We start from the raw sequence: 144,179 nt of genomic DNA on the forward strand, positions 1-144,179 counted from the left end.
TTGAAAACTGTCATTCCTTTGAAGCCCTCAGGCCAGGAAGTTTGCCAGAGCTCATGAAAACTCACTCTCCCCCAGTCCAGGTAGGCATCCACTCCATGAAATGGAACCCTCCATGGGAGACGTCAAGCGGACAGCTGGTCCTCCTGTGGCGTAACATTTCAATGAGGCCAGGAGGGAATGAAGATGTAATTTGGGATTTTATTACACACACTGGTGATGCCTCTTCAACTTAGATCCTCCAGGCCTGCCCCTCCGGATGCTGACTCCTTAGGAGTCTAATTGGAGTTTTTCTACCATGCAAGCGTGTGTCCATGTCACCGTGTCTACTTGGTAGGATTTTTGAGAGGGGAGGAGCAAAGGATTGTCTGTTTATGTGCCTCTGGACTAGCAAGGCCCCTTGTTTAGGGATAATATCATCACTCTGCTGCCCATATCCTCTCTTTACCTACTGAGTTAGCAAGGAATGGTTGAGCTGCCCAACTGTAAGTTTTTTCCCTTGGGCCTTATTCTCCAGATTTTTGGTTTTTTTCTGTTGGCTGCTTCAAGCTCCCCAGGCCTAACTGAAAAAAAAAAACCCAACTGCCTTTCATTGTAGTCCCTCCAAATATATTCTTCCCCATCTCCTCCCCCATTCTCAGCTCCACCTGCCTCTTTTTCTTTGGCTCACTGCAAAAAAGGGTCCTGCAGGGGACCTGGGAGGGGAAAGAAAAATAAAAGGAGGTGATTTATGAGTTTAGCTGTGTCATCTTAATCAAAGGACCCCTCCTGTGCCTCCCCTTCCCAGCTCACTGCAGATGAGGCCTGGGAAGAAGGGAGGAGGTAAGATGAATAAAACTGTCAAAGGCTGCTGCTAGGAGCTCCCTGTGTGACTCCAGCCAAACCTTGCACCTCTGGAGCCTTGGATGGCCCAAGCATTGATGGAGATGGCAGTTTTTTACAGAGGTAGATTTCAAACTCATTTTACAGATGGGGAAACTGAGGCCCCAAGAATTTGAGTGACTTGAAAAAGTAGTACAACTAAGCCGAACAGGTCCCAGATTTGAATGTGTGGCACCTGGACTAGAAGGTCTCTGATTTCCCTCCCTGTTCTGATATTCTGTGTCCTTAGGTCCCTTCCAGCTCTGATAATCCATGTTCTAAATTCCTTTCCAGTTTTATATTGCTTTCTGGCTTAGATATTTGATTTGTAGAATACCTTTCCCTTCTGACTCACATAGTCTATGTTCTAAATTAACTTCTAGGTCAGATATTCTGTTCTAAATTCCCCATCCAACTCAAATATTCTAGGTTCTAAAATCCCTTCTGGCTCTGACATTCTTTATGCTTAATGTAAATGGTGGGATGTTTGATATGACCTGCAAAAAATTCTTGTTTGTGTCCCCTAGACTAGGAGAGTTTCCTCTTTTCCCATGACCTCAGTCTGGATGCAGACACTGGATCAATCATCCCTTCCTTCCAGCATCCTTTCAGCTTCCTCTGGTGGCGCTAATCAAAAATGTGGACTTGCCAGCATCACAGTCAGCTTAGTCACTTCACTTGTTAAGTAGGAGGTGAGGGCAGATCAGGAATGGTCTTCCCCTCAGATTTCATGGACGGCCATAATTATAGTAATGGTATTGGATCTGTGACTTCATTAGAAAAAGGAATTTCTGGAGGAGGAATTTCTTCCACCAAAGCAAGTTGATATTTCTTCACAAGGTACCGTCTTAGAGTGCTGCCTAGAGCTGGGAGAGGTTACGTGACTTAACCAGGATCACACTATTATATGTCAGGATATATAAGATAATATTATGTTATGACATGTGTTAATATGTGTCGGGACATATAAGATATAGAGATAATAGAAACTCAGGAGATAATTGGAGATATCATAGAAAAGAAAAGACATTAAGAAGGGTCACAGCTTCTTATAGAACGTGGGACTTTAACTGAGACTTGAAGGAAGCTAAGGGATGGAGAAGAGGAGGGAGACAGCCAGTGAAAATGTCTGAAATTGTAAGAAAGATTGTTCTTTACAGGGAACAGCAAGGAAGTCAGTGATGCTGGATCACAGAAATTCATTATGCTTAATGTAAATGGTGAGATGTTTGATATGTCCTATAGACAAAGAAAGGTAAAAGACTAGAGAGGTAGGAAAAGACCACATTATGAATGACTTTGAAATCCAAATGGAGAAATTTATATTTGACCCAGGAGGTAATAGGGAACCACTGGAGTTCATGAATGAGTGGGTTATAGGGCCAGATGGATGCAAAATGAATATCAATTTGACCAGTAAGTGGAGGGTCAGCTAAGGTGGGAAGAGATTTGAGGCAGACAGACCCATCAGCAGTTATTGTCATATTCTAGGTATGAAGTAATGAGGCCTGCACCTCATTATTGGATGGGGAGCAAATGAAAGCTGTAAAGTTAGAATCAACTGGATTTGGTAACTGATTGGATATGGGGGTTAACAGAGTGAAGGGTATAGAATGACATCTAGCTTGTGAGCCTGAGTGACTGGGAAGATGACTGGAACCTTGGCAGGAATAGGGGAGTTACAAATAGGAGAGGCTTTGAGAGGAAAGCTAATGAGTTCAGTTTTAGAGGTGATGAATTTGAGATGCTTATGGAGCATCTGGCTGGAGGTATCCATGAGGTAGTTGGATATACAAGACTGCAGGTCAATAGAGAGTTTAGGATTCGATAAGTAGATTTGAGATCCATCAACAGAGAGAAAGTGATTGAATCCATGGCAGCTGATGAGATCACCAAATGAAGTAGTAAAGGGGGTGAAGAGAATGGGGCTCAGGGCAGAATCTTGGGGGACATTATCTCTCATTTGGCCTGACAACAACCTACAATGCTACAAACATTTTACAGTTGACAAAACAGACTTGATTGGAACTTGAACCTTGACTCTTCCTTCCATCAAACTTAGCAGACCATCTATTGGTATTGAGAAGTTATTTCAGTCATGTCCAATTCTTTGTGACCTCATTTGGAATTTTTTTTTGGCAAAGGTACTAGAGTGGTTTGCAATTTCCCTCTCCAACTCATTTGACAAATGCGGAAACTGAGGCAAACAGGTATAAGTGACTTGCAGAATCACTCAGCTAGTAAGTGTTTGTGGTCAGATTTGAACTCATAAAGATGAGTCTTGCTGGTCCCAAACCCAGTGCTTCTTGTGCTAATGTTCACTTTAGTGATCTATTTTCTTGTCCTGTCCATCTGCTTGATGGTTAATTCCTACAGACACCTTGGGTGGCACAGTACAAAGAGCACTCGTCTGGGAGTGAGGAAGACCTAAGTTCAAGTCTGACTTCAGATGCTCCCGAGTTATAATGACTTTAGGCAAATAAGTTACTTGATCTCCCCCTGCCTCAGTTTCCTTGTTAGTAAAATGTGGATAATAATTGCACCTACCTCCCAGGGATGTTGTGAAGATCAAATGGGATAACCTATATGAAGCACTTCATTATTATTGTTGTTGCTGTCTTTCCTATATATATAGCAACCGTATCTTTTTGTCTCTCCTAGTGTCTGGCACAATAAATACTCTGTACAGAGAAATGTTTGTTGAATGAATCAGACATGGGATTTATTTGGAATGAGTCGGAGAGAGAATATAGTTGACAAGCTCCCTCTCTGCCAAGCCTACTCAGAGTTCCTGTCTTTTATTTTTCTTTACACTCACTGTCAGCCTCTCTCTTTGGCCCCTTGGTACAGAGATTGAATACATGAGGTTCCTAAGCCCCTCCTTTTCATGTCCTATCTAATGGAGACTGTGCTGTGACTTGGGTATATTGGATGAAAAGTCATCTCTTCCAGACTGCTGCCTCCCCTTATGTGATGCACAAAGGGAATCTAGGAATCGGGACTTGGAAGGTTGGGGCGGGGGGAGAGCAGAGGCAAAAACAAGAGGTTAATTCAGAAGATAAGTGGAGATGATCAAGAGGGAGACTTCTGGAAGGACACAAGCTGTACAAAGATCGGGAAATGAAGGAGGAAGAGAAACTCCTCAGGGAGCCTAGCAAAAGACTCCTGGAGTGGACTGCCACACTACTATCATCAGAGCCAATGCATTTAAATAGTCCTTTAATGGTTTATAAAACATTTTAAATCTCTTATCTCATTGGATCCTAACAATACCTGAGGTCAGTTATGCTAGGATCGATGTTACTGCCACAAAGAAGTGTTACTGTGTCCAAAATACACTGTTCTTTCCACTATATTGTAGCTGTTTATAAAACAACACAATGGCAACAATACATGAATGCACAAAGTGTCTGTGATATTATAGTCCAATGGACTCCCCGGAGAAGTCCTAGATGATGGGGTCCTAGATAGAATAAATAACACAGATCATCCCACCAATCTATGGCTTAGTAGATAAGTAAGAGGGAGTGTACCTGAGGCTCAGAAGTTTGGTTTTTGCTGTTGAATTGTTTCAGTCCTGTAAGACACTGACTCTTTATTAGGTGTGTATGGGGGGGGGGGAGTTCCTAGAAAAAATACTGGAATGGTTTGCCATTTCCTTTTCCAGCTCATTTTACAAATGAAGGACAGAGGCAAACAGAGTTGAGTGATTTGCCCAAGATTACCCAGCTAGGAAGTATCTGAGACCAGATTTGAACTCCTGAATATGTCTTCCTGTTTCCAAATTCATTGCTCTATTCACTGTGCCACCTAGGTGCCAGTCAGAAGCTTGCTAAAAGCTCAAAATAGCAGTCCCACGGTCATTGCACCAATAAGCAAGAGACTCTTGGACCCTGACCTGGGATTCTGGGTTTATATTTCAGCCTTAGACAGCTTCTTAGATTTCCTTTGCATCCCTTGCATTTCAGAAACCCAAGACCCCTACTTCTGCAATCCTTTCTTCTTTCTTGCTTGTCTGTTTTTGTATGTCATGTCACAGTAGGTTACATGTTTGCAATGATGCCCAACATTTTCACAAGATGATGCACTAATTCATTCAACCTCTGGCTTATAGTATCAGCTCCTGGCTGATGGCAGTCCCCTGGACCACTGAAACTACTCTATATGCAGAAAGATTTTTATTAGTGTTACAGGAAGTTTTCACAAACAATATGTTGAATGGCATGACTCTTTATTGTCTTTCTGTATTGAAAATAATTGAATATTTTCTCTTCTAGGTCAAGTCTGCCCAATAATACAAATAGACCAGGATCCCTTGGACTGTTTGGAGACAGTTGTTTCATTGTCGTCTGAAGACCTCTAAAGGTGGGTAACCTGATTTTTTACCTTGGTTTACTTACTTTTTCCTTTCCAATATGACAGTATTGTCTAGTGGGGAGAACACTGACTGAAAAGTCCAGGATATTGAGTTTGATTCCCAATTCTAATGGTTCTACAGTCCTACTGTCTATATACAGTACATTTGGAAGTCTGCAATAACTCTGATATTCTATGTACTGATATTCTGGGTTCTAAGGAGTTCCCCACCTCTGACGGTCTATGTTCTAAGGGTCCATCCAGATCCAGTATATATTTTATTTTCTGAAATCTGTCCCACCTATGAAATTCTTTGTTCTATTTTCTAAAGTCTGTCCCTACCTTGACATTCTATGTTCTGTCTTCCCTTGTGCTGACAGTTCCCCAACTCAGACATTCTGTTTCCTAAGGGATTCCCCAGCTCTGGCAATCTATATTCTAAAGGCCTGCTCAACCCCAATAGTTTTAATATTTATATTCTAAAGTTAGTCCCTACTCTGATGTTCTTTGTTCTATAGTCTAAAATCCATCTAAAGTCCATCTGTAGTCCATCTAAGCTATGTTCTAGCTTTCCTTTCCAGCTCAGTTGGCTCTGTCATAGTCTGTCATTTTCATCTTTCTATACTAAGATTTTTTCCAGTTCTAATAGTCTATGTTCTAAGTCCTCTTACAGTGAGGCCATTGTATTCTGTATTCTCAATCTCCTGCAGTTTGGATATTCTATTTCAATGACCCTCTCAGCTCTGAGATTATACTTTATAAAACTTTCTTATAATCCTCTATCTGAAATTCTAAAGACTCTCCTCCCTCTGACATTCCATGTTCTGTATTCTAAGGTCCCTTTCTAGCTCTGGTGTTCTGTATTCTAAACTTTCTTTTAGGTTTGCCAGGCAAAAGAATTGGGGAGGAAGACATTCAGGATGAATTGTGAGATCAGAATTGTTCACACATATCTATCTCTTTGTGATCTCTTTTGGGGTTTCTTGGTAAAGATACTGGAGTGATTTGTCATTTTCTTCTTCAAATTCATTTTACAGACGAGGAAACTGAGGCAAACAGGTTAAGTGACTTGTCCATAACTAGTGTCTGATTTAAACTCAGTTTTTCTTGACTCCAGGCCCCACACTCTACCCATTGCAACAGCCTAGGTTGAAAATGAGAGGCATCAAATGAAAACATAATCTGAATATAAATTGAAGCATGCTTTTTTTAACTTTATTTTTCTTGAGGGTTTTTTTTGGGGGGGGGAAGAGGATCTGTGTTTTCTGTCACAATGTGTGACTATTATTGAAATGTTTCACATGGATAATTTATATATAAAATTGCTTACCTTTTCAATGGGGGTAAGTGGAAGGGAGGAAGAGAATTCAAAGTGTTAAAAATAATTCTAAAAATTGTTTTAACATGTAGCTGGGGAGAAATATAATACTAAATAAATAAAAAAAATGAAAACACAAATGAATAACAAATAAAGTATCCTGCCCTCCCTGGCATCCTATAATTCTCTCTCAGATTCCCATAATCCTTTTAAATGTTCCCCCAACACACAAACACCTCCACCCATCATAGAGTCTAAGCTTTGGAGAGTTAGCCCATGGTTGACCTCTTCTGGTTCTATGAAGTCAAATTATAGGGAAGGAAACCCAGAAATAACTTGTTTTCCTGGCTCAGAAGATGATGCCCTACCCCTTTTTAAAGTCCTTTTTGTCCAAGACCTTCAAACTATTTGCTCCAAGGTTTTCTTTCATGTCCTCTTAGGGAACCCCTCAGAGGATCAGGAGGTAAGAATAATTGACAGACCCATTTTCAGAATGAAGAAAGCAAGAGCCTGAAAGGCAAAGTTCCTATAAGGGAGAGAGGGCAGGCATCCTTCTTGCCACACTGCCTATTAGACTAAGTCATCTGCCCATCCACCCATCCATCACCTATCCACCCCACCTTCCTTTAAAATGTAAAAAGCTCCTGCATGAGATTTTTTATTGCCCTGTCTGTGAGCCCAGAAGCTAAAAAGGAAGTGGCCCCTCTAATAAATGCAATCCATAATAAATGCATGCAATGGATTTGTACAGCTCAGTGTTTATTATGCCTTTCAATTGTTAAGTGTTCAAAGTGGGGGAAACAATTCTTTACACTATATGTAGAGTGGTTTGGCCCAGGCAAGTCAACAATGAAGACACCCTAGCCAGGATGAACATTCTCCAGTGTTCATTCAGCCAAGTCTGCTGGGGACAGCTCATCCATCCTCAATGGATGACCTCAATGAGAATCACCTACTAGGTGGTGAATATTGTTCAATATTTGGAGAATGTTGAATTCACTTAAAACCAATGAGCTTTTATTTAAGTACCTCCTCACTTTGTATAGCATTCAAACTACAAAGATCAAAGCAAGACAGTCCTTGGCCTCATGGGACTTCCATTCTACTCAAGGATCCAATGTGTGTCAATAAAGTAATAGGATATGAAATACAAAGTCATTTTGAGAGGGGAGGCACCAGCTCCTAGGGGACTAGAAAAAGGGGAGTGGGCACTTGAGTTGAGAAGGGAAGGGAAGCTATAGGTTCCAAGACACAGAGGTAAGGAAGCAGAGCCCGGAGATGGCAGATGGAATCTTTTATGTGAGGACACTGTAAACAAATCCATTTAGTTGGCGTACAAAATGTATGAGGTTGGGGAGCAAGGGGATATGAGAGGGTGGAGTTCAGTTGTAAAGGGCTTTAAATACTCACCAGAGGTGTTTGTTTTTGATCAGAGTGGAAAGAGGGAGCTTTTGAAAGTTTCTTGAGCTGGGTTCTAAGGGAATATCAGTTTGGTGGCCTTTGTAGAGAGCTAGAAGAGGCCTTAGAATGTCAAAGCTGGGGCAGCTAGGTGGAGCAGTGGATAGAGCACCAGCCCTGGAGTCAGCAGGACCTGAGTCCGAATCCGACCTCAGACACTTACTAATTATCTAGCTGTGTGACTGTGGGCAAATCACTTAACCCCATTGCCTTGCAAGAAAACCAAAAAACAAAAAAAGAAAAAAAGAATGTCAATGCTTAGATGCATGCTTACGCATCATCTTGTCTCCCCCTCCTTTTATAGGAGAAAACTGGGGTTTACCCAAACTGGGATGAAGAAAATGGGGCTTGCCCAAATCGGAATTCGAACCCAAATCCACTGGGCCCCAAATTCATTGTTCTTTCTCAGATGAAGCAAAAAATACTGAGACCTGGCAAAGACCTTTAAAAAACCAAGGTCTTCCATTGCATCCAGGGCCATCCCCAGTCATCCTGATACCTCTTTGGGCCACTGGACACAGATGACTCTGGAGGAAAAAGTGAGACTGGTGATTTTACCCCCCCCACACACACACACACTTAAATCCAGTTCACCTGCATTTCGTGGCATCACTTTCTTGATATCATGGTCCTTTTCAAGAACAAAGGACAAACAATTACAACCACAGCAACAACAACAAACTTTGCCAGATGTCATTTTCCAGGTCAAAAAACTCAAAAATGCTAACAGCTTGATTCTGGGACTGATGGAAAAGGATCTGGGGGGAGATAGCAATTCAGAGTATCTTAAATGAAAATAGGACATGCTCAACCCATTTTTCCTTCCCAGCACATCTTTAAATGACAACTCTGGACATTTGAGGCAAAAATTCCTAAAACCTAAATTAATGGGTTTACCAAGAGCAAGGAGATGGCCTAGAGGACAATAAGATGCCCCTTCCTGTTTTAAATCTTTGGGCCTCCTCCTTCAGGCTCTGCCTTTCTTGTATATCTGAGCTTCTCTCCTTCCTTCCCTGCTCTCCCCACTGGACTCATATTCTTTTATTTTTAGAAGAGGGAAAAAAATAAAAGCTGCCAGGGTTTATTTAAAAAGGGAGCATTAAATGGCCTTTAATTCTCTGGCAATAGCTCTAAGGGTCCAGGGTTACTTAAAAGTGAGGGAAGGGACGGGAAAGGAGGGAACTTGTAATTCCCACCAAAGAAAACAAAGCTCTCAGCTCCTTACTCGAAACTGAGCTAAAACCCAAAGCAAAACACACACACACACACACACACACACACACACACACACACACACACACACTCTCACACAAACACACACACACACACACACACACACACACACACACACACACAATCTTTTATAACACAAAATCTCTTTCTTTAGGAGTAAGATACAAAGCAAATGCCAGCGGGTCCCCACCAGAGCTACCCCACTTTTCCCTTAATTTGTTATGGAGTGAGGGAAGGGGTGAGTGACCCCTACAGGAACGTTTGGTAGTTTAGCAAAAATAATTTTGGACCTCACATTCGATATTTCCAGATGTCACTCCCTCCTCCAGCCCCTTCGACCCTGTCTACCCTATATTCCTGGGATATTTAGTTCAAGTCAAGGTAGAATTATCCAGAAGAAACCACAATTTTCCCTTTTAGAGAGCCAGAGTTCTTCCTTTCCTCTCACTTACCTCATCCTTATTGAAAAGTTACCATTTCCCCTAATAGAATATAAACTCCATGGAGGCAGGGAATGTTTGGAGATTTTCTTTGTTTCTCCAGTAAGCACAGTGTTTTGAGCCTAGATGCTTATTAAATATTTACTAATTGATTAACTGATCTCCCTCTTGTTTCCCAAGAAAGACACAACACATGTCCAAAGGGCCTACAAAAAAAGGTCCTGTCTCTTTCATGGAATAGATAAAGGAGTCAGACAAAGCAGCCTTAGAATTTCAGGGAATCCTTTCCTGAATCTGATAATTAAGCATTTTTTGTTTGTTTTTTTCAAGGCAATGGGGTTAAGTGACTTGCCCAAGGTCACACAGCTAGATAATTATTAAGTGTCTGAGACCAGATTTAAACTCGGGTTCTCTTGACTCCTGGGCTGATGCTCTATCCATTGAACCACCTGACTGGCCCAATAACATTTCTTTATTCCAAATTTATTTACAAAGAATCTTGATTGGGACAGCTAGGTGGCACAGTGGATAGAGCACCAACCCAGGAGTCAAGAGATGACCTGAGCTCAAATCTGACCCCAGACACTTAATAATTACCTAGCTGTGTGGCCTTGGGCAAGTCATTTAACCCCATTGCTTTGCACCCCTCCCCCCAAAATAATCCTGATCATAAAAGATATTTATCTGATTCCAAAACTTAAGTCTGTCATAGAAGGTAAGTTCCATGAAGGCGGGAATACCACTTTATTCATCCTTGTACTTCGCTTTTGAACTTTGCGCAGTAGATGGCACACAGTCTGCCTATATTGTCCATAATGCTTTTTAAATGATGGATCAATCCACCAATCAGTAAGCATTTATTAAATCCTTACTGAGTTCTACCTGTTATGCTGGGTTCTAGAAATACAAACATAAAAGGGAAACAGACCCTGCCACCGGGGAACTTACGGTCTATAAGGAAAAGCAATATGTGTACATAGATGAATATAGAAATATGTTGAAAGTAAATTGGGAAGGAGACACTGGCAGCTGTGGGGAGAAGTGAAAAAGGAAGGGGTCAGGAAAGATATCTTGCAGGCAGTGGTATTTGCATTATTTGTTGAAGGGCATCAGGCATTCTGAGGGGCAGACAAAGAGTGAGTGAATTTCAGACATGGCGGACTGCGTGTCATAGACATGGAAAAAGGAGATGGAATTCTGTGTGTGAAGAATAGTAAAAAGGCCTGTTTGGTTGGACCAACTTATATGTCTGAAAGAGAATAATATGCCATAACCCTGGAAAGGCAGACCAGAGTTGTAAATGCCAACCTCAGGTGTTTATATTTGATCCTGGAGCCCATAGCTCAAACCACTGGAACTGCTTGAAAAGTGGAAGGACGTGATCAGATTTCTGTTTTAGGAATATCACTTTCTCAGGCGTGTGAAGGACGGATTGGAGCAGGGAGAGACAATGCAAGGAGAAGAACAGTTGTTTAGATTTTTCAAGTCAAATCTTCCAGACCCCTTTTGGGGTATCCTTGGCAAAGATACTGGAATGGTTTGTTATCGTCTTCCCCAGCTCATTTGATAGATGAGGAAACTGGGACAAACAGGGTTAAGTGACTTGCTCCGGGTCATACAACTATCTGAGGCCAGATTTGAATTCAGGAAGATGTCTTCCTGACTTCAAGCCAATGGTGCTATCCAATGGGCTCCCCCAGGGTGAAGAATGAGGAAATGATTAAACCAATAACAAGTGATGAACACCTGAACTAGGGGGGATGGATGGATGAATTGTCAGGGCTTTGGTTATCTCTCGTATCCTGGGAGAAATGCAGGACTTCCCAATTTGAGAGTAAAATGGGGACCTTGGTCCATTAAATCCAAGTTGTCTCTGAGTAAAAATCCCTTTGATAGCATCCTGGGGAAGTGATCTTCTAGCCTTTGCTCATAGACCTGCAGTCATGTGGAACTTTCTCTCTCTCTCTCTCTCTCTCTCTCTCTCTCTGTCTCTCTCTGTCTCTCTGTCTCTCTGTCTCTCTGTCTCTCTGTCTCTCTGTCTCTCTCTCTCTCTCTCTCTCTCTCTCTCTCTCTCTCTCTGTCTCCTTCTTAGGAAGTTTCTCCTTATATCAAATCTATACTTCCAGCCCTTCTTCCCAGCTGGTCCCTCTGAGACCAAGCAGATCATGCTAATCCGTCTTCCATAGACTGGACATTTCGAGTTCCTTCAACCAATACTTCGATGGCATGATCTCAGATCTTTTAGCCGTTCTGTTTGCTCTTCTGTGGGCACTCCCTCACTTACCACTGCCTTCCTTTGCCAGGTTTGAGAGTGCAAAGATCTATTCCTGAGCTAATTTATAGCTGCCAGTGAAAGCCTTCCAATACCCTTTTCTAATCCTGCCAATAATCATCATTTTTCTCCCCAGATTCCTGGTGAACAGCCACCAACACTCTAAGCAGCTGAGGGGCTCCCATCCACAAAAGTCTCCTTGCACACTTCCACCAGGGGGCATTACTCAGCTTTTTTTCTTTCAGTCTCATTTTTCAATCATTTTATTTGTGTCTTTGTTGACCCCATTTGCGGTTTATTATTTTTGCCGAAGTGGGTGGTCATTTTTGCTGGAGGAGGTCTGTCATTTCCTTCTCTAGATTTCCTTTAATAACTGTTCTCAAAAAAGGCTCTAGGACCCCCAGATAATACGTCTTATCTAGGGACTAGGAAGGACATCCTGAACTGTGCCCACTTTAGGTGACTGTAGGACCAGGCAGCCGTTATATCCAGGTGGTTTTTCTGCCCTACACAGAGGCAGGTGGATGGGGTCATAGAGAGGCAACTGTTGTCAGGTGAATTATGGCAGGCAGGACAGTGTGCTCAGTTAAAGTGATCATCCCACCCAGTTCACTTCTGAATGAGACAGAGCTGACGGCTGGAGGATAGGGCATCTCCTGGGCAGGGTTGCACTCTTCACCAGGCTCAGATGCAGCAGAATCTATCATGATTTTCAGTTCCTGGACCTTGAAAATTTTCATGAGTCCCTGTTGTTGTTTGTCCTTCATTCTCAAAGAGGACTGTTCCATCAGGGAGGTGATACCATGTCACATAAGTGATTTGGATTTGAGGGAGGAGGGACAGTGCGACGTCTCCAGCCTTACATTCTCCTCTGGCATCATCTGGATCCAGTGGCAGGAAGAGGTTCAGAACAACTGAAGATGGTCCATGGACCAAAGGAAAGAAATCCTAAGCAGGAGGCAGTCCTGTGGCAGACATTGGCTTGCCTAGAATGCTACTCACTGCTCGCTGACTGACTCTTTGGAGAGATGGGCACCCCGTCTGCAATGGCCTTCCAGAGTTCAGAATTTACCTTACACTCTGTTGTTTGCCCTTCGTTCTCAAAGAAGACCATGACTCCAGGGAGGTGATGCCATGACAAGCACATGAATTGGATTTGAGTGAGGGGGTGCTGTGCTAAGTCACCAACCTCACTTAACTTCTCTGGAGTCATCTTGGTCTAGTGGCCAGATAGGAATCAGGATGACTGAAGACAGCCCTGGCTGGGAGTCAGTCAGGGTGAAGTGATTTGCCCAAGGTCACACAGCTAATAAGTGACAAGTATGAGAGGCTGGATTAAAACTCCCATCCTCCTGACTGCAAGGCCAATGCTCTATACAGTGCATCACCCAGCTGTCCACCTTAGGGTCAAGAGGAAGGGAGAAGTTTGGACTTCTGAAGCTTTTAGACATACTCTCATCTCTGGTTTGGCCAACAACCAAATGGTCCCTCTTAACCACCCAGTTAGTGGATGGGAAGCAGACTCACAAGACCATCATGGATACAGTGCAGAGTGGTCCCCTCCATTTTCCATCTTCAGAATCTTCCAGAAACAGCCTCTACAAACATCCATGAGGGCTCCCTGCTCATCCTCCTCAGACTAGATCCTCAAAAATAAGTACCTCATTAGACAGATAGGGGTAGGATGTGATTATAGAACTGGAAATAATGTAGTCCACCTCCCCTCGTTTTTTAGATAGGGAAACTGAGGCCAAGATTGGTTAAGTGCGATACCCCCAGGGTGAGTTTTATACACACTGTGTAATAAATGGCTTAACTGTAGCCAAGATCTGTAGCCAAAGCAAGCACTGAAATGGTCCTTGACAAAGGGGTTAGGGCTGGAGTTCATCATCGTCTAAATTTTCACTTTCATGTGATGAAAAGAACATCTGACCCAGAGTCAGAACATCTGGGTTCAAAACCTTCCTCTCTCCTCTTTGGCAGTCTCTGAGTCCCATAGCCAAGACTATACCAACCCTTCTGTCCCTCTCCTCTTTTCCCCACCAGCCTTTCTTTCAGAGAGGAAAAATAAAAGGGGGAAAGGTTCATTGAGAGAAGGAGAATGAAATAGGCATCCAGGCCCGGGGTTGCTGTGCAACGGACCAACCCCCAAATTAGAGCATGGTGCGTTCACCTGATTCTGGCAACCCCCCCCCCCCAAGTGGGTTTCTGAAGAGCCTGGCAGCTTTCTTGAAAACCAACCAGTTACCATGGCCACGGTAGCCCCCAAGGGTGGCTGGACAAGCACCCAGTCCTTTAGGAGACACAATGAAGGGAAGACAGAGAGGATCAATTCCCTGGCCTGGGAAATAGTCACTGTGACGCTGCTGGCTAAAATTGGGCTTGAATCAAGGGCAGATTCCCCGCTCCCCTCCTTAATTTAGCATGTAATTGGATGCAGTCTGGGGTGGGAAATGTTGCTGAAGGGAGGGGTGAGAGATGGAGAAGGGTATACCCCATGCTGCTTTTTTCATTAGGAATGTACAACCAAAATACTGTGTGTGTGTGTGTGTGTGTGTGTGTGTGTGTGTGTGTGTGTGTGTGTGTGTGTGTATTTGCACATCCATTGTATAGGACCTCTGTGTCTTTAGAGAGGGTCCCATTTATAGGGCTACCCAAGAATAAAGCTGGATCCTGATAAGAATTTCAAAGAGTTCCCCTCATGTGTAAAAATAGGGGTGAGGAGCAATAGACCTGATGATTTTTAATTTGATTTATTAGTTTTATTTATCCTTCCTTGCTTCATGCCTATTTCTACTGTATCATGTAACATATTCAGAGCTGTGACGATGTGCAAGGCTTCCTCAGCTCTGGCATACCTGGTCTGGGAGTCAGGAAGATATGGGTTTGACTAGCTATGGGACCCTAGGCAATCTCTGTAGGGCCTCGGTTTCCTCATCCATTGAATGGGAACGGCAAGTTTACTTCGATGTCCAAATGCAATAATGTATGGAAAGTGCCATGGAAACCTTCAGATGGTCTGTGGTGGATAGTTGTTCTAAGCTCCTTTGTAGACCATGCCATAGTCTGTCCTTCATAAGGTCCCTCCCAGCTCTCATCGTCTCTCTTCCTTTCCAATTTCAAGACCAAGGCCCACACTAGACCCTGTTCTCTCTTCTCTGGGGGCATGGGGAAGAGGAGCAGCAGGGAGTGGGAGCCCAAGAGGAGGCAGACATACAGAGCCACAGGGATTGCCTTGATGTTTTGCAGGCGGAGAAGCACCATGGAGGGTGACTGTCTTAGCTGCATGAAGTATCTGATGTTTGTTTTCAATTTCTTCATATTTGTAAGTATTCCGGGAACCCTCCCCTCTATTGGTTTCCCTCTGTCTCTGCCAGGCTTTCAAAACAAGTGATTCTTTTAAAATATTCATGTTAGGAGAAATTGGGTTTCTTTTTTTTTTTTTTTTTCACCTAGTGGTGGGAGCCAATGGCGTCAAGGAACAAGGAACTGCCATGCTGGAAGCAGATAATAGGATCATAGATTGAGGCCCAAAAGGGCCCCAGAATTTGTCTAGTCCAAACCCTCTATTTTCAAAGTGAGGAAACTGAGGCCCAAGCAAGAAATGTAATTTGCCCAAAGTCAGACAAATATGCTCAGTCATACAGGCAATCTTGCTTAAGTCACCTCACTCCCCTTGATCTCAGTTTCCACATCTGTAAAGTGAGAGTTGAACCAGATCAGAAAGGTCTCTTCCAAATCTGTGATTCTACCATTCTAAGCAGCATTGTTGGGATTCAACCTAGGTGTTCCTTATCTAAGAACTGGGTTCACAGACAATAAATAGAGATCCTCAAATCTTTGGAACGGGATTTAAGATAATTCCTAAGGAGAAAGCCCTCACCCAGGGAAAGGCAGTACCTAAGTGAGTGAAAGACAATAATTACCATATTTTAGTAAACATTCAGGAGAGCAAAGAGTGAACTGAGTTCTAGCTATGTACCTTGATGAGATCCTTCCCCTCCCCTCCCCTCCCCTCCCCTCCTCTCTCTCCCCCATCTCCTTCTCTCCCTCCCTCCCCTTCATCTCCTCCTTTCATTCCCTCTTCCCTCTCCTCCCTTTCCCTTCCCTCACATTTCCTCCCTTCCCCTCACTTGCCCCCTTTCTCTTCCCTTTCCCTTTCCTCGTCCCTCTTCCTCTTTCCCCCTTTCCACTTCAGTCCCTTCCATTTTTTTCAGCTGTCCTGTGAGAAGCAGGACACAATGATCTCTATAGTCCCTCCATGCACTCATCTACTGTGTTCCATAATCTAAGGTTCCTTTAATCTCAATATCCAGTTAAATCCAATGATCATTATAGGAATTCCCCCATAATTCCCTAATTTCTTTTCCCTTGCCTCTCTCTATCACATCTACTTCCTGCTCCCTTCCCCAATAGAATATAAGTTTTCAAGGGATTATGTCATTTTATCTTTATATTCTTGACATAGCACAGTGTCTTATATGCAGTAGATATTTTGCCGGTAATGAATTGAAAAAGACAAGGAGGCATCTGTGACTCATTGAAGAGTTGACCTCAGAAATACCATTCCATTCAGTCATGTCTGGGTCTCCATGACCCAGTCTGGGCAAAGATCTTTTTATTGGCAAAGATTCTGTAGTGTTTTGCCATTTCCTTCTCCAGCTCATTTTATAGATAAGGAAACTGAGGCAAACAAGGTGAAGTGACTAGTTCAGGTTGATACAACTAATAAGTCTCTGAGACTGGATCTGATCAAGAAAATGAGTCTTCCTGACTCCAAGCCTTGTGCTTTCTCCACTGTGTCATATAGATGCCCTCGAATAGAAATCTCTGGGTTCAGGTCCTGCCTCTCTGAGAGATGCTTGCTGTGTAATTCTAGCCAAATTCCCATCTCTTGATGCCCACCAGGAAACTTTTGGGATTCTCAGATGTGGAGCAGGTACCCCTCTATATGGTTAGTTTGATTACTAAGTTTCCTAAGACAATTAAACCATGGCTCTCTCCCACCCTCCCCAGAGAAGAGACAAACAATCCAGTTCTCCCTAGTACTCTCATTTAATAATGGAGATTCACAGTCATCATGGTGGAAGGAGGTGTTGGGCCCCTTAAAGGAGAATTTAGTGGGGCCAAGGGAAGCAAGTCACAACTCCTTCTTGCATTTCAACAGTAGGTGCTTTACTTAAGGTAGGTGCTAAAATACCACAAATGAGGAAAGTTATTTTTTAAAAAAAGAAGGAAGAAAAGAAAGTAGTGAAACACCTTGGGGAAATAGAATCATGGTGCAAATTGAATTTCTGCCTAATAAACCATGTTCCTAATTTATCTGCTTCTCAGGATGTGGGCCCCTCTTGCTAACTAACCCATCTGGCTCCCCAGCAGGAAAGCATGGTCCTGGGAGTCATGAGCAGAATGTTTAAACTTTGCCTCCTTTTCTTCCCCCACCCCTTATCTCCTTCCATACCTCCCCTGTCTCTTCCTTCTCTCTGCTGGGCCCTGGAGCAGCTGGGGGGTGCCTGCCTCCTGGGCGTCGGGATCTGGGTCATGGTGGACCCCACTGGGTTTCGAGAGATTGTGGCCGCTAACCCCCTTCTCTTCACGGGCGCCTACATCCTGCTGGCCATGGGGGCCCTACTTTTCCTCCTCGGTTTCCTAGGCTGCTGTGGAGCCATCCGCGAAAACAAGTGTTTGCTACTCTTTGTAAGTACAAGCCCCTCTGGTACCCACTCCCCTTGCTCATTCCCAGTTCTTCTTCATCACGTCCAGGTGGTTGGGAGCCAAAAAGAAGTCACGGGAAGCTCCCTGGTCTTGGAGTTGGGGACCCAGTGTCTGCCACTCTCTTAACTGGGTGACTTCAGGGAAGTGACTTCTTCACTCATTTGTAGTAGTTGGGTTGCCATTGATGCTACTGGTCTCCTCGGAGGTTGCCCCTTTCATCCTTCACCAAGTTGTGTGCCATTTGCTGTCATATCTTGGGTTCAAAGGTGAATCAGCCTTTGATCACTCTTCTGCTTCAGTCACATTGACCCTCAACAAATTGTGTGACCTTTCAGTGGTGCAAATCGCTCTGTAAATCTCTAAATTTCTGACTAGATGATAATTTGTATTAGGAGAAAGCATTATCCACTGGGAGCTCCTTCCACTGGTGAAATCACAGGCCCATGAAAAATAATAAATCACATTTATGTAATCCTCACTCCATATATATATATATGTTTGTAGAAAAATGATGTGTTACATAATTTGAGCCCCACCACAAGTTTGTGGGATATTATTAATATTATTTTTTGCTATTGTTTAGTCAGTTAGTTGTATCCAACTCTTCCATGACCCCACTTGGGTTTTCTTGGCAAAGATACTAGAGTGGTTTGCCATTTCTTTCTCCAGCTCATTTTAGAGATGTGAGACTGAGGCAAACAAGGTGAAGTGACTTCCCCAGGGTCACTGAGTTAGTAAGTGTCTGAGGCAAGATTTGAACTCATATCTTCCTGACTCCAAGGCTTGGGGTCTATCCACCTAGGTGCCCAAGTCTTGTTTCATATATAAGGAAATTGAGGTCCAGAAAGGGGAATAACTTGTCCAGAGCTCAATTTTAGAGCTGTTTATTCTATCAGCTATGAGGTTTTCCTTGGACCATCTTCCATTCTCTTCCCTTATCTTTTTTTTGTGGCTAACAGTACACATTTGTAAGACAGCTGACTGGGGCCATGAATGTGGCCAGTAGCCATGGCTTGGAGCCAAACTAACTAGCCAGCTGGAGTTTGGATTGCAACCTTGGCCTGGGAGTCAGAGAACCTGATGTCTTCTCTCAGTTCCACTGTAATGTGGCAGTGTGTCCAAGGGCAAGTCCCATCCTCTCTTTGTATCTCTTATGCCTTGCCTATAAATTGAAGGAACTGGATTAAGGCCACTTCAAGATCTTTAAAAAATTCTCTCTCCTAATGTAGATGGGCACTTCATCTGCAATTTATAGACTTAGAACACTGAGAAGTCAAGTGACTTGTCCAGGGTCACCAAAGCCCTGTATGTGTCACAGGGGGAATGTGAACTCAGATCTCCTTGACTCAAAGGTCAGCTCTCTGTTCACTAGGACACATTACCTCTTAGATAGAGCAAGTATTATTCTCATTTTATAAATGTAGTGATTTACCTATGATTACTATTAGAATGAAGACCAACACCTCGCATCTTTCAACTCCCAAGTACTCTTCGCATTGTATTACCCCAATTCATTGATCAACAAGGAACCTGCAATAAAGAATCCTTAGTCATAGGACTTGGAAACAGGATATTGGGGAGAGGGAGAGTCTGGATTGAGGGCCCCCTGCTTTTGATCAGGTGTCACTTCTGCAACCCTGGGGTTTCACAAAGCATGGATGAATGTTGCTCTTGACCTTGGTCTTTGATCTATGGGGAAGAGAGAGATATTTAAGATGACTAAGAGCTCATAAAGCCTTTCTTGGCCAAAGTCTTCCAAGTATTTGCCACCATCTGAGCAGAGTGAACCTAGGACAATATAGGACATACCTTGCCTATGCAGAGCAAAATCCAGATAGATCAACAATATATCAAAACAGAAGCGAGGCTGCCATGAGAGCCTCCTAGGAGATCCACTCAATGTCAACAGAGGAGAAAGTTCATGAAGACTTACTTCCCTCTAGGTCCCAACCAAAGAGCAATACCAACACTTTCGAAGTAGGAAGTCTGGGCTATCGTAAGGGAGATAAAAAGGGTAATGGTGTCCTCAGGAAGGTCAGGAGGCAACTATACTTCTTTCCGTCCTGCTAGCTTTGATTTGGGCTTATAGATAGACCTGAATTACAAAGCCAACATGTATCAGAGGCAAGATCCTGGCTCAAAGTCCAGTTCTTATTCACTAGTATAAGACTGGGAAAGATACCAGATCATAGAATAACTGCTTTAGAGCTGTGGGGACCTCAGGGGTCATCTAGCCAGACCCCCCTTATTTTACATATGAGGCCCACAGAAGAGAGGTGACTTGTCCAAGGTCATCCAGCTAGCTAACCTGGAATTTGGAACCCAGATCCTCTAACTTCCAGTCTTTCTACTAAACCACATTGTCTGTTGATCATCAGTGAAAAACTAAACAGCTTACCAAGATTAGTGGATTATGTCTAAAAACCTCAACTTATGGGGCTACCCCTATCCAGAAAAACGATGATAATAATAGCTCACATTTACATAATGCTGTAAGGTATTCAAAATGCTTAATAAAGGATCAGAAAGTTAGAGTGGAGATTTTCTAGTACACATCTTATATTTTACAAAGGAGGAAACTGAGGTCAAGAAAACTTTCTCAGACTACTGCTCATGCATGATCTCATTTGATCCTTAAAATAGCCCTGTAAAGAAGGTCCTTTTCTTATCTGCATGAGGAGGAGAGAAGCTAAAGTACTTCTCCAAGGTCACACAACTGTTTGAGGTGGAATTTGAATCTAGGTCTTCCTGACTCCATGGGTAGGGAGTCCACCAGGCCATCTAGCTTCTTTCTAAGAATATCAGAGTGTAGGTATAACATGTGTTGATCCAGCTGTAGACAGTAATGAGAACATAGCATATGTTAGCATAGCAACTGTTAGACCTCACAGTCAGATTCTCTGGGTCTAGACACCCCAAGGTCAGACCAGAAGTGCATGGGACCAAAGCTCTTTGGTCATCAGCTGGAAGTGATTATTCTGGACACCAGACCACAGTGACATCCACATGGAGGAACCAGAAGATGCAGCCAGCACTCAGTGACTTCTGCCATCCACATGTCCCAGATAATTATTCAGTGAACCTCATGGTCTTCAGGAAGGCAGCTGATAAATTTGTATTTTGAGTCTTTCTCTTCCATTTTTTGAAGGAAGGCCTTGGGCTCTGAGTGCAACTATTAGAAATCTCTTCTAAGAGCATCTGAATTTTTATACTTAATCTTGCCTTAAAATGTTGTTTTGCTCCACTAAGGGCATGGCCATTTTTAATAGTCACTTCTGAGACATTTTATTCCTAAATGCAGCTTATAGCTAAAGTGAAGGGAGTAAAAACTACTGGTTGCTAAGGGCAACCTCAGTGGCTTAGGGGACAATGCCTTACACTTACCAGTGTAAGGAAAATATACCTGATGGGAGGGGGCAGGAGGAAGATCTCAAAAGACAAAGAGAAAATTAACTGCAAAGCCTTTTGATTGTGGAGAAAACCATACAGGTCAGAACACTGGACCTTTTAACTCCTCTTGATGGAGAAATGCCTTTCTCTTGACTCTGTGACTGCTTCTGAAACAACAAAATATCATATCCAAAAGCGGACCTGAAAAATCACCTCTACAGTGTCTCTGATGAGTGAGACCTCTAACAGTGTAGGGGAAGAGAGAAATGGATTCAATACCTCTCAAGGTAAACCATTCCACTTTGGGATATTCTGATAGTCAGGAAGTTTTCCCTTACATGAACTTGAGCTCTTTGTCCTTTCTTAGATGTTTAATAATACATTATAGAAGTTTACATGGATCCAAAGTCAAGTCTGCTACTGTCCTATAATGCACCTACTTTTCCTCTAAATCAAAATGTTTACTCTTCTTCAGTCTTATATCATCTCTCCTTAACAATCCTTTAAAGATCATTAATGCTAGATCATTAATTCCACCAACCATCTTTGTCAGTATGATAGAATGGACCTCCTCTAAGCTTAGTGGCTTGAACTTCTAATTATTTAAAGTTATCCTAAAGTAGAATGGGGTACCTTGGCTCAGGGTAATGGGTTTTCCTTTAATTGAGATGACAGTCATGTGTTTAACTCTCATCCCATTACTCATCCTGAATTTCAACTTCCACTCGTCTTTTTTTGCTGGTCCAATATTCATACATCATGCTGTACGAATATTGGACCAGCAAAACTAACTGCTAGTTTTGTCACTTGGGCAAAACATATAAAATTTCTGGACCTCAGTTTCCTTACCTGTAAAATCAGGTGAGTTGTTCTGAAGGACTGCTGTGGTTCCTTCCATCCCAATGTGTAAGGTAACAACCACATCTGTGGGTTGGCCAAGCTCTGGGGAGTACAAAGAAGGCTACCCTCAAGGAGTTTACTTCGTAAGGGAAGACAACATGCAAACAACAAGGTTCAAATGACTGGAGAAGTGGGAGAGTTGCCAATGATGAGATGGCAGCAAAATGAAAGAGGGGAGGCCAGGGGAGCCTCTAGGCAGAGGGGAGGAGGGGGCTCGTAAGCCCAGGAACAGCCCATAAAAGAAGCCGAAGTGTGCTCAGACTGCAGCCTTCCTGAACTGCTCAACCGTTGTATTCTCTTGTCTTTCCAGTTTTTCCTGTTCATTTTGTTAATATTCCTGGCAGAGCTGTCAGCAGCCATCTTGGCCTTCATCTTCAGAGAAAATGTAAGTGTGAAGCAGAGCTCCTCCCCCAGAGTCCAAGCACTCCCTCTTCCTACCCACAAACACTGGTTGCCCACACAGGACATCATAGAAAATAAAGGGACCGAGACTTAGGAGACCTGGTTTGGAATGTCTTCTCTGTATCTTCTCAGTTGGGAGACCTTTGGCAAGATATCTAACCTGTCTGAGCCTGAGCCTCAGCCTTCTCCTCTGTGAGATGGGAATAATAAACTCATTCAGATAGTGCCTTGAAATGTGTAAAGCATTTTCCACACATGATCTCATTGGAGCCTATAATCACTCTGGGCATTAGTGACTTTATGGAGTGCTTCTCAGAGGGGAAGAGGGGAAGAAGCTACAGATTTTGTGGAAATCACACCTGAAATTGTATGTGTGTGTGTGTGTGTGTGTGTGAGAGAGAGAGAGAGAGAGAGAGAGAGAGAGAGAGAGAGAGAGAGAGAGAGACAAAGACAGACAGACAGAGACTGTGTGTGTATAAGAGAGACAGAGACAGACAAACATAGATAGGGAAAGTGAGGGGGAAGAGACAGAGAGAGGGAGAGAGAGAAGGAGGGGGAGAGGGAGAATTTCTTTCCACTCTTCATTTTGGGGCTAGTGTTTCCTATGGCAATAACACTATGGCTATGAACAGCAACAACAAAAAAAGTTTGTATTATATCATAATTAATAATAATAATTTGTCTACAGATATTATTATGCCCATATTATAGATGGGTTAAGTGATTTACCCACTCACTATCACAGGCAAGATTTGAATCTGAATCTTCCTAACTATTTCAGTTCAGCAGTTTATCTACCATACCAGATTCATCACCTCACTGAATTATTATGGGGGAGGGGGATTTCTAAACCTTAAGGTTCTCTAGAAATGTGAGGTTTTTATTATAGCAATGAAATAAAAGACTGATGACATTTTTGGTCGAGACCCATGATTTCATCGGTGTAAGAAATTCCCCATGAGGAAAACCCCTTTCCTCCACTGATGAAGAAGAGCAGTCGGTCTGCCATTTTTAGTCTAGAGAGCCCTATCAGACTGTCATTTGGCCAGGGTCACCTAGGCAGTGTGTCCCAGAGATGGGACAGGAACTCAAGTCTCCTGATTCCAAGGCCAGCTGCCTCTCATCCTGCATCTGTTTCACATAAAGGCAGGTTCTGAAGAGTTGGGCATCCAGAAGACAGTTAAAAATAAATAAATAAATCAAAATCCAGGCACAGTGGGATGATTCCTCTCCTCCTCCCTTCCCCTATTGAAATATTGAAAGTCTAAAAACATTTTTTTTTGGGGGGGGGGGACTGGATCCGAGTCTCTTAGAAATCAGATTCTTTGTCAGAAGAGTGAGTAGTCTGGGTGCCTGCCCCATGTCACCATCTAACAGCCATGGATAGCCATCTAGTGGGCAATGAGGAGACCAGACACAAAAGCTAAGCATTCAGCAGGTACTCTTTCTCCTGTCCCTAATATGTGGATGATTGAAAACTCAGGAAAACATGTCACTCGGAACTAGGACATTGCTTCTGCAGAGGCTGACTTGGCTCTTTAGGGAATGGGACCTGGAGTCTTGTCTGAGACTGACCCCCTTCCCAGGTCTGGATGGCACTGCCATGCTCAGGCACTGCCACCTGCTGGCTAATTCTGGAAAAGCACCAGCAGTTTGATACCAGATAGAAAAAGTGGAGGATTCCCAAGAAGAGTCAGATTGGGGGAAAAAAAGGTGAAGTACCAGAGAAATAAGCTACGAGAGGGTTTACTTTTTTGTTCCATAGGCACCTCTGGCAGTTTATTTTAGGTTTTATAGCTCCTGCTCAGACTACTTTTTCTATGTATTAAAATACAAAGGATTACAGAGAAAAACAATTATTTTGAAATATTTATAATTTTTTTAAGTTGTCAGAACCAAAATTAAGAACCTCTAGATTTAAAGAAAGTCTAGGAGTCTTAAAGATTTGCCCCTGGCTCTAATATGGCTCCATAGAAAGAATACTGTCTTCACAATTGGGTGACCAGCAAAGGATGTGCAAAGGCAATTTTCAGTTGAGTAAATCAAAGTGATCCACAGTCATATGAAAAATTGCTCTAAATCATTACTAATTAAAGAAATGCAAATTAAAGCATCTCTGAGGTACCACCTCACACCTTTCAGATTGGCCAGTATGACCAGAAAGAACAATGATCAATGTTGGAAGGGTTGTGGGAAATCTGGGACACTATTTACATTGTTAGTGGAGCTGTGAATTTATCCAAACTTTCTGGAGAGCAATTTGGAATTACACTCAAAGGGCAACAAAAATGTGGATACCTTTGATCCAGAAATACCACTACTGGGTCTATTTTCTGAAGAGATTATGAAAAAAAAGGTAAAAACAAAAGTATTCATAGCAGCCCTGTTTGTGTTGGCAAAGAATTGGAAATTAAGTGAATGTCCTTCAGTTGGGGAATGGTTTAACAAACTATGGTATATGTGTGTCATGGAACACTATTGTTCTGTTAGAAACCAGGAGGGATGGGAATTCAGGGAAACCTGGAGGGATTTGCATGAACTGATGCTGAGTGAGATGAGCAGAACCAGAAGAACACCATCCACCCTAACAGCAACAGGGGGGTGATGATCAACCTTGTTGGACTTGCTCATTCCATCAATGCAACAACCAGGGACAATTTTGGGGTATCTGCAATGGAGAATACCATCTGTAGCCTGAGAAAGAATTGTGTAGTTTGAACAAAGACCAAAGACTATTACCTTCAATTTAGGAAAAAAAAGCCATTATCTTATTATGTAGTTTTTACTATCTCTTATACTTTATGTTTCTTCCTTAAGGATATGATTTCTCTGTCATCATATTCAACTTAGATCAATGTATGCCATGGAAACAACATAAAGACTAACAGACTGCCTTCTGGGGGTGGGGGTGAGGGTAGGGAAGCAAGAAGAAGGGAAAAACTTGTAAAACTCAAAATGAATAAAATCTTTCTAAAAAAAATTGGGGCGACCAAGGTTCAAATTCTACTTCTGCCTGAATAACCTTGGACAAGATGCTCAATCTCTTTGGTCCTCAGTTTCCTCACCTGTAAAAAGAGGGGGATTGAACTAGAGATGGCCTCTGTGTTCCCTTCCAAGCTCTAAATGTATGATCTTGTGATATCTCTAAGGCATAGTGAGGACTCTAGGTTGTGAGTTTGGGGGTCTTCATATCTTATTCTCCACCTTCTATTTCTCAGCTAACAAGAGAGTTCTTCACCAAGGAGTTGACCAAGCATTATCAGGGAAGCAATGAGACAGACGTCTTCTCAGTTACTTGGAACTCAGTCATGATCACGGTGAGTCTCCTAGAAAGATAGGGCTTCATCCGTGGTAGGGTGGGGTGGTATGGCACCTTACTGGATTTCTCTAGGCATCTGGTAGTATCCAACCCAAGTGGGATCCCTGAATGCCGCCTGTTGACTTAGAAAACCACAAAGTGACATTATTGAAGTTGTATTCTATTTTTATTTATTTTCTTAAATATTTCCCAATTAAATTTGACTCTGCTTGGCCTTCACAGGGTAGATTGCTCCTCTTGTGGCCAATGGATCTGCTTTAAACCATGGATTCGCCTTCCTAGTTTCTTTTTTCCTTACAAGCTCCAATTTCATTCTTCTATCTCGTGTTTTAAATTTTTCTTCATTTCTATTAGTTGGCACTCCATCTTAATTTCTTCTTTTCTGGGATTCTATTTGCAATTCATGTGGAGTTATTTTCATCACCTGGAGTTTTTTCTTGGGGTCCTCCTACCCTATTTGTTTTCATTTTTTTCACTGGATATCAAACAATTTTTTTCTTAGTGAAAGTTACTGTTCCCTTTCAAAATTCTACATGAAAGCAAGATAAGTTGAGAGCTTTTTTTTAGTTCTTTTGGGCCTAATTAGTCTCATTGTTTGAGTTTTAGGAGAACTAATTTCCACAGAAAGGATTTAAATTCTGAGACACTTTAAGGAACATACTGTAAATTTTAGTAAAAATGACAGTATTTTAAAATTTGTTTTAAGAATTTACTTTGTTCATTGTAGAAATAGCTGTCAACATATAGGTACTGCTATTATAGCTAAGGTCATCTAAGTTTTGTGTGTACTTAACAATAATGTATTAAATTATTTAATTTCATTTAAAATTTTCTATTACTATTTAATAATGCTATGTTATTTTATTTAATATTAAAATAAAAAAATTGAGTTGAATCACTGAAAAATCCTTTGTTGTGCAAAGCTACAATTTTATTTGCTATTGTAATGAATTATAAATCAATACTTGGAAAATTCTGCTATTCTAACTTTTTATATTAAGAATTAAGTCATTAAGGGCAGCTAGGTGGTGCATTGACCCTGGAGTCAGGAGGACCTGATTTCAAATCCAGCCTCAGACACTTACTAATTGCCTAGCTGTGTGGCCTTGGGCAAACCACTTAACCCCATTGCCTTGCAAAAAACCCCCTAAAAACTAAAAAAAAATTGTCATAAAAAAAGAATTTTCATCTATGAAAATTAAGCAAGTTATTGGTTGAAATCCAATGAATGATTTTGATTATTCTGTGTTATGTGTGTTTTCCTAAGAATGTATTCTTCCTACTCCCTTGCTATATTAATGATCATTGTGATAGCTTTCATTTATATAGCACATTATTATTATAAAACCCTGACTATCTCATCATATTCCTCACCAGTCCTGTGAGGTAGGCAGTGCAAGTCTCATTGTTCCAGTGTTACAAATAAGGAGACTAAGGATTAGGCCAAGAGATTTGGCTGAGGTCATATGTTCATGTGGCAGCCCAACTGAAATTGGAGCCCTGGTTGTCTGCCTTCCAATTCAATTCTATTTCCATTATGTGTTTCCTGAATTGATCGATACCCCTCGAGGAAGACATTTGGGATTTATACTCCCAATGAAGAAATAAATGTCACATAGTAGGCACTTAATAAATGTTGACTAATATGAACTTCAACATACATGGCCGTTTTGACAGATTTTTTTCTATGCAATTTAAGGTTGACATTCTAAGCAAGTAGCACACACACACACACACATATAAATCATAAATACTGTGGTATTGTTGTTCATCAGGAATGATTCTGAGCACCTAAGAAATTGAAGCAAGCACGCTATGTCGGTCACTTTTATATAAATCCTTACAGCTTACAAAAGTACTTTCATTTACAATAAACTTTTCAATTAAGTTATATTTTCCCTATTTTGTAAGCAAGAAATTTGAGGCCAGATTATGCACCTGCTTAAGGCCAGAACCAGGATTCAAACCCAGGTTTTTTTGATTTCCAAGTCAAATGTATTTTCCGCTACACCGTTACAGCCTTATTGGCTCTGGTCCTTCTGAAGAGCAGGAACTGTTCCCATTTTTTTTTTCTTTATATCCCTAATGACTGGTACATAAGAAATACTTAATGATGCTTATGAATGGCCAAAAAAAAACCCAAATCATTTTTTTCAATTCCATTTGAATCCAATTGACCTTCACTAGGCAATTTGCTATGCTTATGGCCAGTGGAGTTTGATACCTCTGCTCTAAACCATGAATTTTCATTCCTAGCCTTTTCCTCACAAACTCCAATTTCATGGTTCTATCTCCTGTTTTAACTCTTTCTTAATTTCTGTCATTTAGCATTCCATCTTCTCTTGGTGTCTTTATGGTTGATTTCTTCTTCTCTTGGGTTCTACTTGTAATTTATGTGGAATTATTTGCATGTCCTATTTATGTGGAATTATTTGCAAGTTTCCTCTTGGGGTCCTCCTACCCTATAGTATGTCTTTATTTTATTCATCTTCTGTTTCATCATTTCCTGTCTCTTCTCTTGGGATGGTTGCTGTAGGTCCTCACCACCCCCCTCCACAACACCCATATTTATTCCTAACTTCTCCAGATTCTGTACTTCCTTAAATTATTGTCCCTTTGCCTCATCCATGTGGATCCTGGATGAAAATGGAGAACCAGGAGCACTCACAGTATTGTAGAGAGGACTGGAATTTAGAGTCCAAAGATCTAATTTGAAACATGACATCTTCTCATTATTTTCTTAAAGTCTTAGTTTTCTTATCTGGAGAGATGGAGATTGGAGGAGATGGTCTCTAGGGGTCCCCTGGCTCCAGAACCCATTATGAGCATTTTCTCTCACTTGTTGACTTAGAAGAGGCTCCCTAAAAGGGGAACCCTATTCCCACAAGCTCTAGATATAAAAAGGAAAGAATTGTGGGGATCCAATTGGCAAAGAAGGCTTCACCCCCCCCAACTAAGAACTAATTACACCTGATTTTTCTCTCATCTTGGATTGTATTATTGCCAACTTCAGAGACCAAATCATTTCATATTTTTATCAGTTAGGTGATATAATGAGTGGTATCCAGAGTCAAGGAAGCCAGAGTTGGACCTCAGACCCTGAGTAATTCTGTGAACCTAGATAAGTCATTTAACCTATGTCTCAGTTTTCTCAACTATAAAATGTATATAATATCACCTAGCTCCCAGGGGTGTGGTGTGGATCAAATGAAATAATATTTTTAAAGAACTTTTGCAAACCTTAAAGTATTATCTAAATTTGAGCTATCATTATTAGACAAACTGAAACAGACTTTAGAAGTCCCCCAGTATGGTGTCTTCAGTTTACAAGGAAAGAAACTGAAACCTGGAGAAATTAAGTGTATAACCTAAACCCCAAGATAAGGGAAAAGCCTCAGATCTCAGACTTATAAGATCATGGGCACTCTCTTAAGGTTTAGTGCTTAATTGGCATCCCCAAGACATGCTAGTTTTTGTGTTCCAATCCTTCTCTAGACCCTCCAGTTCATTCTCTGCCACACACACACACACACACACACACACACACACACACACACACACAATCGTGAACTTTAGAGTTAGTTGGATTTTCAAAAATCATCTCATCTAACCCCTTGATTTTATAGAGAAGGAAGCTAAAGTTAAGTAACCAAGTCAAAATTCAAACTCAGGACTTAAGGTTCCAACCTCTCTTCAAAAAGAGATGATTTATGGCTTTCTCCTGAAAACTGGAATAACTTATAGAGAGCAAGCATTTAATATAGTTCAGTGTTTTGGTCTTCCTATTCTTGAGTCTCCACCAAATAAACTGTCTCCTTCTTCTCTTTGTGTGTCCATATTTCTGGATGTGTTTAGTTTGGTTGCTGTGGGGTCAATGGACCTGAAGACTTTAAGGCTGCCCCAGTTTATCGCCTCCTGAATTTTAATGGGGATGAAGTCCCAGAGGCATGCTGCCGAAGAGAGCCCCAGAGTCGGGATGGCATACTGGTCAACCGGGAGGAGTGCCTCTTGGGAAGAGATCGCTCCTTGAACAAACAGGTAGAATAAACAGCTTCTCCCAGCTGGGAAGCTTAGTGGGTTGGGGGGGGCTCTGCAAGGGATGGGACTGGATCTCTTTAAATTCATGATTCTGGGAATATGCAAATGGCAAAGAATTTTGAAGCATTGACCCAAGTGAGACTATAGAGCTGTCAGACCCAATGTGGAAGCCATGCATGCAGACATCCATTGTGCCAATAATAATATGAATGAAATAATGAATCGATGCAGGGTTTCTAGTTTATAAAGGGGTGGGAGGAGGGAGGTAGGAGAGATCCTGGAAAATGTGAGTTCAGTGTGTCTTACTTCCAGATTAGGTAGATTGATGAAGCCTACAATGAACATGGCCCAACTCATTCCTCTAAGGAAAAACATACTGATCACAGTTGGCAGTGATTGATTGATCACAGCATCCCAGAATTTTAGAGGTAACCATACCTCTGACTTTGGAAACCGTCTAGTCTGACCTGAACCTGAAAAAAAAAAAGACTAATCTTATCTCTGGACAGTCTATTCACTGAGATAAACAACAAAGGCTTTGATCTCTGACTTGTAAGATCAAAGATGCTTTCCTTGTTCTCCACAGAGTAAATGAAGAGTTCTCCTCAGTGGTAAACATTCTTGCACATCAAATTGGTGGATTTAAACAATATGCTTAAACTTTCAAAGAATCAGAACCTTTGATTTAAAAGAGATTTTGGTAACCCTGTAAGGTAGCTCACTACCTGAACAAAAATCCTTTGGACTCCTGAGTCTTGGGGTCAGATCTGTCTTTGAATCCTGTCTCAGAAACTTGCTATAAGTCAGATTAGTTCACTTCTTCCAGCCTTAGTGTCCTCATCTGTAAAATAAAAAGGAATAGGAGCTACCTCGTGGATTTATTAGGAAAAGGAACTGAGACTTTCTGTCATTTCATTAGTTGTTGAGTCATGCCCAACTCTTGTTAGTCAGTTAGTCCAACTCATATTTGAAAAACTGCCGTTCAGGAAAGTCTGTTCCATGTTGGAATCACTCTAACAGAATATTTGAACAGGCAGGGACTGTGAACTTTGGAACATGAAAACTAGAAGGGTCCTATCATTTAATGGTTTAAACCCAAGTGATGTGTGGATGCTTTTTGAGGGATCCATGAATTTTAGTGAGAAAAAAAATGCTTCTTTTCACTAATCTCTAAATGAAAGTTAATTTTTTCCTTCAATTATCTAAAGGTTTTGTTATGAGGAGTCCACAGACTACATGGGACTGAAAGGCATTCATGATATAAGAACAACCTATTAAATATCCTTCATTTCACTGAGAGAAAACTAAAGCCCAGGAGAAGACTTAAAGATTGAAGGTTACATGAGTAATGGCAGTCAGAATTCAAATCCGGGCTTCAGGTTTCAAAGTCAACACTGCTTCCACTAGGCAGTGGCTACTTCTTCCCATCCAACCCAACTTTCGTCTGACAGTCAAACCCTCATGCTCTGTGGGACAAAATGCCACTACATAAGACCCTGAGGCTGAACCAACTGGGTATTTCTAAACAAACAAATGAAAAGGGGATTTCTGGTCTTGATTTAGAACCAGGCCTGTGTGTGGTTTTTTTTTTCCTTCTTACCACCCACCCTAATCATACCCCCTTGCCCATTTTGGTTTTAATTGTTCTTATTATAGTTTTTTCCTGTCTCTCTGTTTCTTCTGTCTCCCGAGTGTGTCTCTTTTTTCTCACTCTCTTCCTTCTTTCTCTTTCTATCTCTGTCTGTCTCTGTCTGTGACTCTCTATCTCTCTGTCTCTGTGTCTCTATATCTCTGTGCCTCTGTGTCTCTATCTCTGTCTCTTCTTTCTTTCCTTTCCTCCTCCTCCTCCTCCTCCTCCTCCTCCTCCTCCTCCTTCTCCTTTTCTGGTTGTGTCTCTCTCTGACTCTATCTCCTCCTCTTCCTCCTCCCCTCCTCATCCTCATTTGGGAAAGTCTTTGGATATGCTAAAGAAGCTCCTAGAGGTTCCCTTAGTCCAGTTGCTCATTTTACAGTTGAGAAAGGCAGATGAAAAGAAGGGACTTGTTCATAGTCATCCTGATGCTCATTAGACTTGAATCCAAGCCCTTTGACATCCAAGTCCAGGACTTCTTCAATAGTTGGACTCTAATATCCCTTCTAACTTGTTCCCCCTCCCTCCTCCCTATCCTTTCTACCCCTCTCCTTTCTCCACCCTAACCACAGCCTCTAGATTTAACTATAACTAAGACCCCAAAGCACAGACCAGAAACTACCAATTGCTTTGTCTTCCTTCAGGAAAATAGAGATTTGTTGTTTTGCTTTTTTCATTTACCCTTGGGATTGGATGGCCTTGGTACTAAGAAGCACCACACCCAAGACCTCAACCTTCTAACCAGATGTTTTGGAGAAGATTTGGGAGCTGAAGGAGGGGGCCAAGCCCCAGAGCCTTGGAGAGAAGACAAAACTGTGGGTGGGGACTCAGCAGCTGGAAAACAGCTGGGCTGCCTCCTCCCTATTACCCAGGGCTGTCCTGCAGCCAGCTGTGGGCTAAAACCCAGTTTAGTCCCAAATTAACCCAAATCACATTGTTGAATGAGTCTTTACTCACCTTGCCCATTGGAATGGACCACCCATCAAGAACCTTAGGGACCTCCTCCATGTCACTTTCCATCACTACCCCGGTTAGGGGGTCCCCTCCCACTTAGCCAATCAATGAACATTTATTAATTAAATACCCACTATCTGCTACATGCTACATTAAGCCTTGGGGAAGCAAAGAAAAGCAAATGATACTTCCTGCCCTCAAGAAGTTTCCAATCTTGTGAGAGAGACAGCATGCAAATAGTTACATACAAAGAACTCATATAAGCATAGACTGGGGGAAAAATCAGAGTTAAGATGCTTCAGTGACGAGATTGGGAAAAGCTTCCTCAAGAAGAGCATCTGGGATGTGGGGGATGATGAAAAGGCAGCCCTGCTCTTGCCTCAACTAAGAAGGCAGGGTAGTTGCATCTTTGGAAGGTGCTGCCAGCAACCCAGAGGAAAGCACCTGTTTCACCCCATCCAAAATTGTCCAACTCCAACTTCTCTCACACAAAAAATCGCAGAGCTAGCCCACACACAGTGTTTCTAGCCTGACTCTAGAAAGGTGACTGTTTGGATGGGAAGGTCATTCTCATCAAAAGAGTCAGGTGATGGGGCAGTTAGTTGATGCAGTAATTAGAGTACAGGCCTGGAGTCAGGAGTACCTGGGTTCAAATCCGGTCTCAAACACTTAATAATTACCTAGCTGTGTGGCCTTGGGCAAGTCACTAACCCCATGCCTTGTAAAAACCAAAAAAAAAGTCAGGTGAGGTCTTTTTGTACCACAGTGGTTGGCTTTGGGGAATCTGGCTGCTTTCAGTGGTTTCTTCTGTATGCCTGACCCCCACCTCACATTAGTAGGTCTTCCTTGGCAGAATGAGTGCTGTGTATATCAGCCCTACCGATTGTTCCTGAGGTCTCAGACACAGCATCCCTCCAACTTTTGGGCAGTGATGATTTTACATCCAACATTAGTGACTCCAAGACTCCTTATGAATCCCCCCCTGGTCTTTGGACTGGGCTTTGTCTAGGGATCATGACCACTGTGTCCTTCTTAGCCCTGCTTCTCATCTCCCTGAATCCTGGCAGGGTATGCCATGGCAGCCCAGCTATGCAACCCTAAGGCAGAGACCATGAAAAGGAGCATCGAGTCACAGCAGGTTGGGTATCATTATCAAATCATGACTCTAAAGCTTAAAGAAGCAAGAGAGATGATTGGAGCCCATCCCCTCATTTCGCAAATGAGAAATCAGAAGCTAGGAGAGCTGAAGTGAATTTCTCAGGCTGCATAGCTAGTAAGCATTTGAGATAGAATTTTAAGCCAGTTCAGTACCCCAATCACCAAGCTACACTGGCAGCTGGGTGACTCAATGGACCTGAGTTCAATATAGCCTCAGATACTGCCTTAACTGTGTGACAATGGATGAGTCACTTAATCTCTTATCTGCCGCACTTTCCCATCTGTAAAATATTGTGAAGATTAAATGAGATATTTATAAAGCATTAACACTGACTTAAAATCCTACCTCAAACACTTAGTAGTATGTAGCCCTGAGAAAATCATTTCATCTCTCTTAGCTTCCGATTCCTCATCTGCGAAATGAGGGGTAGGACTCTAATCACCTCTCTTGTTCCTTCAAGTTTTATAATTATGATTTAATGACAAGGTCCTGCCTCAGTGGGTGTGGAGCTGGGGCACCATAGGCACTTACTGTTTTCTTCCTTCCCCAATTTTATTCTGGATATTAGATCATCAAAGCCCTCTTAGAGAATCAGCCTCAGTTTCTTCATCTCTAAAATTATATAGCTCCTGAAGGTGTCTTCCAACTCTAAATCAATGATCCTATAATGAGCCTCATCTATTGCAGTTTACAATTTACAACACAAGTATTATGGCTCTCATTTTACAGAGGTAAAAGACAAACAGCTAATAAGTGACAAAATTGGCACCCAACTCCAGTAATCTTAATGCCCAGACAGTCCTCTTACTACCCTGCCACAATGATCTACCATCTGTGTAATCCAAAGCTGATGGGGCATTGAAGGAAAGACCCTAGATGTCAGGTCTGAACTCCAGACTCAGGTCTGTTCCATGCTAGCAGTGTGACCTTGTCCATGTCACTTTACCCTGAGTCTGATATCACATAAAGATTAGTACTCTAAGTCACTATAAACTGGGAATTATTTTTGTCTTTCCTACTTTAGGGAGTCCTTGCAAGAAAAGAATTCTGCAACTTTTTAAATCACTCTAGAAGTAGGAGCTATAATTACCAGGACACCCTATGGGATTTACCCTCCAGTCCCCAAACAGACGCAACATGAACTGGGTGGGTGGCAGAGAGGGAAAGACCTTTGGGATAAGGGTGGGGATGAATAAGTTCCCCATGTGTGGCTCTAGCCTACCACCCAGAGCTGGACAGGAGCCCATGAGTGTGGGTGGAAACTCAAAAATAGAAGAGGACACTAGGAGAGCAGCTGTCCATATAGCCTAAGGGAACCCCACACCCAAATGTTCTAAAGCCCAGTTTCATTTGGTCCTCACTGGATAGCGTACCACTCCAATCATTCAAGGGTTCCATTGAGTTAACTGAACACCAGTAGCATTCCCCATCTGCCCCAGTCCCCATCTCTGTCTATCCTAACCACAATGGGCGATGGCCGATACGGGCAGGCTCTTTCCTCGTAGTGTCTTTATGTGGCATCAAAGCTCCCAAGTGACTTTGTTGTCAATAAGATGACAAAGGAAAGAATGGGATTTCTTTTTGATTGTTTTTACTGAGTGACCCTCAAGTTGATATTAGAGTAAATTTCATGAATGGGAAGTTACCTGGGTCACCTGGCGAAAAAAAGGCACAGAAAAAAATGGACTGAGAGTGACTTCCTTTATTAAGGATATGTGAATGGAATCTAAATAGACATGAACTCTACTAGGAATAAATATAAAATCTTGCTGATGGTCCAAAAAATCAACTCCACAAACACAAGATAAAGGATGACTAGATGCACAGAAGTGATTGTAATCTTATTTTAAAGCCAGTGAGATAAGTGAGTCTTTAAAGCTCAAGTAGTATTGATCTGCATAAAGAAGGGGCATAGTTTATCAGAATAATGAAGTAATTATTATTATTTTTGTTCAGTCATTTCAATAGTATCAGCCCCTTCTTGACTCCATTTGGGGGTTTCTTGTCAGGGATCTTGGAGTAGTGTGCTATTTCCTTCTGTAGCTCATTTAACAGATTAGGAAACTGAGGCAAATAGGGTTAAGTGATTAACCTAGGGTCACACAGCCAGCAATTGTCTGAGACTTGATTTGAATTCAGGCTCGCCAGCCCAGATCTCTATGTACTGTGATATCCCTCAGCTTCCCCCCAATGATGTAATAGTCCCATTCTAAGCTACCTGATCAGACCTCATCTGGAGTACTGTGTTCAGTTCAGGAGCCAGGCTAAGTTAGAGGCAGTGTCCCTAGGAGATCAGCCAGGATAGGGAAAAAACTCGGAGTTTATGTCGCATGATATTGGTTGAAGGAACTGGGAATGATTAACTTGGAGGAGAAGCCTGGGGGAGGTGAGGACTTGATAACTATATTCACTATGTTGCATGAGAGAGGGATTTGTTTCCTGAAGTGAAAGCTATAAGGAGTCAATTGGGGTTTGATGTCAGGAAAGACTTCTCACAATCAGAGCTGGGCAGTGGGCACTCCCATACTGGCAGAGCCTAGGCAGCAACTTGTCCAGTATATTCTGGTAAGATTGAATAAAGTGGTTGCTGAGATGTGTCTGGGATGGAGAGTTCCTTAGTCCGGATCATCCATTCTCCAGTGAAAAGTAGAGGTTTCTGGGGCTGGGGCTGACATCACCCTTTTGTCTCTTTTCTCCTAGGGCTGTTACACTGTGATCCTCAATTCCTTTGAGACATATGTTTATCTTGCTGGAGCCCTCGCCATTGGAGTGCTGGCTATTGAGGTAAGCAATGTCAGTCCCAATATATCTTAGGATCCAGGCAACCCAGTCCACAAACACCCTGTGCCCATTTGTCAGGAGCCCTAGTCCTTTCTAACCTGTTCTCCTTATGACTTCCTTTCCCAAGAACTCCATGGTACCCATCCCTCCCTCCAGAGGCAAGATGACAAAGATAAGTGACAAATAGATGGTTTCATCCTTCCTCCATGGGCAAGATGGAAGGGCTAAGTAATCAGAAGGATTCAAAGACTGCCCGACACTCTGAGTGAACCCGGACAAGTAGTTTTTCTGGATCTGTGTCCTTATTTGTTAGATGAGGGGGTTGGATTCAATGACACTAAGATTATAATATCTAACACTTATATAGTGCTTACCAGATACCATGCCAAAAACTTAACAGTCATTTCATTTGATCCTCCAAACAATCCTGGGAAGCAGGTGTTATTACCTATATTATACAGATAAGAAAATGGAGGCAAGCAAGGGTGAAGTGAATTTGCCCAGGTTCACAAGACTAGTAAGTCTCTGAGGCTGGATTTGAACTTGGGTCTGTAGGCTGGATTTGAACTCTAGTGTCACCTTCTAGTTCTAGACTTATCATTCTATAATTCTAATGCCATTGATCTAAAAAGATGATCCTTCCTAATACATGCTTCGAGTCATTCTTCTAGTCTTGGGAATGAGTTTGGAACCATTACCGCTCCCCCTTATTATCAGAGGCACATTTAAAAGGCAGCTGCTTAGACTGAGAGGTTACAGCTTTGGCTTATGTAATATAGCATTATTTGGGGGGAAGAAGAATGGTCCATGTGGAATATGAAGCAAAGTTATAGGGCATTGTTGACCTCACTCACTTCATTGGCAGAGCCACCTCAAGACATGATTGGTACAGAGCTTCGTGAAATTAGAGGCCCATAAAAAAGACTTCTCCATAGGAAAAGAGCCAACCACTGTCAGACTCCTCCTTCTTGAGAAATTCCTCTCTAGGTCTCTAGGACTCTAGTGTCCTCATGTCCTGGGGAATTCCTCCAGACCCTCTTGTCCTCGAGATGAACAAAACCTTTCTTCTCTTTATTCAATACAAAGTCATGTCTTCTCTGGACTTTAGTTCCTATTTCTGTGTAAAGAGCCCTTAACTTTGAAGGCATGAGAGCTCTGTTACTTGTTACCTGTATGATTCCAGGCAAGTCCTTCCTCCTCTAGGACTCAGTTTCCTCATCTGCAAAATAAGGATATTGACCTACACCTTCTAAGATTCCTTCCAAACTCAGCTTTACCATTCTTTGATCCTGTAAGCTTCACAGGATTTTTGTAGAAAGGAAGGTAGAGTGAGGCCATAATATCATTATTGCCTCACTTATCTTTCTGATGGAATTAATAATGATTATTATTGACATAATAATCATTATTCATTACCTCAGCAGTTCACATTTCTCTAGAGTCTAAAGGCTTTCCAAAACATTTTCTTTCAACACTCCTGGAAGAGGTTGGTGTATATAATTGATAGGACCTGAACAGAAAAATATTTCTTCATAACTATAATTTGATTTCATCAATTGACTGACTCATAGGCAAACTGGTCCCTAATACCATTTCTCTCTTCTAACCAAGATAAAGAAATCGGATTATAATGGTTCTTTCTGTAGACTTTAAGGTTTACAAAGTACATAGCCTACCATGGACTGATGAGGTAGGCATGATATTATTAACCCCATTTTATAGGCAAGTTAATTAAGTTTAAAGAGAAATCAACTGCCTGGTCCAAGGTTATACATCATTGCACTAGGATTATGAACTGAGTTTTTTGATTCCTAAGTCTGGTGTGTTACCCAATGCCTATACTTGAGATTCAGAGATTTGTCTCTTAGGCTTAGACCAGCCTACATTGGCTTGTACCCATTCCCAGGAGGTTTCTATGGCTCTTTCCATGAGCATTCTGTTCTCACCCATGTTGATGTCTGGGGCATTAGAACATTGAGTAGATTCACTAATTACTTCTGAAAATTAATTCTATATTCACAATTTGTCTTCCCTTGTCCTTGACTAATAGGTAAGCCTCTGCCAGACTGTCCTCCAGGCTAAATATTTTCTCCCCAGAAGGGCTAAGTGAATCTGGCCTGGATGGTAATGTCATCTGTCAGCTGAAGTCTCTGTCAATGGCACTATCCACCCTCCCTTCTCTTGTTCCGGAGATAAGAAAAGCAACACCATATCATTGCAAAGCTATTACTTTGGTAGACCCAGAAGCCAAGAGTCGCCTCATTTCCCTTCTTCCTCCCCTCTCAGCTTGTTGACTTTAGGGAAAAGGGAAGGAACCCCAGATCACAACTACTAACCTTGATAAGTCCAAAAACCAGAGGACCCATAGCCAATCAGTACAAATAATGAAAACTAGTGATATCTAATCTTCACCTAGCCATTCCCTATGAATTCCCAATCGTTTCAGGCAGTGGTGTAAAACACACAAAGCAGGTAATATTTGTGTAAATTCATTTCAATTTATTTTTAATCCAGAAATTAATGTTTTATGAAAGCATATGCCCAATCTCCAAACTGTCAAATTGGGTGAACAATATAGTATGGCTTCTAGTCCACACTTTCAAGTTGCTACTCAAGGTGAAGGGATCATTCAGCAGAAAAATTCAAGTTCCCCAAAATTAGACCTTAGGAAGGTCATCAGTCAATCTCCACTGTCTGCTTTTATCTCCCCCCCCCCCCAAGCTTCCTTCGTCAGGTAGTACAACCAATGTTGAATGAGGTTATTAGGAATCCATGCCACCTCCCCTAATTCACTTATTCTGGGAAGAACTTACCTGGGGTCTCTTGGTCAGAGATGAGATCACAGAGCTAGAGCTAGAAGGCAGGCCATCTAGTCCAATCATGTCATTTTACAAATGAGGACACTGAGGCTCAAGGAACATAAAGGACTTAAGGATCACACAGATAATGAGTAGCAGAGGCAGGTTCTCTGACTCTGAGCCAATGGACTCTTTACTGTTTCAACCTACCTTAGCTAACAACTGAGCATCATGGTCCCTAGTAAAATAAGTCAATAGAGGAATTTATATTCAGGAAATTGTCTCATTCCACTCTATCCCATTCAATCTAATTGCATAAACATTTATTAAGGACCTCATGTGTGCAAGTACTGTGCCAACTGAGTGTGGGGGATACAGAAATAAAACAGTGGTATTCCTGCCTTCTAGGAGTTGGCATTCGCGGGGGGGGGGGCAGGGAATGAAGATGCTTCATTTATAATAGAGAATGTGGGATGATGGGGACTGAGAACAGAACCTCAGAAATCTTCCTCCACTGTCACTTAGAGGTGACTCTGGGCTCAAACTAGATAGAAGTCAAAACCTAACTCTGTCTCCTGATTTCTCTTTACAGCTGTTTGCCATGATCTTTGCCATGTGCCTCTTCCGAGGGATCCAGTAAAGCGGATCCTGCCCCTCCCATTCCTCATGATTGCTAATCCTGCCTTGCCTCCTCCCCTCCCTAGAGCCCCCACCCCTGCCTGCCTGATCCAGATAAAGCAAAGTTGGCAGGGGGGCAGATGGTGGGGATGGTGAGAAGTAGGGCAGTAAATAGCTATTTTTTTTTAACAAGAAGAAATGAAGAAAGGGGAAAAAAAGATTGCTGTAAAATATTCTTGGCCAAGGAGATAGCCCAGAATCAGAGGTGCTGAGCACTGGACATGAGCGCCGGACTTATCCCTAATGGCACCCTGCCCAGGGACCAGGAGCCAAACCCAACCAGGCCTGGATTGCACTAAAGACCAAAGGAGAATGGGCAGCATAGTGCCAGGGAGGCATCTCCCAACACTCCTTCTACTTGTGCCCCTGGATCCCACAACCACCCACCAGGGCTTGTCTTGTGGACTACGACCGCCACGTTTGAGCAGGTCAGGAGGAAGTAGGGAAGCTTCGTAACTGGGACCTAGGAGAGAGCAATCTTGAATTGTCTGTGTGATCAGAGAAACACAAGTTCAAATTCCTCCCCTGGGGAGGAGGGGCTGGATGGGGAGGGAGGTGGAGGTAGGGTTCCAAGGCGGGTAGCAGAAGTTTTTGAGGGTCTTTGGGTGGAGCAAACTAGAATTAGGCTCTGTTCCAAGCATGTGCCCAGGATTGAAAATGATCACCACCTCGCTTCTGGTCACCCCAATAACCCCCAGCTCTCCCACAGTGCTGGTGGGATCACAGGTCTAGAGCTGGAAGGGGCCTTGGAGACCAAGCTTTGCCCAAGAACACATAGATCTGTCCTGTGTCATTGTGACTATATCACAAGGCTTCCTTCCTGGAAACCATAAACCTGACTAGCCAGCCAGCCAGAAATTGGGAGCGATGGGTCCCTGATAGCACCCATTTCAGGCAGAAGTATCCTCAACTCTGATGCCTCCTTGTCGCCCTCTGGTCCCCCACTTCCCATGTCAACCTTGCTGTAGCCCTTGGAGAGATGGTGAATTCAGAGGAGTATTACCCCTTCCCCCCTTCCTCCTGACCTAAAACTAGGGGAGGGCAGTCAAGCTTTACTCCAGAATGGGCAATTTAGAAGTATCCCCATCACCTTCCCGGGATACATGCCAATCTGCTTACCCCACCTCTGGCAATTGTGTTCACTGTTGGCCTCACCCACTGGCACGTGCTCAGTCCTGGCCCTGGTGGCAATAGTAGAGGGCTATTTTGCCCTCAGAAGTCCCTTTATCATCAGGGCAAAAACCTCAGGGTACATGCATATCTCCCCTCTTGTTGCAGGTGAAACTGTTCGCTAGGGCTCCACCTGCCTCCTTTGGTTTCTCTTCTCTTATCCTTCTCTTTCCCCATACGCTGCCCATTATCCTGCTCTCCTCCTAATTAGGACACAGGAAAAGACTGCACATTAGAGGAGTGTCCAGGGCCCCTGTACAAATGTCATCCAGACCCATAAAGTGAAAATAAATCCCTATTCATTGGATGCCCATGCAGCTCACTTGCCCTTTCTCCCCCCCAAGGGGCCCTGGGTAAGAAAGAAAAAAGGAGTAATCTGCACCAGAGACCAGAAGGAGGACTAGGCCAGGAAGGACAAGACCCTAGAATAAGCCAAGACAACTCCTTATCTAGACCAGACTCAGAGTGGTTTTTCTCATAATCAAATAAACCTTCACCCAGGCCTATCCAAAGGGGGATAGGAGTTGAGGGTGAGGGAGTGAGGTTGGTGGGAGACTTCGCCCCAGCATAGGCTGCCAATTGTCTTAGGAACCAGTGCCCCTTTCAGAAGCTACTGACTCTTTGGAGAAAGAAAAAAAGTTTTGGTGGGAAGGGTAGGGGCGGGCAGGCTCTGGAATCCCCATAGGCCTGGGGCCCAGAGCTGCTGCTGCTGCTGCTTGTTTTTGGTAATCATCCCCCTGCCCCACTTCCCCCCAGCCCTGACTTGTCCCTTTTCCCTTCTCTCTGTCATTATCTAATGGAAGGCCCTAGAAGAGTTCGAGTGTGACAGGGCCCTCTCAACATCCCTCCCCCAGCCCAGTCTCCTGCCATGTGAAATACGTTAAAGTCTATTTTGAAAATTGTAAATGTTCCTTGGAGTAGATAGCAGAGCTAATTTATCATGTATTCCCTCCCATCAGGCTTTTTTTATATTGGGGAGTTTTTTTGTAAAATAAGACAGAACACGCATTGAATGTTCTGCACCAGTCTTTGTGTCTGTTTCTTAAAAAATGAATAAATAAATAACTGCATATATAAATGGTGACTGTGAATCAGGAGGCTTTTCATTTCGTGTCTTGGGGAGCGTGGTGGGGAAGGAGAGAGTAGGGGGAGGGGGTGTCTTGCAAGCTAGAAACTGAAGATGTATAGAGGAGGCAAAAAGGAATAGGCAAGAGCCCCGAGTCTGGAGTCAGGAGGGTGAAGAATTGAATGTCAGCTCTGATGCTCCCTTACGACCCAGGGTTCTAGTTCTAATGTTTTATTTTCTATGGTTCTTTCTAATTGGCATTCCGTGTTTCAAGTTCCTGATTTTGATGTTCTGTGTTCTCAGATCCTTTCCAATGCTAACATTCATTTTATGTTTTAAGGTCCTGTTTCTGATGTCTTGTCTTTTATGGTTCTTTCTGATTGGCATTCTAATGTTACAAGATCCAAGTTCTAACATTCTATGTTCTAGGATTCTTTCCAGAGAACATTCTATATTCTAAGGTCCCAGTTCGAGTATTTTATCTTCTACAGTTCTAATTGGCATTCTAGGTTACAAGATCCTAGTTCTGATATTCTATGTTCTAGGATGCTTTTCAGTGCTAACATTCATTCTAGGTTCGAAGGTCCCAGTTCTCATGTTTTATTGTCTAAGGTTCTTTCTAATTGCTTCTCCATGTTACAAGATCCTAGTTCTCACATTCTATGTTCTAGGATCCTTTCCCATGCTAATCTACATTTGTTTTGTACTAAGCTTCCAGTTCCGATGTTTTATCTTTCATGGTTCTATACTGCAAGATCCCAGTTCTCACATTCTATGTTCTAGGAACCTTTCTGTTGTTGACATTCATTCTATGTTCTAAGATCCCAGTTCTCATGTTTTATCGTCTATGGTTCTTTCTAATTGGCGCTCTATGTTACAAATTCCTAATTCCAACATCCTATACTCTAAAGTCCTATGTTCTACAGTAAGCAATTACTCCTTTTTCATGTTTATATATATGTATGCATGGGTATCTTTGTGTTGGGTGTATGTGTGCGGGCATGCGTGTGTGTGTGTGTGTGTGTGTGTGTGTGTGTGTGCATGTGTGTAAAGTACAAATGTGACAAGTTTTGGAGGAACATCTGCTCTCTTGTAGAGGTTTTCTGGGATCATCTGGGTCCTGGCTAGAGCTCAGGTCTCATCCACTCCCTTGGTCCATCTACCATCCCCTTCCCCAACACCACCCTGCAGACCCCTAGAAGGGGAAGAATAGACATGCTGGAGCTTCTCCTTTCCCCTAAAACAACATACTTCACTCCAACCCTGCCCAAAGGCAAATAATGGAGACTTAAGGCTGTCTTCTGTCTTGTCCTGGCCTTTCAACCATATCAGCAACCAACAGAATAGGCCATGGCAGGCAGAGGGAAGCTGTTTCCCCAGTTCCTGTTTCTCTAGTACCTCTAGCCTTAGAGACTGAGAGCCCTCTCCCCAAGGGTCTTCAGGGTGAGCATCCCTCAGGTCTGGGCTGGTTCTATTTGGGGAGAAAATCTGGAGATAAGACAGAATTTTGACCAAATGGATTTTATTTCTGCTACTGAGGTATCAGGTTCAGAGGACAAAGTCTTGCAAGACCCAAAGAGGGGAAAACCTAAAAAAAAACAAAGACAAAGATACACACGCAACAGTTGAGTTCTTCTGGAATAGCACATGAGTTTTTGAAGTTCCTGCTCTAAAGGCACCATTTGAAGCATGAAAAAAATGAGAAGAGAGGCTAGAAAAGTAGGAAAGGGGGGGCAAACAGCTAGGCTTGTCTGCCCACTGGGTCAGGGCTGAGCCAGCAGGTAAAGGGACTCTCACAGGAGACAAACACAGGGGAGGGTTACAATTTGCAGAAATGATGGGGGTTTTCTTCCTCTTTTTTGCATGTCCTAATTCTACTATTTACAAAATGGTTTCTGACTTGGGGAACGCATCGGTGACAGGTGGAGGTGGGGATGGAGCTCACCAGTGTCCCTTTCCAGAAAATGGAACAGGGATAAGGAAAGTTGAGGAAGGGTGGGGTGGAGGAGGGCAAAGGAAGAGTTGGTCTACAAACTGGCAAGGATTGGGGGCTGGAGAGATCCCTTGGGCCCAGTCTCCTTCCTGGACGGACTGCTGCTAAAGTTGAGTCCCAATATCTTGTCCCCTCCCAAACAAAGTCTAATTCATCTTCAAACAATATAAGACTCAAGAGCCTCTCAGCTTGGGGAGGAGGGAAAGTGGAGGAACATCTTTTTCCCCATCTTTCACCCACTCCTGAAACTACCCATCTTCAGAAGGGAAGACAACCTCTAACAAGGAACTCATTCCTGTCTATTATGGCCCCATCTAGCTGGGTTCACAGTCCATTGGACAGCTTGGCACAGTGGTCCACTTGTAAACCCATGCCCATAGCCTGGCAATAACAAAATCACTGACCCAGAGAAATCGTTTTAGGATGAGATTGGAGTGGAGCCTAATGGCTCAGCTTCAGAGGAGGGATGGTCACTGGGACAGCTCATGAGCCAAAGGGGTCTGTAACCAAGAGTTCTAATGTGGAACTGTACGGAATAACCAAAGGCAGTGTGGACAGACTGCTTTCAAATGCCATGAAAGGACAGGGAGAAAACCTTGGATCTGAACTTAGACTGAGGCTTCCAGAAACATCAGGAGGATAGGCTTTGGGTCCCTGAAAATCCTTCCTTCCAAAGGATGTAGGAGAGTTGTTCCCTCCTCTCTTCCCTGGTCTCAAGCTGTTAATTGTTTGGAATGGATGAGCCCTGGGATCCCTTCCAACTCTGAGATTTGGACATTCAGCAGCAGTGACCAGCAGAAGCCCAAAGCCTGGAGATCCCCAAGGGGTGAAGGTGGGCCTTTCAGTCTGCCCCTACAGAGATCACATCCAGTCTGTCCCAGAAGAAAGAGATGGGGGTTACTGGGGTGCCCAGTCTTGAAAATGCCAGCCTTAAACATTATCTGCTACCCAGAGATCGAGGTGACTGTGCTCCCCATACCCAGGGACCTTCAGTCTTCTCATCTTGCTCATTGGTTATAGAATTTAGAGCTTGAAAAAGCCCTTAGAGATTATGAAGGACAATCCCTTCATTTTATACATGAAATAACTGAGTCTCAGGGTTGTTAAGTAACTTGGACAAGGTCACACAGGCAGTAAGGAAGAGGAATAAGGTTTGGCCTCAAGTCTTCTATCTCCAAATTCAGTTTTCTTCAATAGTGTCACTGCTATTTCTGAGAACTCAAACCCTCACCATCTCCTCCTAACTTGGAGAGTCACAAGTCCCTGGCCTTAGCCTGGCCAGGGCCATTGCCCTTAGCTGTCAGGGTCAAGTTTGGTTCCAATCCTAGGGCCAAGGGCTGGTAAGGATGTGAAAACTTTTTGGTCTGGAATCACCGAGCCCAGGCAGGATATCCATTTCCCAGCCTGGGCCAGGATCCGAGCAGTGAAGGTCTGAGGATGGGGAGAGGATCACCCCCTCTAGTAGATGAAAAGGACAAACCAAAAACTAAAATCCCCGAATGTCACCCTGGCCCAAAGAAGTACAAGCAGGCCACCCCACCCCTGCCATTCTCTGCCCATGGATGGATGGGGGCTCCTAGGCCTTCTTGGCTCTCCGGCCCACTTGGTAATAGTAGTAAATGCTGACAAGGATGAAGAGGAGGCGACTGGCAAGAAGGAACAGAGCCCCTGGAGAGAGGTGCCCGTTTTCTGCCAGAGTGGCGGTGGTAACTGAAAGAAACAAAGGGAAGAAGCCCCTGAGGCTTGCGTAGACTCCCACCTCCAGAGCTTCCCGTATACCCACCGTTCTCTCCCATCACATTCCCAGCTGCCACCCCAGGACAGACCCTCATCACCTCTTACCTAGACTAGTATAACCACCTTCTTCTACCTGGTCTCTTGGCCTCAAGCCTCTCTGCTCTGGTTCCTTCCTACACTCAACTGTTAAAGTGATTTCTCCTGAAAGCTCAAGTTTAACCTTGTCATCTCAAGAAGCTCTGGTACCTTCCTCTGGCAATGGCCCTGCCTCTAGAAAAAAGTAATTTGGCTCCTTTACAGGCTTCTTGAAACCCCTTCCCCTATACAAACTGGCCTCCAACCATTCTTTGTACACCGCATTGCCAATGCCATTGCCTTTGTTTGACTTATACCCATTACTTTAGAATTCCTCATTTCTTTTTCTACTAAGTTCCAGTGACATCCCTTATATAAGCCCTTCTGCAACTTCCCTCCCTGCTCAAATTGATCCCTGTAATTTCTATATTTGTCTCTTGGGGTGTGTGTGTGTGTGTGTGTGGTTTTGGTCACATGAGCAGTGAGGTCTTTAAGGGCAGGACCTCTTAAGTTTTGTATATACCATAGGTGCTTAATGAATAATTGTTGATAAATACTAATAGCCAGAATTTATATAGCACTTTATGGTTTATAAATTATATTATCTCATCCAACATGAGAGCTGATCTTGAATGAGATAATACATATATATATATATATATATATATATATATATATATATATGGAAATGATTCCAAAAATGATCTCATTTTGAATGAGTTAAAATTTGTAATGCTACTTATCTTAGACTCAGGAAGGAAAATGAGACATATTTTTTGAGCATGACCAATGACAGTATTTTTATGACGATGTACATTTGTTACAAGGGTTTTGTTTTTATTTATTTTTCTTTTCTAATGGTGGGGAAAGAATTAGGAAAATAGGAGTTGGAAAAACTAAATTTTTCCCAATTAAAAAAAGTTATTTCAATCTCAAAACAATCCATGAGGTAGAAGATATTTCCTTCCTTTTACAGATGAGAAACTTGAGGCTGACAGGAGTTAAGTGTTACATAGGTACTACATATCGGGGGTAAGTTTTAAACTTATGTCTCCCTAATGCCAAATCTAGGGCTTGATTCAATTTGTCATTTAGCTATCTCTAAGAATGAAGAGAAAAGAAGGTCAGTGTTTGTCAGAGGGAAATAAGGGATCATTAGGAAATCAGTCCACAGTGTTGCCAGTGAATTTTGAAGACTGGCTTCAGGATGCCAGCTGCCCAGTCTTGAAAATGCCAGCCTTAGACATTATCTGCTACCCAGAGATCGAGGTGACTGTGCTCCCCATACCCCTACCTCCCTACTCTAAGTCTAACCAAATGAAAATGAAGCTCAACCAAACCAAGACTCTACCAACAATTCCCAACCACCCCCAAAGGAAGAAGCTTAGAGGAGTTGGAAGATATTGGATGTGCCACCTCCATATGTCCTGGGGTTGATTGGCTGACTTGCTATTTGATGAGAAGGACACATCCTATAATCAAGATAGTATGATCTACGCTAGAGAACTTGGATTCAAATCCTCTCTCTGCTACTTACCACCTCTCTGAGCCCCAGTTTTCTCATCTGTCAAATGAGACTGTTAGAGTAAAAGATCTCAGGTCTCACCTCTAGCAACTCACCTAAGAACTGCACCCCAAAATAACAGGCCTCAGTGAGCAGGGTCCAGCGGATAATGACCTTCTCAGCAGTGTAGAGAGCATTCCACATGATGAGAGAGATACCTGAGATGGAAGCAAAGAGCAGGCCATGTGGTGGGTACACCACTGATGCCCCATGGAACAATTTTTCCTTCTCCCCTCCCAATTCAAGGTACAGGCTCTTTTCAGACTCCTCATCCCAAGGTACAAGTTACTTCTGGGGAAGGATTTCTGACAATCAAGGTAGAGATTTAAGTGGGGCTGCTTTGATAGAGGGCTTGCCCTATCTCTACTCTAAGCCAAGAACAAAGTATGTCCCCAAAGGCAGTGTCTCTGGGTAGCTGAGAGCTAGAAGGGACTCCAATAACTATTCCTACCCAGGAATGCTTTGCCCAGGACCTTGCTCTCTGGTGGCACATCTGAGTTTTTTCCTACCCCTGTGATTCTAAACTAGCTCTGTGATCTTATTAAACATGTTTCTTCCTCCCTCTGTGCCTCAATGTCCTCCTCTGAGAGTATGATCCCCAGATTTACCAGTTATGTGGCCTTGAGGAAGTCAATAAATCACTCCAGACCTGATTGTAAAATAAAGGGGTTGGACTCAGTGCTCTCTAAAGTTAATTAAAAAAAATAATTTGTAGAGTACCTTAAGCACTGTATAAATTTCTCTCATTTGGCCCTCACAACAATCTTGGGAAGGAGATACTAGTATTATCCTTATTTTATAGATGGGGAAACTGAGTCTGACAGAGGTCAAGTTGACTGGTTATCTTCTTCACTCTAGGTATAACTCTCTAACCACAGCTTCTCTAGCTCTGAGACAGCTTGGAAGTGGGGTGGTCACAGTGGAAGATCAGGATTCAGAGACTGATTCTGGCACTGGTGATTTACTGCTCTAAAGCAGGTCACTTCACCTTTGTTTCCCCATTTGTAAAATGAAGACCATCCCTACCACACTTACAGAAATGCTGCAAGGTTCAAATTGGGAAGCTTAACGTGTTCTAGGAATGTAAGCTAGGATCATTCAATGATGGGGATGATGATGAAGATGATAACAGTGATGCTGCTACTACTGATACATTTAGGTCTATGCAATGATAGCCTGCCATTCTGGATTTTACCACAGGGGGGCACCATAGGCTCAAGGGAACCACTCAAGGGTCTGTTCACCATATTTAGGGTCTAAAGATGGAAAGGATCTCAAAAACTATTTACTACAGCCCCTTCATTTTACAGATGGGGAAACTGAGTCTTAAAGTGAGGTGGCTTGCCAAAGTCACCCATGGAATAAGATCTGGGGCATTCAAATTCTGAAGCCAATGCTTTTCCCTCCATTGCACCAAGATTTTTTTTGTTCTTCTAGGTCATCCATCTTATGGTTGGGAAATTGAGGCATGACGATGGGTATCTACACAGATGTACTTGCCCAAAGTCTGGAGGAAGCAATTGCAAGGGGCAAGCGTAGGATCATACCAGTCTAGGGCAGTGGCACCTACACTTTTTCTTCTACTATCCAGTCTCCTTTTTGTCTTAGTGAAATCAATGAACCCTTAAGGAAAGGAAATTTTATTAATAAATTTATTTATTTTTCCAACTACATGTAAAGATAATTTTCGACAATCAGTTTTTTGTAAGGTTTTGAGTTTCACATTTTTCTTCCTCCTTCCCCTCTCTCTCTCTCTCCTTGCTAGAGTAATCTATATAGTTAGACATGGGTTAATGCTACCTGTTCTCCTTCTGTCTCAGATTGATCTCCAAGTGTTCCTCCTTTCATGGGTCACAGAAGAAGAAAGAAAAGGAATACTTATAGCTCTATTGAGATTCCTTTCATATATGGATTGGACTAGAGATAGCCCCTGGGGTTCCCTCCAATTCTAAAGTCCTGTGATTCTGAGTTGCCATTCTCACTGAACCACCCCACCAATTTCCTTTCTGGAAAGTCCACCCTCAACCCAGAGACCCACCATATCCCTACTCACTGAGGAGTGCCCCTCCATAAAGTCGTATTGGAGTTTTGCTGTTCACCTCGGCTCCATCAAAGACAGCATCAAATAGCTGGTCAGGAAAGGCCAGGGCCTGAAAAATAGAGGGAGAGAACATTGGGGAAGGGGTAGGCTGGGAGAGCCCACCAACAATATCCCAAAGGTGGGCAGCAATGACTAGCAAGAAGAAGTTATCATAGGATCTTGGATGAGCTGGAAGGTATCACAAGAGCCACCTAAGTCAACTATCTTATTTTATAGATGAGGAAACTGAGGCTCAGATTTGAATGACTTGATAAGACAGAAGCTCATCAGTGAGTTTTGCCAGTACCCCATATTCATCCCCCAGCCAGGCTGTGGATCCCAATGTATGGGTGGGAACTAGGAGATGATGTGTTTTTAGGGGGGGAGAGAGAGAATGCAGCTATTTCCACTTCAGATAACAGAGTATGGAACCCAATGGGGCACACCATGGTTCTTTCTGATCCACCAGGAGCCCTTTTAAGTTTTTTGAGACTAAGAACCAAGTCTATTTATTTATAGACTCAGGTATATCTGATCAATTCATTTTAGAAGTTTATTATAAGAAGGATGAGACAGAGAATTGGACTGCCTTAATGAAGGGTAGGGGACTGAGGGAACCCTCTTAGGTGAACTGGTAGGAAAGCCACGAGAGGCAAAGTTATAGTGGTGGAGGTGGGAAGGAGTAAGATGGTCACAGATTGATCTGTGGTCTTCCTTACCATGATGGCAACCCCAGAGAAAAGCACAGCTGAGACAAACTGCCAGACCCTGGAGAGAAGACAGAGATTATAGTCAGGAATACCCTGCTCCCTCCCACAACCTCTCTAACTGAGAGATAGAAGGAGTACCCTTATCCCCCTCCTCATTCAGCCTCTCTGGCCTATAGGCCTGAAGAGAGTGAAGTCATGGGTATATACAGCTGATGAGAAATAATAATGGAGCGAAGGATCAAAGATCCTTTGACAAGGGAATTACAGGACAGGATCCAGCAATGTCAGATCAGGGAAATCAAACCTGGAACTAGTAGATGTTGGTTGACTGGGGCCTCCTCTTTCTCCTCATTCTTCTTCCCTCCCCCATTCCCTCCCCTTCTCTAATGTTGGGGGGTGAGGTAGGGAGGGGGAGTTTCTACCTCCACTCACCTGAGCCCCAGAGGTTCCCGAACAGCAAACTTGATTTCATTTCCCAACACCTGGCTGATCTGCCATAGAAAAGGAGAAAGTGGGAACTGGAGGTGGGGAGTCACAGGGTCCCTTGAAGCCCATTGAGAATCTCTATTCCTCTAAGAAAGCAACCCTTTCCCTATACCCTTTCCCCAGACTCAGGGACAATCATTAACAATCAAGCATTTCTTAATAGTTTTTCTATTAATTTCCAGGCACTGTGTTAGATTCTGGGTATATACATACAAAAATAAAATAGTCCCTGCCCTCAAGGGATTTACACTCTATTAGGAGCAGCAAATATATACATAGAGATTTGCTGGTGAAGGAGGGATACATTGGGAAATAAAGGAGAGAGAGAAAGAAAGGATAGATGATAGATAGATAGATAGATAGATAGATAGAAAGAGAGACACCATGTCACTGGGGGCAAGGTCCTAGTTGGGGGAAATCAGGAAAGACTTCCTGCAAATGGAACTGTTTGAACTGAGTCTTGAAAGAAATTAGGAATTCCAAGAAGTGGAGATGATTCCAGTTATGGGGATCAACCAGGGCAAAATCACAGAGATGTGAAATGAAGTGAAGGGTGAGAACAGTAAGATGGTCAGTGTGGGATTGTACTTGAAGGGTAGTAATGGGTAGTAAAACTGGAGAGATGGGAAAGATCGAAGCCCAAATGAAAAGGGCTTTTAATGCCAGACAGACACGGTCAGATCTATGCATTAGGAAAATGCTTAGGCAACTGAATGAAAAAATGGATTGAAATAGGGAAAGGTGAGACTATATAGGAGCCTGTAAGGAATAGTTCAGGTGAGGGATGGCTCTCACCACTTATTAACTACAAATGCTGCCTTTCTGCTCAGATCCCTGGTCTCAGGACCTCACTTTTCCTTTCCTGGGTTTTGGTTTCCACGGTTATAAAATCAGAGGTTAACACTAGGCGCCCTTCTTCTAAGGGCCCTTTCAATTAGAAATCTGGAAGTCATATAGTCTGGGAGTGGCCTCATTTTGTTTTAGATTTGACACCCAAGCCATGGAACTGGCTGTCAAGTGACCAAGGTCTTTTGGTCTCCAAGTCCCTCCAAACCTCTAAGTGAGTTAGCCTACCCCTCCCATCCCCAGTCCATTGCTTTCCTACTTATAATACAAACCAGTAAGTTTTCTAGTATGCTCTAGGCTTTATAAAGAGCTTTTACCTATAATAAGCCTGTGGAGAGAAAACTCTTCCTTCCTGCCCAGATCTTTCCTCTCCCATTCTCCATCACAGCATCTCCAGATCCTAGGGATCCAAGAAGAGGAGCCCCCAGGTAGTTCTCTCACCTTTTATTGACAGAGGGGAAATTAAGTTAACACAAACAAGATGAGGCTCCCTTAAGAGAATGAGAGGGGGGGCGGGAATAGAGCCAACTGGCCTATAACTCATTCTAGTACAAAACCTGATCAAACTGAAGAATTAGCTCCCTTCTCTCCTGTTGTGGGTGGCCCACTGAAGTGTTCCTGCAATCTATTTAGAAAACCGTCACATGGAACTGGACTCAGGGCTAGAAAGGAGCTTAGAGATCATCTAAAGCGAGTGCCCCATTTTACCAGTATATTGTTTCCCATTTGATTTGACTCATAAAATGAATCTCCATAGGTCAGGAAGAGTGGGATTTGCTGACAGAGATGAAATGCACACATGTAGTCAAAACCATATTAAAAAGCATCCCTCACTTGAAGTGGCAAGGGACCGTGGGCATTGAATGTACACATAATGTCAGACTTTTCCAGTGTATTGGTTTAGCTTTAATAATCTCTTCTCCTTCCTCTTTTTTCCCTTATTATAAGAGACAACTCTCTGAGAAGGGGTGAAGGAGGGATACATTGGGAAATAAAGGTAATATAAAAACTAAAAAAAAATTTTTTAAAGATTTAAACATCTTGAATCAATTGGACTTGGAAACTCCTTTCTAGGAGTACAGCCTTTGGGTAAATTCTAGGACTGAATGGTTCTATTGTAGCAAAGATAGGAAGATAAAAGAGATGGATAATGCAGGATCCCAAGATCCCAAAAGATCTAAATGAACTAAATCATTGGGCAGAATCCAGTATGATGAAATTCTGTAGGAAAAAAGGTAAAGTCTTATATTTGGGTTCAAAAAAATCAATCCCACAAATACAAGATGGCGGAGACATGTTTAGATAGCAATCTGTTGGGAAAACTGTGTACAGGTTTTAGTGGATACTTAAATAATGATATTTCTTTGAAAGTTCTCTCCAGGGTGGCTAGGTGGCGCAGTGGATAGGGCACCAACCCTGGAGTCAGGAGTACCTGAGTTCAAACCAGACCTCAGACACTTAATAATTGCCTAGCTGTGTGACCTTGGGTAAGTCACTTAACCCTATTGCCTTGCACAAAAACAACCCCCCCCAACAAAAAAACCCAGAAAGTTCTCTCCAAAGAATTGTGGAAATCATACGCTAACCATGACTTCCTAGACAATACAACTTGTTCACCAAATGTGATTTAAATTATTGTTCAGCCATTTTTCAGTCCTGACAACTCTACATGACCCCATTTAGGATTTTCTTGGCATGAGAGTGGCTCGCTATTTCTCCAGCTCATTTTTTAGGGTTTTTTTGCAAGGCAAATGGGGTCAAGTGGCTTGCCCAAGGCCACACAGCTAGGTAATTTTTAAGTGTCTGAGGCTGGATTTGAACTCAGGTCCTCCTGACTCCAGGGCTGGTGCTCTATCCACTGTGCCACCTAGCCACCCCTCTCCAGCTCATTTTATAGATGAATAAACTGAAGCAAACAGTATTAAGTGACTTGTTCAGGGTTATACAGCTAGTAAATAAATGTCTGAGGGCAGATTTGAACTCAGGAAGGTGAGTCTTCCTGACTGCAGGTCTGGCACTTTATTGGTCTATCTGCCCCACATCAGTGCAATGTTAGCTAAAAAGACTAATGATATCTGGGATGCTTTAAAAGATACACATCTATCAAGAATAAGGTCACGGTCCCGCCATACTCTAACCTAGTCAGACCATATCTGAAATTCCATCCTGGGATCTACACTTTAAGGAGATGGTAAGGTAGAAAGCATCCAATATGGTGGAGAACGTTGAGACCATGTCATAGGAAGGTAGGTTAAAGAAACTGGGGATGGTCAATCTAGACTGGAGAAGAGAAGACTCAGTTGTCCCATGATCTCTGTCTTCAAGTCTTTGCAGAGCCACCATGTAGGTAGATTAGACTTGTGGAGTAGAACCAGTTTCACTTGGCGGAAGTTACCAAGAGTCAAGTGTAGCCTTCAAGCTAAGAAAATCTGCCTAACCGTCAGGGCTATCCAGAAGTGGAAGGACCAACCACTGGAGGTGGTGCACTTCCCTTCCTTGGTGGTCTTCAGCTCAGACTGAATGAGCACTTAACACTGAGCATCAGAGTAAGGAATTGCTTTTCTCTTTAGAGAAAGATCAGTGAGTTATCAAGATCCCTTCTACTTTAAAATCCTGTGGGTTTGTGATAAAGAGGAATTACCTCCTTGAATCCCTGCATAAGGAATTTTGAGACTGGCCCTATTCACCCTTCCCCCTCTCTTCCTTTTCCTTTTTCTCCATTTATCCATCTGATGGCTCCAGACAGCCAAGCTTACAAACCCAAGCTCCTCAAAGAAGGCTTCTCACCTTGGAGCGGTGAACTTCCCCATCATCATCCTCTCCTCCCACTCCAAGGATCTTTCGGGTCTTCAGGCGGCTCACGAGGTCCGTCTGGCTGTGCTTTTTCATCAGAGGTGGAGGCTGTTTGGCCACCATCTTGGTCACTGACACCTGCGGACTTGTCTCAGTGGAGCTGAAAAGAGAGGGGTTCCTTCGGTTTAGACCTGCTGAGATAACTCTATCTTCTGTTCCTGGGGCCTGGCATACAACCTGCCGGACTGTTCCCTGCCCGGCTCTAGGACCAGCCCACAGCAAGGAACAATGAGATCATAGGCCATGGGGGCAATGACTCTCATTGACTGACCTCAGGGTCAAACACAACAGGGTTCCCATCCACCCCAACCCTCAGGGGAAGGGCTACAGTGACCAAGGAAGGAGCTAAGGACTTTAAATAGAAGCCAGTCATATTAATAGTTCATATTCATTCTCCTATTACGGTACATCTTCCAAAGCCCTCTTCCCACAGCCACACTATGGGGTGAAGAGAGGAAGCATTATTTGCAAGTAATTTTAATACCATTTCATGGATAAAGAAACAGAGACCCAGTTCTAGAAAGAGATTTGCTCAAGGTCCCACAGCAAGTAAATTGCAGAGTCTGTCAAATCGCAAGTTCCTTGACTCAGAGTCCAAGAATTAGAAAACATTCCAAGGGTCATTTAATTCAATCCCTACCCATGTTCCACGAAATCTTGCCTCTCCAGGGATGGAAGAGAGAGGATCAGAAAGAACTAAGCTTGATAGTTACCTATCATAATCTTGCTCTCACTTGACTGGCTGGTGGGTGTCACCCCAAGATCTAAGCTCCCTCATGCTGGGGCTTTATTAGCCAGGTCCTCCTTCATTCCAAACCCAAAGAGGCAACATGAACAAATCCAACTTAGTCCCCATCTACTCCATTCTACAAATATGTATATGAGCTTTCCATGGACAGACTGAACATTCATGGAAAACCCTAAGGTTAAAAACAAGCAAACAAACGAAGGAACAAACACTTTTCTCCTACCAACTAATGGGTTGGAAATGTTACTGGAAGCATCATTATGCCCATTTTTAGAGGTGAGAAATTTAGAACAAGTGTTATTTCATTTGGCTCACCTCTACTATGCCTCCAAGTCCAATTCTATTTTACACCTTACATGGGGGAGTTGATGCCCTTGTTCATGAAGGGAAACTGAGGCATAGAACAGAGCTATAGAATACAGTGTAGATTGGGACCCAGTTCCCCAAACCTGGTATCATTCCCATCTTTGAAGCCCTTGTTCAGAATGATGCATTCCCCCTCCTTCCTCTCATACCCCTCCTACCTTTTTGTGACCTATCTGAACTCCTGCCCATTCCTTAAGGTTTCAATCAAGCCCCATTCCTCAGTGAAGTTTGTCTTGGCTGCCATGGCTTCACGTGATCTCCCCTTTCTCAACATTCCTTTAGTTTTTCAGTTCTCTTCACAGTCTAGGACTTAGGGACACGGATCTGTCATCCAGAGGAAATTAAGAAGACATCTAGTTGAGCCTTCTCATCTTACAGATGAGGGAACTGAGGCTCAGGGGTTCAAATAATCTATCAACAAACATTTATCAAAGAACCTCTTACTATGTCTCATGCTGGTCATGCAAAGAAAGTCCCAAATGTTGCCTACCCTGAAGGAGCTTCATGTGAGAGTTAACTTGTGAATTGGTGTGGATAAGAGAGATATGAAGTAGATGTGAAGGGAAGGGAAACAGGTTGCGATTAAATGCCTAAAATGTGACAGAAACTTTACAAATACTACCTCAATGGGTCCTCACAATCCTATAATGCAGGGATTATTTTTCATTCCATTTTGCTATTGGTAGAGTTCAAGTTACCCAGTATCGCCCAGCTAGATTTGAACTCAGGTCTTTCTGACTCTGCTCACTGAGCCACTCAGCTGTCATAGAAAGACACATAGACCGGGACTCTAGCAGCAACTTTTTCATAGAGGGGGATGGAATCCTCTCCACTTTCCTAAAAGTGCAGAGCGTTCCTAGGACTAATGCCTCGTTGTCCTCCAGGTGACGGGGACATCGGTTGCATCATTACCCAACCCAAGAACTGAAGAGCTGAACATTTCCCATCCCACCAAAATCTTGTTCAAGTTGGGAGCCCAGGGGGATCGTGCAGGGTTACGGCGTCAGAGGACTTGTTCTACTTGCTACCTATGAGACCTTGGACCAGTAAATCAACCTCTCTGGACCTCAGTTTTCTCATCTGATAAAATAAGGTGGGGGTAGAGTAGATGGTCCCCACAGTTTTTAGCTCTACAAGTCCATGATCTTTATTCATCCAACATGTTTCCCATGTAGAAAAGCAGAATGATTCTGTGGAAAGAGTCCTGGATTGAAAGGTAAAAAAAACCTGGGTCTGAATCTTTGCCTTGGCTGTGTGACCTTAAGCAAGTCACTTAACTTCTCTGGGCTTCAGTTTTCTTGCAGAAAGTGAAGAGGCTGGGTTAGCTGCTTTCTCAGCTCTGAAGTTTCCTGGGTGTCTCTCATGCCCAGGAAACAATGTTTAAGGCGAAATTCTTCCCTGCTCTCCCTCAGTGGAGCACGTGGTCGCACTATTTCAACCAACCCACCCTCATTTTCTCTGTTGGTCTAAATATACACTATAATTAAACCTGCCACCCACTGCTGGTGTTCCCAATGGCAGCTGCCCACGGGGGGGAGGGGGGTGGGAATGGGGGCCGATGATCTAGCAGCACCCATGCTGTCTGGGAAAGCTTTGTGAAATCTCATCCAAGATTCCAGACCTCCTCCTCCTCCTCCTGCATTCTGCAGAAAGCAGCAGGTTCCTTATGCTCAGGCTATGGGGTTTCTTTGACCAGAAATGCCCCAATTAGTCCTACAGACCAATGACCTGTGGGAGAAATGAGGACCTGTAACTATGGGTCTCATAAGAGAGCCCCCAGACAGGAGACTGACCTTGTCAAGCCTCTTCCCCAGCCCTGTCAACAGAGCAAAGCCTCTGGGTCCCCATCCTGTCCAGATGGCAAATCTAGCCATGGGGAGCACGTTCTACACCCAAACAAGCCTTAACACATACAATGATTAACATTCCCCCCCTCCCTCAACAAACACATAGCTGAACCATCACCCTGGTTTACAAAGTCACTATTCCTCTCTGGGCCTCTGTTTGGAAAATAAAAAAAAAATCTAAACTGGATAATCTCGGATATCCCTTTATATTTCTGACATTCCATGTTCTAAGGTCCTTTCCAACCCTGATATTCCATGTTCTAAGTTCCCTTTCGAGCTCTGACATTCCATATATCAAAGTCCCTCCTAATTCTGACATTTTATGTTGTATGGTCCTTCCCAGCTTTTGCATTCTATGTTCTAAGGCCCCCAGTTCTGACATTCTATGGTCTAAGGTCCTTTCCAGCTCAGATATTCTGTTCTCAGGTCCCTTTCTCATTCTGACATTCCATATATCAAGGTCTCTCCTAAGTCTGGCACTTTATGTTGTACAATCCTTCCTAGTTCTTGCTTTCTGTGTTCTAAGGCCCCCAGCTTTGACAGGCTGTGTTCTAAGCTCCTTCCCAACCCCGATATTCTATGTACTAAAATCCCTTTCTAGCTGTGGCATTCCATATAGCAACGTCCCTCCTGACGCCGACATTCTACATTCTAAGATTCTTCCCAGCTCTGTCATTCTGTTTTCTCTCTTCCAGTTCTGACAGTCTATGATGTTCTAGAGTCTCTTCCAATTCTGATAGTCTAGTCTCAGACACTTAATAATTACCTAGCCGTGTGGCCTTGGGCAAGCCACTTAACCCCATTTGCCTTGCAAAAACCTAAAAAAAAAAACCAACCCAATTCTGATAGTCTACATTCTGAGACCTTTCCCAACTCTAAAATTCTATGTTCCAGGTCCCTTCCAGTTCTGACATTCTGCGTTCTAGATTATGAAGTTCCTTCCAGTTCTGATGTTCAAGGTTTTATGTTCCCACCCGTGTCTCACACTCTGGGATTCTGAGATTCTCCTGAATCCCTTGGGGAGGGGGGTGGGGAGGGTCTTTAGCTCAACTTGCCTGGCCCCTTCCCTTGCTTGAGAGAGTCCTTATGTGCCCCGTTCTCCTTGCTGATGCTTCAAGATTCTCTGTGAAAGCAGGAGAGGCCCAGGGGAGCAGACGGCCCTACTCTCTGGAACCATGTTTACACAGTGGGTGGGAGGAGGTGGGCCGCAGATCTCCATCAGCTGGGAGGAGGGGAAAGGGAGGAGAGAAGGAAAAGGGGAAGGAGCAGAGCCATGGAGGTGTGGAGGGAGGGAGGAGCAGCGGAGCTGCCTAGGCTCCCCCGGGGCCTCACGTTCTGCTTTTCAAGAGTCAGAGCACAGGAAGCAGGCAGAGCATCATCTCAGTAGGGGAAGGCAGTCTGGCTGGCAGGTTGGCTGCCGATCGCCTTCCTGCCACCAGCCACAGGTTCTTTCCCTGGAACCATGGAGGAAGGGGTTGGAGCAGAGGGGCTATGTGACCTTCCTCAGACCCTTCCCCCTACCCAAGGGTCACGGAGACTAGAATGCCACAATCTCACGTCCTCCGGGCATCTCTGATCTATGCAGTTGGTGGTTCGGGGGCTACTGCCAGTTTTGGAGACAGACGATCTAAATTCCAATCCTGTTTAAGGAGCTGCTTATGAGCTGTGTGAACCTGGGCAAGTCCCTTCACCCTGTTTTGCCTCAGTTTCCTCGTCTGTAAAATGAAGTAGAGAAGGAAATGGCAAGCCACTCAAGCATCCACCCCAATGGAGTCATGAAGAATCAGATGTGCTGAACAACAAGATAGCTGTCCAAATATTTTTTAAAAAGCAAGTTCGTGGACCTCCACTGAAGAATCCACTGGGTTCCTTCCAACTCTCAGAATTTTTGATCATCTCCATTCTTCTCATTTTATTTTTTTTGGGGGGGGGATGAGACAATGAGGTTGAGACCAAGTAAAGTGACTTGCCCAAGATGGCACAACTAGCACCATTGGAAGGGAAAGTCTAGTGGGACTTGGGAAAGGGGATGACTGTGGGTTGGGGATGAGGGGTTAGAGAGCGTAGCTGAGGCATCCCAGCCCTGCCGCCACAGCTGGTCAAGGGAAATCACCCGGGTGAAGCAGCCACAAAGCTTTCTGTCTCATCCTCCCCTCCCCCTGCCCAGTGAGAAATCCCCTTCCCTTCTGAGTGACACCAGCCTCGTTTCCACAGTAACAGACCAAGTCATATTTCTGCCTCCCTTGCCAGGGAGGGTGAGAGAACACAAAAGCTACATGAGGAAGGAGGAAAGGGAAGCAAAGAAGGGGGGAAAGAGGGAAGAAAGGAGAGGGGGGGATGGTGAAGGAGAAAGGAAGAAAGCTTCCACAGAGCTGCTTTTGCCTGTTTGGCTGTTGTTTTTTTTCTTCTCCACCTTCCAGGGATTCAAAAAAAAGGTAAAAGCTACCTCACAGAAGAGTCAAATTCCTGAAAAGGAACCAGATTTCTTTCCAAAAGACTCTCGATGTTAGAAGCTGGGAGGTATGTTTGTGTGAGGAGCTCTGTTCTCATTCTTCTCATCAAATGTGTTACAGTATGGCACACTGAAGGATGTCACAAATTGATATACTTTCATCTGCAACTCCTCAAATCTCATATTAATCCCAGATCACACAGTGACTAAAACCCAGGACATGTCCTTCACCTGGCGGGTAAACTGGTGTGGTCTAAGTTCCATGACTTAAGACCCCCCCCCCCCCCCACTCAAACCCAAACCCAGCCAGCCAACATTTCCTCTATTCCTTAGGGCTAAAAAGCTTGCTACAGGAGACCCTTGGGATCCCCAACACATCAACATGTTATCATTCTTTTTTTTAGGTTTTTTTTTTTTGCAAGGCAAATGGGATTAAGTGGCTTGCCCAAGGCCACACAGCTAGGTAATTATTAAGTGTCTGAGACCGGATTTGAACCCAGGTCCTCCTGACCCCAGAGCCAGTGCTTTATCCACTGTTCCAACTAGCCACCCCACATTTATCATTCTTTATCATAATGTAAGAGCAGAGCGGTGAGTGGATAGGCTGATGGAGTTGGGCTTCAGAGAGAGACTTGGGTTCAAAGCCATTTCTGATACTTAATAGTTGCGTGATTTGAATAAATCACAACCCCTTTGCGCCTCAGTTTTTTTCCCAGAAATGAAATCTCATAGGGTTTTCTGAGAATGAAATGTTTATGAATTACTATAAAGGTCAGATTAGAGTTATTATTAGCTAGAGATTCAGCATAATATAGTATATTGGATACAGGATTTGGAATCAAGACCCAGACTCAAATTTAGCCTCAGATGGACATGTCTCTCAACTGCTCTCTGCCTTGGTTTTATCATCTATAAAATGAAAAGATGTGACTCAGTGGCCTCTAGGCTCTCATGAAGTGGTACATATAGTAATAATAACGATTGATTCCATGCCCATCATCTCACTCACTTCTCACCTTGATGAGGATAGCTCTATTTGACAGATAAGGAAACCAAGTCTCAGTGCTTTACCTAAGGAGAATTTAAGTCAGGATTTTTACTGATGACTCCAAGTAATCTTTAATTAACTCTGCCTCTCATAGTTATCAAGGAACCATTTAAACCTAAGGTTCTTCCCATGTAACCAAGATGGTAGCCTTGGAACTATAAAACCTCTCTTTTATGGAGAAAAACATCAAATAACTCTGTAATTGCTTTCTGTGTGTAAATCCTGTCTCTCCCAAGACTGCAAACTCCTAGAGGTCAGGTTCCAATACTTACACCTAGAATAACCAAATCACTTTTTTAGAACTAGAAGGGACTTTGGAGACCATTTACTCCATCATTTTAAAGATGAAGAAGGAGAACATTCCAGTAATGAAGGGCAACCACTGAACAGTGAATGGACCTGGGCAATAGAGAGTCTTATGACTCTCCAGAGTAAGGAAAGTAAGGAATCCAGTCTTACCAGATCAGAGAGTTTAGGGACAGGAAATAAAAATAAGACTAGAAAGGTAGTAAGGGTCTAGGTAGCAAGGGACTTTGAGTGTCCCTTGACAGTGGATTCTTTTTCCAACCCTAGAGGTAAAAAGGGAGTCACTGGAGCTTTTTGAGTAGAGGTGGGAGAACTGAAGCTCATTTTGGCAGCTTTCTCTTCTCTAGAACTCAGTTTCCTTGGCAAAATACTAAAGTGAAGAACAATTGTGACTTCTCCCTCATAGGGCTGCCATGAGGCTCCAAAAAGTACATGCATGTAAAGCGGTTTGCACTGGAAAGCAGGTGATGTCTCCTGCCCCTCCTCCAACCCAAGACCCAGTTTCCATGGGTCTGTGTTTAGGGGCAGTCAAGGCTAAATTTCTGTAAACAGAACTTTCCCTGCCCTTCCCCCTTCCCTAGGCCACCAAGGTCCCTGCCCTTGGTTCTGAAGCAAAGACACAAGATAAACAATTCTTGTCTGAAATGGAAAGGGCCAGAAGCCAGAAGAAAAGAGGCACTGAATTCCTTACAGAGCCCTGGAACTTGTCCATAAAATGGGAGGGAACAGTCAGGGGGTGGGGAACCCCTTTTCCTCCACTCCAAGAATTCTTAACCTAGAATCTGTGAATTTTAAAAATAATTCTATTTTAATCATTGTTTCAGTATGATTTCCTTTGTACTGCTTTGAATTGTATTTGTTGATTTAAAACATGATTATGAGAAGGGTCTACAGTTTTGCCACAGTGCCAAAGGGTCCAAGACACAAAATAGTGTATTAACCTCAGATTGAGTCTAATCATGCTTACCTGGAGCTGATCTATCCTAGGTAGCTGGTACTGGGGAGATGGAGCTGGACCCAGGGCCAGGAGATCTGAGTTCAAATCCAGTCTCCTACACTGGCTAGTTGTATGACCATAGATAAGTCATTTAACCTGTTTCCATTTCTTCATATATAAAATGGAAATTCCAGAGCTGTCATGAGGATGAAAAGAGACAGTGTTTTTTGTAAAGTTCTTTGCAGACCTCAAAGTGCTGTAAAAACTATTATCCATCTTCTTTTGGAAAATACTCTCTAAGAAAAATAGGTATCCTTTTTAGAAGACAAACTGACTGACTTAAATGTCAGCTCTGTCTGTTCCCTTTCTCCCTATCTTTCAATGGAGCCAAAAAGAGGAAAAAAGCAAAGGGTTTGAATGTTAGCCTTTCTGGGTCTCTAGTTTATCAGCAAAATAAATGGGTTGAACAAGATGGTCTCTTGAGTCCCTTCCAGTTATAAATCTGTGATACTGAGATGTCAAACAGAGGGAGGGTCATGAATTAGAAGGGTATTGTGGAGGGAGGTATTGGTAATGACTTGGTCATTGGGTTCAAATCCCACCTCTGGGATTTGACCTCAGACAAATTACCTAATGTTTATAGACCTCAGTCTTCTCCTATGTAAGAGGAAGGGTCTTGATTCAGACTAGAGAACCTCTGAGGTCCCCTGTCAACACTATGATCCAAGGGGAGCTGGCTCAAGAGTCAGGTCTCAGGGCGGCTAGGTGGCACAGTGGATAGAGCACCCACCCTGGAGTCAGGAGTACCTGAATTCAAATCCAGCCTCAGACACTTCATTACCTAGCTGTGTGGCCTTGGGCAAGCCACTTAACTGGATTGCCTTGCAAAAACCTAAAAAGAAAAAAGAGTCAGGTCTGGATTGAAATTCTACCTCTGTCTCTTCCTATGTAACTCTGCATAATCATTTCTTCTATCTGGGACACAGATTCCTCATCTATAAAATGAAGAGATTGAACTAGTTGGTCTGTGATGTTCTTTTTAACTTTAGATTGAGAATGCTCTGGTCTGGGAAAAGGCCAGAGTGAGTGAGAGATACCTGTTTAGAAGAGACATTTGCTAGCCCCATGACCCTGGGTACATCACTCCTCAGATCTCCAGTTCCTTGACCTAAATGAGGGGGTTGAATTAGCTCAAGACTTTTTAACTTAGTATGTACTAAGGCTCCCTTAGACAATCAGTCTGAAGAAGCTTAGAGCCTCCTTCTCAGACTAAGGGTTTTGAATGCATAAAATAGCATAATGATGGAAACCAATTAAACTGAAAATAGTTATAAAAAGTGTTTTTAAGTTCACAGACACCAGAAAAGTTTATATTAAGCACAAGATTCCTCTCACTTCAAAATATATAGCTTCACTATTCTATGGATAAGGAAAGAGAGAGACAGACAGACAGACACAGACTCATAGAGAGAGCAAAGAGACACAGAGAGATGAAGAAGAAGATGAAGAAGAAAGAGGAGGAGAGGGAGGAGAAGAGGAGAGGAGAGACAGAGACAGAGAGACAGAGAACTTAAACAGATAGCCCTTTTCATGAGACTATTAGGGAATGGGTTAGCCGAGACCATTTCAGGAGAGGCTACCATCCCTTGCAAAACACATTGACTCCCCCCAACCTCCTTTCAGAGTAAAGAGAAAGCATCTGATTGAGAATTCTTCTTGCATTTCAGTAATCTCCCAACCAACAAACCAAGTTCCGGCATCAGACCATTCCAGTTTTGAACCCCTAGAGGGCAGCTGCTGCCATCCCAGTGGAGCTGCCTTATTTTAGGGAAAGAATTTCCAAGTTCATCTCTCTCCTGGGACTGTGAGGGGAGAGGAAAAATGTGAAGAGAAGCATCGAGGAGAGACTTAGGACCTTTAGACAATAAGCAAGAAACAAAGACAGATAGACAGACAGATGTTTGTCCTGCATTCTTGAAGACCATGACAGGTGATGCCATGACGACAAGCACATGAATTGGATCTGAGTGAGGGGGAGGCTCAGCTAAGTCACCAGCTTCACTTTCTCTTCCAGAACTGTCTGGATCCAGTGACCAGATATGAATCAGGATGACTGGAGATGGTTCTGGATCATGGCAATCACAGTTAAATGACTTGTCCAGGGTCATACAGTGTCAAGTGTCTGAGGTCAGAATCAGACTCCTGTCCTCCTGACTCCAAGGCCAGTGCTCTATCCACTGCCCTGCCTAGCTGGACAGACAGGGAGATAGACAGACAGACAGATAGATGATAGATAGATAGATAGATAGATAGATAGATAGACAGATAGATAGATAGATGATAGATGGATGGATGGATGGATGGATGGATGGATGGATGGATGGATGGATGGATAATTAGATAAGCAGGCACAGGGGTAGAGAGAGAAATGAAGGGACTGGTGGGGAGGACAGAGTGAACCTATACTGACTTTCAACAATGTGGACTGATGAAGAAATAGAAGCCCAGCCAGGGAAGTGTTGTCCCAGATTGCACAGACAAGATGTTAGCAGAGTCAAATTCAAACTCAAGGTTTTAGATTCCAAATACAGCAGCTGCCCTTTCTTCAGCAAGTTTTGGCTTTCCACAGAGTTTTTCTGCAGACCATCATTTCTGAATTCTCATTGCTGAACTGATAACCCAAGTCCCCCTTTAGTCAGGCCGATCTGTTTCCTTGCCTCAGTTTCCCCATTTTACATGGTTGATCATGAAATCTATTTACTTGGAGGAATGTTGCTACTTCATAGGACAGGTAACCAACTAAAAGCCAGAGTAGATCTAAGTCATTATGGGGAGCTGGGGGTAAATTTTCACAAATTTGCCTCTGGACCTTGAGACAACATGGTGGAACAGGAAGTCAGGAAAACAAGGAATTACATCTCAACACAGGCAGATTCTTGGTCTTGGGGGCACTAACTACCAAGTTTTCAAGCTTTCTGAACCATTGTTCCCAAACTGGGAAAGAAAGTGCCAGGGTTCTAAAGTTAGGCTCCTTCCAGGCTCAAGTTAGGTGATACAGACAAAGAGAAACCTTTCCTGATTTGCCCTAAGGCTAATGGCCTCTCCTCTCGGATATCCTTTGTATTTCTCTTTCCAAGTCTGTTTTCCTTAGTAAAATGTGAACTCCCTGAGGGAGGGAATGGGTTTGTTTTGTTTTTTGAAGAGGATGGGGTTCTCTGTATCTCCAGAGTCTAGCTTTGCCTTTAGTAAGTCTTAGTAAATTTTGAATTGGATTGGTTGGATTGGATTGAGGCAAGAAGGAGGGAAGAGAGGGAAGGTGCCTCTTTTCTGGCTCATAAGTCTTCCACACTTACTTCATGAAAGTCTGAGAGTTTCCTGGGCATGCTCCTCCTGGCCAGAAGTTGGTTCAGTCACAGTTAGTCAGTCAATAAACATTTATTAAGAGTTACTTTTTTGCCACACTACTATTACCCTGTAGCAGTCATTTCTCTGGTCCCTAAATAAGGGAACTGATAGTCTCTACCAGGAACCTTGTCAGGTTCTTTACCTGATGTCCATGGACATTTTACATACATAAATTGTAAATATATCTTCATCTATGTATGTATGTAGACATGTGTATCCACACATGTATATGCCTATATATGTAAATAGGCTTATATATATAAATTCTTATAGAATTAGTTTCCTTTGAAATCCTAGAGAAATTATTTTATGCATTTGAAAATATTATTCTGAAGGGGGTCCATAGGCTTCCCCAGAATCCCCAGAGTTCATGCGACAACAAAGGAGCCCCCCCCCACCTATAAGGGGTGTCATAAGGACACTCCTCTGAGTCAAGAAGTGGAAAAGGGCCAAGTTCGTGGTCTCACAATTTGAGCTGCTATCATCTGAGGAATTCTTCCTCTTCCTCCACCTCAACCCCCGCCCCCAACTTCTTGGATGAAGTGAATTGGGAGAGGTGGGAAGTCCCACCTCGATGATGGAGTGAATTGGAGAGGTGGGAAGTCCTACCTTGATGATGGAGTGAATTGGGGGAGATGAGAAGTCCCACCTCGATGATGAAATGAATTGGGGGAGGTGAGAAGTCCCACCTCGATGATGGAGTGAATTGGGAGAGGTGGGAAGTCCCACCTTGATGATAGAGTGAATTGGGAGAGGTGAGAAGTCCTACCTCGATGATGGAATGAATTGGGGGAGGTGAGAAGTCCCACCTCGATGATGGAGTGAATTGGGAGGGGTGGGAAGTTCCACCTTGATGATGGAGTGAATTGGGAGAGGTGGGAAGTCCTACCTTGATGATGGAGTGAATTGGGAGAGGTGGGAAGTTCCACCTTGATGATGGAATGAATTGGGGGAGGTGAGAAGTCCCACCCCGATGATGGAGTGAATTGGGAGAGATGGGAAGTTCCACCTTGATGATGGAGTGAATTGGGAGAGGTGGGAAGTCCCACCTTGATGATGGAGTGAATTGGGGGAGGTGGGAAGTCCCACCTCGATGATGGAGTGAATTGGGAGAGGTGGGAAGTTCCACCTTGATGATGGAGTGAATTGGGAGAGTTGGGAAGTCCCACCTTGATGATGGAGTGAATTGGGGGAGGTGGGAACTCCCACCTTGGTGATGGTCCCCTCATTTTGAGTCAGAGGGGAGAGATTCCCGCACTTTGGGCTGTTTGCTTCCTCAGGACCCCCATGGAAGGAAAGCGAAGCCTGCAGGTGGCCAGGGGAAATGAGAAAAGTTTCCTTTGGGAAAGTAGAAGGTGGCTCTGGAGCCGTGGGCCCGGGCTTGGGGGCTATGGCCAGAGACCTGCGATGGCCAAGTCGGAATGCTTCCAGGTCTCTTCTCTTCTCCCTCTCCGCCTCTCCCTCCCAGTTCCCTGGCGCACACACCAATGCGCCTCCCTCTCCTGGTTATTCCCGTCAACCCAAAAGCTGCCTGCGCAACTCCTCCAAGGCTACCACCGGCAGAGGGATTCCCGGGTCTCCGGGAAGGTGTAGACCACAGGAGCCAGCAGCTGAAGCAAGGCCGAGCCGCCTCCCCAAAGTGCCCCCTCCCGCCGGACGCCGGGCCCCCCGGGCCGGGGTTGCCGCGCGCCTCTCTCTGCTGCCAGCCCCGGGACCCACCAGACCGTCGGCTCGGCGGCCCCAGATCTCGGGGCTTCAGGCCCGCAGCCTGCCTGCTGGGTGCAGTGGTCCCAGCAGCCCAGGGCTCCTGGCTCTCCCACCCCTCCAAGCCGGGGCACTTACCGCAGAACCCCGGGCCGGCCAGGCTCCGGGGGGCTCACCGGATCCCAAGCTGGGTCGGGTCTCCTTGGGCCATCTGGACCATCTTCCTGCATCCCGGAGCTGCCCACCCCCCGTATCAGCGGCCCAGGGCTGTGTGCCTCTAGGCTTCGGAGAAGTCTATGGGCAGCAGAGACTCCCTAGGCTAGCCCCTTCCTACACCAGTCTGAGCTCCTGGCAAGCCCGGGAGGAAGGAAGGAAGGAATGAAGGGAGGGAGGGAGCTGGCCCAACCTCAGAACTTCTTTCTCAGCAACATTTGAGCTCCCCAAGCAGAGCTGAGGCGAGCTGAGAGCGCTTCTGGTCCAGCCCCTTTGTAGACAGAGAAGGATGCTCAGGTGGGGGGGGGGGGGGCAAATTGGCCTGGAGTCCTAGCTGGGCGGAGGCAGATCCCTAGATCCCATCCCTGACTTCATCGCAGAGGGACCTTGGAGCTTTTCTTGTCCAGCCCCGTCAGTGGATGGATGGGGAAACTGAGGTTCAGAGTAAAGGAGGAGGGAGGGAGGACAGAGAGTGACAGACAGGAGACTAGAGATAGATTGGAAATACTGGAGTGACTCAAGCAGAGAGACAAAGAGATAGAGTGGTACAGAGGACAGGCAGTCTAACCCCCTCGTTTGAAGGATGGGGAAACTGAGGTTCAGAGGAAAAAGAGGAGAGAGCACAGAGAGAGACTGACAGAGGGAGACTAGAGATTGATTAGAAAAGGAGTGACTCAAGCAGAGAGACAACGAGATAGAGTGATACAGAGGAGAGAGAGAGAGAGAGAGAGAGAGAGAGAGAGAGAGAGAGAGACTTGCTTACAAAGACAAAACAAGAGACAAGAGACAGGGAGAGCCAGAGAAAGAGAAACGGGGGAGGCACAAAGGGAGCGAACCCCAAAGAGTGTGCTACAGGCAGAGAAAGAGACTCAACAAGAAACGATTGACGGAGATTTTGAAGAGACTGAGCCCCTTAGATTTGCAGGGGGGAGGGAAGAAGGTCCCAGCTGTCAGCTCACACCCCCATCCCCCCCCATCCCTCAGCAGCAAGAGGCAGAGAGCGGAGAAGCCCGCAGAGGCGCAGTCGAACCCCCAGATCCCCTCCGGGCCCCCCTCCCGGGGCGCCGGGTACTTTCCGCAGGAGTTTCTGCCGCCCGCAGACAGCTCCGAGTCCTGAGGAGCAGCTGCACAGGCGGAGGCGGAGGAAGAGGAGGCGGGGATGGGATGGGGGCAGTCAGTGGCCAGCTGGGGAGGGAGGAGAAGCGGCGGGCAGAGCGGCGCCTTACCCCGCTAGGGCATGGTCGTCGTCGGGACCGAGCAGAGGCTGCATGGGGCTGCCGGGGGGCACGGCGGGGCCGCACCGGGAGGATGGGCACAGGCTCGGATGGGCACCGCGCGGGGCTGCCTCACATGGCGGGGCTGGCTCCGGGGCCAGGGCCGGGACCGGAGGAGCCGGCCCAGGAGAAACTGCTGTCTGAGCGCAGCGCCCTGTGTGACGGAGCTAAGCCACCAGCCAGCGGCCGGGGCTGGTCCCTCCTCTCCATCACCATACTAAACCAATCGCGCTCCCTAAGAGATGTCACCTCCCACGCGCTGGGCCGCCTGGCTCGGGAGGCGTCTGCGGGCGGTGAGGGGGTGAGCGAGCGAGGGAACTGGGGAGCCAGGGCTCCAGGAGGGAGGGAGGAGGGGGGCGGATGCGAGCCCCGGGAGCAAGAGGGGAGCCCTTTTCTCCCTTCGCCTCGCCTCTCCTATATGTGTCCAGGTCGCCGACTTTCCTTAAAGCCCTCTAAGGCTGCCTTCGGGAGCTTCCCACCTTCCTGGGCGACTCACTATATTTTAGCCAGACTAGAAAGGAGGCACCTGGGGAAAACCTAGAAAGAGAAAGAGAGCATCCAGGCTTTCTGTACTTTCAGATACGGGGGATATACGCCAAAGTGTGCCACAACGGGAGGCTGCATTTGGAGAGTTTTGAGGCCGTCTATATTGGACAGCCCGGAACCTCCCCCCAGCCCCGAACTCGGCGCCTCCACCGAGCCCTGCCCAGGGACTAGAACTGAGAAACATCTATAGAAAGCAGTCCAAGACGTGCTTCCAATCCGTTCCTTCACCTGCCACCTTCACTTCTAGGATCCACTCCCCCTCCCCCCTCCAGTTCCCCTGTGCTTAATGAAACACACACACACAAACACACACACACAAACACACACACAAACACACACAGAGAAGCACACACAAACACACGTGCACACACAGAAGCACACACACACACAGAAGCACACATACACACAGACTCCAATCCATTGCAGACAAAACTCAAAAGTGCACATGCTGGAAAGGTATAGGCTGAAGAAAGTCAACAAAACATTTATTATTGTGCTACTGCACGCTTGCCACAATGCTAAGAGCAGGAGGCCATCAACAGACTTGGCTCCGATGAGTTCCTAAAGCCTCCCGTCTCCCCGGACCCCCCAGGCGCTCCTTTGTAAGGAAGACTGCTGTGAGTTGGCAGGAGTCCCAGCGACCATAGCTGCGAGTAGGAGGATGCTTTGGGTGACTCCACATAATCTGTGTGGGTGTGTGTAAGGCAGGAGGGGAAGGCACAAGTTCATCTAGAGACACTGTCACTCCATCTTCCCCTCATTAAGCGCAGCAAAGCCGAGGAGGGACCCCTCCACCCCTTGCCACACCCCCTTCTGGGCTTTTGTGTTCCTTCGCACCTGTTTTGACTGAATTTCACCTGGAGGGGGGAGGGGTTGGTGTGTTTAAGTCCTTCCAGAGTTGGGGACACATTTTCCATGGCAAGATCTGAGCTAGGGTTCTGGGTCTCTTCCCCCCGCCCCCTTCCTCACTAAAGCTTGTTTGGAACGTTTGGGAAGGATTATACATATAAAGGGACAGACGCCAGCTTTGCAGCACTCCATGTTAAGAACAAAAAGTCTGGGAGGTAGAGGCAGGGGAGTATCTGCCCTGAAAATGGAAGCTCATGGCTATAGGGAACTCTAAGTGTGGAAGTTCCCTTTATCAGTGAAGCTCACCCAAGCACATCCAAGAAATATTTGACTTCCAGACTGGGTTCTTATCGGCCTGTCTTTGTCTGACAGATCCACATCCTAATCGTTCACTTGTTTCTGCCATGTCCGATTCTCCCTAACCCTAGTGGAGCTTTTCTTGGTGAAGATACTGGAGCGATCTGCCATTTCCTTCTCCAGCTGACTTTTACAGATGAGGAAACTGAGGCAAACAGGGTGACGTGATTTGCCCGGGGTCACGCAGTGTCTGAGACCAGATCTGAACTCAGGCAGAGGAGTTTGAAGCACTGTGGCACCACTTCGCCGCTCTCAGATCCTCATTAGACTGCGTTAATGCAATCCAATTACTCAGTCCAAAAAAGTCGATAGTGATACTGTGTCAACCGTGTTCAACCTATAGCTGTTTATTATGTTCAGTTCTGGATATAAGATCAAACTGAGGTACTGCAGGCAAACTCCTCTTGCCTAGAGAAGGAGAAAAAAGATGGAAATAGGGGTGGCTAGGTGGTGCAGTGGGTAAAGCACCGGCCTTAGAGTCAGGAGTACCTGGGTTCAAATCCGACCTCAGACACTTAATAATGACCTAGCTGTGTGGCCTTGGGCAAGCCACTTAACCCCATTCGCCTTGCAAAAACCTAAAAAAAAAAAGAATTGTCCTTAATCATTGAACTTCTAGGAGGAGCTGAGTTCCTTTAAAAAAAACCTTAAAAAAAATGATGGAAGTGAGGGGAGAGGCAGATAGGAAACCATGTCAAAGGATCTGGGGTGGGGGAGGGGAAGAAAGACTTGAACTTGGAGAAGCTAGGTAGAGAGGCTGTCTCTCTTTTTTAAATTTAATTAATTAATTTTGAATTTTATAATTTTCTCCTTAATCTCACTCCCCCCCCCCCCAAGGCAGTCTGTTAGTCTTTATATTTTTTCCATGGTATACATTGATCTAAGTTAAATGTGATGAGAGAGAAATCATATTCTCCATCAGATACCCCCAAATTGGGCCTGATTTGTTGCACTGATGGGATGAGCAAGTTCATTAAGGTTGATCATCATCTATGACTGTCTCTTTTAAGTTTTTGCAAGGCAATGGGGTTAAGTGGCTTGCCCAAGGCCACACAACTAAGTGTCTGAGGTCGAATTTGAACTCAGGTACTCCTGACTCCAGGGCCCATGCTCTATCCACTGTGCCCCCTAGCCACCCCTGACTGTCTCTTTTAATTCTTCTGCTTGGCCCTGAGGATCTAATTACATGATTTATGAGAAGAAGCCATTTCCTCTTAACTAAAACAGTTCAATGATGAAATGGGTTAACTTAGGGAAATATTTGAGCAGAGAAGATGGATGGGTGCCACCAGGTAAATTATCAAGGGACTCCCACTTGAAGTGACTGTCATATTGAACATGAGATCTCTAGAGACCAAGTATCTTGTCTAGCTCCAGGTCTTACCCAAGGAAAAACAGGGAAGGATTAATGACTGTCCATTGAATTGAATTGAATCACATGTAAATAACTATTTGAGATTGGACATAAGCCCAGCAACTATTTAGTACAGTAATAAGCCTGGCACCTAGCAATTCTTCCTTTCTCAGGGAACACTGTGCTTTTGACCTGGTCAAGCAGCATGTCTTCCTGCCCCCTCCATTTTTCCTATCCCCAGTCTGCTGGACAGAAAGTCTGGTTGCCTGCCTGCCCAAGACAGGGTTTCCCCACATACCAAACAATTTGTCCCCTCACATTGTAGCTACTCTTCCATTAGAGAGCTACTTACAGATCAGTATGTTAGTCTGATGTCTCTATCCAGCAGTTCAATGGTAAAGATTCAGGGGTGGTAGGGGAATGGAGAGAAATGCCTTCTAAGATCTGCTATCAAATGATGAATTACCGTTATCCCTTCCACACAGAGGGGTTAGGAACACAGCGCCCCTACAATCTGGAAAATATTTTTAGTCTTCCCTTCATATAGAGAAGTCTGTATATTTTCTTTTTTTTTTATTGGATGTTAACAATACCTTATTGTAAAATTTGGGTTAATATTACCCTATATTATGGATTGGGTTGATATTATAATATATAATGTAAATAGATAGATAGATAGGTAATATATTTGGCCCTCCCTTCATACAGGGAAGTTTGAATTTTTTTCTTTTTTTTCTTTTATTGGGTGTTGGCAATACTTTAATGTAAAATTTGGGTTAATATTATCCTATATTATGGCTTGGGTTCATATGATACTATATATATGTATGTATACACACACACACATACACACATACTATATTATTCAATGTATATTCATTTCTGAGTTTCTAAACTTTTTCTGTGTCATCTGCTGGCATTTGCTTCTGCAAAACTCCCCCCAAACACCCCCCCCAAATGAATGTCTTATGCCAACTCTCTATGTATTGAAACCCAAAGTCAAGATGTGGAAGGGATAACTGTAATTACGCCAGCCCACTCTTCCCAGCTTCCCTAGTATAATATTTCAAGGATCTTCTTTCTCATTTCCCGTATCTGGTCTGAGCCTGGCATGGGTCTTGTAAGGAAATACCCCCAGAGTGAAGAGAGAAAGGGAAACAGAGCTCACTCCTAAAGCCCAGCTCATCCTACCTGAGATTTCACCCATCCTCAGCAGAGCAGAGCTTTCTGTCACAGTGATCCTGCTTGTTTTTAGAAGCTGCTAGTTGCTTGGTTTCTTAGGCAGTGCTTTTCTTTGCCTGGTAAAAGTGAGAACAAAGCTCCTCTTCCCTTTATTCAGCTAAGGAAAAAGATAGGCTTTTTCTTTTTTTTTAAATTCAAGACAGTGGGGGTTAAGTGACTTGCCCAAGGTCACACAGCTAGACAATTATTAAGTGTATCTGAGGCTGGATTTGAACTCAGGTCCTCCTGACTCCAGGGCCCATGCTCTATCCACTGTGCCACCTAGCTGCCAGGATTTTTCAAAAGGAGAATTATTGGATTAATCTTTTTGAGGAACTATGTGTTCCACTGTGATACCTATCTATAAAGTCTTAGAGATTCTGAAAATCTGAGAGGTTGTGACTTGCCTAACATCACATAGCTAGGTAAATGTCTGAGGCAGGACTTACACTTGGTCTTCTTGATGACCGATCCAGGATTTTCTGTATGTCAGTAAGCTATCGCTCCCTAAAAAGAGAGAGAGAGAGAGAGAGAGAACTAAAAAGAAATTAGACCAAATATAAATTAAAATATATAAATGTTAATTTTATATAAACATTTAAAAGTAAATATAAATATTTCATAAATAATAAAATGAATATAAAAATAGAATACACAATAAAATAGACAACATAAAATTTTATGCAATATATATAAGGAAATTAAAATGTAAATATTTAATGAATAATAAAACAATACATATAAATTAAAATAACAAACATACTCAAAATATATAAATATAAATGCAAACATTTGCATAAATGTAAAGGTTTACATAATATGTATAAGTAAATAGAAAATATTAACATTTTACGAATAGTAAAATTAGCAATAAAAGAATAAACTGAAATTGAAATATATAAATATAAATGTTTATATATAATTTGTAAGTAAATATAAAATATAAGAATTTTGTAAATAATAAAATAAATAATTATAAATATAGAACATATAGATACAAATTGAAATAAACAATTACTATTGAATAGTTTATAGATTCTACCTCCTCCACATAGTTTTGTCTGATGTCTCCAGATGGAAGTAAAGTCTCCCTCCTCCTTCAGGTCACTGTCTATGACCTCTCCTAGGTTACTAATCTTATTCTGATTTATATTGATTTGTATACACTTCCTCCCACCCCCAGTTCGTTCTTTAGATTTCCTTCTCACAATAGGAGTAAGAGATGGCATCAGGAAAATGAAAAGAGAAGGGTGTGATCATGTGATCAGTGAGAGTGAGAGATAATAGGCAGACTGCCCATTTGCTTCACTAGTAGTCTTCCAATGTCTGGATAATTTGGGTCAAACAGGTTGGGCAGGCATGTAGGAAATGTGACTTGTATTGTTGGAGTGATGATGTCACAAGTCCATGTGAGCACCTGAGATTTTTCTTCTCTTTTAGATTAATTGCTGACAGCACAGGACTGTGGTCCTTTCAGTAGGAGAGATGTCAGCAGTCATTTAACTGGTATATCATGAGCAAAAGTAGGAGCAATGGGTAGAAAGAACAAAGCAGCAGAGCATCTTTCTGACAGAGCTATCCTAGAGTGATTGAAGCTGCTTTGAGGGGTGGTAGGCACCCCCTCTTCACCCAGATATTTATGCAGATGCTGTGCAGTCACTGGTAGGGATGTGTTTTGTCAATAAACTGGAGGAGATGTCCTTGAGTTCCGATCTAGATCTCCAATTCTGTGATGCCTAGAAGCCAATGTTCATATCACTTTTCATATCCCCTAGGGCACAGGATCTGAATTATTGTTATACTGAATTGTACACTGGAGGCATTTAAAAAGTGTTTGTGGAAATAAAGATCCTATTTGGAGGGTAATTTCATAGAACATTAAAGGAGTCTTGAATTCTCACAATTATTCTCATTGAAAAACTGGTCCATTTAAAAGAGGAACTCAGGTCTCTGATCTCAGTATGAGGAAGTCCATAGATCACAGTACTTCCTTATCTAGACCCAAAGAAGCTTTCCCCCAGACTAGTGCCTTTCCCTGTATGGTATTATGGGGATGTTTATGAGAAATAATCTAAGAAAATATTTGAGATTTCTTGTCATCATTTCCTTGGAAACCCCTACTTCCTCCAGACTCACCTCTTCCGAGAAGACTATCCCCAACATATGTTAAACATCCCCTAGCCTGCCTTTTAGCAGGCATCTTGGTGTAGTAGATAGAGCATCAGGTCAGGAAGACCTGAATTTGAATCCCACCTCAGACACTTAATGGCCATGTGACCTGGGCAAGTCACTTTTCTCTTTTTGATGTGTTTCCTAAGCTGTAATAGTTACTACCTTTGACACTTGTTTTTAAGGATTAAACAGATGCTGGCAGAAGGAAGCCCCTATTCCTCACACCAACCCCATAGGGGTACTTCATTTTGCCAATATTACAGATGAGGGAAGTGAAGTCCAGAGAAATGTTAGGAGCTGTCCCCAATTGAATACTACATTTTGCCATTATTCCAAATGAGGAAAGTGAGGTTCTGAGGGGTGATAGGAATTTCCCACAATGAGCATCCAGGTTTCCTCCTCCTCACACTTTGGAAAAAGCGATTTTCTACTGTGCTACGTTAACCACAGAGGACTCTGGGGTGTGAAGAGAAGCAATGAACATCATTTTAAGCACACTTTCTACAAATATTATTTAATTTAATCCCACAGCAACCCTGTGAAGTAACTGTTATTATTCTCATTTTTAAAGTTGGGAAAATTGAGGTAAATAGCAATTAAGTGACTTCAAAATCTCCTGGTTTGTGAGGTCAAATTGGAACTCAAGTCTTTCTGACTCCACTCCTGGGGACTCAATCCATTCTACCACTAATTGCAATTGGTGCTTCTTCCTAGAAACAGCTTCCCTTTCTCTACTTGGACCTGCTCCCCAGAATCTGTGAGAATCCATGATGGAGACATGACATATCTATCTCCTCGTTGCTCCCTTTCATTTCTTGCTTTCTCCCCCCACCCTCCAATTCTCTTGGTTGCTGGCTATGTCTAGTCTGTGAATCATCCTTACTGAACTGCTTGGGAAGCTAATGAAATGTCACTCACCTGGGGGAGAGGGGGAGAGGTAGGCAGGGAGTAGGTATGAACTCATTTATCCAGATGAAGTAGCAAACAAGCTTCATTTCCCCAGTGCCCATGGGAAAATTGAGTCTTGCCTAAAAGACCTAGATGCTTCCAAATATCCCTTCCTCATTACTTTTTTTAAAATTTAAAGCAATAGGGTTAAAGTGACTTGTCCAAGGTCACACAAATAGGTAATTATTAAGTGTCTGAGGCTGGATTTGAACTCAGGTACTCCTGACTCCAGGACTGGTGCCCTATCCATTGTACCACCTAGCTGCCCCCCTCATTACTTTTTGACATTTCTGGTCAAGGTAAGAGAGAAGAATGGGATAGTTCTAGATGAAGGAGGTAGGGAAATGGGTTCCTTTCACTGATGTTCTTTGAAGAACCTAGTCAGATATGGGTTGGACTGGGTTGCTTCAGAACTCTGTGCTTCCACCAAGTTACTTCTGGCCCTCAACGCCTCTCCAAGATTATTGTAATAGTTGCCTTCTTTTTTTTTGTAGGCTTTTTTTTTTGCAAGGCAGATGGGGTTAAGTGGCTTGCCCAAGGCCACACAGCTAGGTAATTATTAAGTGTCTGAGACCAGATTTGAACCCAGGTACTCCTGACTCCAGGGCCAGTGCTTTATCCACTTTACCACCTAGCCACCCCTATAGTTACCTTCTAATCAGACACCATAACCCCCTTCCAGTTTCTCATTCTCTCCCTTGTCACCCGTTCTTTTTTCACAGCTGCAAAAATTCTATTCCTAATGACCGGGTTTGCCTGTTCCTACCTGGAAGCCATGCTCATTAGAGCAACTTGAACGGATTCCACCTGTATCTGCAACTACTCAAATCCTAAAATGTTAGAAGTACAGGGAACCTTAAAGGTCTTATCCAACCCTCTTATTTCAAATATAAGGAAACTCAGATCAAGAAAGGGCAAGTGATTAACCCCAGGGTGCCCAACTCTTCCTAGAATTGACAGTCCATAGCTCTTCCTCATTGCTAGTTCAAGCAGATGGGATGCAGCAAGATGGATATTATACTAATAAATAAGGCAGTAAAAGGGAACTGAGATGATGATTTTAGGGATTCAGTTGATCCTTGTACATTTATTGAAATGCCCTTGTTTCATTTTAATTTCCCTTCCTAGAGGCTGGTCTACATGATCCTAATCGCACCTCTTCCTTACCCTCCTGGTCCCTTCTTTTCTAGATTTCTCCTCCTCTTCCTTCTTCCCTGATATTGTTTCCAGGATCTCCCCCAAGAGGAGTCAGTCTCTCTCTCTCTCTCTCTCTCCTCTCTCTCTCTCTCTCTCTCTCTCTCTCTCTCTCTCTCTCTCTCTCTCTCTCTCTCTCTCTCCCTCAGAAGATATCCAGCAAGCTGTCTGCATTGCCTTCCCTTCATACCCCTCCAAATATCCAAACCTATGCCTAGATCTGATCCTCTGGTTGTCAGTCTCTCTTCTACACCCCAACTTCCTATTCCCACTCTGTTCTATTTAAACCTTCTTCCAGAAGCCCAGAAGTCAATGTTCTTTTCTTTTCCCAGACCCCAAGATTGTCATTTTTACTACACCCTTTCCCAGCCCAAGTTCATCCCTCCTCATCCCCTCACTCCCCCACCCTTAATGCCTTCCTAGGATGCCTCTTTCTCCAAACCTGGGGACACTCCTGCCTGTTTTTGTTCCAGGTGAATAGCAGTTGGCCTTGAAGGAGGGAAATTTGAGCAAAGACCTCTTCCCTCCACTCCAAACCCCTAGGTATCCTTAGCATGTTTAGATCCCTCCAACAAGGCCTCTCTGCAGTGATGATACAAGCCCTCCTTAACTCCCTTCCTCCAAGTTTTCAGGTAGTAGAAAGAATAGAAAAAGAAGTCCTATAGGTCAGTTAGCCCTGGTATTTCCCCCTAATGGACCGACTGTAGAGAAGTTCAGATATAGGGGAGAAGCAGAATAACCCCTTTACCACAACCTTATGTTTTAAATTGAGCTCAAAGAAGCTGGCAAAGAAGGGAAGCTCTGGCCTCCAGCCTGGTAGTAGTGGGGGATGGATAGAACTCAGCATAACACTCACAGGCTTTCAGCAGAGAGACTATGGGGAGGGGAGAGGGGAAATGAGCTTCCTCTGGCAGCCTGGACACTGGCTTCCTGAGAACTCTATGAAGGATCTGGAACTGGAGAGAACCTTAGCCTTCAGAAGATCATGAACTTAGAATGGGAAGAGACCTGAGAGCTTCCCCAGTGCAGGGATTCTTAACCTGGAGTCAACAGAGACCCAAAGGTCCCATGAACTTGTAGGGGAAAACTATTACATCTTTAATGTAATACAATTGGCTTTCTTTACAATCCTTTGTATTTTTAATTTGTGCATTTAAAAAACTTTGTTCTCAAGAGGGGCCATAAACTTCACCAGAATGCTGCCAAAAGGATCTATGATACACAGAAAGCTGAGCAACAATTAGTGCATTCTCCATTTTTCAGAGGAGGAAACAGGCCTAAGGATATGAAAGTCTGACCCAGCATCACCCAGCCAGTCTGGGAGATGAGGTGGGGCAGACGCATCACTGACTCCAAATCCAATCCTTTTCCCATTGAAAATTCAGAATTTAAATGTTAAAGTCATGCAGAAAGTAGGAGAAGCACCAGATCTTGAGCCAAGGTTAGTTAGATCAAGGGGCTGGAAAGGATGGAAGAACCATTTAGTTCCATCCCTTGAATTTAAAAGGAAAAAACAAGTCCTAGGGACAACCTGCCCATGAGGACATAGATAGCAAGTGCCAGAGGCAAATTTGAACCCAAGTCTTCGTGTCATAGATTTAAAGCTGGAAGAGCCCTTGGGGGTCAGTGAGCTCAACTCCCTCATTTAACAGATAAAGAAACAGAGGCTCAGAGAGGTTGTGACTTACCCATGGTTACACAGGTACTAAGTGTTAGAGGATGGATTTGAATCCAAGTCTTGCTGAAATCCAAGTCCAACATGATATACTCACTAGAACACGTTGTTTTTAAAGCTGTCACTCATCTTGATTAATTTGTTGCTTTATACCTTAGTTCCCTCAGAAATATGAGAAAGAAGAGGGAAATGGATCTGGATAAAAGAGTATGTATTTGTGTGATGAGGAGGGTATGGGGGGGGAATCATTCTGGAAAGGACTTCAGTGAATTATTTCACATTATACCATTTCAAGCATCCTATTTCTACTAGGTTTTATTTTTCATTCTTTCTCTCTTTGGTCCTATATGACTGACCTCATTCATTCCCTGTTCCTTTCATCATACACTCATCATTTCCACATGTTAAACATATTACTTGCTTTAAGATCCAGTTGAGGGGCGGCTAGGTGGATAGAGCACCGGCCCTGGAGTCAGGAAGACCTGAGTTCAAATCTGACCTCAGACACTTAATAACGACCTAGCTGTGTGGCCTTGGGCAAGCCACTTAACCCCATTTGCCTTGCAAAAAAAAAAAATCTTAAAAAAAAGATCCAGTTGAGGCTTATTTACTTCTATCAAGTCTTATAAGCTGGGTAACCCTGAAAAAGTCTCCTAGGCCTTTAGTGACTCTCCATTTCTTAGGTGTCTTGAATACAGCAGGGACATAATAAATGCTTACTGAACCAACCTCAAGGTTACTCTGTGTCTTCTCTGAATGTCTTTTATATATTTTTATTTTTATATACTTATGTGGATACATATATCTCTTTTCCCCAGCCTTTTAACTTTTTGCCTGTCCCAATGCTTAATATAATTCCAGGAGCATAGTAAGAGCTTAATAAATAATTATTGATTTATTATTGTTCCTTGATCAAAGATGATAATTAATAGACAGCGGCTTTGAAAAACAATTTTTGTGTTATCAAAGAATTAGGAACAAAATGGGCGTCCATTGATTGCTGAATGACTAAACAAGATGTATATGAACCAAATAGAATATGACAAACTAATCTTATACACATTTATCATTGTTAATATACACAGATTATAAATAGTAATAAAATAGCAAATATGATGAATACAGAGAAGCAAGGAAAGATTTATATCAATCGATGCAGAGGGAAGTAAGCAGAGCCAAGCAAACATGTACAAAGCAATAATGAAACTAGGAAGAATAACCATGAAATATTCAAAAGTAAATGTAACCAAAAAAATCACCAAATATAAGATCTGTGGAGACACTTCCACTCCAACCCATTGCAGAAATGGAAGATTCATGAGCATGATACTATGCATGCAGTTTCTAATTTTTTTTTGATGTATTGATCTGCTTTGCTTATTTTTTCTGTTCAATTTTTCTCCTTTTTATGATTACATATATATAAAATTTATTATTCAGGATTGTCTTCTTGGAGGGAGAGCAAGAGGGATACCGAGAGCAATAAAAATTATTTTGCTTTGTTCGTGAAAACCTTGCAACAAATATTCTGGGTTCCTTTTAAAGAACACATGAAGTAACTGAGATGTGACAGGACATACATAATGGAAAGAACTCTAGATTTAGGGTCAGACGGGTTCCAGACTGAGCTTTGATATCACTTGTGTGACCTTGGACAAGTCATTCCCTTTTTGGAAACTCAGCATCTCATTTTAAAGAGGAGTCAGAAATGACTATTTCAGAGAATCTGCTTCTTCTTCTAGTAATAATAGCTATCATTTATATGGTTGATACCCAGAGGAAGTAGATGAGGGAATTGAGATCTGGGGCAATTAAGTGACTTTCCAGGGATCACCTAGCTAGGAAGTATCTGGGGCTGGATTTGAACTCCAGACTTTATGACTCCAAGTTCAGGGCCTTGTCTACTATGCCACCAAGTTTCTTCGGTAAAATGAGGTTAGACTCAATGACCTCTAAGGTCCCTTCTTCTTCTACATCTGTGATCCCATAACAATGAAGAAGCTAGGATAATTGAGATGATCCAGTTATTAAGGATCAGAACCAGATTTTGATTGCAAGTCCCCTGAACTTGAGATACTTAGCTCTGTTCCCTGTCCTAGCCTGCCTCATTAAGACCTTCCTAGAAGCCACCTCTTTGTCTCCTTTCTCTTTAGCTCTGGCACAAGCCTTCCTGACAACCAAACATGAGTGTCTCAAGTGAACTTCCTTTTCCCTTCTCATCTAATCCCGGTACTGTATCTCCTGGCCTCCTCACTCCCCAGGCCTCTCCAAGTGCAAATGAGTACGGAGGGATCAGTAAACAGACTTCAGGAAATGAGCTCCAGGAAGGCTAAGGGGGAGGGAACACCCAGGGGCCTCTCTCTCTGACAGTCCCAGGAGGTCGATGGCTGTTCCAAGCAACTCAGTTCAGACCAAAGGGAGCTGATGTTTCTATCAAAGCTTAATCCCTAAATGAGCAAAATCTCACACCTCAGACATGAAAGTCCCTGGCCATGGGGAAGGAGAGAATGAGGGAGGAGGAAAGAACAGAAGGAATTTCACTCTTGCCTCCAAACCTGATTCACAATATAAAGGATTCCCTTTGAAGGGAATATCTGTCCCTTTTGCATACTCCCTGGTGAGGGAATAATCCCAGGATCTTTGTCCCCAACTGGGGGGATGCTCCCCCCCCCCAACTCTCTGGGTCTTTACTGTCAGACCCTGGGGTAGGAGGTGGGGATTCTGGGCTATTTGACTGTCTCTGATCATAGTAGCCCCAAGTCCAATATTTCAGGTTCCACCTGTGACAAAAACCACGTGGGAGGCTGACTAATCGGGGTTACCATCCCCACTTCACAGTCAAAGAAATTGAGACTTAGATATCAGTCCACTGAATTTAGAGTCAGAAGATCTGAGTTCAAGTCTGTCATGAACAATCATACCAGACTTACCTGGTCAGGATTTGGGTCCACATTCCACATCTGGCACTTCTTACCTAGATGACTTTGGCCAAGTCACTTATCTTTCTCACCCTCAGTTTCTCTTCTTTAAATGAGGAAGTTCTACTCGATAGCCTATATAAAAGCTTCTTCTTGCCCTAATCTACTATCCATGATGACTATAAAAACTGCTTCCTTTTCAAGCATTTCCCTAACAAACACTTTAAACAATCCAATTCAATTCCCATTCAGAAATTTGAGATTCAGAAAGACCAAGGGATTTACTTAAGGCTATACAACCAAGAGATAGACAAGTCTAGATTCAAATCCAGGGTCTCAACTGAGAAATATTTATAATGTACTTAGCAAAGAAGTGGAGACATATTAAACAGCTGGTTAATAAGTCTGTTCCCTCTCCCTTTCCTTCTTTCTTGTCCTATTTTGTCACTGTCCAGCTCTACTTTTGGTTCCTAGCATGAGTCAAGATCCATGATGCAACCGTTGAATGAGGAAGGTCCTCCCTTCCCCACTGACTTCCCTCTCCTTTGTAGAGGGGAGGGGAGTATGTTGATTTTCCCCAGGGTGGCACCATACTCTAAATATCAATAAATAAAGCCTAGCCTGGCATTTAGAATGATAGGTTTATTAATAGGGGCACACACCATTGGTATAGCATATTATAATAACAAAAGAAGTCTACTGGGGGTGATTGCAAAATGCATCATTATATAATTGCTCAACGAACTAGGCAGGGGAGATGGTGCCTGTCAAATACAGACAGTAAGAGCACACCCATGTTGAGGGAGGGATGGCAAGGGAGGGAGGCCCTGCAGCTCTCACTGATGAATTCTTCCCTGAGCCCTAGGAGCTGCAGGGTTTCAGAGCTGCTGTCTCCTAGAGAGTGATGGAGGGAACCCCATTGGGAAAAAAAATATCATTCTTTGTGATTGGACCTTTTCCATAAGACTTTCTAGTGCCAAGGGGTAGGACCTCTACAAGGCCATTTAAATTCATGATTGACCTGAAGTCAAGATGGCAAGAGATGATGATGATGATGATGTTAATTAACATGCAAATAGAGTTTTAAGGTTATAAAGTTCTGTAAAAACATTACTTTCCAAATTCACATCAAACTAGTGAAAGAAGTGCCAAGATTATTCCCATTGTATAGATAAAGAAACTAACACTTAAGATCTTTCTCCTAGATCCCGGAAATCTCTATCAACCAATGTTGACATGCAAGTAGGCCTTTTTCAAAAGGTCCTTTTCAAATTTTTTTCAAATATATTTTTTCAAAATACACATTTGTATTGATTTCTTTTGTTTTTGAAATGGTTTTATTTCCCAAAGGATCCCCTCCTCTTCTTAGGGAGCTCTCCTTTATAGCAAAGGATAATTTTTTTTTTTAGCAAAACTAACACATCATAAAAGATTGATATTATCTACTCTGTTTCATAGCCATAGTGCCCTACCTTTGCAAAGAAGAGGGAGTTCCTTCTAATCAAACTTCTTTGGGATCAAGTTTTGTCATTTTAATTCCACTTCAATGATTTTATTGTTATTATTCCCTTTTACAATGTTGGCATTATGGGCAACTAGGTGGTGCAATGGATAGGGCACTAACCCTAGAGTCAGGAGGACCTAAGTTCAAATCTGGCTTCAGATACTTGACATTTTCTAGCTATGTGACATTGGGCAAGTCTCTTAACCCTGATTACCCCTTATCCAGGGCCTCTAGTCATTCTGGTTTATATTTGATCATTGCACCCAGATGGAGGAAGTGAATCTGGTGACTAAGCACAACACCCCCTCGCTCAAATCCAATTCTCTTGCTTATCATGGTATCACCTCCCTGATGCTATGGTCTTCTTTGAGAATAAAGGACAAACTTCATCATCATAGACAATGTTGTAGTCGTTTTTTTTAGATCTTTTTTCCTAGTTCTGTCCCTTCATTCAACGCTAGTTATATTTTGTTATACTCACTATTTATTAAAGAACAATTAATATTCTATTGTATCTTGTTTGATCACTCTCCAGTAAATGGATATCTATTTTCCTGGCTCCTTTTTATTATAAAAAAGTGCTATTACTGTTTTGGTTTATAAGGGACCTTCCTTTTTTTTTTTTAATCACTGATCTCCTTTGGGCATGTGCCTTAACAATACACTCTCTATATCAAAGTGTGAAGGCAGTTTAGTCACTTTCTTGTGTTGAATTAGAGTTAACTCCTCTGTATGGTGTCCCACACTTTATTCATTGGTATTTTGTAGAATGTTTCAGTTGAAATTCATGCTTGCCTATGGGAATCTCATCACATAAATAAATGACTTTTAAAATAATGTCACGGTTGCCCTTCAAGGCAGTCAGGTATTGTGACAGTAGACAGTAATTTTAAACTTTCCAATGAAAGAGAAGGAGGATGAGGAGGAAGGTGTTACTTCATTTGATCTTCACAGTCCTTTGAGATAGGTGCTTTTAATTATCTGAATTTCATCAATGAGAAAACTGAGGCAAATAAAGGTGGAGACTTGCCTAAGGTCACATAGCCAATAAGCATCTGAGACTGGATTTGGACTCGGGTCTTCTGTCTCCAGCGCACCAGAGTCACTGAGCTTCCTCAGGCAAAAACTCAAATTCTGGCACTATCATTTACTGATTTTGTGACTTCAGACAAGTAACTTACCCAATCTGGGCATCATTTTCTTCATTTATTCAGTGAGAGGGTTGAATTAGATCATCTTCAATGTCCTTCTAACCTCCAGGTACTATTCTCTTTTTTCTTTTTGTATGGTATTTTTGATGCCACATCCACTAGAGAGCAGAAGGGGGGGAGGAGGAATACTTCACTGTACAGGAGAAGGACCCAGCAGTCTGGGCAGAAGGGATTGTTCTCATTTTCTTCCATATTTATAAATAAAACTACATTTGATATGCTTATATTAAGAAAAGGGGCACCAACCATATGAGCCAATTTAACACACTGCATTCTAGCTTAGGGGTAATGTTTTTGTTTTGGAAGGTTGGGGTTTTGGGTTTTGTTTTTGTTTTTTTTCGCTAAATGCTAATTTTGCTAATTGCTGGCAACTTGTTTCTATTCCCTCCTTGATAAACAGAGGGCCAACTCCATCTGGCCTCTAATATCTTAGGGAGTTTATCCAGCATTCCCATTTAATATTTGAGGTATGTGTCTCTCTGGCTTGACCAACAGGCAGGAGATGACAGTTCCTGATCACAGAGGCTCAAATGATACACCTGAAGATGCTGGTTTGCCAATATCATCATCATCTTTCATTCAGTCATTGAACGTCAGAACTGGAAGATACTTGAAAACTCAGAATTTCAGGGGCTGAAGGGATCTTAGAACATAGAACCTTAGAATATCAGGGTTAGAATATGGAATATCAGAGCTGGAAGAGATCTTAACCCCACTAACTTCCAATAGCATAGTTTTATTCTTACATTGAACTTAATTCTATAACATAACATAAGAAGGTGAAAAACTATCATCTCCATTTTACAGAAAGGAAAAACTGAGGTAAGGTAAATGGCTTGCCCAGAATCAAGGGAGATTTGAACTCAACTCTTCCTGATTCCAATTGCAGAACTGCATCATTTACCTTGGTATATCTCCACTTCTTATACTTATAGGGCATCAAGATATCCTTGTTGGTTTATGTTCTGTCCACTATTATGGTTATAGAAGGCTTGGGTTCAAATCTTGCTTCTGAACTACCTATGTGGTCTTGTTAGTTAACTAGTTTTACCCTATTCTCTGCTGTGTGGTTGCCATAGAAATCTTGCTCGGAAGAAGAGAAACTGTAGGTTGGTAGAGACATTTGCTGTGCAATCCTGGCCAAGGAATCAATAGGCCAGAGGGACCATCTGTGGGGTTTTGTGCTCTAAGTTTGAGTCCCTACTAATGACACTATAGTGCCAAGGAGTCTTGGGTGTTGTTACATAGCTAGGCATCCTCCTTTCTTTCTCCTGTTCTCCATTTTTAGGAATGATGATAAAAGAGGAGAGATGAGAAGGGACACAATGAGAAACTCCCCCAGCATACTTGATACCTGGGTTCTATCAGCTTTGTGACCCTGAGGAAAACAACTAACGCCTTTTCCCTCTTCGTTTGACTTCCCTCATCTATAAAATGGGGAGGTGGTAATGGATGACCTCTAAGGTTTTTATTAGTTTTGAATTCTATAATCCTCTGAAATGTAGAGGGTAATTCTTCAGTAACTCCTGGGGATCAAGAGTCACTGAACTGTCAATGGACTGTCGCTCACCTAAAAGGCTACCCTTCATCAAAAGAAGAATAGACCAGTCATGGGAATTGTAGCAGTTAGGTCAACTTCCAGGCTGTGAGTATGTTCTGAGGTCAAACATTTTATACTTTATGCTCCAAGGTGTATCTAAGGTCTAAAATTCTGTGTACTAAGACCCCTTTCAATTCTAACATTCAGTCAGCAAGCATTGTTAAATATGTTCTGTGTAACCTTTTTTTCCCCCCATTGACCATAGATGTCAACCTCATCAACTGTGCAGAAAAGATAGCTAACACACAAGTAGATGATAGAATCAAGATCCAAAGGGATCTTGCCATGCTAGAACATTGAGCTAATCAAATGAAATTTCTTAGGGATAGAGGCAAAAACTTGCTTATGCTCACTCATGTATTCAAAAAAATTCTTTGCAAATACAAGATGAGAAGATTGTCCTACAAAAAGGTCTTGGGGTTTCAGTGGACTACAAGCTCAGTATGAGATAGCAATAATGTAGGGAAGTCAAAAAAAAGGTAAGAGTGACTTTGAGTTCCATTGGGAGATGAGCTATGGAGCTTTCAGGAACACGGAGAAGAGTCCCACAGGGTTTGCCTAGAACTGTGTTTGTTCTGGGCGCTATGTTTTAAGAAGGATGGTGATAAGACAGCAAATGTTAGCTAGTGAAGTGAAGACCCTTGAGTCAGTGTTAGGAGAATCAGTTGAAGAAAGCAGTCAGGTTTACCTGGGAGAAGGGGAGGCTCCAGGAGGCAAAGGTGGAGAATGATGGTTGTCTTCAAGTATTTGAAGAGCTATCCCAGGGAGGGCAGTTTAGACTTGAAGTATTTTGACTCCAGATAGTCAAATTAGGAGCAATGAGAGGAAGACACAGAGAGCCTAAATTAGTTTGGAGGACAGAGGTACGAGTAATTCTAAAAGACTTGTGATGGAAAAATATCATCCGTGTCCAGAGAAATAGCCATGGGATCTGAATGTAGACCAAAACACACCATTTCACTTTTTAAAATTTGTGTTATAGTTGTTTTCTCTTCCTCATTTTTTCCTTTTCTTCTGATTCTTTTTTTAATAATTCGATTGATATGGAAATATGTTTAACTAGTTTGTACATGTATCTTAATTATTTACTATCAAGGAGAGGGGAAGGGAAGGAGACAAAATATGGAATTCAAAATCTTATAAAAATGAATGTTGAAAACTACACATATATATATATATATATATATATATGTATCATTGGAAAAATAAAATACAAATAAAAAATGTTCTGAGCATTCCACATATGGAATAGACTCCCTCCAGGGAGGTTGTCTTAAATGTCTTAAAGCAGAAACTGGATGACCATGTATGGGGTATATTATAGGTGAGCTTCCTTCATGTATAGGTTAGACTAGATGCAATATATTCCCAAATTCTGTGATTCTGTGACTCTTGTAAGATTAGTTCAGAAGAAGAGGGAGGGGCATAGTAGAATGGAAAGGACTAGGGTTCTTTTAATTTCCAACTCTGATATAACTGCTTTATTTCTCTGGACCTCAGTTTCCTTATCTGTAAGTTGGGGCTCATAATGCTTGCTCTCATAGAACTGTTGTGAGAAAAAAACATTTTGTAAACCTTAAAGATATAATAATGCAAACCAATCATTATCATTATTATAATGGGGAAGGCTGACATGATGACCTCCTTAATACAGTATTATCCATTATGATTATTAATCAGACCCATGATTTTTTTGCTGTAAAGAGATCCCAATAAGGAAATTCTCTTTATTAATCCAGATTTTCAGAAATGACTTGCCTAGGGTCCCACAGTCCAGAAAAGAGAAGCATGTGTCAGAATCAAAACTTGAAGTGAGGTCTTTTGGAAGCTAAGGCAGATCTTTTTTCCTAATTATTTCAAACTTTTCTTCTTTCTTCTTCTCACCCTTCTCCTTTTCCTCTGGATTTCATTTGGTTTTTGTCTCACAATGCAGATGAGCATTCTCTTGGCAATTCCTAGCCTTGGTTGCCTAGGGCTATCATGAGGGAAAGTGAGTTGTCTACAATCATAGAGTTAGAATTTATCAGGGTAGACTTCAAAGTCCCATCTTGCTGACTCTCAGACCAGTTCTCTGTCCACTCTGCTTGGCAGCCATCGTTATTTCTGGAACAGGAAAACAATAGCATGTATTCTAGATAATTTAGGAATGTTGGGAGACAATTGAGCTAAGGGACCACAAGACACATTAGAGAGTACGAAGGCCAAACAATTATTATGGAGGTGGGGGAGGGCATAACCAATACTAGTCCTTTGTCCTTCATCTCTTCGAATAAGAATTGAAATTACCTTCTAGGAAAGAATACCCCACCAATCTCCACCTTTCTCTTTTCTTTCCTGGAATACCAGTGGTCAGCTTGGAGAGAAAATGGCAGCCAGTGGGGAGTACCTAAGACACACACATACGTGTGTGTGTGTGTGTGTGTGTGTGTGTGTTGAGGGAAGGTTTCCTTCATTTTTCTGTTTTATCCATCTCTATCAAAGGTTAATGAAGCTACCCTCCTCCTCTCCAACCTCCCCAGGACAGACTCTGGGAGAGCATTGTGGTAACATCACAGAAAGGGGTGAGCCAGGTAGTCAAGGAGACAGCAGGCAAAAAATAAAATCGGCATAAATATGAGAATGCCTTATAGGGGCAATCTCTGCAATGCTGGGTAAATTTAATTAACATCTTCCAGCTTTTGCTCTCCTTCACAGGCCCCTAAGGAGCCCCTCCTCATGTGCAGAAGGGAATCAGGAGGGGGAAGGGATGTTAAGGTTGGGATTCAAGGGCTTTGGGTGAGAGGTGAGAAGGTTGAAGGCAGAAGGAAAAGAATGGAAGATAGAAACCTCTAGTTTCCTGGAACAGAGAATTTGGACTCTAGCTTTTTAGTTGGCTCTATGATGGAAGCAGAAACAGGTGTGAGTGCCTCAGAGAAATGGATTTCAAAGGGAAGACAACTGAGATGCAATAGAACAAGAATCCCTCAGGGAGGCTAGAGGCCTGTCTCACAATAGAAGCTTTACCATTAATAAATTCTGAGACCTTGGGCAAATAACTTTCCCTTTCTGGGTTCTTTCTTTATTCATCTGTAAAATTAGAGGCTCTAATTAGATGAACAAATAAGGTCCCTCCAACTCTTATTATTCTGTAATGCTGTGTCATGAGTCTCCCATTTCTGACTTCTTGATTCTACAATCCTTTCCAGTTGTGGTTCTAAGATATTTCACAGCTCTGACCTTCTCTGGTCTACGTTGTCTCTCGCTTCCATGTTCTACTTCCTTAATCTCTTATCGGTTATGAATTTGTATATTCTCAGCCATAAATCAAATTCTATATCCCAAGAACCCTTCCAGACCTAAGAATTTATGTTCTGTGTTTCAAGACTCCTTCCAGTTCTGACATTAGAACTTCTAAGTTGTGTCCTAATTTCACCTTCCTCTCTCACCAGTTGTTCTTTCCAGGAAAACTGATCTATTTTACTAATCATCCAATTTGGAATCCCATTTCCTGCCCCCATGTTTTTGCAGATGCCATCTTTATCTTTTGCATTGTTATCACACAGTAGGTTTTTAAGAAATGTTGCTGCTGCCCATTCTTGTACTTGAAAAAGATCAATGACATCATGATGGCCTATCAGTGTCTTTGCCAAACAAACCCCAAATGAGTTGAACAGAGTTGGACACCACTGTCAAAATATCTCAATGATAATAAATGCCTATCGATTGGTATCTGGAATACTCTCTTCATTCTAAAATTCCTAACTTTCTTTAAGGTTTAATTTAGCCCCTTCTTCCTACAAGCAACCTTTCCTGCTCTTTGAGGTTAGGGCATTCTCAGTCTTTGTGTCTTTGTTTCTCTCTCTCCTCAAACTATTTTATATTTATAGATTTGTTTACATGCAGCATCCCACAGGAGAATTGCATCCTGCTTCAAGGCTCGGGTGTGTTTTTCATTTTGTCTCAATATCCACCCAGGACCTATAGAGGGAACTAACTAAAAGTAACTTGATTTGAAGGAGTGACAATAGGAATAAAAACTAACATTTATTTAGTTTTTTAAGGTTTTCAAAGTAAGATATGTGTATGTGTGCATGTAGACACACAGGTCCACATATACATGCATACTTGCATTTATACACATACCTGGGATCCTCACAAAACCCTTGAGATACAGTCACTATTGTTACTCTTATTTTACAGATGAAAAAAAAATGAGGCTAACAGCTGAGTGGTTTCCCCGGGATCACACAACTAGTCAATGCTGAGGATTTCTGTGGATTTAAGATTTGTTAGTCATGCATATTTAATATACTTCCAGCCTTATGAAACTACATTGAAAATTAGGAGGCTGGGGTGGCTAGGTGATGCAGTGAATAGAGCACCAGCCCTGGAGTCAGGAGTACCTGAGTTCAAATCCGGCCTCAGACACTTAATAATTACCTAGCTTTGTGCTCTTGGGCAAGTCATTTAACCCCATTGCCAAAAAATGTTTTAAAAAGTTTAAAAAAAGGAGAAAATTAGGAGGCAGAATTTGTGCCCTCAGGTACCCTACAGCATAGTTATCATCAATGCTCTGTCTAGATCAGGGGTTTGTAACATAAACAACCCTTCTTGGAATCATATTTTTAAATACATAAAATAAAATGTCTATGTAATTACAAAGAAATATGTACAATTATCTTGAAATACAATTAGCCATATAGTTAGCCTAACTGTCTGTCTGTCTATCCATATACATTGTTATAGGAAGCCAAGGAGTTAAATAGATGCAAGTTCAAATCCAACCTCAGCCTACCTGTGTCACCCTATGCAAGTCATTTACCTCTTATTTGTGACTTAATAGATAAGACTGGAGGTTAGCGCTTGACAAGGAAGAAGAACCTGGAGCAGAGAGAGGATGGATGATGGGAAAGCCCAGGTGGCAGAGAGCACTCGAGGCTGCAGACTGAGTTCTCTCCAGTGGCAGATGATGAAGACCTTCCTCATAACATAAAGGCCTCTTCTGTCTCTACTTTCAGACTCCATGATCTGGCCTGTGAGGCTTTAGGGGAGGCTGATCTGGCCTGGACTAGACTGATCTGACTTTCATCAAGTCACTGTGGAAGAGTAGAAAAAGTACAGGATTTGGAAAATTGGGTTTTCACTCACCCATTCATTTATTCAACAAACATTTATTAAGCTCCTACTGTTTGCCAGACACTGGGGAGAGTAGGACAAAAATGAGACTCCTACTCTCAAGGATTGAAGTGGAGAGGGGATGAGGAGATAAGCCTGTATCAAAGTAAGTACCCACAAAATATGTGTCACAAAATACCAATCAGTCCACATTCATTGATTAGGCACTTACTGTTTGTCAGACTGGGGAGCCTAGGACAAAACTGAAAATCCTGCTTTCAAGGGTTGAAGAAGGGAGGGGATGAGGAAACTGTTTACATAAGTTCAGACAAAAATATATATCTTTGAAATATCAATAGGTCAGGAGCGTCTAGGTGGCGCAGTGGATAGAGCACCGGCCTTGGAGTCAGGAGCATCTGGGTTCAAATCCGACCTCAGACTTAATAATTGCCTAGCCATGCGGCCTTGGGCAAGCCACTTAACCCCATTGCCTTGAAAAATCTAAAAAAAATAAAGAAATATCAATAGGTCACTAAGGATTTTTTTAAGCTCCTGTGATGCTCCAGGTACCAGGATGGTATCTGAGGATATGAGAACTAGGAATGAAGCAATCCCTTCTCTGAAATAGCTCACAATCTCTAAAAGAAGACAAGAAGTGTCTATAAAATAAAAACAAAGCAATTTGTCAGGGCGTGGGGCTGGGTGGGAGGCCCTAATAACTGGGGAGATCTAGAAAAAATAACTAGAGGAGGAGGTGGTACCTTGAAATGAGCCTTGAAGGAAACGGGATTCTAAGCAAGGAGCGGGTTCCAGGCATGGACATGCTTTAAATATAGACATGGGGCTGGAGATGGAGTTGAATATAAGATTGGACCTTCAAGAACATGGGGGGGGGGGGAGTTATTTATCATAAAGCAGGCCAGTGTTAGACTGAGAAGGGATTTTTGCCAAATGGAGGAGTTGGCATTTTGTTCCAGAAGGCACAGAGAGCCAATGTAGCTTCGTGAGCCAGGGAATCACAAGGTCAGACTTATATCTGAAGAGTAGCAATTCTTGACTTACTGTGGGCTTTGATAAATCTTTTGGTTTCTCTGAACCTCACTTTCCCCATCTGTAAAATGAGAATGTTCAATGATTGGATCTCAATGGTCTAAATCTGAATTTAAGACTCCCCTTTGGACCCTTCTTTCAGGTTGTCATTTTTTTTCTATACTAAATAACTCTCAGTAATGGTATCAGTTAAGACCTTGTGGTAAAAACTCACTTTAGGGTGAGCCTCTCTCTTTCCACAGGGGATTTTGGGAGATGAAAATTCAATACAATTTTAATAAGCAAATGCTAACAATGATACAAGATTCAGAGAAGATACCAGCAGATAATGGTAATCCAAAATCTCCCGTGATAGATACAACTTTTGTTGTTGTTGAGTCATGTCAGATGCTTTGTGACCTCGTGGGTCATCACACACCAATACTGCCTTAAGTGGCTTTTCTTGACAAAGATCCTGGAGGTTTGACATTTCCTTCTCCAGTGAAGGAGAGCAAATGAAGTGCTTTTGGTCCATAATTGCATGTCATGAAAGACTACCTAGAGGAGGTTTGAGAGTAGCCAGAGGATTCAGTCCTAGGTCAGTGACTTCCTTCCAGAAGATTCTCCAGCATGGTAGGAAATGTAAGACTCCAGTGGTCTCTACTTTGAGATCCAATGCTTCCATGCCACAATAAGGAATAGTGATGATGATAATGACAATGACAAGAACAATGGTGAAAGTAACGGTCTCATGCTGACTGTGTGACCCTGGGCAAGTCATTCTACTCCTCTGAAAATCAATATTTCCATCTGAAAAATGGGATCATATTTTCATTAAAAAATTGAATCTGATGTTTGAGGATCTGGAACTTGGGTTCTAATCCTAGTTCTGTCACTTGTGAGCAAGTCTTTTCAATCCCCTGGGCCTCAGTTTCCACAACAGTAAAAGAAGGTATTATATTTGATGACCTCTAAAGTCCCTTCTTGTTCTAAATCTACATGTGTTGGCTCTATTTCACAGGTTTCTCTTAGGGAAAATGCTTAGTATATTTGATTTGCTTAGGGAACCAAGGTTCAAATCCTGTCTTTCTAATGTCATGGCTTCAGATTCAGGGAGAATTCACAAAGAATTTAAGTTCAACCTTTTGACTCCTTACTGGTGGTGTGACCCTTGGTAAGTCACTTCACTTTTCAAAGTTTCAGATAATTCTCTGATTGTTCCCAACGCAAGTGGAATCACAGGCCTGGTTTAAAAGAAAAGAATAGAAATAGACACAGACTTGTCTTCTGGGTCCCAAGCAGCCCCAGCCTGAACCATCTGCTGCTCTCTTTTGGCTGGGGCAGCAATCAATAGGCTGAAAGGCAGTTGGGTTCTGGGCCCAACCTGCGACAGCTGGTCTGGGGGCTGAGGACACTGACTTGCTTTTTGTTTTGGTTTAGTTTCTTCCCTTACCCTCCCTCGACACAGCTGGGGAAACAAAGTCTTTTCTTCCAGAAGAGGCTTTAGGATTTTGCTGGGACTATAGTGGCTCAACTAGCCGCCAGGAAGAAAGGGGATTAAAAGGGATTTGGCCAATCCCAATAAAAAGCTAGAGTCAACAGGTTGCCAGGAGAGGGGGCGAGATGGCAGGGGAGACAGGAGTGTGGAGAGGATCAGGGCTCTGGATACTGTAGATGGACTGGAAGCCAGAGAAACACCCAGTCTCCTCCACACTGCTTCAGGTTGGAAGGTCGGTTGGACCAGTGAGACTGGGGGTGGGGGGTGGGGGTAAACCAACCAATTTATCTGAGCTGAAACTGCCTCAGAAGGGAGGTAACTTGTGGAGGCAGAAGACCCTGGATCAAAACGTGGCCTTCTTTTTGCCTAACTGGGACGTTGGGAATCACATTTAACCTTCATCAGCCTTAGTTTCTTCTCTGTGAAATAAAATTGTGCAATGGACCTCACTCAAATCCAATTCATTTGCTTGTCATGGCATCACCTCCCTGATTTCATGGTCTTCTTCAAGAGTCAAGGACAAACATCTTCATCATCTTCATCAGTGGGTGACAGAAAGATCTCCAAAGTCCCTGCCAGTTCCAAATCCTCTACTTTGCTACTTTGTCTAACTGTTTTCTCCTTGATGGTTGAAGTTGTCGGGGTGGAGATTAAAAGGGCTCTGAAAGCAGGAGGGTGGTAGAGGAGTGAGAGGAAGAGAGAGAGAGAGAGAGAAGAGGAGGAAGAAATGGAGGGAAGGATAAGAGAGAAAGGGAGAAAAGAGGAAGGAGGAAAAAAGGAGAGGGAGGATGGGAAGGAGATAGAAAGGAGGAGAGAGGGAGAGGGAGGGGAGGGAGAGAAGGAAAGAAGAGAGAGAAAGGGAAGGGAGAGGAAAAAGGAGAGGGATGGTTGGAGGGAGATAGAGAGGAGGAGAAAGAGAGGGAAAGGGAAAGGGAGGGGGAAGAAGAGAAGTAAGAAAGAAAGAGAAAGGAGAGGGAGTGAAGAAGAAAGGGAGGGTGGGTAGTAGATAGAAGACAGGGGAGAAAGAAAGAGCAGGAGGGAGAGAGGAGATAGAAAGAGGGAGGGAGGGAAGGAGGGAGAGGAAGGAAGAAGAAGAAGGAAGAAGAAGAAGAAGAAGAAGGAGGAGGAGGAGGAGGAGGAGGAGGAGGAGGAGGAGGAGGAGGAGAGACAGAGACAGAGCTCTCCCTAACTGAGAGTTTAATTTCTTAACACCTAATCTTTACATAGAGGTTTACGTTATGTAAAACACTTTACCTGTCTGTCATCTATTTCTTTCATCTATTCCTCCCAAGGACCTTGTGAAGCAGTCCTTCTATGATCACCACTTAAGTGAGGAGGAATCTATGACTCTCATGTCCTGGTTCATGTGGTTACTAAGCCAAGGAGGGGTTAGAACCAGGGCTTCCAACTTCCATGCCCCAGTAGACTGGAGCTTCCTCTCTTTACTTAGGAGAGCCTATAGGATTCTCCTGCCAAAGGAGGTCAGAAGAAAACCAACCCTCCACAGCCTATGAGAGGTGATTCCCTCCCCAAATCAGTTACCTGAATCAGGACCCAGTTCAGATTTCATGTACAAAGAGAATGGGTAGGGAAGGGATGGGTGGAGGGAGGACCTGGATTTCTCCAAGCTCACACCTGACTGAACAGACCATGTAATTACATGCTAATTGCCAGCTACCACTGAATGCTAGCTAATCACAGAGTAATTAGGCCCCAGTAAAATGGCCCGGCACCCATATCCAGATTACCTGCTAATTGGGTCTGGGTTGCAAAGTAATTCAAATGCAGATTAGCCAGGGATGTTTGAGCCTAGAATAGATTTTTGAGGCCCTCCAGGTGAGGCTGCCATTTTGGAAGGGAAAGGAATAGGGGATGGACCAAGTCTAGTATATTCCCTTCCTTTCCCTTCCAAATCCCAGTTTTAGACTAGAAAGGCCTTTAGGGAAGGTAGGGCAGTGAATTGAATGCTGGAATCTGAGGATTTAAGTTTAAATTTGATTTCAGACTCTTACTAGCTCTGGGACTATGGGCAAGTCATTTAATGAGGTTTGCCTCAGTTTTATCATTTCTAAAATGACCTGGAGAAGGGAATGGATAAACCACTCCAATATCTTTGCCAAGAAAACTCTAAATGGGGTCATGAAAAGTCATACATGACTAAAAAGACTGAACAACAAACCTCTTTAAAGGTCAGAGGCGGGATTCAAATCTGATTTCTCTGACTCCAAATCCTATCCTATGTCAGCTGTATTAGTTAGTATCCACATGATGCTAAGCAGAATTTCATGTTATCCCTTCTAAAGTCTCCCCCTTCCCTCCTCCTGTTCTTCAGAAGAGTACCAGGCTGGACCAACTCCAGTTTGTCTACATCATGCCACTGGATCCAGATGGCTCCAGAGGAGAAAGAGAGGCCGATGAGTTTGCAACACCCTGCCTCACTTAAATACAAGTCATTTGTATGTCATGGCATCACCTTGCCAATACCAAGGTCAAGAATGAAGCACAAATAAGAAAACGGCATGACAAGAGCAGCCAGGTGACTCTGGATCCTCACTTAAGTTCCACAGGCACTAAAGTCTTCACTAAAATACTGTGTGTTATCTAAGGACAGTCTAGCTGAGTCGAGAGAGTTTTATTGCCAGAAGTTTGACTACTAGATCATCGGCTTTAACTAATGACACTCAGGAAGGGGTTGTGATGTGTCAGCAAGGGGAATAATCACTTGAGAAATCAATCTTTCAAAGGATCCAAATAATCTTATTAGCATTACTTCAATATATCAGCAAGTCCATGATCTTATCCATAAGGGCACTTCCTCCCCGTGGCAGCCCATGGCATAGATGGCAGCCCATCAATGTCTTTTAAATCAGAGCTAACATTGGCATTCATCTTACTTTTGGAGACGAGCCCACTCTTGGTGATCCCTCAAGTAACCTCTCATGCTCCTATACCTTTCTTTATTGTTTATCCTCTCATGGTGGCTACTGTTGCTGCTGCAACTAATCTCCCTCCTTTAGCTTCTACAACTACAGCAATACTTAAATAAACCTGTAAATCCTTAAAAAAATTGATATTTACATGGACCTTTAATATAGGCCAAGCACATCACATATAGTATCTCATTTGACCTTGGGAGGTGGATACTATTATTATTCTCATTTAATAGGTGAGGAAACTGAGGCAAACAGAGGTTATGTGACTTGTCCCTGGTCATACTGCTAGTAAACATTGAGGTAAGATTTGAACTCAGATCTGCCTGTCTCTAGGTACAGTGCTAACCCTATTCATGTCTTTCCATCCCTCTTCCATAGGAAAATCTTTGGATTGTACGGGAGGTCTTTTCTAAGTCTTTTTTTTTTTACCATTATGGAGGCATTAGGATACTACTTAGATGGTTCATTTGTCCTCACAAAGTGGAACCCACCTCTACTTACAGAATAAAGCTCTCCTCTCCTCTCCTCTCCTTTCCTCTCCTCTCCTCTGCCTTGGTCAAATTCAAGCCTCATGTTCAGTTCTGGGCACCTCCTTTTAAGAAGGACATTAAGAAACTAGAGAGAGTTCAGAGAATATTGACCAGGATGGTATGCAGTTCTGGAACTGGAAGGAACCTTAGAGGTCATCTGGTCTGGCCCTTCCTCTATCATTTTATGTATGAGTAAACTGAAGCCCCGAAAGGTAAGTAGCTTACCACACAGCAGACAGGATTGTCTAACTAAGGTGACTAGAAACTCTGAGAGGGTGGAAAGGGAGGACAGAGAGAGATAGATAAGGAGAGAGAGAGAGAGAGAGAGAGAGAGAGAGAGAGAGAGAGAGAGAGGTATGTGACAAGTAAATCAAACCATCACACAACCATGCCACCATCTCCCCTCAAACCCCAATGGAGACAGCCTAGGACTCTGAATCTAAAAGCCTTGGGTAAGAGCCATGCCTCCTGAAATCAGAGGAAGTGGATTTGTTGGCACCGTGGACAGTACAAGTGAGATGGCCAATCACAAAAGAGAGTCAGATTTGATGAATATCACTAGAAGAGAATCCAGGACTTTAACCCAATCAACTCCAGTCTGAGTTGACTTTTGATTTCAGAAACAGTCATGCTAAAAACCCTTTGGCACTGAGATTCTCCCAAGAAAGTATAGATAAGATTTGAACCCAGGCTCTCTGCCTCCTGAGACAGATGTCTTTCCATTATACCATAGGTTTTTCTTGGTCCTGAGATCTAGGTCATTAAAGAGTGGCTATGAAGAAAAGAAAACTGGAATAGGAAGGGTTATAATTGTCTTTATTTGTAAGATTGTCTTGATTATCAGTTCTGCTTCCAGGGCACATTCATTGTCCAAGTCAGCCAGCAGCTCCTGTTGGGAAGGAGTAACATCCCCATCAACCACCACTCATACAGCAGACAGGACAGTCTAACTAAGGTGACAAGATACTCTGATAGGGTGGAAAGGGAGGACAGAGAGAGACAAAGAGATAGATAAGAAAAGAAAGAGAGAGAGAGAGCATTATGTGACAAATCAAACCACCGCACAATCATGATCACCATCTCCTCTCAAACCCCAAGGGAGGCAGCCTAGGACCCTGAACCTAAAAACCTCGAGTAAGAACCGTGCATCCAGCCCACGGTCTGCAGTCATCATCTTAGACAGCCATCCCTGGAGAGATGTATCCTGGCCACGACTCGTATGGGTGTTTTCGTCACACATTCTGCATACCAGAAAAAATGATGGTTATCAAACTCAAGTGGTACTACACCAGACTCTGATATGATTGTATCGGTAGCTACGACATAGCAGAAGTGGCATGCACATCTGTTTTCCCTGTATCCTGATGACCGTAAGACCTTTCCATCTGACTTGCAGCTGAAACCTTCTATAGAGAGCAGGAACTGTCTTGCTTTTCTATTTATAACCTCAGCACTTAGCATAGTACTTAGCAGATAGAGCTCAATAGATGCTTTTTAAAAAAAAAATCTATTTATTCATTCATTCATTCATGTCAATTAGTCTGGTTCTGCTTAACTCCAAAGTGCACAATGGATGAAAGTTGCATTTAGGTAGATTTAGATTTGATACCCAGAAAAAAAATCCCTAACCATTAGAGGGCCTTCCCAAAGCATAATGGACTGACATTAGAAAGTGAACTCCTTGCGGGGCAGGGTGGCTTTGCCTTTTCTTTGTAGCCCCAGTCAGTACTTTATGAATAATATTCAATGTATAAATATATGCTTGGTGACTGTCTCTGTGACTGGCAGTCCTCCATTAAACGTTGCCTGAGTGTCAAAGGTGTTGGAAAGAGGGTTCTTGGTTATTTATCTCTGAGGTACCTCACAACCCTGAAACTTTGTATGTCTGTGACCTTTTGCATCACTTCTCATGTACTTAGGATATAATTGGCAACATACTCATCAGTCATCTCTCCATTTCCTTTTGGGTCTTGAAATATGTTGGTGCTTTGGATGTTAGATCACTCCACAATTATTAGTCACATAACATTACAGGAAAATCATTTTTTAAAAAAGACTATGTGTGGGGGCGGCTAGGTGGCATAGTGGATAAAACACCAGCCCTGGAGTCAGGAGTACCTGAGTTCAAATCCGGCCTTAGACACTTAATAATTACCTAGCTGTGTGGCCTTGGGAAAACCACTTAACCCCATTTGCCTTACAAAAAAACTAACAAAAAGACTGTGTGTATGTATGTATGTATAAGAGAGAGGGCCAGACAGGACAGAGAGAGAAAGAAGAAGAAGAAGAAGAAGTAGAAGAAGAAGAAGAAGAAGAAGAAGAAGAAGAAGAAGGAGAAGGAGAAGAAGAAGAGAAGAAGAAGAAGAAGAAAAAGAAGGAAAGAAGGAGAAGGAGAAGAAGAAGGAGGAGGAGGAGGAGGAGGAGAAGGAGAAGAAGGAATAGGAGGAGAAAGAGGAGAAAGAGGAAGAGGAAGAGGAGGAGGAGGGGAAGAAGATGAGGGGGAGGGGAAGGAGGAGAGGAGGAGAAAAACTGAAGGAGGTGGAGGAGGGAGAAGGAGAGGAAGAGGGAGAGAGAAGTTCAAGTTACTTGAAATCATTATGGCTATTATCCTGAAATCAGGAAATCTGTCTCTTTCTGTCTCTGTCTCTGTCTCTGTCCCTATCTCTATCTGTGGTTGGCACCATGGACAGCACAGGTGAGATGGCCAGGCACAAAAGAGAGTCAAGTTTGATGAGTATCAGTAGAAGAGAATCCAGGACTTTAACTCAACCAACTCCAGGTTGGGTTGACCTTTGGTTTAGACATAGTCATGTTAAAAAACACTTTGGCCCTGAGATTCTCCCAAGAAAGTATTGAAAAAGTTATTTCTTCTAGTCAAAATTTCAATGTCACAAGAATTTTTTGAGTGACTTCTCTATGTCAGATACAATGCTAGTCACTGAGGGTAAATACTAAGACAAAAAAAAAACATGATCCCTGCTTTCGAGGAGTTTACATTCTAAAAAGAAAAAACAATTTAAGCACAGAGAAGGCAACAATAGAAAATATGTATAAAGATAAAGTAATTTGGGGAGGGGGGAATTTATAACTTGAGGGAGAAGATTAGGAAAGGTTTGCAGTAAGAAGAAACCCTTGCTATGAGCCCTGAAAGAATTATGAGATTCATAAATAGAATGGTGCATAGGCTTACAACTTTAGAAGAGGAAGGGACCTTTGAGGTCATATACTTCAAAGCAAACATACACATGCAACCACCCAACCCTTCCAAATATAATATTTAGCAAACTAAATAAAATACTATTGTATTTTAAATATAGATAATATTACATTTTCAAACTAAGTCAATGCATGGGTCACAGGTATCTTTATGAATGGATAAGGGATCCCATTTCAATCTGATAGTGACGTCACTGCTCTAGTTCAACTCTCATTTTATAAATGTCAAACTATGGCCTGAAGAGGTTGTGGCTTGATAAAGATTGCACAGGTTATAAATAGCAGAGCTGGAATTCACAGTACTTCTCTGCCTCCAAATCTGTACTCTTTCCAGTGACAATAATAAAAGAAACCTAGCATTTATATAGCATATTATATATATACAACCTTGGGATGTAGGATCTATTATTATCCTCATTTTTCAGAAAAGGAAACTGAGGCAAACAGATGTTGAGTGATTTTCCCTTGCTCAAAAAACTCAGGTCAAGGGTCTGGGGCTGGATTTGAACTTAGCTATTCCTGACTCAAGAGACTTGTGCCACCTAGCCACATTCTAATTATGGGTTGAAGACCTAAAATCAGGAGATAATCTTATATTTGGTGAATAACAAGTAGTCTGGCATTACTGGAAAGGAGTGGGTATGAGGGAACAAAAGGCGGAGTCAATCTTGAGAAAAGGTTTAGAGCTAGATTTTGAAAGGTTTTAATTACAAAACTTTGATTAAGTAAGAATCTATTGATTCTTTGGGTCAGCAGGAGGTCTTGATGGAGGAAGGGTAGAGTGCCTGTATGAGATTAGAAATGGAGATGGATAGGAGAGATACTGGCACTTCTTAGAGCCTCAGTTTCCTCATCTGTAAATAAGAAATACCAGTTCCACTTCCTCCTCATCAGGGCCAGCCTTAAAGTACTAGATAATTCTGAGTGAATACAAACTGAAGATAAAGGAAGTTGTTTTCATGTTCTCTGTTACCAGAACTTCCTTAAAGAAATGTGGAAAAACACTTGACTCAGCCTCTGCCCTTCCCTATGGAGAGGGTTTTTTGGCCTCAATGAAGGAAAGATTCATTCCCTTAAAGGGTAAACAACATATGCTTGAGGAGGACTCTCTAATCATTCATTTACCAGTAATGGATCATACAGTGGTGTACAGAGATGTTTCTCTCTCTGTGTCTCTGTCTCTGTCTCTGTCTCTGTCTCTGTCTCTGTCTCTTTATCTTTGTCTCTGTCTCTATTACTCTCCCTCTCTCTCTCTCTCTCCACTCTGTGTCTCTCTTTATTTCTCTCTGTCTCTCACTATCTCTGTTTCTCTCCCTTTTCACATGACTGGGATCTAAGGTTTAATCACTCAATAGCAAGGTCTGGTCTTTTTTTGCTCAGTTCTGAGGGTAGGGCAACAGGTTTCCCTGGAACAATTTGTTTTCTCTTCATTGCCTGCTGTGTTCCAGCTGTTGCAATGGAACATGCCTATGAAATACAAGGGATAAAACATGTATTTGGTGGTATGGGTTCTTTCCATTTTTCACATCTCTTATTCCTTAAGATTTTAAAATAAAATCTTTAGCACACTTCTATTAAGCAGGTATCAGTGTTCCCATTTTACAGATGAGAAAACTAAGAGGTGACAGTGGAGCCCCCAGAGTTAAAAGGCCTAAATTCTAACCTTAATTCTATATTGAATTTAATATCCAACCTTGGGTAAGTCAGGTACTATCTTTGCTCCTCAGTCCCAAGATCTGGAAAAGGGGTTGTACTAGATGACCATTCAAATTTCTTCAAACTCTAAATATTCTCTATACTAAGGCTTTCTGAGTCCTTGGCTCTAAGACATCGAGTCTAAGGACACTCCTGAGTCCTATGTTCTATGTTCTAAGGTCTCTTGCATTTACAACATTCCAAGTTCTCAGCTCTAAGGTGCTTTACAGCTGAAAAAGTCCATATTCTATATTTTAACGTTCCTCCTAGTTCCTTCTGTGTTTTAAGGTCTCAACCATGCCCTCTATTCTAAAGTGTCTTTAAACTCTTAACATTCTACAATCTATAATCTAAGACTGGAGAATGAAATGGTAAACCATTTCAGAATCTTTGCCAAGGATACCCCAAATAGGGTCACAAAGAATCAGAAATGACTGAAGCAACTGAACAACAAAAAATGTACTAAGATCCTTTTTAGCTTTGACATTCTATGGCTCTGCTTTTGTAAGACTGGGAGCATAGATGATGAAGGTGCTGGATAATGAGGAAATACAAAGGAGACTCTAGGCACCAATTGGAACTTTAAGAAGAGGGGAATATATCCTCAGTCAATTAGCATTTATGAAGAGCCTACTGTTTATTGAGTTGGCAGAGGAGATACAAATCAAACCCTGCTCACAAGGAGCTTACATTCTAATGGGGGAGCCCATAAGGCAGTGGTGCGCTGGTAAATGTTTCCCAAATGACTCTGAAAAGAAAACGTGCCCAAGACACATATTCTCCTTAACATGAACATTTTTCTCCTTCATTTTCAAGTCTAGACAATAATACAATAAATCAAACCCGAATTTGCTGAGTTTCTAGGTGTAAATGCTAATGCATAAGATCTTGTATTTTGCTCTCAGGAGTTGGTAAGAGTTGCCTTTAGTACATCCCTGTAATGACACATATAAATACAAGATGTCCCTATAGCCTTAGTGTAGTTTAAATTTTAATAAGCTTAAATTGTTAAAAAAAATAGGTTTTTTATAAGCTTAATTTTAATTAAACTTTAATAAATTTAAGCTACACTAAGATTTTGGAGATATCCCTGCACTTGCAAAATCCTCTAAGCTATTTCCCTAGGCTCCCAGAACTATGCCCCAGAAAGCATTGCAAAAAAAAAGCATCTCTTCTGGCTGGTGTTCATCAGAGACCATGAGCAATGACTTCATTCCTTTTATTGATGGATTTCTAGAGTCAAAGGAATTCTATGAAAAAGAGCTTAATTTGGTATGGACTATAAGGGTCTTCCAGGCTCTAACACCACTCCAAAAGGGGGGGGCAACCTTTGAGATTGTGGTGCTGGGAGTGAGAGGGGGAGGGGAGGGGAGGGGAGGGGGAGGGGGAGGGGGAGGGAGGGGCTAGTTTAGATTTGGCTTTCTGGTAAACCAAATAATTCACAAGCTAAGATTAAAAAGGAGATGGAGAGAAGAATAGACAAATATCAGAAGAAGAATGTTATGGATCAGGTTCCTTGAGATTTTAAGATTTATTTCCCATTGAATATTTAAGCTTGTACTAAGTTAATAAGACACCTAATGCACAACAAGATTATGATTTTTCTCAGTAAAGTTTTTAAAAGCTACTTCTATGTTTGTATACATATATATTAAATTGTATCAATGTTAAAAAATAATTGAGTGGGAGTTTTAGCTAAAGCACCTAATTCTGAGGACTCAGTGGGTAGCAAAGTAATATTTTGGAAGCAGACTTGGGTGGTAGTCCTGTGGGGAGGGCCCTTGGTGGGAGCCTGGGTGTGTGTGGAACCCATGATGGGACTCTGTGTAAATCTCCTTCCCTTTGACCTTTAATTTCCCATCTATAGAATGACAGGGTTAAATCTCAATTCTAAGGGAGAGAAAATGAAACACTTTTCCTCTCTCAGCAACAAGGAATTGTGAATTCATATGTCTGTGTGTGTGTGTGTGTGTGACTTTGTGTGAAATGTGTGTGTGAAAGTATGTGTTTATGTGTGTGTTTGTGCTGGGGTCAGGGAGATTTAGTAAGACATGACTGTTACATTTTTTCAGGTCACATATAAAACTAAAAGGGAAGAGATTGATCTGGCTTATCTGCAAGATCCTTCTAGCTCAGACTTCCTATGGTCTGCATACCAAGATTCTTTTTAGTTCTAATGTTCTGTTCCTCATGTTCTATATAGCTTTGATATTATGTGGTTAAGGGGGGTGGGGCCAACAGCACTGCTATTTTTGATTCAGATTCAGGGATTCAGGAAATGCTCCTTTCCTTAGTTTTCCTTAGCTCTTAGTTTTCCTGCTCCCTGATCCTTCAGCCTACAAAAAAAAATCAATCTCTCTCTCTCTCTCTCTCTCTCTCTCTGTGCCTCCCTCCATCTTTCTCTTTCTCTCTATTTGTCTCTATCTCTCTTTCTCTGCCAGTCTATGTATCCTCTCTCTTCTTCCCTTAATTTTTAATTCTTCTCCTTTCTCCTTCCCTTCCTCTCCCTTTCCTTCTTTCTCCCTTCTTTTCTCTCCTTCTTTCTCCTTCCCTTTCATCTCTCTTTTACACACACACACACACACACACACAGACACACAAATATATATATATATGTATATATATATACATATATATATATATATATATATATTATACCCATACTCACACACGCAGAAATGACAGTTCTGATGACAGCTGAGCAGGGACATAGTTAACAGAAGTGAAGACTCAGTGCAAACAATCTCACCTATGGTAAGTTCTCCCCTGTCATCTCTGACTGAACCCGGCTTTAACGAAATGGACAACTTTTCTGATTGAAGCAGGGCTGAGGCTGGTTAGTAAGTTCACTGAAGGCAATAAAAGCTGCAGCTAATCTCATTGCTGATGGGAGCAATGGCCAGCACTGTAATAGATTCAAGGAAAATATAAATTCTGTCATCCTCCCCCTGCCCCATCCCAATGGAGGACCTTACACCTAGTCTGAGAAGTTCCACACAGAAAGCAGTAGTAGCCAGTATAGAACAGTCAGTGGTTTAATATGAGCCAGTGTATTAAAGGCTAGATGTCAGTCAATGAACAACCATTTTGGAGTGTTTACTATATGTTGGAGACTAATGTGGGATGCATTATTGAAACTGAATCTTAGGATCTCTGAGTTTGAAGCAACTTACCATATAGCCCTCCTTTGATATTGTGGTAAAATCTAGGAATCCCCTGCTCACAGTGATGTTTTTAACTGCATAAGAGAAAACACCCAGCAATACAAAGCAAATCAATAATCCTGAAACACAATCATGCCAATATTTTTTTAAAGTTCATGGACCGGGGCAGCTAGATGGGGCATTGGATAGAACTCTGGTCCTGGAGTCAGGAGGATATGAGTTCAAATCCAACCTCAGACATGTAATATATACTTTGCTTGGTGACCTTGGGCACCTTTGCCTTGCAACTCCCCACCCCCTCCCCCAAAACAGAAAAAGTACATGGGCTTAGGTTAGGAACCCCGGATTCTAGATCACCCTTCTCTGAAGATATTCCCTTAATCCTTAACAATACTAATGAACAAGAATCCCCTCTACCCCTCCCTAATAAGTGATCATTGAGTCTTTCTAAATTGTGGTTCTCAGGGCTGAACATAAGACTTCCAAAACTTTTCTATCTACAGATGTCCACCTCTTCACTCAAATGTCTCTAGTAATCTATATTTTGCTTCAATTGTAAATAAGCTGGGGTTCACAAGAAATAGAAGAAAGGCAATTTAAGGAAGAGAACCAAACCTCTGCAGTGTTAGGAATTTTCCTACCTTGGGGCTTGGAACCATTTTACTTGTGTTCCTAATTTTTGATTTACTATGAACTCTCTAAAACATTTGAGGAGGGAATCATGAGGACTAGAGAGAGCAATGTATGGCTCATAGGGTCAAAACAAGCCAATTATTATAATAAGGCATTACACAAGCGAAAGAGAGAACACAAAGATACTGACTGCCCAGAGCTGAAACGAGATTTAGGTCATAGAATGTCAGACTTGGAGCAGCTTTTTGAAGATAAAACAAATGGCCAGAGCTAGAAAGAACTAATCACAAGATAACATAATCACAGGTCTGGAGCTTCTAAGGACCTCAGAGGTTGGCCCGACCATTCTCCCACTTTTATAGCTAGGGAAATAAAGGCTTCTTAAAATATGAAGTGTCAGAGTTGGAAGGGAGCTTAGAACATAACCCCTTAGGGCTAGATAGGATCATGGTGACCATTCAGTATCCCTCTTTAATTTTACAATACAGAAAAAAGTGAATTATTCAAGGCTATGCAGGAAATGACTAGAAGAGCTAGGGAGAGAACCCAGGCTTCCTAGCTCCCAGCCCAATGATCTTTCTGCTGGTTCCAACTGCACTTGAAAGGCAATACCAGGCAATAATGTATAGAAGTCTATACAAAAAGGAAAGTCCAAAAGAAATCAGGGGTGGCTTAAAGAAAATGGGGCAGCCAGGGGAAAGGGCTGCCTCCATTTCAAGGTGAAAAACACAATGCAGAAGAATGTAAGCACATTTATGCCCTTAGTCAACACCTGGGTCTTCACTGATCTTTCACTTCAAAAATCTTTCTTGGACTATGAGTTAAATATTTGACTGCCAGAGAAGGGTTGATTCACTTAACACAGGAGATGTGCTTAGCTGTCACTTAATGAGGCTGGGAGGATGTCTAGGGAATTAGCACATGGCAGATGATGAAGACACTGGTCAACTCATGATAGAAGCTCCTTGAGTTGGGGTTGAGGTCTTCCCATAATAGCACATTCTCCACCATAGGCTCATAAGTTTACAGCAGAAAGGGAGCATAGACATACATCATCTTTTTTAACCCCCTCATTTCACAGAGATGAAAACTGATCCACAGAGAAGGAAATGACTCATCTGGGGGGTTGACAGAGAACCATATTTCCCCATGTATAAGATGCACCTTAATTTTGGGTCCCAAAATTTGAAAAAAAAATGTATTACATAAAGTTATTGAACTCAAGTTTTATTCATCATGAAATTCAAGTACCTTCTCCTCATAGCTTTTAGGCATCTTTTGGGCAAGTCTGGTGCACGAATGCACGCTTGCTTCATTCTGTTTCATGAACCTGAAACACCAATGGTGTCCACCTTTGAAATCAGTAACTTCTTTTTCATCAGCAATTCTTCTTGCCTCCTGCTGGACCATTTTTTTTGTGGACACAGGAATTCCATTTGTCCTTTGCTCTTCAATCCATAGCTTCAATTCCCTCTCTAAATCAGGACATTTAACTGACTTGCCTCTCATGGCCTTCTTCTGCCTTGGTGTTTTCGGTAGGGTTTCCTCTTCCCATAGCCAGTCTCAGATTATTTTCTCAGTTGGAGGAGGACCAAACTAACATTCAGCAGCACCGTTTCCATTCACTTTTGCAAACTGGATCACTTTGAACTTGAATCCAGCACTATAGAAAAATATTTTCGGAGTCATTTCTGGGCAGAACGTGGCAAAACATAACCTAATATACCGGTAACAAATGCAAAATAATGAGGGCCAAGATAACGTGCAAAAAAGTGGGAAATGCAAGTAAAAAAAATCTCCAACCACTCTATAAGATGCTCCCAGCCTTTAGACCCCAAATTTTTTGGAAAAGGGGTACATCTTATACATGGGGAAATATGGTAAGTCATTTACAATCCAAGATTCCATCCCTGGTCTTCTAACTCCAAATCCAAATTTTTTTTTTTCTGCTCCTGCCAGCTCTGTCTTAGGTAAGCCAGTGTTACTGGAATTAATGAACCATGGCTTAAATATGGGTTGATTTTCTCATGTAGAACCATTTCAAGAACATATAAATTCCCTGAAGGGAGGAGCTGCTGCAATTTTGTCTTGGCACTTCCAGAATACTACTGTGCCTAGCCTTAGGCCCAATGGATAACATCTCAAAGCCTGAAAGGACATCCATAGATTCAGAATCATAAATCACAGGATGGAAAATGGTCTCTGAAGTCATCTCATCCAATCACTGCCCGGATACCAACAATGAAAATCGCTCATTAAAATCCTTCTCTGATGCCTCATGGTAATGAAGAGGGGCACTTGGAGGCTGTACCAATGAGGCACAAGCCCTGGTAGGTCCTGTTGATTTGGAAAAGCTTCAGTGATAGACTATTGCTCTGTCATCTGAGAGCTGGTCCAAATTCATGAGAATCTATCAAGTAGCTGGCCATGACCTGAGAGTGTGTTGAATTTTTGAAGTATTAAAGGGCTAACAAAACTAACCTTCTTTCTGTCCACTGTGCCATACGTCTGCCTCTCAACAATTTTAGTCATACTACTACTACTACTACTACTACTAATACAACTTTATGTCATGTTGAGAACTACATATGCTTCACTGAAAAAGTTATCCCATATACAACATTCCAGGGGGAAGCTAGGAGGCTCAATGATCAGGAATCAGAGTTATCAGGATTATTTGAGTTTAAATCCAGTAAATTATTACTATCTGTGGGACCTTGGGCCACATTGCTTTAAATGGCAATTGAATTCAGACAAATCTCAGTCTCAGAGGGAAAGATGAGAATCAGATAAAGCAGGGTCCTTATATTCATCTTTACTCTTATGGAGGGCAATATGTAAAATATACCACTAACAGTAAGGCCATCGAAGTCATAATTGCATAGAAAAAATGCAGCCACAGGTGAGGTATGAGTGAGGGATTCTTGTTGTCTAGGGAAATGAGAAAGGCTCACTCAAGGACTTGGTGTTTTAACTGGACCTGAAAGACTAAGGACAGGCTGGTTGGGAATGGAGGGAGGGTATTCAAGAACTGGGAAAAAACAGAAAATGGGCAAGGGGAGGGGTATGGATTGGGGGGGCAGGGAGAGGGAGGATGAGAAATCCAAATGAGATCAAGAGTCATGAGAATCTTATTGCAGCTGTCCTCCTCATCCTCATCCTCATCCTTCATGGGACTGTGAACTCAATGTGAGTCAACAGTAAATGACAGCCACCAGAAAATCAAAGGCATTATTATTTTAGATGGAAAGAACCACAGCTTCCAGGAATGAGACAGTGAGAAAAGAGTCCTGCTGTACCATACCCCACCTGGATATTGTTACAGACACTGCAGCCTAAAAAAAGATGTTGGAATTGAAGAGTCACCAGAATATATGGACAATGCATACCTATTATATGTGTATAATAGGTATCAATGTATATGAAATAATGTGTCTGGGTGGACATGTGTATGCATGTATGTATATATGTACATGGACAAATAGCTGTACATAGATTGTTTTGGCATTGAGTCTATGGAGATATAGCATGATAGAAATAAATATACAGCACAATACACATATATACATGTGTATGCATATATATGCATGCACATGTGTGAATAGACACATGGGTATGAATAGACATATATACCTACATGTAGATGTATGTTGTAGACATTGTGTCTGTGGAGATATAGCAAGATAGAAATATACACACATGCAATCCAAATATGTGTGTGTGGATATATACATGTACACAGCTGTCTAGCATAACATTGTATATATGGAAATAGAGCAAGACAGAAATATTTGATGTATGCACACCTGTGTGTATGTATATGTGTTGTGTGTGGACACATGTACATGACTGTGTAGTATAGCATTGTGTATAATGGAGATATAGCAAGATAGAAATATTTGCTTCATGCATACACATGTGTACATGTGTGTTGTATGTGGGAATGCATGTAGATGGCTGTGTAGTATAGCATTGTGTATATGGAGATAAAGAAAGATAGAAATATACACATACACATGCATGCATTTATGGATATGTTCCTAGATATATATGATAGGGTCTGTGTGCAAGGAGATATGGTAAGAAATATACTTGTATTTACATACATCCATAATGCACATGTGTATTTGTGTGTAAACTGAGGCAAATAGGATGAGTTGCCCAGGGTCACATAGCTAATTAGTATCTGAGATCTGAGGCCAGATTTGAACTCAGATGTTCCTGATTCCAGGTTCGACATTCTATCCGCCAATCTATCTAGAGGCCCACCTAACCTGCCCTTAAACAACAACTACAATATCGACACATCATATCATATCATGCAATATACAAACATGCCCTATACACATATACACATCACATATACATTTGTGTAAATGTAACTGTACACGAAAACATAGGTGCACATGCATGCATATGGGGTACAATGAACAGGCAACTTTTTGTCAAACATGGCAGCCTCTTACTTGTTGGGAAGCTCAGAAGTAAAGCCTGGGAGGATGTCTGACTGCTCATTTCAGTGACAAACCTTCCATGTTCCCCCTTAACAGAGGGAACCTTGGTGAGCTTTGAGGACTTCCAGCACACTGGATTATTTTGACCATTTTATTAACATACACTGATGGATACCAGCAATATGATGGCTACTGTCTAGAAAAAAAGAGTCAGAGGGAGCTCCAAGGGGCAGAGAATAGTAACTGGAAAAATTGGCCCAGCAAGAAGAGGAACCTTCAAGAGATGGAAGAGAGGAATCATAAGGTGTCTTAGTAGTATCAACTTTGGTACTTGGGCATCTTTAGGGAACCCCAAAAAAGAGTGAATTAAGATAAAGGACTCAAAGAAACTACCAAGAAACTATTATAACCTTAAAAGATCATCTAATTCATTCCCCAAGAGAGTTTACAAGAGAGAAAATTGAAGTTCAGAGAGAAGTGGCCAGTCTAGGTCTCCTTTTGTCTATCCAGGGTATAACACAGTGTCTGGAATTTAGAAATAAGTGTTCGATGACTGAATAGTTAGCACAAATGGAAAATACTGGAGTAGGAGGATTTGTATACTGGAACAGGTCTTCTGAGTCCACAGTCATCACCTCTGAAGCTGGGTAAGGAAATTAGAGCTATGCATAAGGAAGAAGTCTGAAAAAGTTGCAATTAAACTCTCCAGTTCAGTTTGCATTAAGCCCCTTCTCTATGAGTCAAGGACTCTGCTGGGTAGAAAGGACATAAAAGCAAAACAGAAATACCATCTCTGCCCCGAAGTAAGGGTCCCAAAGGATCAATCTTTAAGCACATTACTGCTATCACCCTCCACTTTGTTTGCCAAGATTCTTAGGAATTCTTAGGGGGAGAGTGATGCAGCCACTGTCCTCTCTTCTCTGTCAGTGTCTCTTTGTCTCCTCTGTTCCTGTGATCTCAAAATTTTGAAGCTGTTGTGTTCACAAGAACTCAAGACAGAGTGATGAGCTATAGGTAGAGAGTGACATATTCTTTAAGACAAGACCAATGGATTGATTAACTTTGTTTGATTAAATTTATTTGTTGCAAAAGAAAATACACTCCTGGAGAGGGATGAGTCAGTCATAGAAAAGTAAGAATGTTGGAGGGGGGGAGGGGGGAATAAAAGAAAAAAAACAAATATAATATTTTATTTTTTAAGGAGACCCATCAAAGCAATCATGAATAATTTTGATGAAAAAAGGAAGTAAAATATGCCACCACTGCTCAAAAACCAAGTATCCAACCATCAACAGCCAGAACAAAACATTCCTTAGTGGGGCAAGGATAGAGACCCAGGACAGCTTTGAACCATCAGGCCCGGAAGCAGGAAGGCTGCTCCCTTTTTGGGTACATGAGAGCTGCGGGCTGGGGAGGAGCTCAATTGGGGCACAGTGGCTGGGAGGAGGCAGCAATGTCTCATTTCTGCTCATTATCATTGCTTCTCAGTGCCAAATTCAGTTGATTCTCTGTTTCTTGAGAAAAATGTCAGTACCCTGGAGCAAAGACCCAGCCCTAATTATAACTCTGGATCTGGTCATCATTCAATTAGCTCAGGAGGAAGTCTCCAACAAACTGAAAGTAGGGAGGTCCTCACTACACTTCTGTGTAAAAAGGAGGGATCTGAAAAGATTAGGCTGAAGTTGCATTGTAAACAATTTTAAATGTCAAACTAAGGAGTTTAGATTTCATCCAAGAGAGCTGTGGAAAGTTTCTGGAGCAGTAGAGTAAATACATATAATATTTTAGGAAGATTCTTGTAGAAGTTGTGTGGGGCAATGGTATCAAACATAAATAGAAACAGAGGTCCACTAAACACACCATAAGGATCCCTGTGGGCTGTATATTGACTTATTGTAGGCATATATATATATATATATATATATATATATATATATATATATATATATATGTTCACACATATACATAACTGTATTGTGTATTTTTATGTGTGTATATCTGTACATATATACATATAAATTGTTATTTGCATGTGTTTGTTTTGTTAAATATTTCCAAATTGCATTTTATTCTGCTTTGGGCTGCAGGAGTATGGCAGGAAACATGTCACCTGTAAATCTTGTGCCTGGTGCCTCTGATACAGAGGAAGAATTGGAGAGGAGAGAGAGCCCAAGCCAGAGAGATCAGCTGCAAGACTATGCAATAGTTCAGCTGAAAGGCGATGAGATGGGAACTAGGACAAAGGTCATATGAGTGGAGAAAGGATAAAAGATCTAGGAGAAGTGAAGGTAGGCTTAACAAGCCCTGTCAACTGATTAGATATAAGATGTGATGGAGAATGATGAGTCAAGAATGACTCTGAAGTAATGAATCTAAGTGGTTCCCTTGACAGAAATAGGGAATTTGTACAACATATGAATTTTTTGGGGGGAGGAGAAGGGTTTAGGTGGTCAGGGAAGGAGGAAGATGATAAGTTCAAGGATCCTCGATTTAGAGCTGAAAATGACATTTGAAATAACTAGCTTGATATTCTCGTTTTACGGATGAAGATACCAAGTCCACTAAAGGTAATGTGATCTGTCTTAAACCATGTAGGTAATAAATGGCAAGGACAAGGTTTGCATTCAGGTGCCTTGGCTCTGAATCCAGGAGCAAGCTGCTTCTCAGTTTATTTTAGATACATTGAATTTGCATTGCCTCTGAGCCCTGAAAAGGAAGATACCCAGCATGCAGGTGGTGATTCAGACCTAGATCTCAGGAGAGAGTCTAAGACTGAATATGGAGATTTTAGAGTTCTCTGCAAAGAGTTCATCATGAAATCCATGAGTGGGAGCTCATGGGATCATCAAGAGAAAGGATAGGGAGGGAAAAGAGGGTTTGATTGCATTTTACCAAAAAATGAGAGGGATGTGGCATGGCAGAAAATCCTAACATGGTGTCATTCTGTGGTTTCTCTTTCTCAACCAAGATGCTTGCACTCTATTCAGAAAGTAATAATCAGCCTCCTGGGATCTGAAATTACATTCCTTCTGGAAGACAGGAAAAAAGGTCTTTCAGACCCAGAAAAAAATGCCCTCAATCTAACAGCTTCTTTCAAAACACTAAGAAACTTGTCTTCTGGGGAGTCTAATTATTTCTCCTGGTGACTTTCTATCCTCTGCCTGGTCAAAAGAAGCAAAGAAACAAGAGCCTATCATCCCACTCCCTTCTCCCCTCCCCCAAAGGCAGAAGGGTCTACTGCCTGTCTCTGACATCACAGTTGGTTTCCAAAGAAACCAGGATGCTGTCTATGCCATCCTGAGTTTATCACCAGCAACAAGACAAAGACAAAGTCTTTTGGAGTGAGCTCCTTATTCCCCCACTTCCTGCCTATTGACTGAGGAAGGAAGGAAAGACTGGAGAATGAGAAACACAAGGGTAACTAATACACATTTTTTCAGAGCGTATGTGTGTCCTCTCCTCACACACTCACAGACAACACTCCAATACTGTAATCCCTCTTCCCTTTTCGCACAATGGCTCTGGAAGCATCTGGGTCACGTGAGCTGATGACTGGTGATGTTTGTGTTTAAGGGGGTAAAAATCCCTTAAGCCAAACAAGTCAGCCATCAGACTTGGCGTACTCCAGAATCAATCTTTTCCTCCCACCTTATCCTGAAGGAGGGGGCAAGGTACAGCATTGAGCCCATGACATGGTGAATATTGCTATGGCAACACTGATGTCAGATACCAGGCTGGTGACCTCATTTGCTGGGGATGAGGCTCTTAACAGACAGACTGAGGTGGGGGTGGGGAGTGGGGGGTGAATAGTGAACTCTCCCTGGACTGAAAATTCAGGGTACCCAGACAACTAACTGGCCATTAAAGGAAAATGTTCCTCTTTTATGATTTTTTTTCCCTGTCCCCTCCTCTGCCCTCCCTATACCCTCATTTAATTTTTCAAATTTGAACTCATCCGATGGATACTCTTCAGAGTACATATCTACCTGATGATTGGGTCAAAGAGTGAGGAGGTGATGGAAAAGGGGGAAGGAGAGGAGAGATGGTTGAAGCTGGAAGGGTGGAATTTTAGAGAAATTTAAGGATGAGCTTCAGCTCATTAGCATTTTCTACCTGTGTTATAGCCACTGTCTGACCTGGAAAACTGAGTACAAAGATCACCATTTACTCTATACCATATTCTGTTACTGGGGTGTGAGGGAGAATGACCTTACTCTCTCGCCAACCTGATTTTCCCTTCATAAGGGAATCACACAGTATGGGGACTAGAACAAAGAATGTCAGACTTGGATGGGGCCTTAAAATATAGAATGCTACAATTAAAAAGAGTCTTGGAATATAGAACAGAGAATGTCAGTGTTGGGAGGAACCTTAAAACATGGAATGAGCAAATGTCAGAATGGGTAAGAACATTAGAACTTAAGACAAAGCATCTTAGAACTGGAAGAGATCTTAGGATTCAGAAAATCAGAATCAGAAAGGACGTTCAAACATGGAATATTATCATGAAAAAGGACCTAAGAACATTCAACAGAGAATGTCAGAGTTGGAGAGCACTCTAAAATGTGGAATGTCAGAATGAGAAGGAACCTTAAGATTTGGGATATTTGAGCTTGAAGGAACCTTAGAACCCAGAATCTCAGAGCTGAGAGGGACCTTAGAAGTAGAATGTGAGGGGTGATTAGTAGTACAGATAGAGCACTGTTCCTGGATTCAGGAGGACCTCAGTTCAAATCCAACCTCAGAGACTTAATAATTCCCTAGCTGTGTGACCTTGGGCAAGCCACTTAACCCCATTTGCCTTTCAAAAACAAAAAAAAATTTGAAGAAAAAATTGGGGGGCTGCTAGGTAATGTTGTCTATAGAGTGCTGTTCCTGGAATCAGGAGTCCCTGAGTTCAAATCCGGCCTCAGACACTTAATAATTGCCTGGCTGTGTGACCTTGGACAAGCCACTTAACCCTATTGCCTTGCAAAAATAAGAAGTAGAATGTAATTTACCAGCTTCAAGCAATCTTAGATAATAGGAAGTCAGAGAGGGAAGAGATTTTAGAGCTTAGCTCTCAGAGTGTCAAAGCTGGAAAAGACCTTAAAACATGAAATGCTGACTCTAGGAAAGGACCATAAGAAAAAAAATGGAGAAAGTAGACTTGAAGGGAACCTTATAATGTAGGAGGTCAGTAAATCAGAACGAGAAGGAACCTTAAAATTTAAGATATTGGAACTGAAAGGAACACTGGAACATAGACTATCAGACTGTGCAGGACCTTAGAACTGGAATAGGCCCATTTCAGAGTGGGAAGAGATTTTAAGAACATAGAACTCAGAATATCAAAGCTGGAAGAGACTTTAGAATATAGAACTCCTGAAATGGAAGACATTAGAATCTAGAAATGAACAACTGAAGGATACCTTGGAGACCATATAATTCAACTATCTTGTTTCACAGAGGAGGACACTGATGACCAGAAGGATGAAATGCTTTGCCCTCCATGAAATCGTTGCAGGTGTTCTGACTCCCAATCCAAATTTCCTTCCTTTTCTCCACTTTGGTCTCTGCTCTTGGTCTCTCGTGCACATTTTGGTCTAGAGACAATTGTAAAGGAAAGAGGTAAGAACATTCTTCCAGAAACAGACCAGTTGAGTACCCCAGGGAAAACAGAGAATAGTCATAATCTAGAAACCTAGATTAAAGACCCTCACATCCAACCCCAGCATTTGACAGATGAGGAAACTGCCCTGTAGCAGTGCCTCAGGTTAGACCAGTAACAAGTAGGAGAGGTGAGTTCTCCTTAGCACTCCAAATCCAGTAGTCTTTCCTCTGTGCATTTTGCTTCTACAGAAGTCCAGGACAGAAGGATCTGGAAGGGAATGTTTTGTTTTTAAGGAACGGGCAGAGGGATTCAGGTCTAACAGATCTCTCAGTAATACTTAAGACCTACGCTGGCAAAGTTATCCTCACCTCGAATCTGCTGCCTCCTCAGTGTAACTCATGTTCTCTTTGTCGTCCAGCCTGAAGCAAAGGAATTTTGTAGTCTATAAAGGAATGCCCCAAATTGTGTTGCTGTCAGTGACTCACTCATTAGTAGGATAGAGAAGGGAAGGGCTCCTTACCCAGAGGCCATCATTAGAGCCTTGCGTTTGCCATGGTGATCGCATGATGGTGATGGCTGCCAAGACAACCAAGACAGACACCCTCCCCAGTCCCACACCTAGCTTCTATTCATGTTGTCTTGGAGTCAAAGGGCAAAAACTGCTCTAGATATGAGATTCCCAGAAAAGCACAGAACAAAAGCATCGCCACTTCTTTTCTTAAACATAAAATAGCCACCCTGAAATGTCTCTTTTTTTCTTTCTCTACCTTTTACTCTTTTGTTAGATCTTATTTTTGTGAAATCTGACTTTATATTTATATATTGATTTAGTATTTAAATTTATGTACAATTGGTCAGGCCATTCCTCAACAGACAAAATAATATTATTTCAAGTTCTTTGAGATTAAAAAATATAAATTGCTAACTGAAAAATGAATAGATCCTTTCATTTCTTTCCTGAAATGTTTTTCTCTATTGAGAAACTACATACATACTGATGAGCAATTATGACTGATGAGCAATCAGTCAAAGACACCCAGAATTATGAACATTGGCCTCAGAGGTTCCCTTTTTTGCTCCAAAATTATGGAATCATATCATATGATGAATAATCTCTCACCTGTAGGAACCCTTCAAAAATCATGAGGGACTGGAACTCGGCTGTTCCAAGTTAAGCAAAGAGCTTTAGGCTAGATCTGATCTCCAGCATCATCATGGAGCAATACTAGGGAGGATGGTCCCGGCCTCACTGAGTGGTTCTGCTGCCCTCCCTTTTCTCACCCTTCACCAGACACTTTTTTTAAATCACCAGATATAGACTGACTTGATCCAAAATACAGCAGCCCTCTTCCAATGATCTGGATTGCTTAATATTTTCTGGGAAGCAAAATTTTAATTGGCAGCTCCTACATTCATACAAGGAGAGCAGACAAACCAGGGAAGTGAGGTAAGGGGGTGGCAAATGAGGCAGAACTGAGCAAATGCTTTCAAACCTTTGTAATCCAAGGTGAGGCTCAAAGGTGAGGGACAAAGAGCTTTTACTACATAGTCCAACCTATCTCTCTCTGGTACAGTTGATGATATCACAAATTCAGAACCTTAGGTAGAGTTGGCCATGTGAAGGGGTCAAGGAAGCTGGATCCTCAAAGATGAATGACAGTGATGAATTTCTATTTGGAAAGTAGGGGGTACCATGACTTGGCATACCTTCTTACCTTGTTACCATACCTTGTTATACTACTTTGGCAATTGGCAATATGAGTATCTCACTATTGTCTGGTTCAGCTGATTCTCAGTAGATCTGATACCGCAGAGGATGTACCAGGAGAAATTCCCTTGCCCTGCACTCTCATTCCCATGAATGCAAGATGTTAGGAGGTAGACTGTCACGTTACAGAGGGTAATACCCATACAAAACCTTCTATGTTCATAGGAAAGCATGTCAATTCTGGAGTCAGGAGAGACTCAGGCTTGCATCTTACATTGGACCCTAAGGGGCTGACATAATGGGCATGCTAATGCATTAAGACAGTGTGACCTGGAGGAGAGGTAAATTGAATTTGGTATCAGTCTCTGATGTAAGTCCTAAATCTACCTGAATGATCTTGGGCAACCCTTTCTGGGCCTCAGTTTCCTCATATGCAAAATGAGGTCCTATCAGTTTTCTAGTCTCACAGATCAGTAGCCGCAGCATGATGATGATGATGATGATGATGATGATGATGATGATGATGATGATGAGATATATAACATAAATAATAATGATAATCATCATTAATATAGTACTTTAAGGTTTTCAAATTGCTTTACATATATGACTCTTGACTCCTATGCTCCCTCACCCCATGGATCCAGACAGTTGGCAAGTCTTGCTGCTTCTTCCCCAACCACATTGCATGTATCTCACCCCTTCTCTTCATTCACATAACCACTGCTGAGGTTAGAGTTCAGGCTCTATGTTTGACCACACACTTCACTTATTACAACAGCGCCTGTCTGGTCTTCTTGCTTCAGGTCTCTCTTCTCTCATCCAAGGCTCACATGGCTGCCACAATAATTATCCTTGTCCAAGGATGTTACTATATCATTCCTTTACACAGTAAACACTAGTGGCTTTCTGTTGCCCCTGAGGATAAAAATGTAAACTCATTTGTTTAGCTTTTAAAACCCCTTCTTGCCCCATATGTCTTTTTGGTCTCATTGGAAATGACTCTTATTCTCTCCCAATTCCATAATGCAAACAAAACGGCACACACACACACACACACACACCCCATTCCAATCTCCTATGTCTGAGTCCTTGCACTGGCCAGCCCTGAGATGGACATCTTCTTAACCTCCATTGCCTCAGAGAATGTGACTCTTTTGTCAAGATGCAGTTTAATTTAAATTTAACTTCTACATGAAGCACTTACTTCCTCCTTCCTCTTTCCCCTTCCTCACTCCTTCTCAAATTACCTTGGAATTGTCATTTGATTGAATTTATTCTCTTTCTAGGCATTATTTGTATAGGCACACGCACGCACACACAATGCCACATACATGAATGTGTGTGTTGCATGCATGTCATACATGTACATACAAATGTGTTTATTTTATTATTAACAATGTATATGTGTGAGTATGCATGCATTGCATTGCATGTGTGCATGTGAATTGTGTGTATATTTATGTATGAGTGTGGATGTGTGTTTATCTTCTTACATAAGAAATGTAAACTGCTTATGAATGAGGAGTATTCCCTTGTTTCCTTCACAGTGCTTTTCTCCCCAAGGTAGGCCTTCACATAATAAACACAGGATTGATTGGTTGATTGATGATTGAACTAAGAGAATATCTCTAGTGGAATGCCCCCAAGCACCTGCCTATAGTCAGCACTGATCATTTTTTTTAATGACTTGGATAGGCAAAGACGATATGGTTATCCAACTTGCAGATGGCAAATGAAAAACAAACTGGATGACAGAATCAGGATCCAACAGGATCTTGACATGGTAAGACCAAAGGCTGAATCCGATAAAAGGAACTTTCATGGGGTTGAGGACAGAGTCCTACATGGGTCGAAAACAACAGTAGTAACAACTTCATGAGGAGAAGATAGGAGCAAATAGTCCATGTGGAAAAAAACCTGAGGATTTTTGTAAACTCATTATGAATCAGTAGTATGTGTGACATAGCTGACATCATAGCTATCATGTTATCTGTAATGCTATGTTAAGTTAATATGGCCATATTAAGAAATGAATGGGACGGGGCGGCTAGGTGGCATAGTGGATAAAGCACCGGCCCTGGCATCAGGAGTACTTGGGTTCAAATCCGGCCTCAGACACTTAATAATTACCTAGCTGTGTGGCCTTGGGCAAGTCACTTAACCCCATTTGCCTTGCAAAAACCTAAAAAAAAAAAAATGAATGGGACCTTAGAGCTTCCTTCATAGTATTCAAAACCGCAAAAGTGATAGCCCCACAGTACTTTGACTTGACTCGGTTGGACCATTGTATCCAATTCTAGGTGCAGTATTTTCAGAAGCATTGATAAACTAGAGTAGGTCCAAAATAGGCTGCCCAGGATGGTGACGGGATGGCAAGCAAGGCCAAACATGGATCAAACACAGGAACTGGGCATGTTTAGTCTGCAAAAGAGAAGGCTTGGTGGGCAGAAGGGATGGGAGGACATGAAGCTCCCCATTTAAGAATTTAAGGCAATGTGGAAGAGAGACTTCTGGAGCTTACTCTGCTTGGGTGGAAACATCAGAAAAAGAAATTAAGACTAGATGAACAGAAAAATGACCTAGTGATAAGAGTTGCCCTAAATGGGAAAGGTTTATCTGAGAGCTTAATGGCAATTTCTAATCAGAGGTCTTTGGGTACTGATGTATCAGGTATGTTAGAGAAGATCAACCTTGTGGAGAGGTCTTATGGACAGGATTAGAGGCCCTTTGAGATTCTTCCAGATCTGATATTCTGGGGTGCTCTTGGGAGTGTAGTATTCAATAGGGTTATATAATATCCTTCTGAGATCTCTAAAATGAAATAAAAGGAGTATTTTACTGAAGATGACCAAGGTACTTGGAGACAGGAATGACCTGATGGCCATTAAGTTCAGGTGTGGGTTTCATTGACCTGGACCCTTCACTGTGTGTGACCCTGACTACTTCTAATCTAGCATCACACTGTCCCCTGTGGGACTGTGCATGATGGCTCAGGCCAGGTGCTGTAACTGGCAATGTAATATTGGGAAAAGAACCCTGCCTTTAGAGCACAAAAGATTGGACACTCACTTGTGACTGAGCAAATCACAAGCCCTCTCTGAGCATCTGTAAAACAAAGGGTCTGTTCTGGCCCTTCCAGGCCTATGACTCATCCTATGGACAGTGAGGTCCTTTATAGACAAGCATAAAGTGAGGACAGGTTAGGACTGTCAGCCTCCCTGAGGTATTTCACAGTCTCTTTTCCAGTGCTGGGCAGGGAATCCAGGAATGCCTTTGAACTGCTATTGAAAGGAGGGTTAGTGTCTCTCTGTCTTTCATCTTCCAAGACAGATCTGAGCAGGCTGAGCCCAAGGATTGCTAAGGATTTAGCTTTCCCTAGAGGGCTGGATCCTGCCTGGGGATGGGGGGAAAGTCTCCAGGAATGAGGGTGTGCTGGGAGGGAAGGGGAAGAGAGCAGGGGAATCAAGTTGGGGGGAAGGGAAATAGATAAAGGAGAAAGGTAAGAAGCAGCAGAAGGAGGGAGGAGGAGGAAGGGGAGGACAGAGGAGACAAGAGGGAAGGGAGGTTGTTAGGTGAGCCATTCCAGGCTAGAAAGAGAATAGTCCTTTCAGTCAGGAGATACTAGACCTAGTCTCTCAGCTATCACCTTGGACAAGTGAGCTACAGAGTATTGTGGACCCAGAGTAAGAAGGGACCTCAGAGGGCCTCAGTTTACAGAGTTGGTTAAATGGCTTAAAAATGGCCAAGCTCGGGGCGGCTAGGTAGTGTAATGGATAAAGCACCGGCCCTTGGAGTCAGGAGTACCTGGGTTCAAATCCGGTCTCAGACACTTAATAATTACCTAGCTGTGTGGCCTTGGGCAAGCCACTTAACCCCGTTTGCCTTGCAAAAACCTAAAAAATAAAAATAAAAATAAAATAAAAATGGCCAAGCTAAGGCTTACACAAAGCTTCTACTTGTATTTTATGAATATGACCTGCCATTATTGTCATCCCTGCCAGACAGCTTGACATGCTGGAGCCCTCTCAGACATTCCTGATATCTCTCTGAGAATTCCTGCCTCAAACGCTTCCTCCTCCTCCTCCTCCTTCTTCCCCTTTTCTTCTTTCTTCTTTCCTCCTCCTCCTACTATAACTACTACTACTACTACTACTACTACTACTACTACTACTACTCCAACTTCTCCTCCTCTTCCTTCTTGTTCTTGTTGTTCTTCTTCATCCTCTTCCTTCTCCCCTCCCTCTTTTTTCCCCTCCTCCTTCTTCCTCTCCTTTTATTGAAAATTTTCATTTTTCCTCAGACATTTCTTAAAAGAGAAAAATATTCTCCTTTGCTACCTGGGTAGAAGTTACAGTCGCATTTCCTTTATCAGGGAGACACTAGTGTGAGGAGTGCCTCAAAGCTGATGTTAAAACATCCTAGAGATTTCCCTGTGCACCTCCAAAGAGGATTGTATTTGGTGATCTTGGCTTTCTGCTATCCCTGGGTGTCTCTCTCCTTATCTAAGAGAGATGAGAAATAAGCTCCTGCTCATCTCATCGGCTCCCACTCCTTTGTCAGACACTGGGACATTGGCCCCATTTCTGAGCCACAGGGCTCCTGTTGCCTTAGTGAACTCATGCTCCCCTAAGTGGATGCCCAAGGAGTAAGCTGGGAATGGTTGCTAGGCCTGTTAAAGTGTGTTTTCATGCTTCTGAGGGCCTTCCTTTTCCCCTTCCTGTGAACTTGGGGAAAACCATTGTATGAAACTGGAATGGAATTAGTTCAGAGACCCAGGGGAGGAATCTGGTCTATCGAGGCAGCCTGGGCCACTTGGGGAGACCTCAAATTGTTGGGAAAGTTTTCCTTCCATCAAACGGAAATGCCTCTCAACCTCTTCCACTTGGTTCATGGTTCTGTCCTTTGGGGCCAAGCAGAATCAGTCTAATTACTGGTCACATGAGAGTACTTTAAATATAGGAAGATGGCTCTCACATTTCCTCCAAATTATCTGGTTGCCAGACCAGGGCCCCTGATCTCTCTCAGATCTGATAGTCCATGTTCTAAGTCCCTCCCAATCCTGACATTCTATGTTCTAGGATCTCAACCAACTTGAACACTCTATGTTCTAGAGACTCTCCCAGCTCTGACATTCTATGTTCTAAAGGTCCTTCTAGCTCTAACAATCCCTGCTGATAATTCTAGAACACAACAAGAACATAACATAATAATAAGAGAGATATACAGTGCTTGAGGGGTCAAGAGAGAAGATCATGTCCCACAAGGGCCACCAGGAAAGGCTTCATAAAGGAGATGGCATTTGAACTTGGCCTTGAAGGATAGATAGAATTTCAAAAAGACAAGTTTCCAAGAGTGAACACAGAACACAGGTTTTGAGGACAGAAGGAACCTCACCATCTATCTAGTCCAACTGGTTTGTGAAGGCAGTTCCTCCTATCAAATACCCTATGGTCTGAGCTTGAAACAATATGAAGAAGGGAAGCAATTCACCTCCTGAAGCTATTCATTTCATCTTGGGACAGCTTGAATTTTTCTTTTTTTATATCAGGTCTAAATGTGCCTCTGTAATATCCATTGGTTCTTCCAAGATCCTGTTTCATCCTTCTGACAGCAAACCAAACAAGCTAACCTCCTCCACACAAAATTGCTTTAATTTCTTGAAAACAGCTGTCCTGTTCCACCTCTCCTCTAGTTTCCTTTTTCCCAGGCTAAACATTCCCAGTTCCTTGAACTGAATCTCAAGGCCCTTCATCGTTCTGCTTGCCCTCCTTTAGATACTCTCCAGCTTATCACTATCCTATTCATTCATTCATTTATTTTTGTCTGTTCACATTTATTTATTTATTTTATTCATTTATCCATTTACTCATTCATTATTTGTTTATTTTATTCATTCATTTGTTTGTTCATTTATTTTGTTTAGTTTTTTTTTTTTTAATTTATAGGCTAGGTCTCTGGCTCCTTTAAGCTGAAAGTATAACAACCACTTGTGGACCCAATTAGCATAGGAGCTTTGTTCTACTCTGTTTCTGACTTGGGCAAATTTGCCTCTCCTTAGGCAGACTGGTGACCCCTCACTATAGGGAGCCCATCCTATTGGTGCCAGAATTAGCAGGGCACCAGAGCGGCTTGGTTTTCTGAAGCTCAGAACTCCTGAGATCAGCCTTCCCAGGAGAGGGGATTACTGGCCTAGTAATGTCCTTCTTTGTAGGAATTATTTGCACACCACAGTAGAGATGAGCTGACTTATAATTAAGTGTCAGATAAGGATCTGGAGAGGATTAAAAGTGTGATCTTGGTGCCAAGACAATGACAGGGATCTTGGGTCTGCCAAATATTTGCTGTGCCACTGCCATGCTACAAGAGTCTTTGCCCTCAGTCATTCAGACTGACCTCAGCATTGGACTTGATTGCCTCCCCGCCCCCAGCTTGGTCAGAAGAAAGCCCATGGCGGGCATCCAGAGGTCCTTCTTTCCATCCATATCTGGCAGGACATGGGAAGTCATCAAGAGGGCAGTGGCTGATGCTTCCCATCAGAACCCTCCCTGGGGGAGGCCTCTCCCAGGGAAGGAAATACCAGCAACAAAAAGGAGCTTCACTGCTCATACATGAAAAGCAGAAATGCTCTCATCCAAGCCAGTGGGATGTATCAGATACCATCAGACAAGACAGTGATGTTTAATCTTCCCTAAAAAGACCAGTAATGGATTGACAAGATCAAGATGGCCCTCAGCTTTGTCCCTAGAATCCAGGCAGAGCCCCAGTGGAGATGAGCCAGGAAGCCTCCAAGGTCTGGCAGTAATCACAGCTGTCAACACTCCACAAGGGTCGGAATCTGTTCCCTGGAAAAAATCAGCAAAGACACTTTCCAATTGTCTAAAACCTTGGTGGGGGTAGGGGTTGGGGTAGGGAGAATCAAAATCCAAATGCCTCTCTCTCCCTTGTAGCCCATAAAGAACACCTTGCCTAATTAGGGCTGGAGTAAGGAAACTATAATTGAGTTATAGGTACAAAAGATCATCTGTATTGCATGAGAAGAGAATGACCAGGAGCTAAGCAAGCCTGCATAGGTGATTCCTAAGGGGCAGGGGAGAAAGGCTATGGAATGGGGCAGAAGGGAGGTCTGAAATCCCAATATGGTAATGCTGGGATTTGTTGAGGTAGAAAGCAATAAAGATGGAGCTATCTGGGCAGCAGTGTGGGGAGTTGAGCAAGGAAGTTCTGTAATTGTGGAACCCGAGAATGAAAGCTTAGTAATGCTGGGGCTGGAGCCACTTACATTTATGTACATGTCTGCCTAAGTCTGCATATATGTATATAGATGAGAGGGGTGGACCTTAACACAATCATTTAATTAGGTCTTGAGAAAATTCTCATTGTTGGCATTTCTTGGGACAATGTAGGCATTCTTAGGGTCTGTGGGAACAGTTTTCAGGGTAGTCAACCAAAGTTAGCATGGCAGGAACAGGAGTGCAATACCTGGTTAGGTTCACTTGGCAGGTACAAGTATCACAGATTGTGAGCATGACAAGAGATGTGATAGATGGCTTTAGGTTGCAGCATATTGTCTCTCAGATCTCTGGGAAATGGAGGAGGGGGCATGAATCCCTCAGAGAATACATGGTTCTGGACAACAGTGCAATTTGCCAGAGGATGAAATCATCCAGAGTGCAAAGGATTGTTGTTATGTCAAGCTTAGGGTACAGCTGCTTCCTAATATTTTTTAATTATATAAATATTTTATTTGTTTTTAATTACATTCAATGGTAGTTTCTACCACTTTTTGCAAAGTTTTGAGTTTTACAATTTTTCTCTCTCCCTCCCTTTCCTCCTTCCTCCTCCCTCCCCCCCAATAGGAGGTAATCTGATAATAGTCCTTACATTTGCATCTATGATAGGCATAGATCTAAATTGAAAGTGTTGTTAGAGAAGAATCAGATCCAAAATATTTCCTAATATTTTGACAGTTCCCATGAAGGTAGTAAATTGATCTGGGTGTGTGTAGGGGGATGGGAAAATGTGTGTGTGGGATGGGAAAAGTGTGAATTTGAAATTGGTTCTAACCTCTTTGAAGTCAAGTGTCATTTTATTTCTAAGACACAGAACAGTGCTTTACATATAGTATAGGACTTAGTTAAAAAGTCATGGAAAAATAACCACAGAAGGGAAAGCATTAGCAGTTAGGAAGACCAAAGAGGCTCTTCTGCAGAATGTGGCACTGGAAATTCTAAGAGATGGAGATAAGAAAGGGGGACATTCCAGACCAGGAATGTGCAAACATGTGGAGGTGGGAGAAGGGACACCTCAAGGCTTTTCCATGGTCAATCAAATTTAAATGGCACTTATAATGATCTGGAGTTTTCTAAATGGAGTGGTGACTTGGTCAGACTTTATTAAACATTTTATAATTTTACTTCATAATTGCATGAGGGGATTTAAGGTCCTATTTTTAGGTTTTCAATGCTGCTTAGTAGTAGTTTACATATCCTGAAAAGTGGTTTAACATTTTTCATTTAATGAAAATAGCAGGGGCTCAGTGGATAGAATACTGGTCCTGGAGGTAGGGAGAACTGAGTTCAAATCTGACCTCAGACATTTACCATTTCCTGAGAAAGTCATGTAACTTCTGTTTGCCTCAGTTTTCACAATGTAAAATGGGAATAATGATAGCTTTGTGGAGCTATTATGAGGGTTAATTGAGATAATATTTATAAAGCAGTTGGAATATTGCAGGTGTTTAATAAATGCTTGTTCTATTATTCCTTCTATCTTTATTAGTGTTGGTCTCTGGTTTAGCGTTTTTTTTTACTCTAGTCCAGATTCCTCCTATGACTAACTGGCTCCATCCAGCCTACACAGTTGCAGGAGGAGGGGTTTCCTGGGAGGCTCCAAGGGCCCCCGGTTGAAGAAAGGGTTTTTTCCTAATTCTGTTGGCCCAGAGTCAAGCTAGGCCATACACAATGATGAGAGCTTGGATTCAATGGGCTGTGATTGGATTACCAAATTGTAAGAATTACAGATGGAGAAGAAGGATGACATCATTGCCTCTTTGCTGTTCATGAACTGAAGGCAAAACAGACCTGTCTCTGGGGGATTCTTGGGAATTTGTCCAGTTGCAAATGATTATGGAACACAGAATCCTTAGACCAATTCTTAGACCATAGATTGGGAGGGATTGGAAGGACCTCAGGACATACAGAATGTCAGAGTAGAAAGAACTTTAAAACAATAACAAAGGGAATGGAAAGATTATCTAGTCTGAATTCCTCTTTAGACAGACAAGAACACTGAGGACCAGAGCAACAATGAGATTTGCTTAAGGTTACACACAAGTTAGTGGAAGAAATAGAAACAGTTACCCTAATTCCTATCTCTAGACTTCATGTCCATTAAACCATGATCCACTATTTTTATATAAATAGGAATTGTTATTTGTAGGGGGACTCAATCTACTGGTGGGTCAAGAGTTGGAGAATGTTTTTAATAATGAACAGAAGTCAGGGAAGTCAACACTGAGAAAGGAGGAATCAAGTCACAAATGGAGACCTGAAAGCTGCTGGACTCCAGAAATCCAAGGATGACCAGAAAAGTCCAACAAAGCTATCCAGGCTCACCCACAGTTCAACCCAACAAGAAACATGGTTGCACTGAATCAGAAGGGTCAAATATCTTTGGCTCCATGTGGTCCACTACAGTCCCAAGTAAGACAGAACAAGATTAAAATGTAGTTTTGATCTTATTTTAACTTCTGATAATTTTTTTATAAAAAGAAAAACATACAGAAAGGGGTAGTTTTCTGAGTCAATTGTGCTAACTTCAGGGAACCTGATGTACAATGGAGAGGCTTTTGGTTCTATTTGAGGTTGTCCCCACTGCTTTAAAGGGAAAGGAAGTTGGGACAAGACTGAAGAAGAAGAAGGTAAGTCCTGTGGTCTCTTAGAAGGCTGAATGGTCCAAAGGCTGGATGCCCAGGAGATAGTCCAGCCAAAGCATGGTCTTCAATCTTGCTCATGACCCATTTACATATTTCAAAGGATCAGTTTCCCCATATAGAATTTAAAATGATAATTTCTGCTTGAAATACGTACCCCAAAGTCTGTGAGATCAATAGTTGTACTCATAGCTGACACCTAAATCAGGGATCATAGTTTGTCAAGAATTTTTCCAAATCTTATTTCATTTGATTCTCCCTATTTGAGCTAGGAAGTACAAATTCACAGGTATTCCTAAGAGGCATTAGTGTTAGGTGACTTACCCAGGATCACACAAGTATTGTCAGGGGCAGGATTGGATAGGAACAAATACAAATGAAACAAAAATATTTATCAATATTATTTTTTAACAACTGAGGAATCTGAGTTATAGAGAAATAATGGAATATATAGGATCACAACATCATAGATTTAGAGCAGAGCCCATCTAGTAGTTCAACTCCCACATTTTAGAGATGAGAAAACTGAGGTCCCAGAAGGTAGGTCCTGAGTGATGTTCTTAAATCCACTCAGGATTAAGCTTCTCAGTTGAGATTTGAACTCAGGTCTTCTGACTCTGTCATACTATCCATGGTTTTATCTACTAGAAGGAGCCCAAGTTTTATGACTTCAGCATAAATGAGTTAGGCAAAATGAGAAAATGATGCCTGGGAGTGAAGTGAACAGAATGCAAAACAACTTTTGGAATGATAACAACATTAGATTGAAAAACAACTTAGAAAGACTTTAGGACTCTGATTAATCCAGTGATACACCAAAAGTCCAGGGGACTGAAGATGAATCACACCACCCACCTCCTGCCAGAGAGGTGGACTTACAATCCAGAAGGAGGCATGCATATGTGGACATGGCCAATGTGGGAGTTAATAATTTGGATTAGGTGTGCTTGTTGTGAGGGTGGAGATTTTGTTTTTGTGGGGTTTTTTGTTGTTCTCTTGAGGGATCAGTAGGAGGGAGAGACAAATACTTGTAAAAATAAAAAAGGGGAAAATATTTTTTTTTAAAGAACTGGATGCTGCTCCTTTTGAGAAACAGGAGATTCATGATTTCCTGCAGAAACTTTTTGTGTTCTGTTATGATTATGGAAATTTTTTGGTGTTTGAATTCAGAATAAAAAAATTAAGCTAAAAACATAAAAAAGAAGAGGATGCTTTTCTAGGTTATAAGGGAGCAGCCTGGTCCAGATAGCATCATTTTGTGAGAAACATTGAGATTCTGGTCCTTACAAAGACAGACCAAGACAAAATGGAAAGAGCTCTGCATTTGGGCAGAGAAGACCTAGAGGAAAGAAAATCCTGACTTTGACCCTTAGATATTTATTAACTTCCTTTACTTAAGTACTAACTTCCTTGGGGCTCAGATATATTTATAACATGTAGAGGTTTGACTAGATAATACCTAATACAGTGTCCTTCTTTTTCTGAAATTCTGTGGTTTTTATAGAGAGACAAGCAAATCTATAGGATAATCCAATGAGGCTCTTTTCCTTATGTTTGGGGTGGTTGAGGAGGGATGGGAGAATAACTCTTCCCTCCTGGAGTCAAAGGGTAGAGAAGGTAAGGAAACTCAGGAGCCTGCAGGCTCATATGGGCATCATTGGATCCATGACATCTAGAAAGTGACTGAGCTAGTATTCTGACTTCCAATTCAGATTCCTGTCTCCCTCTACCAGTCTCTTCACTGGAGATCATCAAAGACTCCTTTCTGGGTTGATTTCCTTTCTGGGATGTTGTAAAGGGATTATTGGTCATGTGTGGTTAGCATGGGTAATCTTTTAGGTCCTCTTTTTCTGTGAAGTTCCAGAATTCAGGGAATACACCTAAGGGTTTGAGTGCATAATAATGACATCTTGGATTGTTTATAGCAGTTACAATCTGCCAGGAATGAGGGAAGGTGGACTCTTGCTTCTGGAATGATGGGAGGGAAAAGGCAGATTCTGGAAGAGATGATGATCTTAAGAGTGCTTGCTCTGTGTGACAGCATGCTCCAGGAGAGGACAATGAATTCAGGTATGAGGACAATGATCGTCATGAGAAGTGTATCCCCTCTTTCAGATTTGGGCATCCTGGGTCAAAACCCTGTTCATTTTATTTCTAGTTCCTGATCTGTGTCCCTCAATTCAGTTTTCATATTGCTACCCAGGCTACTCACTGGCCTTTCTTCAGCTTTTTGCTAATTACCTAGACAAAAACTGGAATCCCAAGGACACCCAACAAATGTTTTGCTCCTTATCTGACATACTCTGTTCTCTAATTGTTTCCTCATATAGCTCTGCTTTTTCAGGGAAATCTCCTCTGCCCTTTTCAAGCTTCAACCTTCCTTGGCTGCTATGCAGAACCATTTTTCCCGTTTCTTTCAAGTGGTTAGTAATTATTATATTATTTCAACAAAAGTGGTGACCCCTAGACTAAATGACTACAAGAAGTCTTAATGTCAAACAAATTAGAGCACTCTGAGGGAAATAGCTCATTTCTAAATTGGAGGGAAAGTTGAGTCAACACACCATTGGTAATAGTGGAGGAGAAAAGGAGTGAGCAGCTTCCAGAGATTTGCTGTACAGCACCACATTTACTTTTCTGGGTCAGAACACTTGCAAACATGGAGACCAGCTTGATGGAAGTGATGGGAAAATTCAGAAACAACTAAATGAAAACTGAGAACTCCACAGGGGTTTGTTTACCAGCAGAATAATTCATCCATCTTTAAGAAGGCAGCATTAACTCCATCAAAAATAAAGTACAAGTAAAGCTTGTACTTGCACAGTAATAAGGCAGATGTAATTCAATTTTATGAGGATAGTAACGATGCAGATTATTTTTATGATGCCCTGAAGACGATTTAATGGGCCAAAGTACTTTGGCGCAACTCAACCACTCAATGCTGATGGAGCCACATGGATCAGTGATTAGGACATGATCCTAGAAAAATGGTGAATACTTCTATAATGTTCTCAACAGACCATCATGAATCAATGCTGAAACCATTTCAGGTTGGAATCAATACCTGTCTACACAAATTTCCTACTGAAGGAGAAGTCTTGGATGTCTTTAGTCTCCTCTCCTATGTCAAAGCTCCTGGTGCTCTTTCTGTTCCAGCTGATATTTACAAGGTGGGGGGCCCATTGTTCATATAAAAGTTGACTGAAATATTCCAGGTTATATGGCAAGAGGGTAAAAGGATGAATCAATTGTCCATCTCGATAAAGATTATCTTGTGACAATCACAAGGGTCTTCCTCTCTAAGTCAATGCTGATAAGATTCTTAATAGAGTGATCCTTCGCCTGAAAGATGTCCAAATTGGGATGCCCAGAGTTCTTCAGAATTGTATGGCAGCTTCATGATGCTTTTCTAGCTTCTGGATAATGGATGACACTCTTGTGCTCTGCTAGGTACCACTGGTTGTGTTCTTGCTCCCCTGATTTTTGACATGATGTTTTCAGTCCTTTTGTCAAATGTCTTTAATGAGGACCAATATGACATCAAGGTCAGCTACTGCACTCATGGTAATGCTTCAACTTGAAAAGGCTACAAACCAGGACTAAAGTGGAGGGAGTGTTGGTGCATGAACTTCTGTTTGCAGATAATTGTATACTCCATGTAGACTCTAAAACTGAGATGCAATGAAGTATAGATTGATTCTCTGTTTCTTGTGCTAATTTTGGCCTAAAAATTAACACCAAAAAATCACAGGTGTTCCCTATGTGGCACCATGGGTTATAGCAAATGGAGAAGTTCTGAATACTCTAAGTTCTTGTACCCTTTCAGTATACTTTCCAGAGAGGTACACACCAATAATGAGGTTGACATGCACATTGCCAGAGTTAGCTCAGTGTTTGGGAGGCAATGAAGGAAAGTGTGGGAGAAGAAGAGGTATTAGACTGATTACCAAACTGAAGGTCTACAGAACCCTTGTGCTTACCCCATTGTTATATGTCTGTGAACCAGCACCATGCCAGGAAACTGAATTGCTTCCATTTCAATTATCTTAGAAAGATTCTGAAGGTCATCTGGCAGGATAAGATACCAAACATTGAGGTCATTTCTTGAACAAAACTGGCAAGTATTCAAACTCTGCTACAGAGAGCACCACTCTGATGGACTGGTCGGTCATATTGTTCAAATGTTGAATGTACATTAACCTAAAAGTCTATTTAATGGAGAACTCAGACAGTGTAAGTGCTCATAAGCAGTCAGGAAAAAAATGATACCAGGATACCCTTAAGGTCTCTTTTTTTTATTTAGGTTTTTGCAAGGCAAATGGGGTTAAGTGGCTTGCCCAAGGCCACACAGCTAGGTAATTATTAAGTTGTCTGAAGTCAGATTTGAACTCAGGTACTCCTGACTTCAGGGCTGGTGCTCTATCCACTGCACCACCAAGCCACCCCAAGGTCTCTCTTAAGAACTTTGGAATTGATTATGAGATGTAGGAGACACTGGCCCAGGATCATCCAGCATGATGTGCCCTCATCAGAGAGGGTGATGTGCTCTAAGAGCAAAGCAGAATTAAAGTAGCTCAAAAGAAACATGAGATGAGTAAATTTAGAGGATCCACCCCAAATGTTCATATGGATTATTTGTGTCTGATCTGTGGAAGAGCCTTCCAAACTCGTATTAATCCAATTAGTCACAGTCAGACATACTGGAATTTGACTCTAACATAGAGATATCATTTTGGTTCTCTTTGGGAACCAAGGACAGTCATATATAATTATTATACTGCTAAGTGCTGGGAAGAGATTTCTTCAGTAGCTGCCACTACACCCCCCCCCTAAGTTCCACTGAACTTCCTAGTCCAGACTAGCTTCTATTTTGTATCTCCCATCCCTGGAGCTCTAGGCTTATTTGGTCTAAGACTTGGTGTAGTTTTATGGATTTTGCAGAAATGATAGCACTCTTCCAGCTATTGGGATAAAAAACTCTCTCTTTGACAAAAACTGCTAGCAAAATTGGAAGTTAGTATGGAAGAAATTTAGATTAGACCAACACCTCACACACTATATCAAGATAAGATCCAAATGGTTACAGGATTTAGACATAAAAAAAACAATACTATAAGCAAATTAGAAGACCAAGGACTAGTTTACCTGTCAGATCTATGGAAAGGGAAGCAGTTTATGACTAAGGAAGAGATGGATAACATCACCAAAAACCAATTAGATGATTTTAATTACATTAAATTAAAAAGCTTTTGCACAGATAAAACCACTGTAACCAAGATCAAAAGAATTGTAGTAAATTGGGAAACAGTCTTTACAACTAATGATTCTGACAAAGGACTCATTTCTAAAATATACAGAAAACTGAGTCATATTTTTAAAACCAAAAAGCCATTCCCCAATTGACAAATGTGGTCAAAGGATATGCAAAGGCAATTTACAGATGAGGAGATCAAAGCAATTCATAGCCATATGAAAAATTGCTCTAAATCATTAATTATTAGAGAAATGCAAATTAAAGCTTCTCTGAGGTACCACCTCACACTTCTCAGACTGTCCAATATGACCAGAAAGGATAATGATCATTGCTGGAAGGGTTGTGGGAAATCTGGGACACTATTACATTGTTGGTGGAGCTGTGAACTCATCCAACCTTTCTGGAGAGAAATTTGGAACTACACCCAAAGGGCAACGAAAATGAGCATACCCTTTGACCCAGCAATACCATACTGGGTCTATACCCTGAAGAGATGATGAAAAAGGGTAAAAACATCACTTGTACAAAAATATTCATAGCAACCCTGTTTGTGGTGGCAAAGAATTTGAAATCAAATAAATGTCTTTCAATCGGTGAGTGGCTTAGTAAACTGTGGTATAAGTATGTCATGGAGCACTATTGTTCTATTAGAAACCAGGAGGGATGGAAATTCAGGAAAGCCTAGAGGGATTTGCATGAACTGATGCTGAGTGAGATGAGCAGAACCAGAAAAATATTGTACACCATAACAGCAACATGGGGGTGATGATCAACCTTGATGGACTTGCTCATTCCATCAGTGCAACAATCAGGGACAATTTGGGGCTGTCTGCAATGGAGAATACCATCTGCATCCAGAGAAAGAACTGTGGAATTTGAACAAAGTTCAAGGACTATTCCCTTTAATTTAGGGGGGAAAACAGATATCTTATTGTCTGATCTTGTTATCTCTTAAGACTTTTTGTTTCTTCCTTAAGGATCTGTTTTCTCTTTTATCACACTCAATTTGGATCAATGTACAACATTGAAACAAAGTAAAGACTGACAGATGGCTTTCCATGGGGGGTGGGGTGGGGGTGGGAGGTAAGATTGGGGGAAAAATTGTAAAACTCAAATAAAATCTTTAATAAAAAAAAGAGATAGCACTCTATGCCTTGAGTTATATTGGAACCAGCTCCTAGTGACTCGAGAAAGATGATTGTTAAATTTTCAGGTGGTACATTTATACTTGCAAAGTCTCCAAGTTTTACAAATCAGGGCCTGATTCATTGTTTTATCAAGACTTATGAAAATGATAATAATGAAGACTAATCTTAAAGGGATTATGGGAACATTTTCATGGGAACATTTCATATTCATGGGAACATTTTCCTTTCACTTCTAAAACCTAGCTGTTAAACATTTACCAGCCTATAACACTGTTTTGTGTTCCACCAAGATTCCTTCCTTCTTAACCCCCACCATCCAGAACCAAAGAATTTGACTTCTTTTTAGCCCTGCCTTCGGGATATCCAATTTCCTTGCAGATATCAAATTAAGAAAACAAAGATTATACAAAAGGTTAATTAAAAGGCACACAAAGAACAGAGAATGGGATTGTTATCCTAGCAATTTTAACAAAACAGTAGCTGTATCATACCTTCAGGTGAACTTCATTTTTATAAAAATGATATATTCTGCTTTAACATCTCCCTAATTTCTGAATATCCCTCCCTCCTCCGCTACCCAGCAAGTTAGATGAAGTGTCTTCCTTCTTTTCTCTGTCTCGAAGGCCATAACATCATCCATTTATAATTGGATCGGTCCTTGAAGGGCACCCTCTAGCTCACTCTTGCACCATTCCACCATCTCAACAGATATGGAAATGCTGAATAGAAAGTACTCACCAATTTTCACAAACCAAGGAAAAGCCTGAAGGTTTAAAGTCTCCAGCTCCTAAGTACAGAGGTCTCTCTGAATACCAAGTTTTCTCTCAAAGAGAAATAAATCCATCAGCTAAACAATTGAGGGTGTAAGTTTAGTTACTGGCTCCAGGACTATTTGTGCCCAACCTGTGGTAGATCATTCTGAGCTTATATTGGGCTTGTCAGTCATAATCAGACTCACTGTAACTTGTCTCTAACAAAATGATGCCATTTTCTCTTGTGTTTTTCTTTCCTGTCCCATGGTTTTCTTTCTGTTCCCTCAGTTCTAATTCTTCGTACAAAAAAAATGACTAATAGGTAAATTTGCTAAACACAAATGTACATGTTCACTAGACTGTTGGCTGCTGAGGGGAAGAGGGTGGGAAGGGAGGAAGAAGGAAATTATGTAACTTATAAAATAGGCATGTGGATGAATGTTGCAAAACTTTCATAACATATAATTGGAAAAATAAAATAAAATATCAATTAGAAGACAAAAGATTGTTGAAAACTACTATTACACAAACTTAGAACAAATAAATAAAATATATTAACAAAATTGAAAATGGTAAGCATTGGTCTGCTTTCAGAGGGAGGGATCATTATATAGAGCTCTGAGGCTGAAGAGAGAATCAGAAGAAGGCACATGGAGTCTAGGTAAAGGACGACTCCACTGTCATAGTCAGGATAGTGATAAAGGGAATATTTAACAACTGATTCTTTGGGGGGGATGCACATGATGTATTTTTAAGTTTAATTTGCATTATTCAATTTTCTTCAACACTTTCTTAAGTCTAGACAACCAACAAAACAATACACCAGTCCTTCATCTGTGCTGCTTACCATTTACAGGGTGTAAAATTGAACTAATGAGCATTGCTGCTGACTCCAGTGCATTCCTTGGATGACCTGCACTGCCCAGCAGCACCAGACCTATGCATTGGTCTACTGGCGTCCCCTCTGCTTCCCAGGCTCCTTCCCCACTTGGTCATTTGTTCCTTGAGATCAATGGTACTTTCAACATCTGGACAGGGGCTGCTCACTAATGAGCTTCCATACAAGGCACTGAGGAGAGATCCTGTGACTTCTCAAGGACTCTAGTCAGGATTCCAGTCAGTTGGTCAATCAGTTAACAGGAATTTACTAAACACTGAACAAATTATTAGAAAATATGTGCAAAACTGGAGATGCAAAATAAAACAAAAGTAATCCCTGCCCACGAGGAGCTTGCATTCTAAGGGGAGATGTTCCAAGAAGGTTCTTTTAACACCCACATTTTTTAACATTTTGTTTTGTTTTTTCTTCCTCTGGATGGGGATATTGTCCAAGCTAGTCTCCTAGGGTTGTTCTATCTCTCTGAACTGCTAAGAGGAGCTGCATCCATCAAGGTTGATCAACTCACAATGTTGTTAATGTTCACAATGTTCTCTTGGTTCTGCTCCCTTCACTTGTCAGCAGCTCCTGTAATTCATCCCATGCTTCTCTAGAATCTGACAATTTATGGCTTCTTATAGAAAAATAGTATTCCAAGGTATTCATATACCATAACTTGTTCAGTCATTCCCTAACTGATGAACATTTCTCAATTTCCAATTCTTTGCCACTATGAGAAGAGCTGCTATGAATATTTTAGAACGTGTGGGACTTTTTCCATTTTTTTATGATTTCTTCTGGATATAGGCCTGATATTAGAATTGTTGGATCAAAGGGGATGAACAGTTTTATTGCTCTTTTATTGCTCTTATATAATATATATTTTACAAAAAGGGAAAATGATAGCTGAGGAAACTAATAACCCATTTCCATAGTGTTTTTGAAAATATATACTTTTTTTTTCTCAGAACCACCCTGTAGGGGACTTATTGCATGTATTGCTACGTTCACACAGATGAAGAAACTGAGCCTTAGAGAGGGAAAGTGACTTGTTCTATGCCATATAGCTGGGAAATAGCAAAGCTGGGATTTGAACCCAGACATTTCCTGAACCCAATATATGAATATAGTTCCACAGTGCTCTCCAGAATTAACACCCATATTTTTCCCTAACTCTGAGATTCTGTCTCTAACTACCAAGAATGGGTCACAGACGCCAAAGAGGAGCTATCAAAAAAGAAAAAAGCATAGAGTAACTTTACAAGTCTTTAAAGAGATGTTGAACCATAATTCCTACCTTTTGAAAGAGATGTTAGATTTAGGGTGTAGAATTAGACATAAATTTTGCATACAGTCAATGGAGAGAATGTGGTTTTCTTAGTTATGCATATTTGTTTTAGAGAATTTGGTTTTCCCTTTTTCCTTTCCAATGGAGTAAAGGAGGGATGCAGAGAAAATAGATGTGTTAATTAAAAAAACCAGTTTTAAAATAAAGATATTGGAGGGTTACTCTAGATGTGAAATGTTGGATGAGCTTTCAGATGAAGTCATTGTATTGTTAGTTTTATTTGATCGTTCCATTTTGTTACAAGAGAGTTCTCGTGGAGTGGGGACGATGTGGAAATGTTTGTAATATAAAAACAAAGCACTTCAATCCAACTTCTATTTTTTAAACTCTTTGAAACTCAGGATGGGAGGAGCCACTGCGAGAAACACACCCTCCCAACAGTACCCAGTTCAGTAGTTTCAGAGAAACTACTATTAATATTAATAATAATAAAATATATATTATAGAAAAGGAAGGAAGGAAAAAGAAAGAGGGAAGGCAGAATGAATGAAAGATAAAAAAGAAAGGGAGGAAGAAAAGGAAAAAGAATGGAGGAAAGGAAAGAATGAAGAAGAAAGGAAGACAGGGAGGAGGGAGAAGAGGGGGAAGGAAGAAAGGAAAGGGGAAAGAAAGAAGGCAAGAGGGAGAGAAGGAGGGAAAGGGAGAAAGGGAGGGAAGGATGGAAGGAAGGAAGGAAGGAAGGAAGGAAGGAAGGAAGGAAGGAAGGAAGGAAAGAAGGGAGGGAGGGAGGAAAGAAAGAAACAAAGGAAGGAAGGAAGGAAGGAAGGAAGAAAGAAAGAAAGAAAGAAAGAAAGAAAGAAAAGGAAGGAAGGAAGGAAGGGAGAGAGAAAGAAAGAAAGAGAGAAAGAAAGAAAGAAAGAAGGAAAGAAAGAAAGAAAGAAAGAAAGAAAGAAAGAAAGAAAGAAAGAGAAAGAAGGATCAGAATTCTTGGTTCATCTGGCTTCAAGTTGACAGTTGTTTTCAATTAAATTATATTTGCCTTGAATAGATCAACTTCCCTCTCTAGGTTGTCCTTTCGTCTTCCGGGTTACATGATCCCTCAGGTCCTTCTGAACTATGATATTCAACAGTCATAGTGCAGAGGCTCTGGGATGTTATGGAAGAACATTGAGTTTGGAGTTAGTTGGAAAACCTGGGCAAATTATAGGACTGAAATTATCCCATCCAACTGATCTTGATAAGTTCCCTAACCCTTCTGGGTGTGAAAGAGTTGAATTGCAGCATCTTTATGGCCCTTTGCTTCTCTCTTCTACACTCTTAAAAGTCCTTTACAATTATGAATTTTTCTTCTCGTTGATCAAGTCCTGAATAGACACTTTATATTCTGTTTCCTCCTAGGTCTGACTTTTTGGATTCCAGTCCCCTTTACCTCTCTGACACTCTATATGCTATAATTCATCCAGGTCTGATTAAGTTCTCTGTCCTAAGGTCCTTCCTGTTCTGCCATTTGGGGCTTTGGTGAGTCTGTACCTCTTTTCTTCTTGTCTTCCTAGTCAGACAAAAAGTCTCAGCTTGTGACTTCTTGGAATCTGCGATGAGGGATTTCTTTCTACTGTGTTCTCCGGCAGCCTCATCTCATTTCCTGGGCTGTAAAATGTTCAGTATACCTGACTGAAGCCAGCTGCTATTTAAAATTGAGGCTAGGGGACATAGGTCAACAATATAGTCTTGGTAACGTCCGTGGTTTGCCAGTGTTAGCACAGTTCTGAAGACAGGTGGCACGCAGCACTGGTAAACAGTGTCCTACCCAAGGGCTGATCTTCACACCTGCCCAATGTTATCTCCCTGCTGTTAGACAACCAATGAGAGGCATCTCTATCCCCCTGCTTCTCGATCAAATGAATTTAGAACTACTGTTTGCCCAGGTCACCATTCTGCTGACTAAGACATGGAATCATGTATTCAGAGACAGTGGGGATGCCAGTCTGGTCGAGCCCTCTCCATTGTTCAGCCTAGGAGACTGACACCCTACTTAACCCAAATCACAGATACTAAGTAGCCGCCTGACCTTGATAATAATAATGATAATGATACAAATGTCGATGATAATAATAATATCAAATTCTTTGCAAGCCATCTAGGTTTTCAAAGCACTTAACATATTACCTTGCCTAATCTTCACAAGAACCCACTGAGGTGGGGGGTATGATTATGACCATTTTACAAAGAGGGAAAATGACAGCTGAGGAAACTAATAACCCATTTCCATAGTGTTTTTGAAAATATATACTTTTTTCTCAGAACCACCCTGTAGGGGACTTACTGCATGTTTTGCTATGTTCACACAGATGAAGAAACTGAGTCTTAGAGAGGGAAAGTGACTTGTTCTATGCCATATAGCTGGGAAATAGCAGAGCTGGGATTTGAACCCAGACATTTCCTGAACCCATCCTGCCTCTCATTCCTTCTCTTCCAAGACCAAATACAATGTACTCTCTACTACATCAGCTTTCTCAGGGAACACATGCACACACACACATACACACACACATACACGCACACATGCACACGCACACACACTCACATACATCTGATGCAGAATTGGGATTTCATTGTTAACATAGAGATCTTTAAGTGAGAAGATTCCATCCACTACCTTTACTTAGTACCTATTCTGAAACTTGTGCTCACTTAGGGGGATACTGAGACATCCTATGTGATTTGCTCAGTGTCACAAAGTCAGAATTTGAACCCAGGCCTTCCTAATTCTGATAGTTCCCTATCCACTATATCTTGCAGCCTCAGAAGGAAGCTTCAAAAAATGGAATGTCAGAAATGGAAGGGAATTTAGAACATAAAGCTGGAGAGATCATTAAATTCAACTGTCTCATGGTACACATGAGAAAACTGAGTCTCAGAGAGGGAATATGACTTTCCCAAAATCATAATTTTAGGGAGGGTTCAAATGTAAAGTTAATGGTCTTTTCCACTATGCCATATTTCTCTTTAAAAACTCCTGTAACCTCTATTAATTGTAACTTCTATTGGTTGCCTCTTTCAGGGTGAGGATCTGAGTCGAGTCATTATCCCTATTCCAAGGGGAAAATTCAGTGACTTTAGGTGAGCTGGCTCACTGAGGGCTTCCAATTGGCTGTCCTTTCTAGGAGGTCCATTAATGAATTGATTGAAAAGACATACCTTTGATCTTCAGGGATATTTAATGACTTGCCTTCCAATGGAACAGAATATTTATCTAATCTGATGATGACCAGGCCCTGTGCTAAGTATTATTACAAACACTATCTCATTTGATCCCCACATCAACCATGGAAGATAGATATTACTATTATCCCTATTTTACATAAGGGGGAAACTGAGATAAAGACTTTTTTCTTATGTGACCTGCTCAGGGTCTTATAAGCTAGTGTCTGAAGTCACATTTGAATTCAGATCTAATGACTCCTGGTCTGCTACTCTAGCCATTTCATCACCTTGCTGCCTCCAATAATTACAAAGATATAGGAGCAGTCTATCTATTTATCCTCTTTGGACCTATATCCTTCTCCCTTGAGCCTGGCTTCCATGACCTGGTGCAGGGATTGATCCTAAGGAGCTTAATTCAGAGCGGTAACTAGCATTTCTGACACCTGGCAGGCTTTACAAATTGGCACTGGGACAAGCAGATGAAAAATGTTCTACATCACTTATTTTTTAATTTTTGCAAGGCAGTGGGGTTAAGTGATTTGTCCAAAGTCACACAGCTAGGTAGTTATTAGGTGTCTGAGGCTGGATTTGAACTCAGGTGTTCTTGACTCCAGGGTGGGAGCTCTATCCACTGCCCCACCTAGCCGCCCCACCCTCCATTAATTTTTAGGACTTGCTGTGTAAGGAGGAGGAGGTGATGGAGTAGAGAGACAGAGCTCATATGATTGGACTCCACAAGTGAGCTCTATTACCCCTACAATAGACAGAAGGGTGGAAAGCCTGCATAGGTGTGAGCATCCAGTGGGGTGCCTTCTGAGAATAGGAATTATTTCAATAATTATTTTAGTTAACTATTCTTGCCGAGCAGGTGCTGATCTCAATGGTTTCTGACTGGTCAATAAATCCCTTGTTCTATCAGTATCTTCACTCTGCTTCAGTTTCATATCTTTCTGCTATTCTTCTCTGACTTAAGGATAGAACCGTGTCTGTTGCCCTCCTTTGGACTTAGGAGGGAGTCATTGGGGAACCTAAATTAGTTCTTGCCATGCTCTCTTCTCCCACATCCTTTTGGCTTTTCCTGAACAAGAAGACAGCTGTTCACAAAACCAAACTAAGGTGGGACGATTTTGGATTGTGTCCAGCGTGGGAAGTTTACTAGCAGAAATTGCTAGTTATGACCCTGGAATGTTATGGCTTGTTTACAAATTCCTGCAGGTTGCCCATTGTTGTGACATTTCAAGGAAGAATAGAGATTATGAAAACAACACACTAACCATACTTCAGAGCCCTTTCTCTTTCCCATCTCTGCCATTGGAAAATGAACTGTATCCAATCTCCCTGAAGTTGTTGGGTACCTTCTTATATATATGGATTTCCCTCTTTCATATTCTTGTCCTGAATTTGCTTCCAAGGGAGTCCATTATCCATTATCCTAGGGAATGTTCCCAGGATAATAAAGGAATGGAAGAGTGTGTTATGGGAAGATAAGTTGACAGGACTTGGAATGTTTAGCCTGGAGCTGACAATTGTAAATTCATAGATTTGAATGGTCTTAGAAGTCATTGGTTCTGACCTCCCCATATTTCAGATGAGGGAAAAGGTCACTTAGCAAGTATTTGGGGTTGGATTTGAATTCAGGTCTTCCTAACCACAAGTTAGTACTATTTACTATATCATATCAAGGGGAGACATCCCTCTAAGAGTAACAGAAGGACAGTCCCAAGGAAGAGGGATTAAATGGCTGAGAATGATTTGTCTGGGACTGGGAAAACTGATAAAAGCAAAGAATTTCATGGGAAGGGATCTCAAAAGCTATCTGACACAAGTTGGACCTTACCAAAAATCTCTTCTTTTTTCTTAATACTGTTTCCCCCAGTATTCTCCTATGGACCTGCAGTGACAGGGAACTCATTACTACTAAGACCACCCATCCAATTTAGGATATGTTTTCTTAAATTAAGCAAAAATCTCTCTCTGCCACTTTCACCCCTTACCCATGGTCCAAGGAGTAAAATTTATAAGGAAGATGATTTTAATTCAGTCCAAAGAAGTATTTTCAAATAATGAGACCTTTCAAACCATGATATGGACACAGGGCAGATGCTTCAGTGTTTGTTGAATGACTAAATGAGATATTGATTGCCTCCTTGGTTGGTAGTTAGTTCCTTTTCATTGAAAGTGTTTGGGATGTTTCAGGTATTCAGATTCATTAGATTGTAAACTTTTGGAAGGCAGGGGCTATCTTTTGCTTCTTTTTTGTATCCCCAGGGCCTAGCAATAAAAGGCACTTTATAACTGTTTATTGAATGAATGAATGGAAGTTATAGAAGACATTCTGCCTTCTAGGCCAGTTGTCTAGATGATCTTGAAAGGTCTCACAACCTTGGAATTTTCTTTTTTTACTGGACTCATGCCAAGTTGCCTTGACTGAGGGAAGTTGTTCATCCAGGAGTTCCCCAAAGCAATAAGAGGTTCCATTCTGTCTCTTGCATCATTTTTTTTTTTTTTGGACCAGACCTATGAATTCACTAGTGTGGGGAACTCCTTTTACCAATATTACCTAAATTAGCACGTCCTTTGTAATTTAAAATTTTAAGTAGTTCCCTGGGACACTGAGGGGTTAAAGTAGACCATAGATGTCAGACATGGATTTGAACCCACACCCTCTGAGGCTACCTCTCTGACTACAAGGCCATCAGTTTCTGAAGTTTGGTTACCATGAGATCCCTTGGGAATCAAAATAGGGAATAGACCAAGGCTTCAGAAAGCAGGAATTATTTAAGTAATCATGAATTAATAAGGATTATAGATGTCATCTCCCCACTATATATACATATACACACACACACACACACACACACACACACACACACACACACATATATATATTCAATATACTACACATCCCCAGGGTGAGATAATTTACTGTGCTTTTGAACTAAACTGCCTTGATTGGGGGAATGAATAAGTACAAACTTAGCAGATCTAAACTTTGCAGGCAAGGATTGATCATTCTGTGTATTTGTTTGTCTCTTCAATGTCTGGAACAGATTATTGATTGATAGGTAGCCCAGAACATAGAATGTTTCCCACCCCATCCAATCATCCCCTTTCACCTTGCCAGCTACTCCATGGTATCACTTATGCTCACCTTCCCTTCTTTCCCTATTCAATCCCCGCCCCCCCCCCCCCCCATTTCAAATCAATGCCTTCCTTCACGGTGGGAAGTTCTCCGCGAATCACCACCCTGTTTCTCTCACTCCCACCCCCTGGTTGAAGAACTCTTTTCTTTGGCCCCCATTCCCCTACATATTTGTCACCCTCAGCTACAATGCCAACTCTATGAGTCTAGAGATGATCTCATTTTTTTCTCTCTACCTCCATCTCCAAATGCATCTCAGAGTTGAGAGACCCCAGAGATTGTCTCTGCTAGCCTCTACCTGAATGAAGAAGAATTCCTTTTCCCAAATCCCAGACCAGAGCTCATCCATTCTTTGCTTAAAGACCTTGTTCCTGTTGTTTTGTTCATTGTTCTAAAAGAAGACCAGAACATCAGGAAGGTGATAGATACCTTGGAAAGCAGAGAATTGGATTTAAGTGAGGGAGATCTATGCTAAATCAACAGCCTCACTTTCTCTTCTGGAGCCCTCTGGGTCTGGTGGCCAGCCGGAGATCAGAATGCTGGAGCTAGCCTCTATTTCAAGATAGCAGGAAGGCAAACCACCATGCCTGGAGGCAGTTCATTCTACTGTGGCTGGGGTTTGATAAGCAAGTTTTTGGGTTTTTTTTTCCCTTGCCAGGGGGGTAAAACTCTCTCTCTACTGCTCCCACCAAAGGTCCCCATTTAAATCTTCCCTATGGGGTCAATCAGACCCTACCTAATCCCTTTTCCACTGGACAGCCTTTCAAACACTTGAAGACAGTTATTATCTCCATGCTGAGTATTCTTTCTCTATGGTAAACCTCCCAGAGGCTCTTTTGCGTCTTTGCTCCTCTACTCAAAATGATTCCTGTTTTTCCAATTGTCTTTCCTTTCAGAAATTTGAT

The 144,179-nt window shown here is 42.2% G+C and overlaps 2 protein-coding genes and 1 long non-coding RNA gene across 5 annotated transcripts; 2 read left to right on the plus strand and 1 right to left on the minus strand.

The window, feature by feature from the left end:
- Positions 1–5,114: 5,114 nt before the first annotated feature.
- On the plus strand, positions 5,115–41,975 carry TSPAN18 (tetraspanin 18). Its single transcript, XM_074230513.1, has 8 exons — positions 5,115–5,223; positions 15,185–15,260; positions 17,438–17,632; positions 22,251–22,325; positions 25,561–25,659; positions 29,517–29,699; positions 36,143–36,226; positions 39,614–41,975. The coding sequence occupies exons 2-8, from the start codon at positions 15,198–15,200 to the stop codon at positions 39,659–39,661; spliced, it is 747 nt and encodes a 248-aa protein (XP_074086614.1). The 5' UTR covers positions 5,115–5,223; positions 15,185–15,197; the 3' UTR covers positions 39,662–41,975.
- Positions 41,976–43,440: 1,465 nt separating this feature from the next.
- TP53I11 (tumor protein p53 inducible protein 11) lies at positions 43,441–68,672 on the minus strand. 3 transcript variants are annotated; one of them, XM_074230515.1, is made up of 7 exons: positions 68,532–68,672; positions 54,214–54,379; positions 50,527–50,585; positions 50,104–50,152; positions 49,358–49,454; positions 47,361–47,462; positions 43,441–45,638 (listed from the first exon to the last, which is right to left on the minus strand). In XM_074230515.1, the coding sequence occupies exons 1-7, from the start codon at positions 68,573–68,575 to the stop codon at positions 45,505–45,507; spliced, it is 651 nt and encodes a 216-aa protein (XP_074086616.1). In that variant the 5' UTR covers positions 68,576–68,672; the 3' UTR covers positions 43,441–45,504. The 3 variants fall into 3 exon arrangements, with proteins under 3 accessions (XP_074086616.1, XP_074086615.1, XP_074086617.1); XM_074230514.1 differs by lacking the exon at positions 68,532–68,672 and adding an exon at positions 67,231–67,551; XM_074230516.1 differs by lacking the exons at positions 54,214–54,379; positions 68,532–68,672 and having other exon boundaries at positions 49,435–49,454; positions 50,527–50,566.
- A 45,755-nt stretch (positions 68,673–114,427) lies between these two features.
- LOC141516554 (uncharacterized) lies at positions 114,428–116,387 on the plus strand. The gene is made up of 3 exons (XR_012476739.1): positions 114,428–114,777; positions 115,823–115,984; positions 116,216–116,387. It is a non-coding gene; the product is annotated as an uncharacterized LOC141516554 (long non-coding RNA).
- The last annotated feature ends 27,792 nt before the right edge of the window (positions 116,388–144,179 follow it).

This window comes from Macrotis lagotis, chromosome 3, assembly GCF_037893015.1.
Source record: "Macrotis lagotis isolate mMagLag1 chromosome 3, bilby.v1.9.chrom.fasta, whole genome shotgun sequence".
NCBI classification, from domain to species: Eukaryota; Metazoa; Chordata; class Mammalia; order Peramelemorphia; family Peramelidae; genus Macrotis; species Macrotis lagotis.

What these genes read in the sequence shown, in the direction of transcription:
- TP53I11 (XM_074230514.1), bottom strand. Translation starts at nt 67,322, where the DNA reads ATGCAGGAAGATGGTCCAGATGGCCCAAGGAGACCCGACCCAGCTTGG. An exon ending in GGGAAGTTCACCGCTCCAAG is followed by an intron (nt 50,586 to 54,213) that starts GTGAGAAGCCTT and finishes TTTCTATGGCAG; the next exon opens with ATCAGCCAGGTGTTGGGAAA. An exon ending in TCTCTGGGGTTGCCATCATG is followed by an intron (nt 49,455 to 50,103) that starts GTAAGGAAGACC and finishes TCTATTTTTCAG; the next exon opens with GCCCTGGCCTTTCCTGACCA.
- TSPAN18 (XM_074230513.1), top strand. Translation starts at nt 15,198, where the DNA reads ATGGAGGGTGACTGTCTTAGCTGCATGAAGTATCTGATGTTTGTTTTC. An exon ending in GGAACTCAGTCATGATCACG is followed by an intron (nt 25,660 to 29,516) that starts GTGAGTCTCCTA and finishes GGATGTGTTTAG; the next exon opens with TTTGGTTGCTGTGGGGTCAA. An exon ending in ATCGCTCCTTGAACAAACAG is followed by an intron (nt 29,700 to 36,142) that starts GTAGAATAAACA and finishes CTTTTCTCCTAG; the next exon opens with GGCTGTTACACTGTGATCCT.